Here is a 144179-nt window from a genome sequence, read left to right on the forward strand (position 1 = left end):
CGCGTGGAATTCGTGAATTTCTCGATCGTTTATCTGATTTAATTGTCTTTCATTCATCTTCATGCTATAATATTATTGAGCAGGGTATTTGAGGAATTGAGCACATGCACCTACGATCATTCTTTTCACGAAATCTGAGGAGTTGGTTGGAAAATGTTGGGGTTAAATGTCAATAAAATGGTTAGGTTTAATGAGATGAGGTCATTGGACCTAGAATGAGTACTATCGAATTTGATTGCGGTATATTTGGGAGAATAACATCGGCAATGTACAAAGGTTTTGGAACGAGGTTTTATGGAAAGTGGGTTTGATACTAGTACTTGGTTGGTTTTGAGTAGTTACTATGATCGGGAATGATGCTGCGAATATGCGAGTTGTATAGTATGTTGTGTGATTATATCTGAGGTTATGGTTACAGCTTAATACAGCTTACTCAAATTTATACAGTGTGTAGATGTAAAATTCGGTTCTTGAAAAGAAGTTTTTGGATGTTGAAAATTGGATTCCAAGGTTTATGGGCTAAGGCTAAATTAGTAATTTTTAATTATATGGTGTCGTCAGGCCTATATGGGATACGGTGATGTGGGATCACCTCGGGTATGCATGCGTGATAAGGTGAAATAGTGATTTGAAGGTTCAAACATGTCAAAGAAGAAGCATCACCCCGTGATCAAATATATATTGAATAGAAAATTTTATGGTCATTTTCATACTAGAACATCTTAGAGTAAATGTTGGAGGTCGCCAAAGGTTTAGTTCGGGTGTTCGGTGTAGAGATTTAGAGTTGAAGAAAGTGAACGGGTTATTCTCAATATTTTCTCCGTGAGGATGTTATGTGAATTTCTAATAAGGGTAAAGTATGTGTAGTCACATTATACTTTATGAAATCATGAAGGGAATATGCCAAACTATGAGTATGATGTCTCCCTATTATTGTTCTCCGTGTACCAGTGTTTCAAGTGTCTGTGTCTAAGAAGGTGAAGTTAATGGATAATTGGATTATGAGGAGCCACTATTTGCTATCCTTGTTAGAAAAGTCTGGGAGTTGAGATTGCCTCCGTTATGTGTTATGGCGAAGTCGGTAAGTCGAGGAGGCCACCTTGAGGGCCAAAAATGTTAAGGAAATAAAATGTTCTCACTTGAGTGTATAGTCAAATTATTGTGATTTGAAATGTACTTTTTATGTGTTATGATTTAAATATGTGCAACTCATGTCCAGATATCACTCTTGATAATATAATGCCTGTAATGATGAGATTTGTGATGTTGATATACTTGGTGATGCTTTGTCAAGTTGTGGATGTGTTGATAGGTTGATGTTGGTGATTATCTGATAGGTGGATAGGCCCAGTTACAGAAAAAACTCTGCTGAAATATTTATGAATTTGTAAAGATAGCCACATTTTAAGGGCCACAAGTAAGTTGAAATTTTGGAAAGAAAGTATGAGATCGATGTAGTCATAAGTGCCTATGTATAATAGTTGGAGGTAGAAGGATAACTCTATTCTTAGAAGTGACTTGCAAAACATTCGAGGACGAATGTTCTTAAGTGTGGGAGAATGTAACACCCCGAAAAATTTCGAAGTACTTGAGCGCTAGTAAGAAAGTTGATGTGCGCTCATTATATTATTTTGTGTGCAGACAAGGACTATTAATATAATGGATATCAATTGGATATGATAATAAGTGTACAAGGCATATTATAAGTGATGTGGGGTCTAAGGAGAGCCCTAAGTCCAAGTCAAGATGGAAATTTCAAGATAGACTAAAGTTCCAAATGAGTATGCACAAGATCAAACTTTGGGCGAGCATATATACATATATATAATTAGTTATGTGATGTATGACCTAAAAAATTAAAGGTTTTCGAGTCTAGTTTCTAACTCTTTAAACAGTTCGTCATTTGGACATTCCTACAAAAAGTTATGATCAAATTACCAAAGGATGGCAGAGGAGTCTGCGAATGCGAAGCATCCGAGGCTGCGTCTGAAAGAAAGGCTGGCAGTGAAGTGCTGCCATAGCATCCAGGTCCGCATCCTAACTTCAAAGAGGAGTGAAGTGGGGATGCGAAGCATCTAGGGCAGCATCTGAAACCCAGAAATCTGGGCCTATAAATACAATACAATTTCGGGGTTCATTTTTCCTATTTCATTTGGACGAATTTTGGAGCTCTTCTCCACTCTCTCAAGACCACCAACTCCCCTCTTCTTCAAGGTAAGCAATCCCCATTATTTTGGTGTGAAATTACATCATTTCTACACTAGTATTAATTAAATCTAGACATAAAATACATAGATCTTCAAGAAATATTTTCAAGAACTCAAAGGAGGGTTTTGCAAGATTTCTTCCAAAAGGTAATTCTACACCCTTAGACTTACATGTATGGATATATTATGGGAATATGAGTATGAATTAAGTATAGGAACTTATGATATGGTGATTGGAAGCCATAAGTTCCCAATTTAAATACATAACCATTGTAGAGATTGAAAGGTGATTATTTGATGGAATTTTGTTAGTTGGGTGAGAATGCTTGGTCACACATGTGATGTTAGGATTATAAGTTGTTAAAGAATGATGGTGGGATAAATTATTGGTAAATAATAGTAGTTGGAAGAACTAATTCTATGGTCAAGAAATGTATAAATGTATGCCCACTAGGTGTTTGGTAAATTGTCTAAATGGCCTAAACTATGGAATTGATTACTTATGTTGGTCCCAATGGATGTTGATATTGTAGATTGAAGTTGCTTAGTATAGTAGATCATTGTAGTATCATTAAGGGGTGAATTTTAGTTTCGGATCGTTGGCATTGAATTGAGGAGACAAGAAGGCACTCAGAGGTGGATACACGCGAAATGGAATTTTTTGAGTATTGATTAGCTTGCTCGACGTTGGGTTCGTCTTGTTTAGGTAAGTAACACTTCTAAACTTGGAGCTAAGGGTATGAACCCTGAATATGCGTGTTATGTGATTTGGTTATGAACCCTGAATATACGTGTTATGTGATTTGGTTGGAGGTGACGCACATGTTAGGTGACGGGCGTGTGGGCGTGCACCGTTGAAATTATGACGTAATTGATTCCGTGGAATTTTATAGTCAACTAATCTTGGAATTTTCCTTGTATTGTCATATGTTAAAGGAATTTGAGCTGAGAATCGTGTTAAAATCATGCTGAGACTATATGCTAGTATTATTGAGACCCACAGAGGTCATATTGTTGTTGAATTTGTTTAAATTGAAATTTGAAACTCAGTCATGTTCATTCATTTATATCATATCTCAGTCTCTGTTATTATTTATTGATACATCACATCATCATTTTTGGGCTGATTTTCATGATATTTTAGAGCTCGAGAGACTGGAGAGATTGATGACTAAGTAAGGCCGAGGGCCTGATGGTGAGGATGCTTTATGGGATCGGGTTGCACGCCGCAGCAGAGTACATATATATATATATATATATATATATATATATATATATATATATATATATATATATATATATATATATTGATTTATGATGGGATCGGGCTGCACGCCGCAACATGTTTCATTGATTTGTGCCATAATTGGTTTGTTATAGTACTTGGGCTGAAGGAGCCTCTCCGGAGTATGTACACACCCCCAGTGAGTGCAGGTACCTACTAAGTGCGAGCGCGAGTGCCGAGTGATTTAGGAGAATTGAGTGACTGTGAGGATTGAGTGATTGTGAGGACTGAGTGACTGTGAGGATTGAGTGACTGGGAGGACTGAGTGACTGAGAGGATTGAGTGACTGGGTGGACTGAGTGAATTGATACTCTGAAAGTATACATATGGTTTTATCACTATGTTGTATTGCATTGGCATGCACATTGACATGTAGCCATAGAGATGTACTTTCTTCATGCCATTTGAAAATGAAATTTCCTATTGTGGAAGAAAGTTTTTGGGAAAAAATACAATTTTCAGACTTACTTATATTTTGGTGATTTCAGTGAAAAGAATTGAGTTTTACTATTATACTTGAAAAGAAAATGTTTATTTTTCCGGAATTGTGAACGGGTTGAGCATCTTATTATTTAATTATTCTTTATGTTGCCTCAATTTTATTATTATGAGATGTTATTGGATATGGGTGTGGACTGTGACCATGGTATAAGCTCGTCACTACTTTCAACCTAAGGTTAGGTTTGTTACTTATTGAGCACATGAGGTCGGTTGTACTCATACTGCACTTCTGCACCTTGCGTGCAGATTTTGGATGCTGATGTTGTTGTGCATGGCGGGAGCTAACATTGAAGATGTACCTGTGATCTAGTCACGACTGCCACTTGTTCTTGGCAGCTTTAGAATTATTAATCTGTTCGTGTATAATTCAAATAGATGATGTATTTTATTTCACACTAGCTTTGTAAATTCAAATCCTAGAAGCTCATGATTTGTACTACCAGTCCTTGGGGAGTGTATTAGAGTCATTTAAATATTAATTGAATCCTATTGTTGTTATTTGACTTACCTAGCAGGTGAGGTTAGGTGCTATCACGGCTAGTCGGATTTTGGGTCGTGACAGAGACAAATCTTTTAAATGCTGAAAATCTATATGGTTACACTAACATAATACTTTGAAATTGCACAAACCATTAATCTCTTAATATATAAAATTTAAACTTAAATACTACGTCAATGTATAAGACTTTGATATCCAAAACTAAAAACTACGACAAAAATAAAAATGAAGACACAAAAACAATTACAATAAAAGTTAAGATGTCATTGTTTTATTATTGCTTTTTATAGAATTCTAAACCACATTATTTCTCTTTAATTCATATACACAACCTTAACCCAAAGCATTAACTCAATTGCGAAAAATAGGAACAATAAAGAGAACTAATAATACCTTTGGAGATCTTTACTTCTTTCTACAACAATACGAATAATGAATATTGTGGAACAATGACGTCTTTTATAGGAATAACTTATTTATTCTTTTTTTATATGGATTCATGCAATAAATCTAAATCACATACCAACTGGAGAAGAATAACTAAACGAAGTATATTGTTGTTTAAAAAAAGGTGACTACTGTATGAAATATATTGTTGTCGAAGAATAAGTTGGCGCAAACTGTCCAAGAAGGAGTAGGCTACCAAAAAGAAGTAGGCGGTGAGGAGAGTCCAATTTATGGAATACCATGAGCAGATTTTATGGAATACAAAGTTTGGCTCCTCGCCGTCTTTAGTTTATGGAATACCATAAGCGTATTAACCATTTGTAGACTAAACAAGAAAAAAATTAAACATATTTGTAGAAAAATACAAGTAGCTGGCTACCAAGAAGAAGTAGTCGACAAGGAGTAGAGTCCAAAATGAAGGAGTTCGAAGAAGAATAAAGAATTTGACTCAAAAGCTACTTCATACGATCGACTTTTTAGACCCAGCATAGGTGTAGTTTGAATGGAAAAGAAATCTAACCTTAGGATATTTATAATTATATCCTTAAATTATATAAATATTGAAGGTCATAAAAGTCGATCAATATTTCGGGAATATTTTTGTCGTTCAACATTTAACATAAATTATTCGTGTGTATATATATATATATTTGCTGAAAGTATATTTAATTTCTTTTGTATGTTTATTGCTAGAGTATTTAAGTTTTATCTACAAAATTGGCCAATTTTAAGGGCTAAATTTTATTCGTTTTTTTAAAAAAACAATTATACGCATAACGATACAAATCTACTAGACAGACAAGACAAGACCTAGGGAGATTAAAAGAAAAACTCTGAGCCCACATCAAATAAATTGTTTATTTTTACAAGACTGGAACACAGAAAGTGAAAATAAACCCTGTAAAAACCCCATTCAACTTTCCCATTCGCCATTCCCGTTCATACAATGGGTGTAGAGAAGAGAATTACAGCAACTGTGAGGGTCTCAAACATTCCTCAAACAGCCATAGCCAAACAACTCTTCGACTTCTTCGAGTCTTCAATTGGGAAAGGATCAGTCTTTGCTTGCGATATTTTCTCAGAGCACAAGAATTGGAAATCAAGAGGTCATGGTCGAGTCCAATTCGAAACAGCGCAATCCAAGTTACAATCTTTATCACTATCTGAACAAGGGAAGCTCGTCTTTAAAGGGCACCAACTCATTCTAACCTCGTCTTTTGATGATATTATTGCCAGGCCAATTGAGCCCAACTACAGGTTTCAAAAGGGAATCTTGCATACTGGGGTACTGTTAAAGAATGATTACATGGAAGTTTTGGAGACTTGGGAAAATGTGAAGACGTTGATCATGCCTGAAAGAAAGAGTCTTGAGTTCTGGGTTAGTCATGCAAAGGGGGAATGTTATAGGTTGGAGGTCCAGTTTGGCGACATTATAGAGACTTGTGGGTGCTCTTTGGAAGATGAAAAACCTGCACTCCTTTTAAAGGTTGATTTTTCTGTTACCCATCTTGAAAATTTTAGTTATTTTTACATCCTTTTAATTTATATTGATTTTAGGGCTTGCCAAGAGCTAAGGTGGCCACTGACAAGTGCTGGGAGCTCAGTGCTTTTTCAATATTGTGTATGTTTTTGTGTATCTCAGTTAGTGGCAGAGCCGCAGCAAATGAAGGGGGTTCAATTGAATCCCCTTTGCTGAAAAATTGTACTGCATAAATAGGGCATAAACAATTCTTCTATATATAAAAACTTATGAATCCCCTCGACATAAGGGAAGTCTTCATTGTAGTGGCAAAGGTAGTACAAAAATTGCTATAGCTCGCATGTTTGAATATTTTGAATCCCCTTATTAAAATTCCTGGCTCCACCATTGTGTGTTTATAACTTTATATTAGACTTCCTATAATAGTGATACACTCTCGAGGGTTGAAGAAAATATGAATTGAAGACTAAGAGCTATTTATAGCTCTGCAAATGGATTTACAATGCTTTAAGTAAGAAGAAAGAGGGGATCAGAACGAGCCCAAAGCACACAATCTCACTATTCACAGGGATGGAGTCTTAATAAAAAAAATTATCAACGGGATTTATGCATAATAATAGAAACTACTAATGTAAAAGAATCCAGGAGTTCTATGGTGTTAACTCCCAAAATTTATAACCAACTGAGTTTTCTTAATTAACCAATGGTTACATGCTTCTGCTAGCTGAACGTACAACCCGTGCAAGCTAGTCAAAACCTCCCTCTTCCACTTCCATTTTAAAGCTGTATCAATTTTTCCATAAGCACATTTTATGATTTAGTAAGGATGCTAGGGCTAACCTTTATAAAGTGGCCTATAAAGGTTAGCCCTTGAAGTTCCTCTTCTTCCTCACTTGCAGTTGCAGTTGCACGTTTTCTTTTTTTGAAAATATCCAATTCGAAGGAGAAGAATACTCTTGGTTGTGTATGCAACTAAAAGTCAGTCATAAGTTAAAATAAGCTTCAAAGTCTGCAGATCGTGAGCTGCGCGAGCATTGGGGAAGATATGATTTAAGAGCGTGCTGGGAAAACATAGTACTCCGTATGGTTTTGCGTCTTGCACTATATAAAAGACATTTTAGACTTTTATTATATAGCAAGTCAAGGATATAATATAGAGAGTCAGGTAGAACTTAGATAGAAGAATCAGTACTGTGCAAGAGCATTCTTCTGCTGTATTGAATTAAATCAGATATCTTTTTGATTTCTTATGAAACTTGTTTTACAGAATCATACAGTTTACACAGTCTGTATGGTTTCTGAATAGTTAGCTGATCCTACCAAAAGTCTGTGGCAGGCCTAGTGAACAAGGGGGGTTCCGAAGTACTTGGATACAGTTTCAGTAAAAGTCTTAATAATAATTTTGGGGCTAATAAGGCTATTTTCATGGCAGGGTAAATTAGACGGGATTGTGCATCTGTCGTGGATGCTTCTGTCACCATTTGTTCTAAGAACACATTTTTTTGGTCTAAGAAAACATTTATTATGCATTGACTAGTCTCTGAGTTTAATTTCTTTCACTATTCATTGTCTTATGTAGAGAACAGCATAAAGGGATAACAGTTCTTTTATTGATGTATTTGGTACATGCAATGGAAAATAACTATAGATAACATCCTATCCGAGAGATTACTTTATGAAAAAAATACACCTATGGCATAACCTTAAAAAGAGAAACAAAAATCCCGAAGCAAACCAAAAAGAAAAAGTGAAAATCCTCTGAAGGGAAATGGAGAAACATTATGCGGTAATGAAATCTTGGCATTGGTGAATTTTAGATTCTTCAACCTTTATTTCTGAGGCAAAGCCAATTTCTTTGATTTTCATTTCAGTGAGTTTTTGCTTTCAGCTAAAACATGCACCAAAGCTATACCAAAGAGTTTCTGGACCCGGTGTTGCTTCAAAGTTCAGTTCTGACCGGTACCATGTTTGCAAGGAGGATTGTGAGTTCCTTTGGGTTCGCACAACTGATTTTTCTGCCATGAAGTCTATCGGATGTTCATCCTCTCTTTGTTGGGAAATCGAAGACGGATTGTTAAGTTCAGATTTGCTTTCTAGTTTGCCATATTGTAACAACGATGTGATGGATCTTGTTCTGGATGAAGTAGGAGATATTTATTCTGCTTCTGAATTAGTTCCTCTTGCAAGTTTCCCATCAGATCTGAAGCTACCATATGAGATCCTTTTCCAGCTTAACTCTCTCGTACACACACATAAAATTAGTCTTGGTGCTGTTAAAACTGATCTTATTGAAGTTCTTAGCAAATTAGAATTGGACACTGCAATGATGATCCTTCAGAAAATGCATAAGTTGCAGTCAAGCTGTTTCGAGCCTGTGCCATTCATCAAGACACGCCTGCATGTATTGGGTAAAAACAGTAAGAACCAACCTTCATCATCTTACAGCAGGTTAGTGAATCAAAACATGATGAGTGTTCACAGAGTCTTGGTAACACCATCAAAGGTTTACTGCCTGGGCCCAGAGCTTGAAACCTCCAATTACATCGTGAAGAACTTTGCATCACATGCTTCTGATTTCTTGAGAGTAACTTTTGTAGAAGAGGATTGGAGTAAACTTTCTCCTAATGCCATTTCTATAAGTGTTGAACAAGGTATCTTTGCAAAGCCTTACAGAACTAAAATCTATCATCGGATTTTGTCTATCCTTCGAGATGGACTTGTTATTGGAACTAAAAGATTTCTTTTCCTGGCGTTCTCGGCTAGTCAGCTACGTTCAAATTCAGTTTGGATGTTTGCTTCCAATGAGTATGTCAAGGCAGAAGATATCAGAGAGTGGATGGGCTACTTCAACAAGATTCGTAGTGTCTCGAAATGTGCTGCAAGGATGGGTCAGTTGTTTAGCACCTCTTTTCAAACAATGGAAGTCCAATCGCCGCATGTTGAGATTCTTCCAGATATTGAAGTAACCTCTGATGGCGTTAGTTATTGCTTCTCAGATGGCATTGGAAAGATTTCTCAAGCTTTTGCCAGTCAAGTTGCTCAGAAATGTGGATTGAGTTATACCCCATCAGCATTTCAAATACGATATGGTGGTTATAAAGGCGTGATAGCTGTTGACCGCAATTCCTATCGAAAGCTATCTCTACGTGGCAGTATGCTCAAATTTGAATCTAAGAACAAGATGCTTAATATTACCAAGTGGAGTGATGCCATGCCTTGCTATCTGAACCGGGAGATTGTTATCCTCTTAGCTACGTTGGGAGTGGAGGATAAAGTATTAGAAGACCTGCTAGATAATCATCTCCATCTTCTGGGCAAGATGTTGACCACTAATGAGGCGGCCTTAGACGTTTTGGAGAGCATAGGTGGGGGTGACGTAAAAAGAATCTTAATGAGGATGTTGCACCAAGGATATGCGCCCAATTTGGAGCCTTATCTCTCAATGATGCTTCAATCCCATTTTGAGAATCAGCTTTCAGACCTAAGAAGTAGGTGTCGTATATTCATACCCAAAGGTCGAGTTCTAGTAGGATGCCTAGATGAAACAGGTATATTGAATTATGGCCAGGTTTATGCACGAATCACCATGACTAAGGCCGAGCTACAAAGTGGTCAGCAAAATTTCTTCCAGAAGGTGGATGAAACAACTGCAGTAGTAAGAGGCAAGGTTGTGGTAACAAAAAATCCTTGTCTTCATCCTGGAGATGTAAGAGTACTTGAAGCTGTGTATGAGGTGGCATTAGAGGAAAAGGCCTGGGTGGATTGCATTATTTTTCCTCAGAAAGGTGAAAGGTATATGTTCAGTATACGATATTTGAGTAGAAAATGTTCAGTATACGGTATTTCATTGGGACTTTCATATCCAAACTATTTTACTTGATTTGACTTGTCGGCCATACACTGTCCTTTTCCACAGTCTCCATGAAGACCGCTGGAAAGTCTTGCAATGTTTTGGATGTTTAATGATAGGACATAACTGAAATTAAGTGGCTAGTGCTAATAGATTCAATTAAATATTTTTGATTAGTACTAATAGCCTAACCCTACTACCTTGGGGTTGACGCGTTGCACTACTTGTTATAAATTATAGTACTAATTACTAATATGTTCTAGTAGTTGCACTGCATATCTTATCTTCTTCTGCTGGAGATTCATGTATTCTATGATGTTACTAACAGTGTTATTTCAGAGGTGTTCAGGTAGCTTTGTCTGTCCATATTAACAGCTCTGAGATCAGATGGAGCTATACCACAAACATTAACCTAATGTGTATATCCAGTTGCCAGGCTTTTGTAATGAAGAAGAAACTTTTAATACCATTAGGGAGCTTGCTTGGCGACTGAAACATTAGTTTTCGTCACCCTTTCACAAAGACTGTCTTTCATGTTTTTCGTCTTAACATAATTCATCATAATGTTTTAGCATGTGTGAAGAGTTGAAAAGAGGTCTGAGCAGAGTTGGTTAGTCTTGGAGCAGAAGTCTGCTTTCGACATTTTCCCTTTCCCAACTTATTATTTTTATTGTGCTTCCACATCCCTCCTCCTTAAGGGGGTTAAAGGGAAATTATAATAGATGAAGAAAACATTTCTGAGAGAATCAAGAACTCTTTAAGTTTTCTGCGTACTGCTCAAAGGGGATTAAATGTTCTTTTGAGTACTCAGGAGTATTGAATTGTCATGTACAGGCCTCATCCAAATGAATGCTCCGGTGGTGATCTTGATGGAGATCTTTATTTCATAAGTTGGGATGAAAACCTCATTCCTCGTCAAACTGTGACACCCATGGACTACACTGGGCGAAAACCTCGTATAATGGATCACGAAGTCACTCTAGAGGTAGCTTGAACTATTTCTTCCACGAGTGAAGAAACATTTTTTTTTTCTGCATACCTCTCTGATTTTTGGTTTCTTTCCCTGATTTTTCGCAGGAAATTCAGAGATTCTTTGTTGATTACATGATTAGCGACACTCTTGGTGCGATCTCTACTGCACATTTGGTTCATGCAGATCGTGAACCAGATAAAGCTCTGAATCCGAAATGCCTCCAGTTAGCGACCCTTCACTCTATGGCTGTGGACTTCGCAAAAACTGGAGCTGCAGCTGAGATGCCAAGGTTTCTAAAACCAAGAGAGTTTCCTGATTTCTTGGAGAGGTGGGACAAACCAATGTATATTTCTGAAGGGGTACTAGGGAAGCTTTATCGTGCTATAGTCAAGTCTTCTGTTCGCGGTAACTCAGATGACCTTGGCTCTGTCAGAGCTATCCAGGATGCTTATGATCATGACCTTTTGTTCGAAGGTTACGAGGCATTCATCGTAACAGCTAAAAATCACAAAGAAATGTACTTGGATAGAATGAACAGCTTACTCAACTACTATGGAGCAGAGAAAGAGGTTGAGATACTGACGGGCAATTTGCGCCAGAAATCTGTGTATTTGCAGCGGGACAACAGAAGGTATTTTGAACTAAAAGATCGAATCTTGGTTTCTGCCAAAAGCCTACAGAAGGAGGTGAAAGGGTGGTTCACTGGTTGCTGCAAGGAGGATGAGAAGAAGAAACTGGCATCAGCATGGTATCAAGTTACTTATCATCCTAGTTACTGCCAAGGAAGTGCTAATTGCCTGGGATTTCCCTGGGTGGTAGGTGACGTTTTGCTGGATATAAAGTTGCATAATACCAGAAAAATCACCTCCTAGTTTTCAACCATGAAAGATACTTTATGCATTGCCCTTATTAACGTGTGTAATCATCCTGTCTTACTAAAATAGATGTATAGCCCTCTGCTTAATGTAGACTTTTGACATTTTCTTATGGAAGTGCTATTGACTCAATCTGCATCCGATCTAACAATTAGATGTATTAGGGGTTGATTGGTTGGAAACAAGTTATCCCAGGGTTAGTTATCCTGGGATTAGTTATTCCACCCTCCCATACGGATAAAAAAACACTACAATCCCGGGATTAGTTCTACCTTGATTTTATTTCAACCAAACATGAGATAAACACGTCTCAAATTTAATCCTGGGATTAATTATCCCTTATCCCTCATACCAAACGAGCCCTTAGTGCTTTGAGAGCATAGCAATATTTTCATGCAAAATTGGTCATAATTTTCTCAAGACCTTCGCCTAGGTCCTAACATATTTCCGAGTAAGTAATCCTCAAACCCCCAACATTGGAACAAACAGAAGGCAGCATAACGAGATGCCTTATTTCTCAGTTCTTCATATATGTCAAACATGTAAAAAATGTAAAACCAAATTCAAGTTTAGGTTCGATAATGTAAGTACTGTGTTATATAGCTGAGGAGCCACCACTTACCCAGATATCTAAAATATATCTTACCAAGCACTCATTATCTTTATCTTCTTCCAATGAATTTAATTTAGAAATAAAAAACTGGAAATACTGCGTAATACAAGTGCTTGACAGTTGACAGTTTGGTTGAGTAGGGATAAAAGCACAAAAAGAACTCATATAAAGGGTGGAGAGAAAAGCAAAGGATTATCTCCGCTTCATTTTTTTTTTCTCCTTTATTTGATAAGGAGGATTATCTCCACTTTGTGAAATTGACAATTTCGTGAGCAGCACTCTTTATTTATCTAATAAATTTTTATCGCCCAACAAAAAGAAATATCGCAATAATAAAGCAATCTCTTCGTTCCATTTTATGTAAGGTGTTAAAATACAAAAATACTTCTAAAACTTTAGGTCTAAAGCATGTCATAAATATTTAAGCAACTAACAAAATTATATCATTAAAAATAAAATAAAATTTAAAATTAAATTATTTCTAAATATATATATATATATATATATATATATATATATATATATATATATATATATATATATATATATATAAATATTAAGTATTTTTTTTTTCGAACAAATAAAATGAAGGTGTTCGATGAAATGGGACAAAGGGAGTACAAAAATTGCATATTCCTCATTTACATATTTTATTTATGCACAAATTGACCTACTACATGTCGCTACATTGGCCAACTCAAATGTACAAAACTAAAATATACTAGTAAATCAATTAGAAATGAGCTGTGATCCCATTCTACACCACTGAAGTCCTTGTAGGCTATTTGGCAGTTGGCACCATTCGAAGGCCAACTCAAACAAAGTTGGGCCCATCCTTACCCAAATCCATGGAGCCCACAGCCGACGCCGGAATAGAGGCGTATCTCGTCGAGAAATTCCGGAGCCCGTACTCATCCTCCTCTCCGTTATTCCCGCTATGACCTTCGTCGAAGTTTAGTGCATAACTGAGAGGATCATACTGGAATTTCCCTTGCTTTCCACTTTTACTGCGATTGAAACGCCGGATGAAAGTCTTCCATCTCGGCCCCGCCGCGAGCTCCGACCACTCTCGTAGCTTCAGTACAGCGTTAATTCCCTTGGCCCAAACAGAGCCTTCCTCCACTTCCCGAGTCCGTATCCTACGCCACCAATTAAAGCCGATGCCTCCTGACGATGGGAAGCAAAAACAGCAACGCCGCTTTTGGAATAGCGTCTCCGACGTCTCATCGCTCGGCTCCGCATATGTGTGTGAAAATTCACGTGCCTCCATAGCCAAACCGTTACAAATACGAATTTACAGAATTCAAGAGTTCTATAGGTTCCACTTGCGAATATTTATTTTATAGTGGGAAGGTTGTAATATGTAAAGTTGTAACTGTTGAGGGGTGACTGGGACTGGCAAATACCGGTATAAAATAATACTAGGCTTACTGCTCAAAAGCTCACTTTGAGCACAGATTATGGAGATATAACCGGCTTTGTGGATTTTTTAAAGGGGGGCTTTTGATTAGCGGGATAAGGATGAGAATCCAGTACTGCGCGGTTGACGTATGTAACAGCTACGCCAATAGGAATTGGCTGTCACCACTCAGCAAAAGGTTTTACTTTACAAGTTAGAGAGAGACAACCATTGGGCGTTGATTGTATTTTTCATGCTACGTGTAAGGTTATGGCTTGTTTTTTTCCTTTTCCTTTTCAAATTGATGGAATACCGCTCTATTATAAAATAGAGCCATCCGTTTTAATTTATGTAAATTTATTTCCTTTTTAATCTATGTCAAAAAGAATGACCTCTTTCCTTATTTGAAAATAATTAACCTTTTATACAATGATTTATAGCCACACAAAATATATATGCTTCATTTTACACCACAAGTTCAAAAGTCTTTTCTCTTTTTTTAAATTCTGTGCGAAGTCAAAATGGGTTTGAAACGGAGGGAGTATCTTTTTTTTTTCTTCAATTCCATTATAAATAAATATCTAAAATATCCGGCCTTGTAATTGAAGATGGGTTGAGGACCACCTAATATTCCGTTCGCGTTTCCAACACATGATTACGCATTATGCACAAGGAATCAAGTGGATTTTTACAAAATTTTGAGAGGAAATTCGTCTTTTTTCTAACTGAAAGGGCTTCTCTTCATTGTTCCTTTTCTATTTTTTTATTTTATTTAATTTTATGTGGAACCTCCTCACTGGATATTGATAGCCTCTTTAGAATGAAAAATCAAAAGAAGTCACTGATCAGATTCCCTAGCGAACAAAGTTGAGGTCTGCTTAAGTTTTCGATGACAAACTCATAAGATCAAATAAAAGAAGGGTTTTAACCATAAAGACGTCCAGATGATTTTCTGAGATGGCTTTTCATCCTTAAAAAGGACAGATTGAAAGTCAGTACAAGCCTAAAACACAGAAAGCCACACTATGCAAAGAAATATGAAATGGACATGCACATAAGTATAAGGTGATGTCAAATTCCAATGGCATAAAAAGCACGGACAAAGGAATCAATCTTTTTTACTTTATCAACTTGCAAATGTGATTTGGTTTCCAACTCATGATTGTTGCCAAAGATGGCTCGGGCCACCTAAGCATCACATACTACCAACTTGCGGGACATATAAGTCTTGGCTTAGAAGTCACTGAAAGCCATATCCAATTCTACTGGCAAAGCCAACCAAGATAACAAAAACTTATATGCAAGCGAAGATAATCGAATGTTAGTGCATTTTAATATGTACCTAATTGCTATAATCAAATGGATTCGATAGTGTCCAATAGCCTACTCATAGTGAGCAAAAAAGTCTAGAAATTGCTACAGAAAAGGTAAAGAGTAACTATATCAGAAATAAATACAAGAATATTCCACAAAGAATCACTAAACATCTGACTTATGTTGTTTGTCAAGAAAGCTGACATAAATTTGAATTTTGATTCATCTCTCTCACACATAAAAGGCATGTTTAAGCTTGCCAGTCTTACAGTTCTGAAACAAGACATTTCTATGGAGACTCAACTTAGTTCCCAAACTAGCAGAAGTTCTCACTAAGTCTCCTCAGTCGGACATACTAAGCCACGAAGATGGTAAGTGTTATCATATTCGAATAAACAAGCTAGAAAGAGTTGTAACATGTTAAAGAGAGTTCTTTTACGACATTGCAAGCAGAAAAATCATCGTCCATTGAACCGTCATAAACTTACGGGCTGCTTGAATAAAATAGTTCTTTAGCAGAAGCTCTGAAATGTGTTTGACAATAATAGTGAATTTTTTTCATGTTAGCGCGATTATTTCAAATGATTTGATTAATTAGAATGTGAAGGCACCTCCTGTTTGTATAGAGCAGTGCTAGTGCATATTGACAGACATTTATCAAGCATAAATGGCAACTTAGGTATGTAAAGATTATAACACATGCTTCGGCTTATGGACACAGATCCACTCATCATGTTCACAGTTTCAGATAGTAACAAATGCCTGATTGGCATGAAATCAAAATAATGAAAAATAGGTATAGCACAAGCATTGATTGACCAGAATTAGTAGGGAAAAAAGCAAAAAGAGACTTCGATAAATTGGATAATTATTAGGAAACACTGTATTTATTTACTCGAACTAATCTTGTGATCACAGGAAAACAGCCATGTCAAACTACTCTGGCATTACCATCTATATGGAATAATAGAAATTGCCTCCAATACATTCTAATTATTAGCAAAGCAAATATTGTGAAGCAACTTTTTTCCACTTTAAGAAGCATGCATTCACTAGCTCAATTATAATCATTGTTAGCCCCTTGACAAAGTTCCTCGGCACATGTGGGTTGTGACAAGGATTTTCATGATGGCCTTGGCACACAACCTGAAAATTGGGGCAACATCATGGCGGGCAGCTCGGTATGACGGACTGTGCGGAGTTGACAAACGCACCTTGACGGAGGCAAGGCGCATTTCACATGGACCTACAGGATGGCATGACAATGGCAAGGCAAAACCATGTCAAAGCAGGGGCAAAGACATGGCAAGGCAAGCAATGACAAGGGCATGGGCAGATTTGATCAAGTTGGGGGCGGTGACTTGACATAAGCGGGCAGCTGAGGCAACGAACGTGTGCGGCTAAGTCAATGGGCGGCAAGATGTAGTCATGACATTGGGGCGGAGCAGTGTCTAAGCGCAAGGATGGGCGCAATGTCAGCCTTGGGCGTGCAGCAGCTGGCCAAAACAAGCACATGCAGTGCACATGATAGGGCATTTGAGCGGTTACAACTGCCTCATCCAAACATGACTGATCATGGGGCTAAGTGAAGGCACGTTTTTAGATCATGGCTGATTGTGTGGCTTAGTGATACACGTTTTTTAGCATGTTCTCCATGTTTGCCCATCAGTTGGGGCTTGTCAACTGATTACTTTAAATGCTGCCAAGTGTAATTGGGTAGCCTGCACTATAAATATGTGCATAAGGCTGTCCCAAAGGGGCAGAACTTAGTCTTGTGGCAATTTATTAAAGCCAAAACGTCTAAGTGTATTCCTAAGGGTAGGAAATCATTTCGGGGCAGGGAACTAGGGTGTTCTTTGTTCTTGGCCATATGGTTGGCTTTATTGTGTTCTTGTATTCACATATTAATACGAGTTGGGAAGAGATTCCTGTAAATTCGTGCGTGCCTTTACTTTTCTTGCTGCCTAAATTTTATTCTAAGTCCCAAACGTCCTAAAATAATTCTAAGTGTTGGAAAGGCTGAAGTCAAGGCTGGGCTCGACTGTCGCACGGTGGTGAACCTCGGGCAGAATTCGAGTGACATAAATCACCCTCGTGACAATCACTACCCGCATTATCTCTGTTAAATAAGTAAAATTATGTTTAAATAATAAACTGCTCGAAAGTGGGCATGCAATTATCCCCAGATGACTCTATCAATCTGTATACTAGTTTAGCAGCTCGAAAGATACTCCAATTGCAGGGCACACAAACGATTTAGATACATAATATAAGTTATATACTACCAAGTCAACTAATTACATAGTGCATGCTAAGCTAAGCACAGAGTTGCTACTCTTTAACACATTCCAACAAACAAAGTCCCATCACACTAGTAATTAATATATCAGCCAACATCAACATCAGTTGGTACTTACATTGCCATAGCTTTCTCCATGCCTTTCCCGTGAATTCCGAAAAATATCTTCCCAGCACTGTCCAAGCTACTTGTGTCAATCGCAATTGCTCCGAACATTGCCCGGAAAGCACCACAAACCACCGCGGGAACTGAGGAATTGGTTTTGCGTGAAACCCTCACTATCTTCTGCAAACCTAAGCGCTCGCCATCAGCTGCGCACGATGTTACCACATTGGAAGACAGCTCTGCAATAGCCCGGTTGAGATCCTTAGGTGACATATCGATATTCTTTCTGAGCAATTGCAGAGAAACCGAACCCTCAATTGCCTTCTCCCCCAAAACACTCAAAGCTCTGTTGTTCTCTCCTGAGTATGATGCGTGCGTCATGGCACGTCGTAGTAACTCCACATCCTGAAATGTGTACCTTTATGCATACAGAGCAATTTAATTTTCAACTTTGTTTAACTGAATAGAAATTTAAAAGTTAAAGTTAAAATAAGTGAGAGAAATTTACTGGATTTGATTTTGAAGGGTTTGGAGAGCGATTGAGAAAGGGGAAGTGGGCCTTGAAGAGAAGGAGGGATTTGCTTGAGCCTGCAATTAATGGCGTCAAAAAAGTTAGGGTTCAGCATCACTCTAAGAATAAGCAAACTTTATAGTTCAACAGCTTTAATGAGGGTTTTACCTGAAGAGAAGAGTAGAGGGCGAAAGCAAGTAAGACGGAGCAGATGAATTGCCGGAGATGGCTCATAATTCCAGTGAACTATCCTTAGTTGACGGCGACGGAGTTGAGCTGAGTCGATTGAGGTCTCTAGTCGAGGGGCTGTGGGTGAAAAATAGGGTAAATCCACTTTACTCCTCGGGTCTTGGTCATGTCGAAGTATACTAAACTATGCTTCAGATGATTTTTACGTACCTATACTTTATTAGAAATTTATTTACTTTTTTTCAATATGTTTTGTAGTTTTTTTAATAAATATCTATTTTTATGATAAATTTTATATATTACTCCTTAAAAGATTCTCACCTCATTATTAATGTTTTCAATTAAGGAATTCAATTACATTCTTTCTGTATCCCTTAATTTACGTCCAGAATCTCCATCTTTTCTCTTTCCACCATTGCCGACAGTTTTATATTATTAAAAAATCGTCAATTGCATCGTTCTTTTCATGGGAGACTGGACAACACTGAAAATGAAGAAACATTCCGATTGTTACATGAATTATCCTCAATGTCGTTCCACTAAAAAGCTTTGAAGCTTTGGATTCGATATTCATATTTTCATATTTTGTGATTTATTTGGATTAGATATTTTTGAAAATGATTGAGAATATGCATTGGAATTTATAATCTCAATTTTGAGGGAGATTAGTTAAGTATAGAGTTGGTTTTAGGTGAAATTTCATATTGAAACCCGAAAAAGAAGAAGTTGCAGGAATTGTATTATAATTGTATGATCATTGTATCATAATTGTATTTGAATTGTATCAGATATATCTAGTGGTGGCAAATGAGCGGGTTGGATCGGATTTGGTCAGGTTAATTGGGTTGAACAAAAAATGGATTGGGTCTAAACCCGCCCATATTTCATGCGGGTCAAAAACGGGTTGGGTGTCAATGGGCGAGTTGAATATGAGTTAACCCATATCTTATAAGTGTAATATTTTTTCAAGTGTAATTTATAATTTTTCTTTTGCTCAAATTATTTAATGACATAAGATAACTTTAATAATATATACTCTTCTTCGTTAAATTTATTCAAAATTGACTATCATATAGTAAACTTAAGTTATGCTTCCACAAAATATGAAAGTTTTCATTTTAGGAAGAAAATGTGCATAATGCACATCAAGCAATATCACTAATAATATATGACTTTGTGTATTTTCTACTTTGTTCATATATTGTCTGCAATCTAATATAAAACTAAATAAATTCAAAAAGGAATACTATAAATAGAAAGGTACTATTTATATTCAAAAATATATTCAAAACATTCACTAATAACACATGACTCTATACAAATTTAATATTGAAATATGTGCTCCATAACTAAAAAGAAAATACTATTTTTTTGGTTGAAAAAGAAAGTACTTATTTTGTTGAAATGAAAGAAATTTTTTTTTATATCATGAAAAGAAAATACTCATTTTGTTGAAATGAAAGAAAATACTTTTTCTACATCATTTTGTTGAAATGAAAGAAAATACTTTTTTTCACATCATGAAAAGAAAATACTCATTTTTTTTAAATGAAAAAGAAAGTACTCTTAATAATATTTATATTGAGTTGGGTGGGGTGTGGGTGTGCGTGGGGATTGGGATGAGTTCATGAGGAAAATATTTTTCAAAATATTTAAGTCAACCAAACATGAAAAAATTAGAAAATATTTTTCAAAAAATATTTTCCTTTATATACCAAACACATCCTTAATGTACCCCCGAGTACCTCTTTATCGAAAGTGACGTATTACAAGTGGGAAAAATATTCTCTTTCTTAACATGTACTCTTCAAGAATAAATGAAAAGCTATACAAATTTGCTTCTACTTCTTAAACTATTTTTGGTACTCAACATCTAGAAAGAAAAAGGACGCTAAACAATAGTAAACAATACTTACAATATTTTGAAAGAAAAAAAACACTCACATAGTCAACTATAGTGAGAAGAAACATACGAAGGAGGAGGAGTTGGAATACCTTTATAACATTTTCAGTTTAAAAAATCATATCATGTATTTTGAGTGAGTAAAAGTTGAAAGATAACCCACTAGGCTAACCCATAGTTTACCCATATTTCTACGGGTTGAATATGGGTTGAAGCCCAAATTTTACCCAACTTAAATATCACTCATCCAACTCACTAAAATATGGGCGGATAGGGCGGGTTGACAAATATGAGCTCATTTTGCTAGCACTAGATACATCAATGCCTAAAACATAATTATATCATACTTGTATCATAATTGTATCTAACTTGTATCTGGTACATTAATACCCAAAATAATATCTGATACAATACTAATAAATTAATATACAATTATCATATATTTGTGATGCAAACTTTGAAATTGGTCACGAACTCATAACTGCTAGTAACAATATACAATGAATATACAATTATCATACATTTGTAATACAATTCATGCAATAATTATGATACATATACAATTATAATACAATCGCGATGCATTTCTGAAAAATTATGATACATTTATGATCTTCATATTCTTCAAGTTTCAATCACATCTCTACACTAAAAATCTAATATAATCGTATTATAATTGTATTATTATTGCATCAAGTATTGTTTTGGGTATTGATGTATCATACACAAGTCACATACAATTTTGATATAGTTGTGATACAATTCTAAAACAAATCTTATACAATTATCATATAATTCAGATTTTTTATCTATCAATGAAGAGAGCAGCTGCAAATCGAAGTTCAAACCCGTAAGATTTTAGTGAAGAGATAATAATTTGGGAAGATTTCCATAAAAAAGGTCATATAAATCAAGAATGTAGAAAATGATAGAGGTGAACAAGTTATATAAAAAGCATCACACTTTCGTTAATGTATAAAATATAAATCAAGTGGCCACTTTCAACGGAAAACAAATGCTAGGATAAAAGGAATAATCCATTATTTTACAATTATCTTGGAGGACTCGTACTTTTAGAAAGTTGAAGCAATAAACAAGTTGGGCAATTGTGAGATACTATGATTATTTGATATGAAGCTATAGGCCGTTGTAACAACCCGATCGGTCGTTTTGAGTATTACAATCCCGTTCCCATATTCACTGCTCAATTTATACTTTACAGTTATTTTATGACTTACCGGGTTAGTTGATTCGGGTCCGGAAGGAATTCGGAGTGAAATGAGACACTGAGTCTCATAATTAAAAATTTAAGTTAGAAAAGTTGACCGGATGTGGACTTATGTGTAAACAACCTCGGATTTGAATTTTTACGATTTCGATAGATCCGTATAGTGATTATGGACTTAGAAGCGTGTCCGAAAAATTATTTGAAAGTCCGTAGTGGAATTAGGCTTGAAATGGCGAAAGTTAAATTTTTGAAAAGTTTGACTGGGGGTTGACTTTTTGATATCGGGGTCAAAACCCGATTCTGGAAATTGGAATAAGGCTGTTATATCATTTTTGACTTGTGTGCAAAATTTGAGGTCAATCGGACTTGATTCGATAGGTTTCGGCATTGAATGTAGAAGTTAGAAATTTCATAATAGACTAAAGTATCAAGTGAGTTCGCACATGACCTAACTTCAAATGAGCATAACTCTCATGAGACGAAGTGTTATATGATGTATTACATATCAAATGAAAGATCTTTGAGTCTCGTTTCTAAATCTCCAAACCATTTGTCATTTGAACATTCCTACAAGAAGTTATCACCAAATTACCAAAGACTAAAAATATGTGATTCTGCTACCAATTCTGTGATCGCAGAATAGTTATGCGATCGCGAAACTGCTTCTGCGCCCGCAACCTGGTCTCAGAATGGACCAGAACAGCCCAGTTCTGGGCACCAATTTTTGCGATCATTGTGCCGCCCGCATACCCATTCTGCGGTCCATTATGCAACCGCAGACCTGATTTCATAGGGGTAATTTTTTTCTATTTTTATAACCCGACTCTATTTTGATAAATAGGCTTTGGGGCTTATTTTGGGGCAATTATCTGATGCTTTTAGAGAGAAGTAAGAGTGTTCTAGAGAGAGGAAGTAGATGAAGTATTTTCTTCATCAAATTCTTGTCCAAACCTTGAAATCCAACAAGAAATCCCTCAAGTTCTTCATCAAAGAGGTAAAGTTCCATACCCTAGTTTTCAATTTCGGGATTTGAATTAAAAGTAGGTCATAAAAATTATGATTCTTGGTTGTGAGAGTATTATGTATACATGTATGGATTTATTATGGAAATATGAGTATGAATCAAGTATTTGAACTCATGTTATAGTGATTGGAAGCCATAAATTCGCAATTTAAATGAATACCTATTGTAGAGATTGAAAAGTGATTATTTGATGGAGTTTTGTTGGTTGGTGAGAATGGTTGGTCACACATGTGATGTTAGGATTATAAGTTGTTAAAGAATGATAGTGGGATAAATTGTTGGTAAATGATGGTACTTGGAAGAACTAATTCTATGGTTAAGGAATGTATAAATGTATGCCCACTAGGTGTTTGGTAAGTTGTCTAAATGGCCTAAACTATGGAATTGGCTACTAATGTTGGTCCCATTTGATGTTGATATTGTAGATTGAAGTTGCTTAGTATAGTAGATCGTTGTAGTACCATTAAGGGGTGAATTCAGTTTCGGATCGTTGGCATTGAATTGAGGAGACAAGAAGGCATTCGGAGGTGGATACACACGGAATGGAATTTTCTAAGTATTGATTAAATAACATGTTAAATAACATGTTGATATCTTAACAATCTCTACGTGTTAGAGAAAATTTAGTTGAGACTCGTATTAAAAATCATGCTTGGACATATGTTATGATTATTGGTACCCACTAAGGTTATTTCTGTGGTTGAATTATATGTTCAAATAGTAAATTTCACACTCAGTCATGTTCATGCATTTCATATCATATATTAGTCTCTGTTGTTATTCATTGATACACCATATCATCATTTTTGGGTTGATTTTCATGACATTGTGAGCCCGAGAGACTGGAGAGATTGATGATTGAGTAAGACTGAGGGCCTGATTGTGAGGATAATTATGGGATCAGGCTGCACGCCGCAGTAGACCAGATTGGCTTATTATAGCACGTGAGTTGTCCGTGCAGATACAGATATTGATACGATAGCACGCGAGTTGTCCGTGCAACACGTGAGTTGTCCGTAGAGATTATAGTGCTTGGGCTGAAGGAGCCCCTCCGGAGTCTGTACACACCCCCAGTGAGCGCAGGTACCTACTGAGTGTGAGTGCCGAGTTCAGAGCGTTTGGGAGGACTGAGTAACTGGGAAGACTGAGTGAAATGATACTCTGAGAGTATGCATATGATTTTATCACTGAGTTGCATCGCATTGACATGCACATTTGATATACAAGAATAGAGATGCATTTTCATCATGTTGTACGGCTACACGTCATTCATGACTTCTCACACATATTGGCATATGGGCATAGTAATGCATTTTCCACTGATTATCCGAAAAGAAAATAAAACATCTTATCATTGTTGAAAGGATTTTTGGGGAAAATTACTGTTTTCAAACTAACTTATATATTTGGTAAACGATTTGGATTTTCACTGACACACCTGGAAAGGCAGAATTATTTTCAGAAATCATGATGTAGCTGAGTATTTATTCTTTGAGTTACTTTTTTTATTACTTGCTTTATGTTGTTATGAACTGTTGTTGGTTATTGGAGCTGGACCCTGACCTTGGTACAAGCTCTTCACTACTTTCAACCTAAGGTTAGGTTTGTTACTTATTTAGTACATGAGGTCGGTTGTACTCATACTACACTTCTGCATCTTACGTGCAGATATTGGATGCTGATGTTGTTGTGATCGACGGGAGCTGGATTTGAAGATGTGCATGTGTTCCGATTGTAGCTGCCTCTTATTCATGGTAGCCATAGATTTATAAAAATCTGTTTATGTATATTTTGAACAGATAATGTATTTATTTCATACCAGCTTTGCAAATTCTAATCTTAGAAGCTCATGATTTGTACTTCAAGTCCCTGGGGAGTGAATTAGAGTCAGTTAAATATTAATTGAATCAGATTATTATTATTGGGCTTACCTAGCGGGTGAGGTTAGGTGCCATCACGGCTAGTTAGATTTTGGGTCGTGACAAGTTGGTATCATAGCTCTAGGTTCATAGGTCCTACAAGTCGTGAGCAAGTGTCTAGTAAAGTCTTGCGGATCGGTATGATGACGTCCATACTTATCTTCGAGAGGCTACAGGGCATTCAGGAAATATACTTCCCATCTTTCTTTCTTTATCATGCGAAATTGATTCAGCTTGAGACATAACTCTTTGAATTCCTTCCACGCATTCGTATGCGTACATGAGTGCTTTGTATCAGATGTGCATCGCCGACTTATGATTCTATGAACGAGGTTCAAAATGTGTATTCTGTGTTTTGGTGATGGGCCAGTCTGGAGGACTTGAGGCCATAGTTACACCACAGTTTAAGCTTGGTAGCTTCAGTTATAAGTTGTACATTTTGACTCATATGTCCGGTAATGTCCCTACAAGTGGAATTTGTAGATCGATAAGCAGTGGAATGGCCTTGTGATGATACGATGTAACTGCGGGATGTGTTAAGACGATTTGAATGTGACGAGAAGTGTTTCCGTGAAATGTAAAGGAAAGGCCATTGGGTGCTTGATTTTCATTTTGATGTGACGTACAGTCTCGAGTATGAATGTTTTGAAGGATCTTTCACATTGTTAAATTTTGGGATAAATTAAATTCTCATGTCTGGTTAATGAGTTTGGACTCAGATAGACTAAGTGATTGCATAGTAACTGTGACTGCAAAAAGATATAACAAGATGTCAATTTGAGGCTAAGGAGGTGGGTTATCTCCTAGAGAGTAATCTACGTAGGTGTGTTCCTTGTAATGTGAGTGGAGGGTTTCTTTTCTGCTAGTGGGGCGTAGGTATTGATATTTGAATTTGAATCTGGTTAGGAAATGACTTGAGTGTTAAGAGAATGAATGTGAGTTTAGCGGATGATTGATGTATTCTTATGGTTGGCGTTGCATGAACTTGAGAAGAATTTTCATTGAACTGACTGCGGTATTATGGCAGTAATGGAGTATGGGTATTGTGAGTTATCGAGTATTTTAATCTATGGTTTTGAGCCAAGTAGGGGAGCCTGCTATTGACAATTCAATTCATGGTTATATGTAGGGGTGTTCATGGTTCGGTTTGGGTCGGTTTTCCCATAAAGAGAAACCAAACCAATTTTATTGGTTTTTTAAATATTAAAACCAAACCAAACCAATTGAGTCGGTTTATTATGGATTCGGTTTTTGTCGGTTTTTCGGTTTTTATCGGATTTTTTAAAAACAAGCTCCTAGAAGCACCCTACTGACCTGCACTTCACTGTACATCTAAACTTTACTGCACAAATACCTTGGATATGAACTACCAAATCTAACATTTTAACAAGCCTCCTCAATATTCTTCTGCACATTCAAATGCCAATTGTTCCACTAAACTGAAGTTAGAAAACTCTTTCAGACACTCTCATTTCATTCTATTAAATAGTTCTATAAAATTTTCAAACACTATATATTCTTCCATAAAACATAAAACACTATAAATTCTTCCACTAAATTAATTTTTTCATAAAACATATGTAGACGTTCTCATAAAAATACATTCAAACACTCTTTGATTTCATGTACTGTCAAGTGTCAGCCATTAACACCAATATTCCAACACCATCTTTAGAAAGCTGACAGGGAAAAAGTCACAAAAGACATTACAATAATAAAGTCATAATAGGATACTCAGTCTTTCGTATGGTAAACTAAAACAATGACATCAAGATTACATCCTAAATTCCAAGCAACAAGGATATAGTTGAAGTTGGTTCCATCATCCGAGTTAATCAATGCTCAAAACACTATCGGAGTATTCTGAAAGAAAGAAAAAATATCATTAAGTAATTTACAGATATAAACATATTCATAAAGAGTTAGACATATAAAGTTACCTTTCTCAACTATTTCAAACTTTTGAATTTCCTCCCGATTATCTTTAACAATGCATTTTTTAGGAGTTGACCTCAACCATTGTTGAGCGCAAATTAAAGCTTCTACCATCTTTGGCGACAAAGAACTTCGATACGAATCAAGAATTCGTCCATCGGTACTGAAAGCCGATTCAGATGCTACGGTAGAAATAGGAATTGCAAGCACATCTCGTGCAATCCTATAAACAATTGGATACCTCTTACTTGCATCTTTCCACCATGCCAAGATATCTAAATGTTTGGTCAACTCCAAATCGTCCATCAAGTACCATGCCAGTGTATGATCTGGAACTTGAAAAAAGTTAAGAATTTTCTTCTGCAACTTCCAGTTATCATCAATCCAGTGAGCAGTTATAACCATATAAGTTATGTTTTGGAGTGAAGTCCATATATCACTAGTGAGACATACATGTTGGTTCTGGATAAACTTTCTAAGATTTTTTTTTTCTTCGTGATAAATTTTTAAACATTGCCTAGCAACAATCAAACGAGAGGGCAACTCAAAGTTAGGCAAAACAACTTACATCAATTTCTTAAAACCTTCCCCCTCAATGACTTTATAAGGTTGTTCATCAATGATTACAAATTCAACAATAGCTTTTCTCACTTCATTGACATTGTACACAATTTTTTCCAGCTTACAAGTATCATTAGTATCATCAGAACAATAGCTTTGACTACAAAAATGACATTTCTCCTTGCACTTACCATCTTTATCAATAAATTTGGTAAAGTGTTTCCAAATTTCAGATGTTTCCCTTCCATTACCGATACTAGAATTATTTTCAAAAGGAGTTGTTCTTTTATACTTTTTAGGAGGTGTGAATATACTTGAATCGGCAACAAGAGTGTTGTTTCCTTCTAATTGAGGAAGTTTCTATGTAGTTGAAAGAACTTTCACCTCTACTTCTGAAGTCGTTGTTTCCATCTGCGAGAGAGACAAAATGTGTAACAATGGTTAAAAATAGCAAAATTCAAAAATGACAATACATAAAAAAATTTGCATATAAACATTGAAGTTATTGAAGATCCAACACCACATGAGATTATTACAGTCAGATGAACATTTAAATCTAAAAATAGAGGATAAATAAATGATGGTAGAAAAAAATCTCTCTTTAAAATATAATAGAAAGAACAAAAAAAAATCAAAAATAAAATTAAGCTAAGGAAACAACCTGCTCGTTACTCATAGTTGCAGATTTGCAGTCACAATAATCGCTACTTGAGTTATGGTTCACTATTGCCTATGGAAACTTGAGAGAAGAAGTAGCTAGGGTTCACTGTCGGTTGGTTTGTTTCTTTGGAATGAATGTAAATTTAAGACATATTGGGAGTTGGTAGGGATAGTGCTTTGTATTAGAATATGGCTATTCTCTGCTGAAGCATTTGAAATTGTTAAGGCCCAAATCTATTCAACTAAAATACAATGCCCAAGAGTACAAGAATGAATATATATATATATATATATATATATATATATATATAGTCGGTTTGGTTCAATTTTTTCGGTTTTTTTTCCGGTCAAAACCAAAACCAAAACCAAACCAAAATTAATCGGTTTTAAAAATTAAAAACCAAACCAAATCAAACAAGAAAAGGTCGGTTTTTTTACGGTTTGGTTCGGTTATTCGGTTTTTCACGAACACCCCTAGTTATATGTTTAATCTTAGTTTTGGTCTGAGGCATACTTGTGGATTAGTTTTGACTTGCAGAGGTTGAGATCGAGGATGACCCAACTACTGAAATTTCTGGATACGGGTTATATTGTACTTATGAATATATAAAAATTATGGAATGAGTGAGTTGTTATTTGTGAAGGATGTAGTGCGCACGAAGTATGAATTTAATTGGTGGTGTTAAGGCATGGGTACTTCTTTGGGTATTGTTGTGCTAATGGAGCATGTGTCTTTCGGCCCATTTGGGCAGTGCAATTGATATTTGAGCAGAGTGGATGACTCTCGAGAAAGTTCTAATGGATTCAAGATTAATATGTAGCAATTGAGAATTTTTGGCGGATTTATTTGTGGCTAAAATCTGAGATTTAAGTTGGATGGTGTCGGGACTTGCGGTAATTATGTATGACTATGGATTCTACATTTCAATATAAGAAAGGAATGAGAAACAATTTTAAATTCACATAAGGTCCTTAAGAGTGGGTGTCTCGGTTGTGGTACTTTGTGGTGCTTAAGAAGAATACAATGGCTTATGGGCCTTATTACAGTGTAGTTGTATGTTAGGATGTCTTGTAGTGAGTTTTGGGTAAGAATCGTGGAGTTCTAACAAGGAGAAATGTGAACTTGAGGGTAATTCAGAAGAAACTCGGAGAAAGTAGGAAGACTGGGTACTAGGCTGAACCAGTTTGGTAATGGTATGATCAGATATTTGGGCACCTATGATGTGGTGAGACTTTACAGATGTTTTGGTGGAAATATTCTTAGATTTGGTGACCTGCGTGGCTTGGTCGGGTCAGAAGACTTTAGTTCTAATAGCTTGATTAGGCGCAAATAAATTTCAAAGAGTTCTTGATAGTTTCTACCATAGTTTGAACCGGATATTTTCTACTGGTGTAGGAAACGTATTGTGTATTGTGATTTTCTCCTGGAAGAAAGCAAGAAGAAGGTTTCTAACTGACCGGGTATATAATTTGGTGGTGACCCAGGGTTCATAATGAGAATTCTTGTGTTCTTCATATGATGGCATGATAAAAGTTATGTGTTGTGTGGGGTTAAGATTTACATGTACAAGGTGACAGTTCAGTCTTGAAGAGAAGGTCACGAATTTTGAACAGCATGGTCAGTTCCAGATATTTAGATGAATGTTATAACTCCTCGGTAATTCCTGAGAAGGGTGCACATTTCAGAAGGCGCGTTGTGTTTTGACTTACAGATGTTCATTGGTATTGCGGTACTCACCTGGTTGATAGACTATTGATATTAAAATTATTGCTATATGGCACGGAAGAATTTTTAAAGTATTCCCAGTGGGAAGATTGGGCATGAAAGATGTGTTAGTCATTCGAGTGATGGAGTTGGGACAAATTACGGTGATTCATGTGTTCTATGAAATTGGAGACTGGGAGTTCTCATAAGCATATTGTTTCGGGGTTGCGACCTATTTGAGGTGACTATTTTATCTAAAACTCAGTGGAGGCACTAGTTGCGTTAATTATTGGTGATAGTTACGCGCTATAAGTGTGCATATATATGAGGTTTGAGCCCTTGTGCGGGCATCGGGGCAAGTATTCATACTCGGAAGAATGCTTAGGCTATGATATGCCTAGAGTTAACTGTTAAGCGTAAAGTTATAATGTTTCTCGTGTTTTTACCTTTGTTGAGAACTATCTGGGCTACACTTGAGGTTACAAAGAGGCCAATTCTCTGAATAAACGGGGTAGTTACTATTTCTGCGTTAAATTGCCGATTTGAAGTGTGATAACAGACTTTGTACATGCTTACACTATGGCGTGTTATTTATACCAGTCCAGGAGCATGAGAATCTTATTTCATTATCATATACAAGTGTACTTGTTTAATTGCTCATGTATGATATGCTGGGACTGGAGGCTTATGACCATGCCGGGTGATTCATATTATTGGCACGTGAGTCGTCCGTGTCATGTGTGAGAATTTTATTTCTATGATAATTTATCTGATTCATTAATTTCCTTCCTCTACAATTATGCACATGCACCTATGGTTATCCTCTTCACGAAATTTGAGGAGTTGGTTGTTGTGGTGGTGCTTGTTGAACTTGCAATACAGTTCTCTTCCTTGAGACATCTCCCATATTTAGGTACACAGATTGCACAGTTGTGACCTAAGTTATATTGATGTCGCGTGTCTGTGGGATAGTTGTATTTAATAATATAAGGTCATTGGATCTAGAATGGGTACTATCAGGCTTGATTATGGTATATTCGGGAGGATAATATTGAAAGTCGGCTTAGAAGAGGATTATGGTTCTGGTTGGGGCGAGAGAGCTCCATGGCTAGTTGATCTGATGAGTGGTTATGAGTTTTTGATTGTTTCTTTCATCATTGGTAGTGTACGAAGGTTTTGGAATGAGGTTCTGTTGAATGCGGGGTGTTATACTAGTACTTGGTTGGTTTTGAGTAGTTACTGTGATCAGAAATTATGCTACGAGTATGTGAGTGGTGTAGCATGTAATGTGATTATATCTGGGATTATGGTTATGGCTGGATACAACTTGTTCAGACTTATACAGCGTGTAGATCTGAGATTCAGGTCTTGCAAAGAATTCTGGATGTTAAAAATTTGGCTCCAAGGTTTTTGGCCTAAGGTTAAATAAATAATTTTCAGTTATGTTGTGTGGTCAGGCCTATATAGAATAGGGTGACGTGAGATCACCCCGGGTATGTGCGTGGTAAGGTGGAATAGAGATTTGAAGGTTAAGAACAACTCTTGGCACGTTCGAGGACGAACGTATGTTTAAGTGGGGGAGAATGTAATGACCCGACCAGTCATTTTGAGTATTACATTCCCGTTCTCCCATTCACTACTCAATTTATGCTTTACAGTTATTTTATGACTTACCGGGTTAGTTGATTCGGGTCCAGAAGGAATTTGGAGTGAAATGAGACACTTGGTCTCAAAATTGATAAGTTAAAAAAGTTGACCGGATGTGGACTTATGTGTAAATGACCTCAGATTTAAATTTTTATGATTCTGATAGTTCCGTATGGTGATTATGGACTTAGGAGCGTGTCCGGAAAATTATTTGGAGGTCCGTAGTGAAATTAGGCTTGAAATGGCAAAAGTTGAATTTTTGAAATATTTAACCGGGGGTTGACTTTTTGATATCGGGGTCGGAATCCGATTATGGAAATCGGAATAGGTCCATTATGTCATTTATGACTTGTGTGTAAAATTTGAGGTCAATCAGACTTGATTCGATAGGTTTCAGCATCGAATGTAGAAGTTGGAAATTTCATAATAGACTAAATTTTTAAGTGAGTTCGCACATGACTTAACTTCAAATGAGCATAACTTTTATGATATGAAGTTTTATATGGTGTGTTACCTATCAAATGAAATATCTTTAAGTCTAGTTTCTAACGCTTCAAACCGTTCGTTATTTGGAATTCCTACAAGAAGTTATGACCAAATTACCAAAGGATGGAAAAATGCAATTCTGCGACCAATTCTGCGATCGCAGAATAGTTATGTGATCGCGAAACTGCTTCTACGACAGCAACCTGGTCGCAGAATGGACCAGAACAGCCCAGTTCTGGGCACCAATTTTTGCGATCATTGTGCCGCCCGCATACCCATTCTGCGGTCTATTATGCGACCGCAGACCTAATTTCATAGGGGTAATTTTTATATTTTTATAACCCGACTCTATTTTGATAAATAGGCTTTGGGGCTTATTTTGGGGCAATTATCTGATGCTTTTAGAGAGAAGTAAGAGTGTTCTAGAGAGAGGAAGTAGATGAAGTGTTTTCTTCATCAAATTCTTGTCCAAACCTTGAAATTCAACAAGAAATCCCTCAAGTTCTTCATCAAAGAGGTAAGGTTCCATACCCTAGTTTTCAATTTTGGGATTTGGATTAAAAGTAGGTCATAAAAATTATGATTCTTGGTTGTGAGAGTATTATATATACATGTATAGATTTATAATAGAAATATGAGTATGAATCAAGTATTGGAACTCATGGTATAGTGATTGGAAGTCATAAATTCGTAATTTAAATGAATACCTATTGTAGAGATTGAAAAGTGATTATTTGATGGAATTTTGTTGGTTGGTGAGAATGGTTGGTCACACATGTGATGTTAGGATTATAAGTTGTTAAAGAATGATGGTGGGATGAATTGTTGGTAAATGATGGTAGTTGGAAGAACTAATTCTATGGTTAAGGAATGTATAAATGTATGCCCACTAGGTGTTTGGTAAGTTGTCTAAATGGCCTAAACTATGGAATTGGCTACTAATGTTGGTCCCATTCGATATTGATATTGTAGATTGAAGTTGCTTAGTATAGTAGATCGTTGTAGTACCATTAAGGGGTGAATTCAGTTTCGGATCGTTGGCATTGAATTGAGGAGACAAGAAGGCATTCGGAGGTGGATACACACGGAATGGAATTTTCTAAGTATTGATTAGCTTGCTCAACGTTAGGTTCGTCTTGTTTGAGGTAAGTAACTCTTCTAATCTGAGAGCTGAGGGTATGAAACCCTGAATTATATGATATGTGATTGGTTTCGAGGTTACGCACATGTTAGGTGACAGGCGTGTGGGCGTGCACCGTAGGAATTGTGACTTGGTCAAATCCCATGGAATTGTGAAGTTAAATAACATGTTGATATCTTAACAATCTCTACGTATTAGAGAAAATTTAGCTGAGACTCGTATTAAAAATCATGCTTGGACATATGTTATTATTATTGGTACCCACTAAGGTTATTTCTGTGGTTGAATTATATGTTCAAATAGTGAATTTCACACCCAGTCATGTTCATGCATTTCATATCATATATCTGTCTTTGTTGTTATTCATTGATACACCATATCATCATTTTGGGTTGATTTTTATGACATTGTGAGCCCGAGGGCCTGATTGTAAGGATAACTATGGGATAGAGGCTGCACGCCGCAACATGCCAAATTGGCTTATTATAGCACGTGAGTTATCCGTGCAGCACTTGAGTTGTCCATGCAGATACAGATATTAATACGATAGCACGTGAGTTGTCCGTGCAACACGTGAATTGTCCGTACAGATTATAGCGCTTGGGCTGAAGGAGCCCCTCTGGAGTCTGTACACACCCCTAGTGAGCGCATGTACCTACTGAGTGTGAGTGATGAGTGCCGAGCAATTAGGAGGATTGCGTGATTGTGAGGACTGAGTGATTGGAATGACTAGGTGAAATGATACTCTGAGAGTATGCATATGATTTTATCGCTGAGTTGCATCGCATTGACATGCACATTTGATATACATGCATAGAGATGCATTTTCCTCATGATGCACGATATCACGTCATTCATGACTTCTTACACATATTGGCATATGGGCATAGTGATGAATTTTTCACTGATTATCTGGAAAGAAAATAAAATATCTTATCATTGTTGAAAGGACTTTTGGGAAAAATTACTGTTTTCAAACTAACTTATATTTTTGGTAAATGATTTGGATTTTCAGTGACACACCTGAAAAGGCAGAATTATTTTTAGAAATCATGATGTAACTGAACATTTATTCTTTGAGTTACTTCTTTTATCACTCGCTTTATGTTGTAATGAACTGTTGTTGGTTATTGGAGCTGGACCCTGACCTTGGTACAAGCTCGTGACTACTTTCAACTTAAGGTTAGGTTTGTTACTTATTGAGTACATGGGGTCGGTTGTACTCATACTACACTTCTGCACCTTGCGTGCAGATATTGGATGCCGATGTTGCTGTAATCAACGGGAGCTGGATTCGAAGATGTACATGTATTCCGGTCGTAACTGCCTCTTGTTCATGGTAGCCTTAGAATCATAAAAATCTGTTTATGTACATTTCGAACAGATGATGTATTTATTTCATACCAGCTTTGTAAATTCTAATCTTAGAAGCTCATGATTTGTATTACTAGTCCTTGGGGAGTGAATTAGAGTCAGTTAAATATTAATTGAATCAGATTATTGTTATTGGGCTTACCTAGCGGGTGAAGTTAGGTGCCATCACGACTAGTTGGATTTTGGGTCGTGACAGCTGCGCTTTTGGTAAGTAGTACCCGTTTTAAGACTTTTTGAAAGGAAAAAAAAATCGTGATTGTAGTGGATAATTAAGCTGATAGATGTAGGGAATGTGGGTTACAGTTTAATCCCTAAATTTAAGGAATTCTTCTTTTATCATGATTTTGTATACAAATAGTAAATATAAATATACAATGTAATATTTAAAGAACCTGAAAAAAAATGATAAATAAATTTCTATTATAGTTTAGCTAGGTAAAAATCCTATGAAGTTTTGACTTGATGATTATCAAATTAAGATATGAGTTCTTAAGCCTGTATATATTATGCTTGAGGAAAAGCTAGAAGCATGATTTCGAATAAAATGACCAAGTTAAAATGTAAGTAATGGAAGTTACTGATTTAGCACGATAGAAGGAATTTTTTTTGCATAAAATAATCACAAAAAGTAATTTGTTAATAGAATTAGACCATTATTACCTTAACTTAGAAACCAAAACTCAACGTAGTTCCATTAAAAGATAGAAGAGCTTCAAACAATGCAATTATCGTCCAAGTTGTCATTAACAAGGAAAACAGAGGGTAACAGTTCTTACATGATGATTAAACTTGATTTAGAGAAAGCCTTTATCGATTGGAATGGTCATTTATAATGAGATCCCTCACCTTCTAAACTTTTTCATAAAATCAATTAACCTTGTCATGTTTTGTGTTACCGCGAGTCAAATAGCTATTAACATAATGGTACTTCTGATTATTTCTATCCCTCTAGAGGGATTCATTTCAAGGAGATCCCTTATTTTCTTTATCCCCGTACTTAATTATAATTTGAATCGAAAATCATACGAGGAGTGATGTTTGGCATATTTCGATATGTGTTGATGTTACTTTGCCCATATTTTAACCACTTTTTGATGTTATTTAATCTTTAAAACACCCAACATGGTGTAATTATTGGTTTGATGACTAATTAAGTTATGTGTGACGATTTAAGGTGTTCGGAGTGCAAAATATGAAGAAAAGGTGGTTTAGCCAGAGGAAGAAGGGTTGGATGCGTCGCATCCAACCTAGGAAAACATCATCCTGCATGCAACCTTAGCAGTGAAGTTGGGCCATAGCGTCCGCCATCGCGTGCGAAACTGGGAAGTAGAAGAGAAGGCTGGATGCGTCGCGTCCACCATCGCGTGCAAAGCTGAGAAATAGAGGACAAGGTGGATGCGTCGCATCCACCTTCGCAGAAGAAAAATTGAAATGGAGGACAAGGTGGATGCGTCGCATCCACCTTAGCATCAATCCCTGAAGCCGAATTGGACTAGGAATAGGAGAGCTTTGGCCCACGACTTTTGTACGCAATATATAAGCTAAAAACGCCTCTTTTAGGTTATCTAACATATTGGGAAGGGGGAAAAAGCCACGACAAAGCTGTGGAGGCCGGAATTCATCAAGTTTCATCTTTCTCCCACCAAACTTAGTAATTTTTATGTTTCTTTATATGATTTGTTGTTTGGCTACCATGTCTATGTGGAGCTAAACTTCACGTTCTAGGGTTGTGGTTCTTTCATGAATATTGTTATTCGGATATTGATTTTGACTACTTGATTTATCATATTAGTTTATTTATTCATCTTGCACTTAATTATTTAATTGCTTGATCACCAATTGAATATTATCTACGAATCTAGAATTGAACTCGAAAGTGGGAATTCTATATTGCATATAGGATTGAGTAGGGCAAGTTCTTGAACTCGGGCATCGGGGAACGGATTCGTGGTTAGGATAGACATATACCTAATTGCCTTGCTTGGTTGATTTACAGGAATTATAAATGCGTTCTTGTTGATTCTCACTCCATAGACATATAGGCGTTAAGTTAGCTGGAATAGGCGAGTAAGAACTCGACAGATTCTTATGAGCAATATTAACCCTGTCAACCAATAAGCTAGATAAATTAGTCGGTCAATTCAATTGAAGAATACAATAGGATTGTTAGATAGACCATAACCCTAGATCGTTTTCATTACATTGATATCATTAAAATCTGCTCTTTCTCTGTTCAAAGTTTATTATTTATATTTTTTTATTTAATTAGTTTAGAATAAAATATTTTTAGATTTAATTCTTGTTTAGATAATTGGGATAGTCTAATTTAGTTAATAGTTAATCATAAGTCCTCGTGGGTTCGACATCCGACTTTTAGTCACTTTATTACTTGACGACCGCGTATACTTGCGTGAGTGTGTTTGGTCGCAACAAGTTTTTGGCGCCGTTGCCGGGGACTTAGAAATTTGCTATTTTTCTAGATTAGACATTTTTTTATCTATTCATGTTTTTTTATTTTATTTTATTTTAGTTAGTATTTTTTATTTATTTTAGCATGGCATCTTGGAATAAAAATTGTTCGAATGATGGTTATTCTTATTTTGATGATCCTTGTCCATATTGTGGAGGACCCCACTGGTGGAAAAATTGTCAGAATGTTCCCAGGAGCGAGTTGTGCGCACAATCTCAATCCTTTGAGTGGAATATTTGTAATATGTGTGGTGGTCAAGATGGCCATTGGGATGGTTGTCCTAATTTTGTTCATCCTTCTCTGAGCCCTTATTATGATCTTTCTAATGATATTTCTGAGTTTGATAGGGGCAATGAAGTGCAGGATATGGAACCTGATGCATATATTAGGGATATTCTGAGGCAAGTAGCAGAGCAACAGGATAAACTCAAAAAAGATATGAAAAGAATGAGGGCAGCAATCACAAGAATGAAGGCCAATATGGAAGAATTGAATGAAGAGAGCGAGTACCAGCAAGAGAAAATTTTTGAAAAAGAGGAGATTTTGAGCCAAACTTGGCTGGCAGAACAGGCTGAAAAGTTAGAAATATATGAAGCTCAACATGAGGAACTTACTGATGGGATGAGACACTTTATAGAGGGAAGATCTAAACTGGGACAAGGGATCTATAAATTTGTCACTACTATTCACGACTTGCAAGATAAATTAAATGCAAAGGTTGTTGCGTCTATCGCCCAACAAAATAGTAATGAGTTGTCAGAAGCTGAAAAGGAGCTTATACGCCAAATTGAGGAGCTAAAAGTGGAGAGCCAATCATTCAAGCATATTTCTGTTGATGATGCCCATGTTGAGAAAAGTACACTAGAGCCATGCGAGGTAGCAGATAATGTTATATTTGAAGACTCTAATGTGTGCACATATGAGGATATAAATAGTAATACAATTCTAAAGTTGGGGCGTGTTGGTCCTCATTCTAAATATTTTTCGACATTGTATTTGGATGATGACATGGAAATCGAGTCATCTAAGCCTTTGGAGGAGTCAATGGAAGAGGAACATGATGCCTATATTTTTGAATTTGTCATGCCAAAAAGCAAAAAATACATTCCTCATCTAAAGGCCGAGAAGTGTAGAGTGAAAAATTTATTACTTGGCCTGGTTATCTTTGTAGCCCCACCACTGGAGCATAGCCGCAAACTGGATGCCATGTTAGGGGCTCAATTCATAAGTTCGAGGTGGAGGCAAAAAAGTGGTTCACGTCGTGCCGCTACGTTAAATCAGGCGCTTGTTGGGAGGCAACCCAGCGTTACTGCTTTCTTTTATTTTTGTTTACTTTTTATTTTATTTTATTTTTATTATTTTGTAGTATTTATTTTTGTTTTGTAGGATTATGAGCATAGGAAGCAAAGCCATTAGAAGAGTGCAAAAGCGAGCTAGATGGTGAGGACTAAGTGTGGGGTGCCCACACAAAGGACGATGCCTGGGGGAAGTCTGAGTACCTCGTGAGCCGCTATTGCTTCGGCCTTTGGCCTACCAGGGAGTCTCGTTTACCCTCTTATTATTTATAATGTGCATTGAGGACATTGCAAAATTTTAAGTGTGGGGTGAGGAGATCGTTTGGATGAGTTTCTGTGCTATTTTAGCTTAGTTGTAGTACTCATTCTTAAGTGTAGTAGCTTTTGTGAAAAAAAAAAAAAAAAAAGAAATTAAAAAAAAAAAAAACGAAAAAGTAGAAAAATTGGACTTTTCCCGACGATTGATCTCCTAGACAGTTTTCTTGAGGGATTAAAGTCTAAACAAAAATTCAAAATATGTCTTTTAGCTTTCTTTAGGTAGTAATAATTCCCTGTGGTTTTTCTTTGTGCCTCGGTTCTTTTCCATGGGATGTAGTTTGAACCGGGTAATTTTTTTCTTTCCGAGTAGATTAGGAATTTAAGGAATAAAAGGAGCAAGAATGATGAACCTAGGCGCCCTTGACTTGTTTGATAGTAACATATTTATACTTTCGCATGTGTAGTATCTTCTGTATGATTTGAATTTATTGATGATGCCTTGTTAAATTGGATAGCATGTTTTGTGGCGCCTATGTCTCGTTTACATGACTTATGTTCACCTTGTGTTTAATACTTAATATCTCGTGGCTCCGTGAATACTTGCATTGCTTGAGAGTCGGAATGTGATCGTCCTTAGTGAGTCATGTGCCATGTGTGGTGAGGTTTTTTGTGTTGTCCATGTATTGTACTTGTGTCTAGAACTTGCCCGGTATGTGAGTTGAAGCGAAATTTTAGGTGATGCTCGGTTTGAAAAATGATTTTAGGATTTCTTTGATCTTTTTGAGCTTATTGCTTATCACAAATAAAATCTATCCCTAGTTAACCCTTTTGAGCTTGTAGACCTTTTATTTGGTACCCACATTACAAGCCTATACCCTTTTTATTCTTAATTGACATTGTTTTGATCCTTTTACCTCTTAAAGCACTTTAATTGTTAGATGAGCGCTAAAAGAAGTAAGAAGGGACTAAGTGTGGGGTGACTTTTGAGTGGAACCAATGAAAGAAAGAAGGGTGCACTTATTTTGTAAAATAATACGCCACTAGCGAAAAAAAAAAAAAAGAAAGAAAAATATAGAGGAATAAATTGTTGTCTTATTCTTGCTAGTGGGTATGAATTAAAGTAGTGCTTAAAGAAAGAGGAAATATTGTTGGGGTGATATTATTTGTGAAATTGAAGTGGTGTTGAAGAATTTGCGCTTAAGTTATTTGATGATGTGTTAAAGTGCTTAGGAGGTTGAGTCACTATTCCTAAAATATATCCTACCCGTCCCTTAGCCCACATTACAACCATGAAAAAGTCCTAATTGATTTTAGATCGAGCGAGCTTACATTAGTAGAGATTTACATTAAGGGCAAGCCTATGGTACCAACTACATGCATGTGACTTCTTTTGTGAGAGTGAGCGATTTTCTTTGTGAGCATGAGATTCGAATGTGTGGATTGATTTTACTCTCTCTGCTTTTGTTGTGAGGGCACATGGTTTCACGAGGGATAGGTAACGTTATTAGACTTCTCTATGATGTTGGTTGTTCAAGCCATGAGTGCATTGTGACATTGAGTCGGTTTTTGAGGTTAGGATTGTTGTGAGCATGTTGTCTTTGTTCGAATATGTTTAAAGAAGGGCATAAGAAAAGGGAAGTGTGTTGATGCATAGTCTAGAGCCTAATTGTAGCAAATAACCATGGTCATAGATGTAGTGTGCTTTGAATGATAAGAGCTTAATTTTATTTTGTTTACTATAGTGATGGTTTGTTCGAGGACGAACAAAGGTTTAAGTGTGGGGTAGTGATGTTTGGCATATTTCGATATGTGTTGATGTTACTTTGCCCATGTTTTAACCACTTTTTGATGTTATTTAATCTTTAAAACACCCAACATGGTGTAATTATTGGTTTGATGACTAATTAAGTTATGTGTGACGATTTAAGGTGTTCGGAGTGCAAAATATGAAGAAAAGGTGGTTTAGCCAGAGGAAGAAGGGTTGGATGCGTCGCATCCAACCTAGGAAAACATCATCCTGCATGCAACCTTAGCAGTGAAGTTGGGCCATAGCGTCCGCCATCGCGTGCGAAACTGGGAAGTAGAAGAGAAGGCTGGATGCGTCGCGTCCACCATCGCGTGCAAAGCTGAGAAATAGAGGACAAGGTGGATGCGTCGCATCCACCTTCGCAGAAGAAAAATTGAAATGGAGGACAAGGTGGATGCGTCGCATCCACCTTAGCATCAATCCCTGAAGCCGAATTGGACTAGGAATAGGAGAGCTTTGGCCCACGACTTTTGTACGCAATATATAAGCTAAAAACGCCTCTTTTAGGTTATCTAACATATTGGGAAGGGGGAAAAAGCCACGACAAAGCTGTGGAGGCCGGAATTCATCAAGTTTCATCTTTCTCTCACCAAACTTAGTAATTTTTATGTTTCTTTATATGATTTGTTGTTTGGCTACCATGTCTATGTGGAGCTAAACTTCACGTTCTAGGGTTGTGGTTCTTTCATGAATATTGTTATTCGGATATTGATTTTGACTACTTGATTTATCATATTAGTTTATTTATTCATCTTGCACTTAATTATTTAATTGCTTGATCACCAATTGAATATTATCTACGAATCTAGAATTGAACTCGAAAGTGGGAATTCTATATTGCATATAGGATTGAGTAGGGCAAGTTCTTGAACTCGGGCATCGGGGAACGAATTCGTGGTTAGGATAGACATATACCTAATTGCCTTGCTTGGTTGATTTACAGGAATTATAAATGCGTTCTTGTTGATTCTCACTCCATAGACATATAGGCGTTAAGTTAGCTGGAATAGGCGAGTAAGAACTCGACAGATTCTTATGAGCAATATTAACCCTGTCAACCAATAAGCTAGATAAATTAGTCGGTCAATTCAATTGAAGAATACAATAGGATTGTTAGATAGACCATAACCCTAGATCGTTTTCATTACATTGATATCATTAAAATCTGCTCTTTCTCTGTTCAAAGTTTATTATTTATATTTTTTTATTTAATTAGTTTAGAATAAAATATTTTTAGATTTAATTCTTGTTTAGATAATTGGGATAGTCTAATTTAGTTAATAGTTAATCATAAGTCCTCGTGGGTTCGACATCCGACTTTTAGTCACTTTATTACTTGACGACCGCGTATACTTGCGTGAGTGTGTTTGGTCGCAACAAGGAGAGTAGAACCCCGTCAAAAGTTAGGATTTTTCAGGATTAATCAATCGATTTAAAATATTTATCGGTTGGTATCCATTTATAAATCTTGCCCCTTAAAAGATTTACGCAATAGCATTGTATATTCGGATACCTTCGAGGCATACAATTCACATTTTGTATATGAATCTATCAAGAATAAAATCACAACATTATTTGAAATTATGGGAAAGTACTTAGGTTTCCCTATTAACTGGAACTGGAATAGGCCATATAAGGGTAACAACCAATACATCATTAATAAGGTTAATAATTGACTTAACGGTTGAAAAACTAATTGTCTTAACATTCCGGAAGAACCACCCCCATTAAGGCTGCCATTGCTTCCATCTCTAATCATGTTATGCAAAACAATTTGGTCCCCAAAATCAATACGAGATGAATTTTGTTTGGCGTCCCATTAATGAAACTAAAAAGACTTGAATTGGGATAACGTAATAACTAGACCAAAGAATGATGGAGGACTAGGAAAATACACTCTGAAATGAGGTGCTGGCATTTGATATCAATTTAATCCGACCTGTGCATCAGGTTCAAAGAAAAGTAAGTATATTTTTTCTTTAAATGCATATTTTCACAAAGGGTAGACTATTTTTTGCTGGAATATTCCTCAAAAAGCAAAGTAACCCTCTTTAAATGCCCCCCTTAATGGCTATGCTTTCACTCTAAACTTTTAAGCTGCAGGTTCAAAGAAATATTTTGGTTTTAATGTGATGATGGAGATTAATGTTTATTTGTAGGATTAAGTTCTTTGGGTTAAGTGGGGTCTTTTTTTCCTCTTTACTGCAGTGGTGTCCCAAGTCTCCCCATCTCCGTATCTTCTCCGCCATATTCTTCCTTCTTCTCTACATTAACATCCAAGCCTGCGAGGTTAATTGCTTGTTCCTGTGTTGGTAATTGTTCATCTGTTGATGGAGATCTATTGTCCGTGCTGTTATCCTTGCTTTTACCCCACAGAACAATGTACAGGCCTACAACAATGACAATAGCACCAAGTATCCTGCAAAAAAGTGTTATCTTTCGTTTAGTGTTGGTTGCAACTCTTATAAGAGTACTTTTATATATATGGTTACAAGAATTACCTTCCGAGGGTCATTTGTTCGCGCAGAATGAATAAACTCATTACAGCTACAATAACCATGCTTAATGGATTGAACGCTGTCAGGAAAACTGGATCCTTGTTTTTCATTACGACTCCTTGTATGTAATACGTGAGTCCTGAACAAAATATTCCCTGGATTGAGACATGGAAAGTGAGGAGCTTTTCATTTATTAGTTATTTGAAAAACTATGCTTTTAGATTCTTTCCTCACTTCTCTGCAGAGGCAATGTTTCTCTTCCTAGAGATGTTAGGAAATGTTGATCGTTAAATTAGATGTTAGGAAATGTTGATCGTTAAATTAATGTCAATATATACCATTATCAGAAAAGAAAATGGAAGATCTAATTGGCTTGAATTTGACTTACACTGTGTAGAATTGCTAAAGACTTAGCGTCCCAATATATGGCCCATACTGTAGTCTTTCCTCTCTCCATTACCATTGCTACTATAACTCCTTCAATTGTTCCCAACAAACATATCCACGCAGTGAGCGAGAGCTCAGCCGGATAGGTCCGCAATGTGATTGCCTAGGCATAGAGCAATAAAAGAGTCAGATTTGCTGCTTATTTCTAACAACTTATCTGTGACTAAGTATATCTTTACCTGCAAAATTATGAAGCCAGCCCAACTCAAGCACCCACTTATTATCAGGATGGAACCTTTGATAAGATGATTTGAATTTGGATTTTCCCTTTGAGATTCATGATTCGGCTTTCCTTTTGTCCAAAGTTCAAGAAGTGGTCCATGTACCAGAGTCATGATCATGGCTCCTCCAACTGCAGCAATTGTCCCAATTATTTTGGCTTGGCTGCGAATGCTTTTAAGCTTCATCTTCTCAAGTCTAGGATAAACAAAATATGTGTAAAAAGAATTTCAGTTACAATAAATACCCTTAATACACAGCGTATTAAAAAGACAAAACAAACACATAATCACATATAATGCAACAACCCTATAGAGATATTTAATTCCCTAGTCGTGTTCTCAAATAGCCTTGATGTGGCGGCAACAACAAATCAGATGAACACTGCATGCTGAAGAATGTAAAACTTGTTTTGATTTTATTAGAATGTCAAACCATGATTCATACAGTGGCTATAATTGGCAGAATATTTTGGTTCCTCCTTTACATAATTTTTATTGCCTCTCGTGCTTTATATTTTGTTTTTTTCACTGAGTTTTTACTTCAGTGTGAAAGAAATCGATCCACCTAGTTTTGGTTATAGCTAGGTTTTTTTAGTACTAGCATATCTCAAGGGTAAATAAATTGATTGAAAAGGGGCCTCTAAATCTTTAGACGATGGTTTTGTTATCCATTTCATAGAGATTAATTCCCCTCAGTAGAGCATTCTAATTTTGACACCCATTCCATATATAATTCTAATGAACAAGATGTATTTGGTCTTAAATTGATCACATTGAACCTTCGAGAAAACAATTTAAGTGTTTGATTTAAAAATACAGAGTGTGTATCTGCATGAGACAAGCTTATAATTTACCAGCATATCCAGGCCATTATAAAAGTAATGGCAGGAAGAATATTGCCCATTGCAGCACTAAAAGTTGCGGTTGTATATTTCAAGCCTAGAGAGTAGAAAATCTGGTCGATGACTGGCCTATCGGTTAAGATAAAAAAGTTTAGATACTAATTGCTTAATTGGAGAAGAAACTGATTTTAGTGTTTGAGACTTACTCTAGTATGCCAAGAGCTACGATCTTAGCAAAGATTGCAAGAGTCATCCTTGGTCTTGTATTCCTGTGAAAATAACATGAAAATTAAGCAGACATGACTTTTTGTATTTATCTTTCTTTAACTGATAACTAGGCTAGCTAGAATCTAAGTTCAAACATGTTAATTGAACACAAGAAGAGAGAGGCATATATACCTGTCTAGATATATCGCAAAAGGAGCAATGACGAGAGTGGCCACTGCATGTCGATAGACGGTAAATACGTAGCAGCTCAATCCTTCATTCAGAGCAATTTTTGAAAGGATGTCAAATCCTGCTAGAGCAAATTGCAGAAAAACTGCTGCAATGAAAGGTCTTGCGTTGCTGAATAAATTCTTCATTTGGATGATTTCTGTTCTAGCAGGGTTGGGAGCAGGAAGAGGAAATGGTGGCATAGATCTTCTCCATATATAAAGGATCATAAAAAAAAAATCAGCGTTGAATCCACTAATAAATACATATTAGGAAAACTCATGTAGAAAATATTTTCTTTAATACATTTTCCATAATGGTTAATGGAACTTGCGAATTCATAATCGGAGAACTGATTTCTCACGATTAAATGGATATGCCTAATATAGTAAACAAGATCCTTAAAGATGATGCAAAATATTTACTATTAAAACAAGTTCTTTTTATAGCTTTTGTGTGTTCACAGCTGGTATTGCTTGGTTGTTTGACTAGTTGAAGAAAAATTCTCCGGGTATTCACTTTCTTGTTCTGAAAATGTATTTAACATTTATTTATCTTATCATATACCTGGAATAAGCAACTCTAAATTTTAGAAAAAGTATAGAAGAATAAGAAACAAAAAAATGAGAAACAATTCGGTTTGGTTCGGTATTGTTAAAGATCTATCCTAACATTTCGGTTTGGCTCGGTATTTTTCAATAATTATTTATAAAATAAAAAGTCTATCGTAATTATTCTGTATAGTTATAGATTTATATCGAAACTTATGATTTTATTTTTAAAAAATCTAAAATCGGACGATTCAATTTGCCGGTTTAATCAATTTTTGAAATAGCATTAACAGCCCTACTTATAAGATGTGAAACGTTATAGATTAAGAAAATTAATTACCTTCCTCATCATGATATTGTCTCTCATTTTTTAATTTAATCTTATGAACTTAGTTATGCAACAAATAAATTTTATTTTAAATGAGAAAAAGTGAAAAATAAGAATCAAGCGTATAAGTTAATAACATTGAATAAAGAGGAAATGAGAAAATTTGCCTTTATGGTCCGTAAATATGTATATTTGCCCTTCGTTTAAAATTGGGGTCAGTTATGCTTCGCCGTTACAAAACATACACATTCATCTTTATTTTCTAACTCAGCTAACAAAATCATTAAAAAATAAAAAATGAAATCAAATTTATCACTGTACATTGAAAATTTATTTATATATATCCTCCGGTTAAAGTTTGGCCTAATATAAGGTCCAAATGGTGTAGTTTTGGCCTATGTTTGGAAATTGCCCTCGAGCAAATTAATTTCCACAAAGGAAAAATTATATATTGAAAGTAAAAGAGATAAAATATTCTTCCCACATTTTACAATGAAATAAAAAATATTAGAAAAATATATTATGACAAACTTATGGCAACAATTGGGTAATAACTATTTTGATGTAGAAGAAATGAATAAGTGAAGCAATGGTAAAATGGTCAATATTTTCTCATCTTTATATTTCAGATGGATGGTACTTTCCATAATTTGGAGATAAAAAATTCCTATTTTGTTGATATATATTGTTGCCAGGTGATTTCAATAATAGCGTTTTTATTTAAAAAAATATTTTATTAAGTATAAAAAATAGCAAAGAAGTTTAATATAGTATAGAATTTTTATCACAGTGAAATTTAAAATACCTCAAGACCGAGATGAATTATCCTTTTATAGTACTTAGTATGGAACTCTTTTTTTTGTATATTAACGAGCTTGAGACTCTTATATGAAGGTTAATTAAATAGTAATTTTTAATAATACATTATAGAGGAATATTTACAATCTTCCAAGCTGAATTAACTATAATCAAACGTATATCTCACATCAAACAAATGTTGTGAATATAAGCAACATAAAATAACTCGTGAACAAAATAATTAGAGAGACAATTTTGGATAAGTTTGTAATCCATAATTGCAATGTTGGACCTTTTTATTTTTTTTGAAATGATTTGCTAGTTAAGTTGAAAAATTAGAGTAAATGTGTGTCAGTTTTGTATTGACGAGGATATAGTTAACCCCAACTTTAAAAAGTAACCATGTTTACCCTTAAAATGTGTAACAATTGAATTTATATGCGTTTTAAAGAATACATGATTTAATTTAACACGAATGAAGTAACAAGAATAAATAATTGAATTAAAAGAAAACAAAGCAATCAAACCACTTGCAATGGATGTTTAGAAATCAGTTCCGATCCGGTCCTCGGAACGGGCTCGGTTGCAGCTCAACAAACAAGCAACTGAAGAATACTTTAAACAATAGCTAGAAAACAAAAATTAACTTTATTGTTCTGATATGCGTGCCAACAGTGATCTCCAAAATTAAAAAGTTCTCCCCTTTATATAGTAGGGTAATTTCAATCCTAGTACAAGTCTAAATAAGGTAAAAAAAATCTTTTCCTTCTAATAAACATTGATACACAGTTGATATCGGACGAGATTCGCTCCGTAATATCCGGTTGAGAGTGGATATTTCGGCCCCTCACTTATCCTGTCTAACTGTCTTTTCCCTTAGTCTCGGCTATTCACTCTGCTCGAGCCCTATGCTCGATCGTGTCTGGTCTCGGGTGCACCATTCGTCCTCCCCGAGCTCTGATCCGCGGAATCCCTCGGCTTTACTCGAGGCCACGTCAGATCGTGTTTTCCTTTCGTTTCTTTACCGAGAAATTAGGGATAACTTTATTTCCGATTTTACCCGTACACAAACCATAATGCAAATCACAGGATCAATTTTGGATTTTTTTGAAAAGCGTGACCGAACCAGTAAGTTTCCTACGTATCTCTTATTTGTTACGACCTTATCGAACCAACGAGATGCTAACAAAAACAATAGTTCTTGGACACATAATGTAAATTTTAATTTTTCCATGTTTTTAAGTTTAATTTATGGATCGATTTCGGTTACACAAGCTATTCAAACTGGCCAAATTTTTAGATAAGCTAACTTGAATTACTTTTTAATTTTAATGAGCTAAATTTGACACCTGACAAGTTAATAAGAAGTGAATGAGAGAGAGAAAATTAGCTAGGGATTTTCAATCAATTAGGTAAATTTTTAATTATAATATTAGCACTAATCTGTTTTAAGTGAGTTGGGGGTTTTGATTTGGCGCGGTGATGCAACGAACTGCACGCACATATCGGGGACACAGACACAACTCCTCGTGTTCGCAATGCAGCATCCCATTGTAATGGCTCTCCGTTTCCTTCTCCATCCATTAATGCTCAAAACTCTATGTTCGTCATCCTTCTGTCCTAGGGTTTCTTCTGTGACCAAAAATGGGCACTCTCCAGCACCACCTCCACCGTTTCTCCAAACCTTCCTTAATTTACGACCGTCAGAAGCCCTGGTGGCAACAAATTCTCGATCCAAATGGCGAGTTCGTTGCCAGATGGAACCACATTTTCTTGTTCACTTCCTTTGTCGGTCTATTTGTTGATCCTCTGTTTTTGTTGCTTCCAATTATTCGCGAAACTTGCATGAGCACCGATAATGTTTTGGGATACACCATATTAACTTTTCGCGTATTGGTTGATATCTTCGCCTTGCTTCAGATCGTTATGAAGTTCCGTACGGCTTTTGTTTCCAAGAAAACCCGGGTTTTTGGTAAGGGTGAGCTGGTCATGGATCAGTGCTTGATTGCTATCCGTTACTTGAAGAACGACTTTGCCATTGATCTTGCTGCTGCCCTCCCGCTCCCACAAGTCAGTCTATTACATACATTATATCATGTTTCTTTCTCATCGTCAGGGGCGGCTCAACAGAACTCGGAGCCTAAGGCGAAACTATATTCGGAGGCCCTTAATCCCAGTATAATCCCACTAGTGAGATATGAGGAGTGTAGGTTGTACGCAGACCTTACACCTATCCTGGAGTAGAAGAGAGACTGTTTCCGATAGACCTTCGGTTCCCTCCCTCCGAGAACTTCCCACCTTCGGTTCCCTCCCTCCGAGAACTTCCCACCTTCTGTTGGGTTGACTCGAACTCACAAGTACTTGGTTGGAAGTGGAGGGTGCTTACCACTAGAGCAACCCACTCTTGTCAAATATACTAATTAACGAGGGAAGAAAATTATCATAATTTATAAATTTATTGTATAAAATAATCCCATTCAAGTAACAAAAAATATACTGTAACACTTTTTTTATTCTAATTATTTATATAAATTATATAATATATAATAGTAATAATAATAATAAGAATTTAAAATAAATTTGGGGGCCTTCAAAATTTGGGGGCCTAAGGCAATGGCCTCACTACCCAAAGCCTTAGAGCCGCCCCTGCTCATCGTTGTAATCATAATAATGTTATACTTCTGGATTAGCATTTGAATGAATCCATGGTTTCGAGCTAGGCTAAGCCAGCCCAATGATATTATTAACACGGTGTGATATTATCTGATTTAGGGCAAACTCGTACGATTTTCTCTAAAAGGCCTCACACCTTATATGTAGCTTACTTTTCTTTTTTTGCTACCAATGTGGGGTTTTTATTCGTACACCAACAATCTTCCTCTCAAATTAAGTTTCACATGGTCCATCTCCAAGCCCCCGAACTATGTTTCACATGTCCCATTACCTCATGGGCTTATTTGAAGATTTACTGTCGTGTCACTCACATTATTCAAGTATTTATAGCCACCGAAGCCCAAATGATAGGTTCTTCATGTGTTTGTGCTCCAACTTACCTTTGCAATTGGTAAAGGTAGTAAGTGAGCTTTATGCCATCACTCTGCTATCTTCATACTCGTCCCCCTATGCCATTGTCACCCAAAGATATTTCTCAATATGATGTGATACTATTTGCTTTGTGCCAAACCTGCACGGTTTTTTCCCAAAAGACCTCACACCATTAAGATTATCCCAACACCTTATTTGTAGCTTCCTTTTCTTTTTAGTTACCAATGTGGGACTTTTGTTCGCACGCCCAACCGCTTCTATTTGTGAAATATTTTCATTGTGTAACATAGTTGGACTTGAAGGCTGAAGTCAAATTTTGTTATTATGCCTTATTGGAAAAGTATGTTTATTAGTTTGGGGGTGGTATGATGAATAGTAACTTTGTCTTATTTTTGGTTTTGCAGATTGTTATTTGGTTTATAATGCCATTGAATGGCTCATCCGCCACTCATGCTAATCATGCCATCTCTTTGATTATTATGCTTCAGTATGTGCCAAGATTGTTAGTCATTTTCCCCTTAAATTCAAAGATTATTAGGAATACAGGTGTTGTGGCAAAGACAGCTTGGTCTGGTGCAGCATACAATCTCCTCCTGTACTTGCTGGCAGGTCATGTAAGTTCTGCAGTCTTTGATAGTATTTTTTTTCTTTTTTATCAAAATAGTGCACAAGGCACCTCCCTTCCTAAATTCAGATCCTTGTTTTGGTCATTGCCACCTCTCAGTTGACAACTCTCAAAGGAATTCTTTTTCAGAAAGTATAGGATACGAGTTGTCAACAAGAGACTAAGGTAAACTTAGTCAATAAACCATATTCTGCTTATCTCATGTTAATCTCGAAATGATATCATTAAATAGACCTGTAGCTAAATTAGGAACCCATAAACAAGACATAACATATTTTGGCCAGACTAAAGGTGTCACTAGCGCACAATAGCAGGCAGGGGAAAAATCAACTTATTTTAGTGGATGAAAGTGAATGGAAGTTGACCGATTAGAAAAAGTGACAAGTTTAGAACGGAGGAAGAAGGGACACATGTCAAATAGATTTAGTGATTGACCCTTACCTTTCAGCTGTCAGTTGAACTCAAATTATTTAACTTTTTCAATTTGAGGACCAGGCTGTGAAGAAAGCTGTACAGTGATAAAGAGTGCACAAATCAGGTCTGGGCACTACTCAACCAAATATGGATTTTAAGGGCACTATAGGCTTTGAATTCATCAACTATAAATTCTCAGAGTATGAATTATAGTTTTGAGAGGTGTGAACTAATCTTTCTAAATGCAATTTGTTGCCCATTCCCAATTGGTCCTTTTCCCCTTTGCCCCATTGTGACTCGAATTCCAACTTAATGGTTGGATGTGGAGCGTCTTACAATTAGACTATCCCTCCCTTGTTGCCTTAAATCAAAGCTCTATTACTTAAAAACAAATAACGAATGATAGGACTCCTCAAAACCTATAGTTTATGTGATATCTCCTTTTTAAGGAGCAATGTAAACAAAGTACAGGCTTGTTACACTCCTTACTCATGTGATGCCGATATGAGCTGAGCTCGCTAACAGGTTTAGCTATAGCATGTCATTGGTGTTAACTCTACTGTGTATATAGTTGGGAAAGCTCCCAGGTTTTAAAAGTTTTTGCCTTTAAGTGATGGTCCTCTGGAGGAAAAATCTTTGGAAATTGGTTGACTGAGAGAAACAAAAGTAGTATCTACAAGTAATGTTCCAAGTCTACATTTTGGTGATACCTCTTTTGCCTACCATTATTCCATGCATTCTTCCCGCGTTGATATTCTCAACTGACAAATTAGAAGCTATCTACCCACTATCCAAACTCCAGACTCACATTTGCTTTAATTGTCATATTTAATCCTTGTCAGCATAATCAATAGCATTGGTAATTAAAAAGCAATTTTTCATTATCTTTTCAAGATTTGGATCTTCTCAACACCTAACAGATGGTGAAAATACCTCACCTTAGGAAGCAGTGAGACTTTTGTAATTTGACTCCTGGACTATGGCAACTCACTGATTTAGGCTACTGATGAAAATGTCACAGTAGTAGTTCAACAATAAGGTTTGCTTCAGTTCTTTCTAGTGCTTTTTTTTGTCATGCCAATTATTTTTATGTGGTTGTTATTACAGACCTAATTAAATAAGTAAATAAAAAAAATTCATCTCTGAAAACCTTAAGCTTTAAATTTTATATTTTCCAAGCAACTCAAGCTTTTAAATGATGTGGAACTATAGAACTCATTATCAAGTTAAGTAGATAGATATCATAAGTTTAAGTCTCACCGCCAATGCTGTTGGAATATCTACATGATTTATGCCTTAAAAGAGGCCCTGCTGGTAAATGAAGGATAATGGTACCAGGATGTCCACACACATTTGCTCTTTTCAGTGAATCAGGAAGTCAGTATATGGGATAGTTTGAGGGCTTTAGGAGGTTAGAGTCCCATCTGGTGTAGTAAGTGGGTGTTAGACCATCAAATAGTTGTGGTGGAGTGGTAAGCACTCCTTTGTTCTTAACCAAATATCTCGGGTTCGAGCACTGGGTATGTAGTCGCCTTTGGTAGGGAGCGCTTTACCTCCAAAGTAGGGTTTCTCCGTGCGAATCCAGATTTAGTCGGGCCCCAAAGCGGGTATCAGCAACCGGGTGGATAACCAAAAAAAGGTGGGTGTTAAGTGGTCACAGATGTTGCAATAGTTTCGGTGGTAGTAGCTACAATATTGCAGTTGAGTTTGCATGAAATTTTATGGTGATGTATACTGTGGTTGTTGCTGATTGTGCGCTAGCAAAGAGAGGAAAAAGTGAAGAAACTAAATTAGCAGCAAAACATTCCTATGTCGAAGACGTCTTTTTCATTGTTATTGATATAATAAATGCTGTGATATTGCTATGATCCATAACATAATATCGTCTTTTCTCCTCAAGCTGGATTGAAAAGTTGCACCTGCAGCCTTTCAGACTATATTTTCTAATTCATCGGAGATTGAATTAGTGATTAGTCTGGTTTTTCAATTGTCAGTGCAGGTTTTAGGAGCTATATGGTATCTGATGGCTATTGAGAGGCACTTTTCATGCTGGAAGGATGAGTGCGCAAAGCAGCAGGAGGGTGCTCCAGCTTGTTATAAAGACTACCTTGATTGCTCATCACTTGGTAAACCTGGGCGTCAGGAGTGGTCGGAAACCACTGAGGTGTTCAAGAATTGCGATGCTAATGCTGATATAAGCTTTGAGTTTGGAATGTTTGGTGATGCAAATACTGAAGAAGTTACATCTGCTGGCATCTTTGATCGATATTTTTACTGCCTATGGTGGGGTTTAAAGAGCCTAAGGTATTCTCTTTGTTATCAAATCCTTTGTGGTCTCTCTGTCTTAATTTGTTTTCTAAATTATGTTAATTAGAAGATAGTCTGCATATCAATATAAAAAACTCTTTATCTAATGGACTTTGTCTGCACCTCAATAAATCATTATCAAGTGGTCGAAAGATACTTCGCAAATGACATGTGGGTAGATCGTAAGTCAGGGCTCGAAAAGTTGTTCGTCCTGTCCATTGATTAGCAGAAAGATATAAGTTGTTCAGGAACTAACCTTCGTGAGTCAGCTGAGAACTCTCTCTCCTCATAAAATATTTTTTTCAACTGTTGTCAGAAAACTGTAAAGTAAATTCTTCATCTTCGGAAACTTGTTTTTAAAGTTGGAGCAGAACCTAACATCAGAGTTGTGCATTCACTTAAACCAAGCTTGCTGAAGATTAATATTTGTCATATACATAGTCATACGATTTTTTACCATTATATAGATAATTCCTTGAAGAGAAGCCTGGCTTAGACAACAGGTTTGGTCTTCCATATCCGTTCTGATATTGGACTGTTAAATATTAGCCCTCTCTCTCGCTCAATTTTAAGTATCTGAGTTGCAACTTATACTCCATGTAGTCAGGTTGAAGTACTGGACCACAATTTTTACTCCTTACGAGAAAAAAGAAAGGAGACTTCAATGTGGCATGAAACATTCATCTTTTATTCTAGTATACGAATTTGTGATATTAGGAATGTTAAATTTAATTTTCTCTTGATTTTTTCTTATGAAGAATTTTTGTTCCCTGCCAATCATGCATTAGTCTGCAGGACTTTATGGAAAGCTTATAAAGCATTTCCTGATTATATACTGAATGAAAGATGGATGTTACTGTGGCATAAAAATGTGGGTGCATTGCACTAACTGTTTTGAGAACAAATAAAAATGAAAATTTAATGGTATTGTGACTCAAAAAACTGTGCAACTTTCTTTGGTAATTCCTTTTTTTCTTAACTTTCTTCGGTAATATGAATTAAGGGGCCATTTTGAAGGAAAATGTGGAGAAAAGTCCATGACCTACTAGTTTAGCTTAAATGGTGGTTCTGGGGCTAATTAGGTAGCGGCAAGGTTCGGAACTCACTGTGCTTTGTGTCACCCTGAAAAGATATTGGTGACAAGTGCAAGATATTTAGTGCAAAAGAACTTTTTTTTTTCATATTTCATTAGGATTTATGCTTAACGGATCATTCAATAACTTGATTTTCAGTTCGTATGGACAAAGTATAACTACAAGCATAAACATTGTTGAGACGCTCTTGTCCAGTCTTATTTGTCTTCTGGGTTTGGTCTTCTTTGCACTGCTGATAGGCAACATGCAGGTATTTTCTCATGTGAAAGACTAAATTACGATATATTTTCTTATTCACGTTTCTTCTTATTCTTTTACACTATTGCTTAGTCTCTGATGTACGTTGATGAATTTAAGCTACTGGATATTGACTAAAAGGAGGAAAACTTGGGAGTGATCATCCCGTTGATTAAGTCCCTTGGTTCTTGTGGACTGATCTTGATCAATTAGTGAGAATTTGCTTGAATATATCCTAACCATGTACCATGCATTAGCATCTTGGTATTTTACTCTGATAGCCGTTTACGCGTGCTCTCTCTCTCTCTCTCTCTCTCTCTCTCTCTCTCTCTCTCTCTCTGAATGGGAATTTAAACCATGGGACTGTACGACTAGTTCATGGACACAGAAAGCTCCTTCTCTTTTGAGTTAGGAAACTCCTTTTCTTTTGAGTAAGTTTGTCAATGCACATACCTTAAAGTATGAAAAATTAACAGCCAAGTTTAATCTGTGCAAATGATTGTGTCCGACTTGCTGAAGTTATCCTAATCTCCAGATATCTCTAAGTGAGACCACTTTTTGGTTTGAGTCTGCTCTTATTTTTCACTTTTGACGGCCCTCCCAACTCTTGTTTTCCATGGACCATGTGGTACAGGAAGTGGTTAGTTTCTTTTTGAACTACTAGGTGGCAGGATTCTGAAATGGTAGACAATGACATAGTTTAAGTACCCATTGTTGTTCAGTATTATCTTTTGATACAACTTAACAAAGCTGAAGTTTTCTTGTTGATGACCAATGTACAGCATTACAGTAATTACTTATTTGAGTTAAGGTTGCAACTATGGTCAAAGTACCCAAAATTGTTTGACCTGATCCGGTACGGATCCCATACCCACACCCATACTAGTGTCGTGTCGACACGGGTGCGGCACCTAAACTGCCGTGTCGGAGCAACGTTTGACAAATTCATTGCTAGTGACTTGTGTACTTGTTCATCAAATAAGGATCCAGGTTATGTCCATCAAATACGTCTTTTTCTTTTGGGGGCTCTGGGGTGGGGATGGGGGGTGCAAAGGGGGAACTACTTCAGAGGGAATGAATATTTTGTTGAATTTGTAAGTGACACTGCTTCTACTGTTGTATTTTGTGAAGAGCTATCTACAATCCATGACAGCAAGACTTGAACAATGGAGAGTTAAAAGAAGGGACACAGAGGAGTGGATGAGGCACCGTCAACTGCCTGAAGATCTGCAAGATCGTGTTCGTCGGTTTGTTCAGTATAAATGGGTAGCTACAAGAGGTGTAGAGGAAGAAGAAATATTGCGTTCCTTACCCTTGGATCTAAGGCGCCAGATTCAGAGGCACCTCTGCCTGGCTCTTGTTCGTCGTGTAAGTTTTTCCGTCTCATTATTGTTTTGTACTTTCTCAAAGGGGAACATCGCGATCATTTGGAGCCGTGCAGTTTGGTCTATCCTTTTTTGTTGGCTAAAATTACTTCGTAGTTTAACTTTCTGTGGAGAGCTTCTCTTCTATTCTTGAGGTGGGTCTCTTGTTAAGCATGCGTTGGCAATTGCTCTATGATGCAGTTTATGGATGTGCAGCTTTGCTCTCTTTATTGCGCACATTTTTGCCCCAAACAATAGAGTAGCACATGGTTAACGAAATCTGCATAGCTAGTTTTAAGACTCCACTTTTGTGAAATGAATAGCAAAAATCTTCTTTTCTACCAATTTCAGTTGTATCAACCATCTGTCTTGACCTAATCTAAGAAAGAAAAAAAAAATGACCAACCATCTGTATTGAACTTCCAAGATTTTCTTATGGTTCTCCTATTTAGTAACCTCATGCTTGCTGGATTTTACAGGTCCCTTTCTTCTCCCAGATGGATGATCAGCTGTTAGATGCAATATGCGAATGCCTTGTTTCATCATTGAACACGAAAGACACGTATATTGTTCGGGAAGGAGATCCGGTGAATGAGATGCTTTTCATAATTAGAGGTGAACTTGAGAGTTCAACAACTAATGGAGGAAGGTCAGGCTTCTTCAACTCCATTATGCTAAAGCAGGGTGATTTTTGTGGAGAAGAATTGCTAACATGGGCCTTAGTGCCTAATCCGAATGTTAATCTTCCAATTTCAACTCGAACAGTGAAATGCCTTAAAGAAGTTGAAGCATTTGCACTTAAAGCTGAAAAGCTCAAGTTTGTTGCAAACCAGTTCAGACGTCTCCATAGTAAGAAATTACAGCATGCATTCCGGTTCTACTCACACCAATGGAGGACATGGGGAGCTTGCTACATACAAGCTGCATGGAGACGCTATCGGAGGAAAAAACTAGCAGAGGAATTGTCAATAGAAGAGAGCTTGTACTACACACGAGGGATGGACCAAGAGGATGATTATGGTCACGAATATCCAGAAGCTGGTTATGACGGTGGCAATGCTTCGGATCATGCAACAGAAAGCAGTAGTCAGCATCTTGGAGCTACAATATTGGCATCAAGATTTGCTGCTAACACCAGAAGAGGCAAGGTGCCACGGGTGGACCCTGGTGAATCCAGCTTACGTATGCCTAAACTCTTTAAGCCTGACGAGCCTGATTTTTCTGATGATCAAAGATGAACGCCATAGTCACTGATGAATCAGTTCTTGTTTTTGGATCGAAGTTAGAGTTAGTCTTTAGGCTGCTTGTTGCCCAGTTACTTGTTCACAGGTCACCTTTTGCTGTTTCTTGTTATCCAAAAGAAACTGTTACTACCAATTCATTCACTACTACATAGTGGTTAACTACTTCACAAATGTAAATAAATTGCTTGCTTTAATCGTAAGGACTCCTTTTGTGACACCCCGTGGTTTCATGTAGTGAATAACCATAGTCAGACAGTCTGAATATTACTTAATGTGAAATAACAATGTTGATTGGTGAATGGAACACAACATAGAAATAAAACATATGCATTTATATATGCACACTATAAAAGCATCAACATTTTTTGTTCTTTCTATATGGAGGCTTGCAGTGACTTCTATAACAGTATTAGTTTCTCTCAGAAAAGGGGAGATGAAGAATGAAGGAGGTAAACAAACAAGAGAAAATGAGGCTATAATTCTACCCAGGAGAACTCTCTTTTACTGGTGGGTAAAGTTACTTCCTAGAAAAGGGTGTTTCTTGAAGCATACAAATTCATATTGTTAAATTCTGATTTTCACCTTTGGCATTTATTGTTGTGGCAACCTATATTTCCTTTCTCATCACTCATCAGTTAATAAAATGATAAATTTTAATTTTACTGTAAATAACTTCAAATTAAAAACAAAGCAACTTGATTTTCCTTCTCTGTGAAAAGAATGTTGAGTTAGACAATTAACTTGCAAATGAAAGTTTTTCCTGTAAAATCAATTGTTAATTTTAAAAATTCCTAGTATTTGATAGGATAAAGTTAGTTAAAATAAATAAGTTCTGATATGAAAAAAAGGTAAGATAACTAGAGTCCCAAGTGTAATCCCAAAAAGAATACTCTGAAAACTACCCGCCAAAAGCAACAACCCTGTGTTCTTTCCTAATACCCAGCTTTATAACTATCAAATACTTTCCTATTTTTCCTAAACTTCGTTCTTTCCTAAAAAATTAGTCTTTCCGCGTAAATTTATTTTAGAAACCTAGTTATTTATAAAGAACCTGAACTGTACTCTTTCAGGTTCTTCTTCCATAGTAGTAGTAATTCATTCTTTCTTCTCTCTCTGTTTTCATTGCGAATTTAAATTTTCTTTCACAATACTCCAATTCTTAGTTCTTTCTGTATTTTCACAGCAGAATCAAGAACAGTTGCAGATCATCGATCATTGAAGGGTTATTTTTTCTTGCGATTCTTGTTGTAATTTCTTTATTCATAATAGCAAATCAAAGACCGGCATGTCGATGGTATCACGGCTTCCCAGTATTCGATTTTACCCAACTGATGCAGAGTTGATCTACTTTCTGAGAAAGTTCTTGAAGGGTGAGTCTTTACCCAGTGAATGCCCTATTCGACTTGGGGAAATCTATGGAGACCGGCCACCCTGGGAGATTTCTGATCATCCTGAAGAGAAAGTTGGCTACTTTATTTCTCCTTTGAAGAAGCGGAAGGAATCAGATAAAAGATTTCGTCGAACTTGCGCCAACGGGACGTGAAAAGGCCAAACCATCGCGATCCTATCAAGAATGGTAAGGGCACTGTGGTGGGATTCAGAAAAAGTTTTGTTTATCGAACTAGGAGTAGTAAACAATCAAAGCAAGATAAGATTAATTGACTGATGAGAGAACATTACGTGGGGGATGATTACTTCAGGGAAAACAATATTCCTAAACAAGATATTGTTCTCAGCCGAATCAAGAAGAATATTATAATAGAGAGAAATATGAAGAATGGGGTAACTATAGAGGAACAAGAAGTTGCTCAAGTAATAGAAGCTATGTTGCGTGAACCTGAATACAACAGTACACAGTCAACAACAATTTATCAACAACATCAGATTATGAACGCTGAACATGAACATGATAATTATTTGGGAGGACTTAATAAAAATAGCCAAATTTTGACCACTTATGATACATATGAAGCTACATTGGAGAATCATAGGGCCATCACCAACAGAGTGTACATGATGACAGAAGAAGCAAATACAACAGCCTGCAGACAAGAAGAAGCATATAGTCAATCCTTCCCGGGCATTCATGAGCAATATTGTGCTGATCTTAACACAGATAACAGTGACTTCTTGGAAGCACTAATGAATGGAATAGAAGACATTGTTCCAGATGATTGGTGGCACCAATTCTACTAGGCAGATAGACATGTAAAAAGAGTTAACTTCTGATGTTTGTTAGACATTCTTTTCCCAACTGAAGATAAAAATTATGTTTATTCAAATAAATTTCGTCGTTTCTTTTAAAATGTCAATTATCCAGCAAGCCCATTATTATCTTCCTTTTTTTTGGGCTTATCAGAGAAAGGTTTTCTAAATTAATAGGAGTAGTAGATACTAGTTTGTAAAACTTAGTAATATGTAGACCAAGTAGTACTGTCTAAGAATATGTAAGCATGCTAAATATTAGAGAAACAAATGTAGCCGTTCAAGGGTTAGGAAACAAGCAATGTGGCAAATAATATATTAATTGGAATTAATTAATGTCCAACAGACTTTCAGCTAAAAGAAAACTAGGGTCCCAATAGTCTTCAATTTTGAGTTATAAGAATTAAAGATAAACGGGATCCTTGTTTATTGGAATCGTAAGGAAAATGTAGTGAATTTCAGCTGAGAAAATTTGGCATTCAAAATTTAAAGAACATTATAGTCAATCACAAATTGGGAAACAGTTTCATGCCTAATGAAAAAAGGACACGCCGGTACATAAAGTACTTTACATTCACGTAAGGGAAGAGTCGCATCCCAAAAGTTGTGATGTCAGTCACAATTTGGGAAAACAATTCATGCCTAATGCAAGTTTTGATGAATTATCTGGACATTTTTGGACTTTAGAGTTATCGTCTACTGGGAGAAATTCAAAATAGCCAGATTTACAAGTGGTAATTGAAAAATAGCCATCGTTTCAAAAGTAATCGAAATTTAGCTACTTTTCATGTAAAGAGAAATTTGAACAAAAACACTGTAACGACCCGGCCGGTCGTTTTGCTTTTAAGATCTCCGTTCCCTTAAATAAGACTCTCTGTATGTGCTTTTACTATTTTATGACTTGCGGGGAGGATTAGTTCGGGTTTGGAAGGGTTCGGATTGAAATTGGAACACTTAGTTCCTTAATATTGGTTTAAAAGGGTTGAGTTTGACTTGGGTCAACACTTGTACTAAACGACCCTGGAACCGGGATTTGACGGTCCCAATAGGTTCGTATGATGATTTTGGACTTGGGCGTATATTTGGATAGAGTTTTGGATAACCCGAGAGCGTTTCAGCGCTTAATATTGAAAGTTGGCACATTGAAGGTTCTTCAAGTTCTTTAAATTTGGTTTGGAATAGGTTTTGGTGTTATCGAGGCCCGTTTGGGATTTCGAGCTCGGGAATAGTTCCGTATGGTGAATTAAGACTTGCACGCAAAAATTGGTGTCATTCCGAGTAGTCTAAGTATGATTCGGCGCGTTCAGAGTAAGTTGGAAAAAATTTGAAATTCATAAGTTGATTCGATTAGTTTTGGGGTGCAATTCTTAGTTTTGATGTTGTTTTACGCATTCCAAGGGTGCGAGTGAGTCCGTTTTATGTTTACAAACTTGTTGGTATATTTGGTCGAGGCCTCGGGGCCCCTGTATAGGATTCGGAGGGTCGACAGAGCTAGATTGCTCTTTGGAGAAGAGCTGAAGGTGGCTGGCATTTGGTGCGTTCGCACCTGCAGTGGGAAGGGCCGCAGGAGCGGTACCGCATGTGCGGCATTTCGTTCGTAGAAGCGGAAAGGCAGGGAGTCAGCGAGGTCCGCAGAAGCGGACTCGCTTCTGCGATGAAAGGGTTCGCAGGTGCGGAGTGAGGCAGCCTGGCCATGGTCGCAGGTGCACGAGGCGAGCCGCAGAAGCGGGCTCGCAGATGCGAGATTTCCCCACAAGTGCGGCTGGGCGTCGCTCGTGCGTGTTCCGCAGATGCAGATAATCGACCACAAGAGCGGTCCTACAGAAGCAAAAATTCTTCCGCAGGTGCGAAAAACCGCTGGGCAGTGAGGTTCATTTAAGTCGAAGACTTAGACAATTTTGGCTCATTTCTTTCACCTCTTGGGCGATTTTGGAGCTCTTTGAAAAGGGGTTTTCATCAAGCACTTTTAGGTAAGTAATTTCTATATGAGATGAGTTTAATACATGTATTTTGGGTAAATTCTTAACACATAAAGTGTAGAAATTATGGATTTAGTTGAAAAATCTAGGTTTTGATAAAATAGGATTTAACCACGAAAATAATTTTGGAATTAGGTGAAAATTATATATTTGTGTTTGAGAGGTTATGAGTAACAATTATCTTCAAAAAATTCCGGAATACGGACACGTGGGCCAGTGGGTAAATTTTAGGAATCTTCCAATTTGGGTTTGGTAATTATTCTAATAGATAAATTATTAACTTTTGAGTGTATATTGATTAATGTATATAACATCTGGCTAGTTTCGGATTGTTCGGCACCAAGTTGAGGCCTTAGAGTTAATTTGTGGGCCGGAAGTGAGCTTGAGAACGAGGTAAGTCTCTTGCCTAATCTTGCAAGAGGATTTCATCCCCTTAGGTGTATCTTGTTGTGTACTACTTGTGTGGGGAGGGAGCTACGTACACACTAGGTGACAAGAGTCCGTGCGTAACTATATTTCATGAAATATCCGGGTAGTCTTAGATCCATATCATGCTTAAATTGTACTTTTATGTTTATTATGCATATTAATTGTCTTAAATAGAGCTGAGACTAGAGATTTTAAAGTTGCAAATTTCCAATTTAGATTTCTTATTTTTGGGAAAAATTGAGAAATACGTAATAACTTTGAAAAATCCATGTCCACTCGCGTCGCAAGTACTTCCGCGAGCGAGGTAAACTTTTCTACTCTCATGGGAGTGGGCCGTTCTCCTCGGCAGTATAATAGATGCATCTCTGATTCTTGCCGTTCGACTCTCGGCAGTGCATATAGTATTTTGGATTGGGCTGTACGACCTCGGCATAAATCGTGCGTGATAATACTCGTAGCCCGATTACACTTGATATTATGTTATGACTTGAGAGCTTATAATTCATTTAATGACCAAAATTGATTTGGATCTAGTATGTGTTAGATGAAGATTTTGGAATTTACTATCAATTAAAGGATAATTTTTTCACTGCTTTCCATTGTGTTATTTTTATTATTCACGTATTCCATGACTATTTAGAATTTCTGTATTTTATTATTGGCCCATACTAAGTGTCAATGTCGACCTCTCATCACTACTTCTTCGAGGTTAGACTGAATACTTACTGGGTACATGTTGTTTATGTACTCATGCTATACTTCTGCACTAAACGTGCAAGATCTGAGGCAGGTGCATCTGACAGTCACCCAGGCGCACACCCACGTTACCCCGAGGCTTAGTGGTGAGCTGCTCTTTGAGGCCATTCTGCAGCACCCACGGTTTCTCTTTTGTATTTACTTTCTGTCTACTCTATTTCAGAAAGTAGCTTAGTATTTTGTATATTCTTCTAGTTGCTCATACACTTGTGACACCAGGTCTTGAAAACATGCTAGTAGACTTTATGGCTTTTGAGAATTTATTTCACTGCATTCGCTCTTTCATTAGTTTTCGCTTTACTTTATTTAATTTTCCACTTCTCACTTATCTAATAATTAAAAATCAACTACTTTGAAATTATTAAAAAGAATAAATACACTACTAATTCACCGTTGGCTTGCCTAGCGGCGACGTTGGGCGCCATCACGACCTATAAGAGAAATTGGATCGTGACAACATGGTATCGGAGCACTTGGTTCACGTAGATCTCGCAAGTTAGAGTCTTGCGGATCGGTGCGGAGACGTCCGTACTTATCTTCGAGAGGCTATAGGGTATTAGGAAACTACTCTTTCTTCATCTCCTATCGTGAAATTGATGTTGTGCTAAGAATCTTTCTCTTATTCTCTCACAGATGATGAGAACGCACGTGACAGATGTAACCGTCCATAGAGGAGTTGCTCCCCCGGTTGCTAGAGGCAGAGGCAGAGGCAGAGGCAGAGGGAGCGCTCTAGCTCGTAGTAGAGGAGGAGGGCGTTCTAGAGTTGCTCCAATTATGCCACTAGTGGATCCAGTGGAGGATCCTATTATTGAGGAGCAGGACGAGATACCTGTAGCAGAGCCGGCCCCAGTGGACTTCATGTCCGCACCAGGATTTTAGGAGGTCATGGGCAGTATGCTGCGGTTCATGGATTCTATGACTCAGGCTGGTTTATTTCCAACAGACCCAACCACATCTCAGGCAGGAGGGGGAGCACAGACCCCTACCGCTCAGGGTCCAGGGTATGCAACTGCCATATATCAGACCTCGGGTGCACTACTCGTGGGCGGAGCTCAGCCAGTTGCAGCAGCTATACCTGAGACCAGACCAGCTGTGGCCGGCGAGCCGCAGAAGCTATTGGATAGATGGACCAGGCTACATCCTCCTGTCTTTGGAGGTGAGCGACATGAGGACCCTCAAGACTTTATTGATCGGTGCAGGGACATACTGCAGAACGTGAGGATATTGGAGTGCCACGGGGTGGACTTTACCATATTTCAGCTGAAGGGCAGGGCCCGTAGATGGTGGAAGTCCTATCTTCTCGGCAGGCCAGCAGGTTCTCCTCCCTTGACTTGGGACTAGTTCACACGTCTCTTTCTAGATAGATATATTCCACCCTCTCAGAGGGAAGAGCTGTGATTTTAGTTCGAGCAGCTCCAGCAGGTTCAGATGTCGGTGACCGACTATGGGGTGAGATTCTCTGAGTTGTCTCGTCATGCACTTATGATACTTCCTACTGATGCTGAGCAAGTGCAGAGGTTTGTTGCGGGTTTGCACTCTGGTATCCAAGACACTATGGCCCGAGAGGTTGAGATGGGAACTTCTTCGATCCAAACAACATACCCGTGGCGGCGTGCTACCCGATCCACACATAATAACCTGTAAGGAAATATGTGAAGCCAATAAGTGAAATAACTAAAATTTATACAATTTTCCAAGGACTGGAAGTACAAGTCATGAACCACAATGATTTAGATTTACAAACTAGTATAAAGAATAAATACAATATCTATTTGAAGTTTACATAAATAAAATTTTAAGTTCTAACTACCATGAACAAAAGGTACCTTGAATCTGGAACGTTGTGACGTCTTCAATGCTAGGCTACGTCTTCCACAGCTAAGCAGCTCCAAGATCTGCACGTAAGGTGCAGAAGTGTAGCATGAGTACAATGAACCCATGTACTCAGTAAGTATCTTAACTAACATCGGTGAAGTAGTGGCGAGATTTTTAATTAAAAGAGTTGTGGAGATAGCTCGGGGGATCGAGGGTGTTCGTCATCGGGGCCGAGAGCAGACGACGAGGGACAAGCAATTTCGATATTCTGGAGGGTTCAGTGGTGCTCCATCTGGGGGTAGAGGTCAGTTTGTGAGGTTTCAATCTAGCAGGCCCACATATCCAGCACCGCCACCTTCTCGGGGTGCTCCAGTGCGACCCTATTTCAGTGCTATACCAGAGAGCTCCTACCACCCATCAGCTATTCAGGGTTCCTCCAGTGGGTATTCACGCCATCAGAGCTAGACTTCAGGTCAGCAGTCCACCATTCTGAGGGGTTATTTTGAGTGCGGGGATCCTGGCCACATGAAGAGATTCTGCCCCAGACTTCGGGGCAAGGAAGTATAACAAGGTCATCAGCCTATGTTTACAGCACCAGCTGCCGCACCAGTCATCTGGCTGCCCAGAGGCGGAGGGACGTCCTAGAGGTAGAGGCCAGTCAGGTGGCGCTCTAGCTAGGCTCTATGCCTTTCCAGCCAGACCAGATGTAATAGCCTCAGATGCCGTGATCACGAGTATTATTTGTCTGCGGTAGGGATGCTTCGGTACTATTTGATCCAGGGTCTACATATTCATATGTTTCATCTCTATTTGATTATTTTATAGGTGTTCCTCGCGAGTCCTTAGGTGCTCCCGTATATGTGTCCACGCCAGTGGGTGATTATGTTTGTGGATCAGATCTATCGGTCCTGTATCGTGACTTTCTGTGGTTATGTGACTAGAGGGGATCTTCTGTTTCTTGATATGGCTGACTTTGAGGTCATCCTGGGCATGAACTAGTTGTCTACTTATCATGTCTTCCTTGATTGCCATGCCAATACTGTCACCTTGGCGATGCCAGAGTTGCCTAGAATAGAGTGGAAGGGTTCGTCTGTCTGTGCATCTAGTCGGACTATCTTTTTTCTGAAGGCTCGACACATAGTCGAGAAAGGTTGTTTGGCTTATCTAGATTATGTTCTGGATACTACTACAGAGACTCCGGCGATTGATTTAGTGCCCATGGTCTGGGAGTTCTCCGATTTTGTTTCCTTATGATCTTCCAAGCATGCCACCAGATCGTGATATCGATTTCTGTATTGATTTGGCTCCAGGTACCCAGCCTATCTCTATTCCACCGTACCGCATGGCTCCAAAAGAGTTGAAGGAGATGAAAGAACAACTTGAGGAGTTTCAAACAAAGGGGTTCGTCAGACCAAGTGTGTCGCCTTGGGGTGCACCGGTGTTGTTCGTGAAGAAGAAAGATGGGACGATGCAGATTTGCATTGATTACTGCCAGTTGAACAAATTTACCATTAAGAACAAGTACCCGTTGCCGCGTATTGATGATTTGTTTGACCAGTTGCAGGGTGATAGGGTGTTCTTTAAGATCAACTTGAGGTCAGGGTATCATCAATTGAAGATTCGTGATTCGAATATTCCGAAGACGTCTTTCCGGACTAGATAGGGCCATTATGAGTTTCTAGTGATATTTTTTGGCTTGACTAACGTCCCAGCGACATTTATGGATTTGGTGAAGCGGATGTTCAGGCCATATATTGACTCATTTGTCATTATCTTCATTGATGACATATTGATCTACTCGCGTAGCATGGAGGAGCATGAGCAACATTTGAGAGTGGTGCTTCAGACCTTGAGGGAACATAAGCTATATGCTAAGTTCTCCAATTGTGAGTTCTGGTTAGGTTCTGTGGCATTCTTGGGGCATGTTATATCAGTCGAGGGTATTAAGGTAGATCCCAGGAAGATCAAGGCAGTTCAGAGCTGGTCTCGTCCTACCACAGCGACCGAGATCAGGAGCTTCTTTGGGTTAGCAAGTTATTATCATCGGTTTGTGGAGGGCTTGTCATCTATTGCATCACCTTTGACTAGATTGACCCAGAAGGGTGCTCCGTTTTGATGGTCCGATGATTTAGAGGCGAGCTTTCAAAATCTCAAGACCGCATTGACTTCAAGACCGGTGTTAGTTTTGCCTTCCGATTTAGGGATGTATACTGTGTATTGCGATGCTTCACGTTGGTTTGGGTTGTGTATTGATGCAAGATGGGCGAGTTATTGTATATGCTTCATGTCAGCTGAAGCCCCACGAGAAGAATTACCTTGTACATGATTTGGAGTTGGCCGTGATAGTTCATGCTCTTATTATCTGGAGGCATTATCTTTATGGGGTATCCTGTGAGGTTTACACCGATCATCGTATCTTGCAGCGTTTGCTAGTTTAATGAAAGGGAATGCCAATTTAAAATTGGGTTGATTTTTATTCAATCTTGACCCAGCTCATCTTAGCTCAAATAACTTTTGGACGCGTAAAATACTCACCCCATTTTGACCTACCCAAAATCAACCCAACCCGCCCATTTGATACCCCTACATGTAATGTTGGGCTTGAAATGAAAGTGCCTTCTTGATTTTTCAATTGGACACCCACACAAATTAACCCATGGGCCTAGAAGGAAGGGCCTCCATGATCTTCCAATAAGAAGAGGAGGCCATAATAAGAAGAAAGAGAATGATATCTATACTATATTAAAAGGCGAAGACAAATTATAATATATTCAATCATGCCAGTTTTTCCATCACCTATTTAGGATGCCCTTTGTATGTGGGAAGACGGAGGATATCTCACTTCATTGATATGATTGCAAATTTTTTGAGGAAGATAACAGGTTGGTAGGGTAAGTTGCTATATATTGGTGGTAGAGCAACTCTTATTAAGCATGAAAAAATGTCTCAACCTATCTACTTGCTTTCTGCCATAGAACCGCGTAAAACTATTTTTAAGCAATTCGAAAGTTATATAGCCAAATTTTTCTCGGGGTCTATAGATGGGAAAACAAAAATATCACTCGAGTTCTTGGGATAATTTGTGCTATCCAGTAGAGGAAGGAGGCTTGGGTTTCAGGAGGTTGGTTGATGTTAGTAATAGTTTAACTATGAAAAGGTGGTGGCGATTTAGAACTTGCAAGACGTTGTGGTCTAACTTCTTTCAAGCTAAATATTGCAGCAACTCTCACCCTGTTTACTACAATGTTAAACCAAATCATTCTCTCGCTTGGAATAATTTGATAAAGATCATAGAGAAGATGGAAGAGCTACTACTATGGAGGATCAACTCAGGCAATAATAGTTTATGGTGGGACAATTGGTCAGAATTGGGTGTTATTGCTCAGATTATCCATTTGCAGGAACCTCCATGCAATCAAGCTGTTAGCGATGTTATCGTTAATAATAAGTGGAATATATCTAATTTACATCTTCCTGAATTATTGTTCGAACAGATATTGTCAATTCCCATTGGTAACTATAACTCTGTTGATCTCCCTGTGTGGATGCCAAATAGTTGTGGTAGCTTTACTACTTCATCGGCTTGGAATTGTATTAGGTAGAGAAAGGATATAGCTATTTTTTCAAAAGCATTTGGAATAAATATTTGCCTTTTAAAATGTCTTTTTTGGTTCATAGAATCTTAAAAGATAAATTGCCTTTTGATGACACTATTATGAGAGTTGGTCATACTTTTGTATCCAAATGCTTTTGTTGTCTTGACTCTCAAAATGAAACACATCATCGTACTTTTATTGGTGGCAAGGTGGCATCTCACCTAAGGAAATATTTTGGAGGTTGTTGCTCCCAAACGCACAAGCAAGTATACTTGGTCGACAAGTAATATAGGATTGTAAGTCCAGATATCGTACCTACATGGACTTGTGATTAACTATCAACTAAATTAAACCCAAACAATTAATCTATTCAAGCGATTCCTAAAGTATGAATATTTAACTACATCTAATCTAGAGTAGAAAACTAAGAAATTAAAGAAACAAGTTGGCAAAATTTTAGACACGAATTCAATGAGAGACGATATTCTAGAGTTATGGGTTGGCTAACAATCACATTGAGTTTTTCACTTAAATTGTCTAATTAATTTATCTAATTTATTGATTGACAGGGTTAATATTAGTCGTAGACTTCTCCCGAAGTACTACTCGTCTATTCAAGCTAACCTAACGCCTATATTCCTATAGAATTAGAATTAACAAGAACGTATTAATAATTCCTGTATAGTAACCAAGCAAGGCGATTAGGTATATTCCTATCCTAACCGCAAATCCGTTCCCGATGCTCGAGTTCAAGATCTCGCTCAACTCAATCTTATATGCAATCTAAAATTCCCTCTCCCGAGTTCAATTCTAGATTCGTAGATAGTATTTAATTGGTGATCAAGCAATCAAATAATTAAGTGCAAGATTGAATAAATAAACCAATATGATAAAATAATAAGAACAATTTAAGGTTCAAACTACAACGTTCATGTAGCACCCAAAACTCTAGAACTAATAAACTATGAGATTAAAGGAAGAGAAGAGAAAAAAAACTAGTTAGAAGCCTCCTCCAAGCATGGTGTGTGTTCCTCCACGTGAATTCTCCTTCAAAGTATGTTAGATCCCCTCCAAATTAGGTTTAGAACCACATTTATACGAGTTAAAATCATGTAGGGCCGAAATAACCTTATCCCGAGTATAATAGGAAAATCTCGCAATCGCAACTTCCAGACCAGCGCCTAGCACTGGCCGTGGCACTGGAGGCAGTGAACGTTTTTCAATTTCAAATTCTTTGTACGTTAGAAGCCTTGCTTATTTCTCTTTTTCTTGTCTTTCACTTGGGGACAAACACCAAAGGGTGTTCCCCCCTTTTCTTTCCTTTTTATATTCATTTATTTTCCTTTCTTTTCCTTCCACGTTTTATTCAGTTTTGCTCCAAATTTCTTCATCTTCACACCGTTTCATTCCTATACAGTTAAAATATAATATTAAGCATAAACTAATATAATTAATACTCAAAATATGATTAAAAGTACTATAATGTGAGGCAATAATGGTTAAATATATGCATATCATGCCGAACATCAGAGGTCCTTTGGGGATCAGATGGAATATTAATGATATTCCTATTGTTACAATGATACAGAGATGGTGGGCTCTTAAACCTAAGAATAGAGTTCATCAAACTATCTTGCAAGTTACTCCTGTGGTTATATTTTGGGAGATCTGGAAGGCAAGATGTGCCGTGAAATTTGGAGGTAAAAGGGTCTATGTGAAAGGAATTATTTACCAAATTCTAACTCATCTCAAATGGATTCTTGCTAAGACAGAGTGGTAGAGAATGGGATACCAACTCAGAAAGTATTTGTCATCAGATAGTTAATCTTGTTCCTAGGATTGTTTGCATTCCTATTATATGGGAAAACCTCCTGACTCTTGGATCATGATTAATACAGATGGTAGTAAGAATGGTGAAGGATTTGCGGGCATTGGTGGTATTTGTAGGGATCACACATGAAGATGTATCTTTGCTTTAGCTCAGGCAGTTGGAAGGGCTAGCAGTAACATGGCTGAAGCGAAGGTTGCTCTTGCTGGCATCAAATTGTGTAGTCATTATAACATGTGTAATATTATTCTGGAATGCGACTCGTTGTTGGTCATAGACATGATTAAGGGCAAATCCACGGTACCTTGGTAGATGATGGACACGATCAAGAATAACCAAAATCTTATTATTCGGATAAATTGTGAAGTACAACATTGTTATAGAGAAGCTAATTAGGTTGCGAATGCACTTGCCAAGCGGGGAATTGACAACGATGCATTGAGTATCACTTCATCTCAAGATTTACCAGTCTCAGCAAAAGGGCCTTATAGGTTAGTTTCATCCAAATGGTTTCTTTTAGGCATAAGCAAAAGAAGAATATATTTTTGTAAATTCATAAGTGTATCTGGCACTGGGAATTGGAGCTTATTTGTATTTTTTGTATAGGGATCTAGCTGGAAAGAAGGAGCTTGTACATCTAGTTTTCCCTTGATGCTTTAGTTTCTAAGATAGAATCTGATAGCTGGAGATATTTAGTAACTCCAGTGACGTATGATGCCCCTCTTTTGTATATTTTGCTAGTTTAATGAAAGGGAATGCCAACTTACGACATATTTAAATAAATAAATAAAAAAAAAGTACGAAGACCCTTAGCGAAATAACATTCGCCTTTTTTACCCTTTAAAATTTTATTTTATACCGGATAAAATAGTCATTTAATACGTTTTCCTAATATCTAGGACTTGAAAATCAATTATATTATGTGTATTAAATCCTTACTTATTTGAACTAGATATAAAATCCTAAAATTTAGGACTTCAAAATTTATTATACTTTTACCTTATATAAATTATTAAAACGAAAGAAAAAAACGAACATAAAACGTTTTTCTCCCCTATCCTTTCGTTAACAAGAGATACACTACCTATCATAGTTTTAATTCTATTATCGATGAAATACTACTACAAATGAAGTTATGCTTACCTAGACTAAAAATTTAGAACTTAGAACTGTATTTTGAATATTTTCTTTAATATTTACAGAAGAACCATGAAGTATTTATAGTATTTAATTAGTAAAATGCTTACGAGACTTTAACTACTATGAGTGCTATGAAAATGTAATGTCCTACTCATATTTGTCTCTTCTTAATTTTCACAACAACGAATGATAAAGAAAAGAATGTTTAATTTCTGTAAAAAAAGAAAGTTGAGACCATATCTATATCTATATATCTATCTATCTATATTAAAGTACGAATACCCTTAGCGAAATATCATTCGCCATTTTTATCCTTTAAAATTAGATTTCACACAAAACAAAATAGTCATTAAATTATTCTCATAATTTTTAAGACTTTGAAATATATCTATCTATCTATATTAAAGTACGAATACCCTTAGCGAAATATCATTCGCCATTTTTACCCTTTAAAATTAGATTTCACACTAAACAAAATAGTCATTAAATTATTTTCATAATTTTTAAGACTTTGAAATAAATTAAGTTTTATTTATTAAACTCTTCCTTATTTGAACTATGTATGAAATTCTAACATTTAAAAAAGATTTATCACTTCAATTCAAATAAATACATAAAATTGAATGCAAATGTCGAGTCAACACATAAATCTAACAACAACGAAAATATCTCAACTTTTACCTTACATATCTACAACCATTTTCATTGAAATGAAGGAATAATCATTAAATAATACTCAGTACTTGTATAATTAAATAAGGAAACATATATAAATGTTGTAGCTATATATGTAATATAGGAGTCCAAAAATATAAATACTCATCTACAAATTATAAATAGGGAAATACCGCATATGTATAGGAAAATACTGCATTGCAGTAGGGCTGAGTTTCTTTCTTTATTGAATAATTAGATAAATAGGATCAATAATTATTATCTTAAAAAGTATACTTTTTTCTTAAACTTTTCTTTTATAGTACTAAGCCAAACATAAAATTTATATACTTCCTTAAAAAATTGTACTCATTAAGACAGAATACACGCGCAACGCACGTACCTAAAGACTAGTATTCCTAAAATCAAGAATAGGTTGTATATTCCAGATTTGTGATTTTGATTTTATCCGAAGACAATTCTTATGCTTTATATGGAGAAGGTTTAATTTAGTCTTCACAATTTCGTTTTTAAATATTTCACCTATTTCTTATAGTTTTTTTAAAAAATATTTCTTTTAGGTTAGAGTTCTTTATGAAGAAGATTTAGACTTGTCACACACTTTTTAATTAAAATATTTTTAATTCAGTTATTTCTTTTATTGGGTGGAGTTCTTTATGGAGAAGGTTTAGTCTCTTCACAGATGTTTTAAATTATTCCTAATTCAATGATCTATTATTAATTGGTTCGAGTTCTTTAATTATGAAGAATGTTTATTAGCCTCTTCCTAAACTTTTTTAATCATCGCAATTCAATGATTTTTTATTGGTTAGAGTTAAGTTACTTTCAAGAAAAAGCTGTTAATTTAGAAATTTCCTGTTCCACGCATTAATTGAATTTAGTTAATGTAAAAACTTTGTAAATGAAAAAGAGGGAAGTATAAATTACCTTCGCATTTTCTTCAGGTAAAATACTGTTAAATAGAAATTTCCTATTGAATGAATGGAGCTAGAAAAATTAAATAAATTATAAATGAAGAAAAAAATAAAGGAAACTATTATCTTTTCAGTTTCTTCTGTTAAAACCACATGTTAATTAGTCAATTAAAATGTGAAAAAACTTAGGAGTGGTTTTAAGGAAAGAAAGCAACTTGAGCATCAAGGATCGATAACCTTCGATCCCAAGAACAGTTAATTTTAAATTTTCTATTCAACGAATGAAATTAGCTACTAAAATAAATAAAACGAAAAGGTAAGGAGACTATTTATCATATTCTTATCTTAAAATATCGAGTATTAAGTTAGTTCTTGTTTTTCTTTTTATAAATTGCCCGTAAAGTTAGATCAAGAGTAAATAATTTAGGAAATATAAAATTCAGGGAAAGAAAGTAGCTTGAGTCCCAAGCTCGCGTAACCTTCCCCCACATATCAACACTTTTTTCCCTCTGTAGTAAATTTATTTCAAATTTTCTCTGTTGGAATTAACCTGATCAGATATAAATAGCCCACTAAGCATTCACGTTAGTTAGCTTCCAAGCCATTCGTTTAGGGTTTACTTTCATTGTTCTTGTCTTCGAACTTCGAGAGAAACAGTAGTTCTTCTCTTTGGGTTTTGCGGTAGTTACTTGTCTCACTCTTGGGTTGATTCTCCAGACACAAGAAAAAGCCATGTCGACGCTACCAGCTGCACGCCGGCGTATTATGGGTGTTCGGTTTCACCCAACTGATGCAGAGTTGATCAACTTTCTGAAAAGATTTCTAAAGGGCGAGACTTTGTCGAGTGAATACCCTTTCCAACATGCGGATATTTATGGAGATCGGCCACCATGGGAGATATTTGGAGCTGATTCTAATTCTGAAGAGAAAGTTCGCTATTTTTTTACTCGGTTGAAGAAGCAGAAGAGCGAGCATACAAGGGTTCGTCGAACTTGCGCCAACGGGACATGGAAAGGCCAAACAGGTATTGTTCCTATCACGAATGGTAAGGGAACTGTGGTGGGGTTTAGAAGAAATTTCAAGTTTCATTGTAGAAGTAAACAACGAGAGCATAACAAAATTTGGCTAGAGTATTTCGTCGGGGATGATTTCTTTAGAGAAAATAATATTCCTAAGGAGGATATTGTTGTGTGCCGAATCAAGAAGAATAAAAGAGAGAAAATAGTGAGGGATGATGCAGTTTCTATGGATGAACAAGAGCTCGCTCAAATAATCAAAGCTATGTTGCATGGACCTGATGATGACTACTGCACATTGCAACCGGCGACAGTTTGTCAAGGGAACGAGACTCACAATGAGTTCATTGAAAATACAATGTTGCATGCAGAATATGCGCCAGATGATTATTTGAGTGGACTGAATTACCAGAATAGCCAATTGTTGATTAATAGTGATGAAGGAAATCAAGTTACCATATGGGGGAACCAAAATAATATGATGGCCATGCTTACAGAGGATGCAACTACAAATTTGACTACCTTGGAACAAGAAGCATATGATCAACTTTTGACTGCTGAGATTGAGCAAGGCCACGGAGCTGATCATCAGACAAATAACAGCGAATTCTGGGAAGCGATGAATGGAATATTGGAAGGCGTTAATATTGATGTTCCTTATGATTGGTTGCATGATCTCTGAAATCACTTCTACCTGCAGATGATTGGTCGCGCAACTTCTAGTAGATAGGAGACGTGAAAAAAGTTAGCATTTGAAGAGAAACTCGTGCATGTTGAAATCATTCTCTTTTGTGATGATAATATTTTCTGTTTATTTTTTTCAATTCCCAATAGCGAGTTCAGAAACGTACTCTTTGGTATGTACATTGTTGGTGCATTTCTTGTAGGAAAAGCAAAAAACTTAGTAAAAGAAATACAACTTGTGATTGTGTCTTCTTTTTTTGTCATAGATTCTTATCTATTGTAAAAGACTGCAGTCGTCAATACTAACTATATTTGGAAGGAAGTGGATGTTTAGGTTTTTCCCAAAAGAAATTATTTTCTCCTCATAAATAAAGGTTAAAGCAGAGAAAGAGACAGTTAACATATGCATCAATTCTATTGCATGAATTATACAGCAGTAGAATACTTCATCTTTTTCCTTCTCATTGTTCCGTTTTCCTCCCAATATAAGTGGAGTAATATGTTCCATCACGGCTGTACATGTGCAATTCAAAATCTTAATCAAAACTAGCAAGCAGATTGTGTTATCGAACTTATGTGTGGTGTTAGCACAAACAATAAGTAATTTAATTCCTTCTCTATGGAAATTGGAGAGTTCCAATTCTTGGTTTAGAGGTAATAGAAAGGATAATATTTCCATTATTGTGGTAGCAAAAGAATGGATTTAGTTGCCTAAATAGCTTACAAAGCTATATGGAAAAAGGTTGAATAGGTACAATTTCAGCTCCTATTTTCCTTCTTCGTGGCCCTAACTGCTTCACATAATTCTCTCTAAAGCAAGTATGACTAATCTCATGGATATCAAAACTTAAAAGCGTCTTCTTTCCCTTGTTACCCATTTTATCGCGGGTTGTACATTGAGGGTAGAAACATATACCTCAAAGTTGTTCATATAAAGTTACTCAAGCTCCAAAAGAAAATAGTAAAAAAAAAAGAAAAAAAAAGGGAGAGAATAATATGTGTATATATAAATATGGAGTCTTGAGAAGATTAGAGAGGTACTTTAAGGTGGTTCTATGTTGTTAACTAGATGCCAATAAGGGCGATGTGTTTTAAAAAGAAGCAAAGTGCAAAAAGAAAGACAAATGTGAGTAGTGTTCAAGGAGAGTGTAGTCACTTGTATCCCAAATGCTTATCCTACCCTTCCCTAAACCTACATTACAAGCTAAAAAAGTCCTTGTGGGATCTCCAAACGAATGTTCTTGAATAGGCGGCGAATTAAAATAAGGGCAAGTTTATGGCATGATATTTTGTAACGCTTGAAAGTGTTGAGAGTGAGTGTCTTTGTGCATTTGTCCCTTGTGTTGTTATTGTAAATATGGTGATTTTGGGACTTTCTTTCTTGTGAGGGCATATGAATTAGGATGGATTGGTGATATTGATGTATCCCGAAATGAGTAAATTGAGCATATGTAGTAGACTAGTGCTTTTGAGTCACTTCTTGAGATTTTTTGTTGTCACTTGATTATTTTGAAACTCCTTTGCATTTCTTAAAGTTGATTTTGAATGAGGGAGTTGTTTGGTTGAGATTCACATGCTTGAGCCTAATTATTAGTACCAACAAAATCCATAAGTATGGTGCTTAATTAGAGAATGTGATTTGTTTAGGATAGCATTGCCATTTATGCTTTAAATGGTAGAACCTCACTGAATTGTTGGTTTTGATTTGCTTTAGGACAAGCAAAAGCTTTAAGTTGGGGGTGTTGATGAGGGGTGATTTTACCACTCATTCCAATCTCTTTTCTTTAGATTTTGCGTCCTTTAATTATAATGTGAGGTTGTTTATGGTGTGTATTGCTATATTTTCAAGTAAATGATGCCACGAAGAGACTTGAATTCAAGTGAAGCGGAATTGAGCAAAATCGAGTACAAAAGTGCAAAATCCTTCAGTGATTCCACATCTTCGGAACACTGTCCGCATATGCGACCTCGCATCTGCGAGCTGGAAGGACGCATCTGCGGAGTTAAGCTTCACTAGGACCGCATCTGCGGAGTCGCTGGTGCGATAATTTTGTCCGCATCTGCGGAGAAATGGAATTCTATATGGGCTCGCACCTGCGATGGTTTATCCGCATCTGCGGAGTCGCACTTGCGCCACGATGTCCGCATCTGCGGAGTAGGCAAAATCCCCTGAGTTCACGCATCTGCGATTGAAGGCCCGCATTTGCGGAGCTGCACCTGCGAGGATCTTTCCGCAGGTGCGGTCAACGGGTTTCTGACCTGGGCAGTATTGACATTTCACATTTTCTCAACTCCAAACCCACAAATACATGATCTAATCATATCTTGAAACATCTTTGGCTTATTTTAAGTCCATATACTATAGAGAACAAGTTTTGGGAGTTAGGGTTCTTGCACACACACTTGGGCCTTGAAGAATTGAAGCTTTTGGTTGAGAATTTCTTACTCCTTTATGCTCATTTCTCCATTTCCTTGCTTTGTATTGTATATCTCAGTGTGTAGTATTTATTTTCAATACTTAAATCTTGTTTATGGAAATATTCATATTTAAAGTGTGGATTAAATACCTTGTTGTGCTTATGTATTAAACGATTTTTATTTATTATGAAGCGAGCTGTTATTTCTTTAATTATTCTTGTTCTTAAATGTTTCCAAAGGGATTAGCTAACCCTAGGATTCGCCCATTCACTTCGGATTGATTTTAGAAAAAATAATTCGGGGTTGGGAAAGATTAATTAACAAGAACTTGAGACGTTAACCCTCACTTTATAGATTCTACCTAGGGATAGGAATGAACTACTTGTAGCCATATTCGGGTGTGCTTAATATCTTAATTGTTTTAGGGATAACTCAATTAGGAAGTCTTGTTAGTTTTCGAGAGAAGTTAATATAGAATTATTATCTGAGGCTAATAAATAATAAACTCGCTCATATTTATAAAATTATAAAATATATTGGATCGTTACTTGAGTGTAATTCCCGATGTATCCATGCCTGTAGCCATTGATCATTTTACTTGCTTTCTAGGTTAGTTTACATTTTCGCATTTAGCTATAATATTTTCTCAACCACCATTCTAAGTGTTTGGCATTGCATAATAAGTGATAATTTTCCTACATTCCTAATCGCCTACATATTGTTCTCTGTGGGATTTGACCCCGACTCATAGTTAGGTAAATTATATTGCATGCGACCGTGTCCATTTACTTTTTAGTAGTGGATTTGGACGTCATCAGCAGTATAATAGATGTATCTCTGGTTCGTGCCGTTCGACTCTTGGCAGTGCATACAGTATTTTGGATCGGGCCGTACGACCTTGGCATAAATCGTATATGATAATACTCAGAGCCTGATTACACTTGATATTATGTTATGGCTTGAGAGGTTATAATTTATTTAATGTCCGAAATTAATTTGGAACTAGTATATGTTAGATAGAGATTTTGGAATTTACTATCAGTTAAATGATCATTTATTCATTGCTTGCCATTGTGTTATTTTTATTATTCACATATTTCATGCCTATTTAGAATTTTTATATTTTATTATTGGCCCATACTAAGTGTCAATGTCAACCCCTCGTCACTACTTCTTCGAGGTTAGACTGAATATTTACTGGGTACATATTGTTTATGTTCTCATGCTACACTTCTGCAATAAACATGCAGGATCTGAGGCAGGTGCATCTGGCAGTCACCCAGGCGTGCACCCACGTTACCCCGAGGCTTAGTGGTGAGCTGCTCTCTGAGGCCGTTCTGCATCACCCACATTATCTCTTTGTATTTACTTTCTATCTACTCTATTTCAAACAGTAGCTTAGTGTTTTATATATTCTACTAGTTTCTCATACACTTGTGACACCAGGTCTTGGAAACATGCTAGGAGACTTTGTGTCTTTTGAGCATTTATTTCACTACATTCGCTCTTTCATTAGTTGTCGCTTTACTTTATTAAATTTTTCACTTCTCACTTATTTAATAAATAAATATCAACTATTTTGAAATTATTAAAAAGAATAAATACACGGCTAATTCACCGTCGGCTTGCCTAGCGGCGACGTTGGGCACCATCACAACCTATAAGAGAAATTGGGTCGTGACAAACACTGTTCAAAATCCGAAAAATATTCCAGCATAATATGCTGGAGTTCGAATTTTTTACATGTGAGCATCCAGCATAACATGCTGAAATTTCATAATGTGCTCGAGTTCTAACATAATATGCTGGAAGTTCATACACTGGTATTCCAATCTCCAATATATTATGCTGAAACTTTCCGTGTGCTAGAGTTCCAACATAATATGATGAAAGTTCATACACAGGTGCTCCAATCTCCAGTATATTATGCTGGAACTTTTCGTGTTGCAGCAAATACCGAATAACTTTATCCATCAAAAGAAATTAGAAAAAACCACCTAACTCTGCTAAGATATGTACCAAATAAATCTGATAACTCTGCATTCATAAATCCCTTATAAATTGGACATACCTTTTTCTGCTTTGGGAAGATCAACAACAACAAACCACCCAATATTATCCCACGGGTGAAAGTCTGGAGAGGTAGTATATACGTAGATCTTACCCCTGCTTTGTGAAGGTAGAGAGACAGTTTTTGATATACCTTCCGCTTAGGAAAGCAAAGTTGCAGCAGCGATGGAAAAAAAAATAAGAAACACCAGATCGTAACAAATAAATGGCTATGGAAAATAAAGGAAACACTAGATCCTAAGAGCATTCACAGTCAAGGTAACTGCTCCACGTTATCAGAAATCTCAACAGCTACATGGTTTTCTTCGATTTAAGTTTATGCAATACCAAAAACAAACTGACAACTCTAGTCCCAGTTTTGTTGGACGTCCCCAAAGGCACAACTGACAACTCTAGTCACAAAATATATTTTACAATATCTAGTAATTTGTAATTCTCATTTCAAGTTCTTATCAGCAAAGTTCCTAAATTCACCACACATCAAGTGGGGAGGAGAAAAAAATTGGAAATTCTGCGAGCTTAAACGCTTATGCAGAACCTAGAAATAGCTAGCAAGTACTACTGCACCAAGAAAATCTAATAACATCCGGCCCTCACCACGTTTTCTTTCAACTAAAAGACCAACTATGCATGTCTAGTATATTATGCTCAAGCCCGAATGACCCGTCTAAGGTTGGATTGGTTATTGACCCGTTCAAAGTTGGGTTGGTTATTGAATTCGCCCATTTATTGAACTCAATCCATCTTGACTCAATTCTTCTCGACCCATTTAAAATTGGGTTGATTTTTATTCAATCTTGACCCAGCTCATCTTAGCTCAAATAACTTTTGGACGCGTAAAATACTCACCCTCTTTTGACCTACCCAAAATCAACCCAACCCGCCCATTTGATACCCCTACATGTAATGTTGGGCTTGAAATGAAAGTGCCTTCTTGATTTTCCAATTGGACACCCACACAAATTAACCCATGGGCCTAGAAGGAAGGGCCCCCATGATCTTCCAATAAGAAGAGGAGGCCATAATAAGAAGAAAGAGAATGATATCTATACTATATTAAAAGGCGAAGACAAATTATAATATATTCAATCATGCCAGTTTTTCCATCACCTATTTAGGATGCCCTTTGTATGTGGGAAGACGGAGGATATCTCACTTCATTGATATGATTGCAAATTTTTTGAGGAAGATAACAGGTTGGTAGGGTAAGTTTCTATATATTGGTGGTAGAGCAACTCTTATCAAGCATGAAAAAATGTCTCAACCTATCTACTTGCTTTCTGCCATAGAACCGCGTAAAACTATTTTTAAGCAATTCAAAAGTTATATAGCCAAATTTTTCTCGGGGTCTATAGATGGGAAAACAAAAATATCACTCGAGTTCTTGGGATAATTTGTGCTATCCAGTAGAGGAAGGAGGCTTGGGTTTCAGGAGGTTGGTTGATGTTAGTAATAGTTTAACTATGAAAAGGTGGTGGCGATTTAGAACTTGCAAGACATTGTGGTCTAACTTCTTTCAAGCTAAATATTGCAGCAACTCTCACCCTGTTTACTACAATGTTAAATCAAATCATTCTCTCACTTGGAATAATTTGATAAAGATCATAGAGAAGATGGAAGAGCTACTACTATGGAGGATCAACTCAGGCAATAGTAGTTTATGGTGGGACAATTGGTCAGAATTGGGTGTTATTGCTCAGATTATCCATTTGCAGGAACCTCCATGCAATCAAGCTGTTAGCGATGTTATCGTTAATAATAAGTGGAATATATCTAATTTACATCTTCCTGAATTATTGTTCGAACAGATATTATCAATTCCCATTGGTAACTATAACTCTGTTGATCTCCCTGTGTGGATGCCAAATAGTTGTGGTAGCTTTACTACTTCATCGGTTTGGAATTGTATTAGGTAGAGAAAGGATATAGCTATTTTTTCAAAAGCATTTGGAATAAATATTTGCCTTTTAAAATGTCTTTTTTGGTTCATAGAATCTTAAAAGATAAATTGCCTTTTGATGACACTATTATGAGAGTTGGTCATACTTTTGTATCCAAATGCTTTTGTTGTCTTGACTCTCAAAATGAAACACATCATCGTACTTTTATTGGTGGCAAGGTGGTATCTCACCTATGGAAATATTTTGGAGGTTGTTGCTCCCAAACGCACAAGCGAGTATACTTGGTCGACAAGTAATATTGGATTGTAAGTCCAGATATCGTACCCACATGGACTTGTGATTAACTATCAACTAAATTAAACCTAAACAATTAATCTATTCAAGCGATTCCTAAAGTATGAATATTTAACTACATCTAATCTAGAGTAGCAAACTAAGAAATTAAAGAAACAAGTTGGTGAAATTTTAGACACGAATTCAATGAGAGACGATATTCTAGAGTTATGGGTTGGCTAACAATCACATTGAGTTTTCCACTTAAATTGTCTAATTAATTTATCTAATTTATTGATTGACAGGGTTAATATTACTCGTAGACTTCTCCCGAAGTACTACTCGTCTATTCAAGCTAACCTAACGCCTATATTCCTATGGAATTAAAATTAACAAGAACGTATTAATAATTCCTGTATAGTAACCAAGCAAGGCGATTAGGTATATTCCTATCCTAACCGCAAATCCGTTCCCGATGCTCGAGTTCAAGATCTCGCTCAACTCAATCTTATATGCAATCTAAAATTCCCTCTCCCGAGTTCAATTCTAGATTCGTAGATAGTATTTAATTGGTGATCAAGCAATCAAATAATTAAGTTCAAGATTGAATAAATAAACCAATATGATAAAATAATAAGAACAATTCAAGGTTCAAACTACAACATTCATGTAGCACCCAAAACTCTAGAACTAATAAACTATGAGATTAAAGGAAGAGAAGAGAAGAAAAACTAGTTAGAAGCCTCCTCCAAGCGTGGTGTGTGTTCCTCCACGTGAATTCTCCTTCAAATTATGTTAGATCCCCTCCAAATTAGGTTTAGAACCCCATTTATACGAGTTAAAATCATGTAGGGCCGAAATAACCTTATCCCGAGCATAATAGGAAAATCACGCAATCTCAACTTCCAGACCAGCGCCTAGCACTGGCCGTGGCGCTGGAGGCAGTGAACGTTTTTCAATTTCAAATTCTTTGTACGTTAGAAACCTTGCTTATTTCTCTTTTTCTTGTCTTTCACTTGGGGACAAACACCAAAGGGTGTTCCCCTCTTTTCTTTCCTTTTTATATTCATTTATTTTCCTTTCTTTTCCTTCAACGTTTTATACAGTTTTGCTCCAAATTTCTTCATCTTCACACCGTTTCATTCCTATACAGTTAAAATATAATATTAAATATAAACTAATATAATTAATACTCAAAATATGATTAAAAGTACTATAATGTGAGGCAATAATGGTTAAATATATGCATATCATGCCGAACATCAGAGGTCCTTTGAGGATAAGATGGAATATTAATGATATTCCTATTGTTACAATGATACAGAGATGGTGGGTTCTTAAACCTAAGAATAGAGTTCATCAAACTATCTTGCAAGTTACTCCTGTGGTTATATTTTGGGAGATCTGGAAGGCAAGATGTGCCGTGAAATTTGGAGGTAAAAGGGTCTATGTGAAAGGAATTATTTACCAAATTCTAACTCATCTCAAATGGATTCTTGCTAAGACAGAGTGGTAGAGAATGGGATACCAACTCAGAAAGTATTTGTCATCAGATAGTTAATCTTGTTCCTAGGATTGTTTGCATTCCTATTATATGGGAAAACCTCCTGACTCTTGGATCATGATTAATACAGATGGTAGTAAGAATGGTGAAGGATTTGCGGGCATTGGTGGTATTTGTAGGGATCACACATGAAGATGTATCTTTGCTTTTGCTCAGGCAGTTGGAAGGGCTAGCAGTAACATGGCTGAAGCGAAGGTTGCTCTTGCTGGCATCAAATTGTGTAGTCATTATAACATGTGTAATATTATTCTGGAATGCGACTCGTTGTTGGTCATAGACATGATTAAGGGCAAATCCACGGTACCTTGGTAGATGATGGACACGATCAAGAATAACCAAAATCTTATTATTCGGATAAATTGTGAAGTACAACATTGTTATAGAGAAGCTAATTAGGTCGCGAATGCACTTGCCAAGCGGGGAATTGACAACGATGCATTGAGTATCACTTCATCTCAAGATTTACCAGTCTCAGCAAAAGGGCCTTATAGGTTAGTTTCATCCAAATGGTTTCTTTTAGGCATAAGCAAAAGAAGAATATATTTTTGTAAATTCATAAGTGTATCTGGCACTGGGAATTGGAGCTTATTTGTATTTTTTATATAGGGATCTAGCTGGAAAGAAGGAGCTTGTACATCTAGTTTTCCCTTGATGCTTTAGTTTCTAAGGTAGAATCTGATAGCTGGAGATATTTAGTAACTCCAGTGACGTATGGTGCCCCTCTTTTGTATATTTTGCTAGTTTAATGAAAGGGAATGCCAACTTATGACATATTTAAATAAATAAATAATAAAAAAAAGTACGAAAACCCTTAGTGAAATACCATCCGCCTTTTTTACCCTTTAAAATTTTATTTTATATCGGACAAAATAGTCATTTAATTCGTTTTCCTAATATCTAGGACTTGAAAATCAATTATATTATGTGTATTAAATCCTTACTTATTTGAACTAGATATAAAATACTAAAATTTAGGACTTCAAAATTTATTATACTTTTACCTTATATAAATTATTAAAACGAAAGAAAAAAACGAACATAAAACGTTTTTCTCCCCTATCCTTTCGTTAACAAGAGATACACTACCTATCATAGTTTTAATTCTATTATCGATGAAATACTACTACAAATGAAGTTATGCTTACCTAGACTAAAAATTTAGAACTTAGAACTGTCTTTTGAATATTTTCTTTAATATTTACAGAAGAACCATGAAGTATTTATAGTATTTAATTAGTAAAATGCTTACGAGACTTTAACTACTATGAGTGCTATGAAAATGTAATGTCCTACTCATATTTGTCTCTTCTTAATTTTCACAACAACGAATGATAAAGAAAAGAATGTTTAATTTCTATAAAAAAAGAAAGTTGAGACCACATCTATATCTATATATCTATCTATCTATATTAAAGTACGAATACCCTTAGCGAAATATCATTCGCCATTTTTACCCTTTAAAATTAGATTTCACACTAAACAAAATAGTCATTAAATTATTCTCATAATTTTTAAGTCTTTGAAATATATCTATCTATCTATATTAAAGTACGAATACGCTTAGCGAAATATCATTCGCCATTTTTACCCTTTAAAATTAGATTTTACACTAAATAAAATAGTCATTAAATTATTCTCATAATTTTTAAGACTTTGAAATAAATTAAGTTTTATTTATTAAACTCTTCCTTATTTGAACTATGTACGAAATTCTAATATTTAAAAAAGATTTATCACTTCAATTCAAATAAATACATAAAATTGAATGCAAATGTCGAGTCAACACATAAATCTAACAACAACGAAAATATCTCAACTTTTACCTTACATATCTACAACCATTTTCATTGAAATGAAGGAATAATCATTAAATAATACTCAGTACTTGTATAATTAAATAAGGAAACATATATAAATGTTGTAGCTATATATGTAATATAGGAGTCCAAAAATATAAATACTCATCTACAAATTATAAATAGGGAAATACCGCATATGTATAGGAAAATACTGCATTGCAGTAGGGCTGAGTTTCTTTCTTTATTGAATAATTAGATAAATAGGATCAATAATTATTATCTTAAAAAGTATACTTTTTTCTTAAACTTTTCTTTTATAGTACTAAGCCAAACATAAAATTTATATACTTCCTTAAAAAATTGTACTCATTAAGACAGAATACACGCGCAACGCGCGTACCTAAAGACTAGTATTCCTAAAATCAAGAATAGGTTGTATATTCCAAATTTGTGATTTTGATTTTATCCGAAGACAATTCTTATGCTTTATATGGAGAAGGTTTAATTTAGTTTTCACAATTTCGTTTTTAAATATTTCACCTATTTCTTATAGTTTTTTTTTCAAAATATTTCTTTTAGGTTAGAGTTCTTTATGAAGAAGATTTAGACTTGTCACACACTTTTTAATTAAAATATTTTTAATTCAGTTATTTCTTTTATTGGGTGGAGTTCTTTATGGAGAAGGTTTAGTCTCTTCACAGATGTTTTAAATTATTCCTAATTCAATGATCTATTATAAATTGGTTCGAGTTCTTTAATTATGAAGAATGTTTATTAGCCTCTTCCTAAACTTTTTTAATCATCGCAATTCAATGATTTTTTATTGGTTAGAGTTAAGTTACTTTCAAGAAAAAGCTGTTAATTTAGAAATTTCCTGTTCCACGCATTAATTGAATTTAGTTAATGTAAAAACTTTGTAAATGAAAAAGAGGGAAGTATAAATTACCTTCGCATTTTCTTCAGGTAAAATACTGTTAACTAGAAATTTCCTATTGAATGAATGGAGCTAGAAAAATTAAATAAATTATAAATGAAGAAAAAAATAAAGGAAACTATTATCTTTTCAGTTTCTTCTGTTAAAATCACATGTTAATTAGTCAATTAAAATGTGAAAAAACATAGGAGTGGTTTTAAGGAAAGAAAGCAACTTGAGCCTCAAGGATCGATAACCTTCGATCCCAAGAACAGTTAATTTTAAATTTTCTATTCAACGAATGAAATTAGCTACTAAAATAAATAAAACGAAAAGGTAAGGAGACTATTTATCATATTCTTATCTTAAAACATCGAGTATTAAGTTAGTTCTTGTTTTTCTTTTTATAAATTGCCCGTAAAGTTAGATCAAGAGTAAATAATTTAGGAAATATAAAATTCAGGGAAAGAAAGTAGCTTGAGTCCCAAGCTCGCGTAACCTTCCCCCACATATCAACACTTTTTTCCCTCTGTAGTAAATTTATTTCCTAAATTTTCTCTGTTGGAATTAACCTGATCAGATATAAATAGCCCACTAAGCATTCACGTTAGTTAGCTTCCAAGCCATTCGTTTAGGGTTTACTTTCATTGTTCTTGTCTTCGAACTTCGAGAGAAACAATAGTTCTTCTCTTTGGGTTTTGCGGTAGTTACTTGTCTCACTCTTGGGTTGATTCTCCATACACAAGAAAAAGCCATGTCGATGCTACCAGCTGCACGCCGGCGTATTATGGGTGTTCGGTTTCACCCAACTGATGCAGAGTTGATCAACTTTCTGAAAAGATTTCTAAAGGGCGAGACTTTGTCGAGTGAATACCCTTTCCAACATGCGGATATTTATGGAGATCGGCCACCATGGGAGATATTTGGAGCTGATTCTAATTCTGAAGAGAAAGTTCGCTATTTTTTTACTCGGTTGAAGAAGCAGAAGAGCGAGCATACAAGGGTTCATCGAACTTGCGCCAACGGGACATGGAAATGCCAAACAGGTATTGTTCCTATCACGAATGGTAAGGGAACTGTGGTGGGGTTTAGAAGAAATTTCAAGTTTCATTGTAGAAGTAAACAACGAGAGCATAACAAAATTTGGCTAGAGTATTTCGTCGGGGATGATTTCTTTAGAGAAAATAATATTCCTAAGGAGAATATTGTTGTGTGCCGAATCAAGAAGAATATAAGAGAGAAAATAGTGAGGGATGATGCAGTTTCTATGGATGAACAAGAGCTCGCTCAAATAATCAAAGCTATGTTGCATGGACCTGATGATGACTACTGCACATTGCAACCGGCGACAGTTTGTCAAGGGAACGAGACTCACAATGAGTTCATTGAAAATACAATGTTGCATGCAGAATATGCGCCAGATGATTATTTGAGTGGACTGAATTACCAGAATAGCCAATTGTTGATTAATAGTGATGAAGGAAATCAAGTTACCATATGGGGGAACCAAAATAATATGATGGCCATGCTTACAGAGGATGCAACTACAAATTTGACTACCTTGGAACAAGAAGCATATGATCAACTTTTGACTGCTGAGATTGAGCAAGGCCACGGAGCTGATCATCAGACAAATAACAGCGAATTCTGGGAAGCGATGAATGGAATATTGGAAGGCGTTAATATTGATGTTCCTTATGATTGGTTGCATGATCTCTGAAATCACTTCTACCTGCAGATGATTGGTCGCGCAACTTCTAGTAGATAGGAGACGTGAAAAAAGTTAGCATTTGAAGAGAAACTCGTGCATGTTGAAATCATTCTCTTTTGTGATGATAATATTTTCTGTTTATTTTTTTCAATTCCCAATAGCGAGTTCAGAAACGTACTCTTTGGTATGTACATTGTTGGTGCATTTCTTGTAGGAAAAGCAAAAAACTTAGTAAAAGAAATACAACTTGTGATTGTGTCTTCTTTTTTTGTCATAGATTCTTATCTATTGTAAAAGACTGCAGTCGTCAATACTAACTATATTTGGAAGGAAGTGGATGTTTAGGTTTTTCCCAAAAGAAATTATTTTCTCCTCATAAATAAAGGTTAAAGCAGAGAAAGAGACAGTTAACATATGCATCAATTCTATTGCATGAATTATACAGCAGTAGAATACTTCATCTTTTTCCTTCTCATTGTTCCGTTTTCCTCCCAATATAAGTGGAGTAATATGTTCCATCACGGCTGTACATGTGCAATTCAAAATCTTAATCAAAACTAGCAAGCAGATTGTGTTATCGAACTTATGTGTGGTGTTAGCACAAACAATAAGTAATTTAATTCCTTCTCTATGGAAATTGGAGAGTTCCAATTCTTGGTTTAGAGGTAATAGAAAGGATAATATTTCCATTATTGTGGTAGCAAAAGAATGGATTTAGTTGCCTAAATAGCTTACAAAGCTATATGGAAAAAGGTTGAATAGGTACAATTCCAGCTCCTATTTTCCTTCTTCGTGGCCCTAACTGCTTCACATAGTTCTCTCTAAAGCAAGTATGACTAATCTCATGGATATCAAAACTTAAAAGCGTCTTCTTTCCCTTGTTACCCATTTTATCGCGGGTTGTACATTGAGGGTAGAAACATATACCTCAAAGTTGTTCATATAAAGTTACTCAAGCTCCAAAAGAAAATAGTAAAAAAAAAAGAAAAAAAAAGGGAGAGAATAATATGTGTATATATAAATATGGAGTCTTGAGAAGATTAGAGAGGTACTTTAAGGTGGTTCTATGTTGTTAACTAGATGCCAATAAGGGCGATGTGTTTTAAAAAGAAGCAAAGTGCAAAAAGAAAGACAAATGTGAGTAGTGTTCAAGGAGGGTGTAGTCACTTGTATCCCAAATGCTTATCCTACCCTTCCCTAAACCTACATTACAAGCTAAAAAAGTCCTTGTGGGATCTCCAAACGAATGTTCTTGAATATGCGGCGAATTAAAATAAGGGCAAGTTTATGGCATGATATTTTGTAACGCTTGAAAGTGTTGAGAGTGAGTGTCTTTGTGCATTTGTCCCTTGTGTTGTTATTGTAAATATGGTGATTTTGGGACTTTCTTTCTTGTGAGGGCATATGAATTAGGATGGATTGGTGATATTGATGTATCCCGAAATGAGTAAATTGAGCATATGTAGTAGACTAGTGCTTTTGAGTCACTTCTTGAGATTTTTTGTTGTCACTTGATTATTTTGGAACTCCTTTGCATTTCTTAAAGTTGATTTTGAATGAGGGAGTTGTTTGGTTGAGATTCACATGCTTGAGCCTAATTATTAGTACCAACAAAATCCATAAGTATGGTGATTAATTAGAGAATATAATTTGTTTAGGATAGCATTGCCATTTATGCTTTAAATGGTAGAACCTCACTGAATTGTTGGTTTTGATTTGCTTTAGGACAAGCAAAAGCTTTAAGTTGGGGGTGTTGATGAGGGGTGATTTTACCACTCATTCCAATCTCTTTTCTTTAGATTTTGCGTCCTTTAATTATAATGTGAGGTTGTTTATGGTGTGTATTGCTATATTTTCAAGTAAATGATGCCACGAAGAGACTTGAATTCAAGTGAAGCGGAATTGAGCAAAATCGAGTACAAAAGTGCAAAATCCTTCAGTGATTCCACATCTTCGGAACACTGTCCGCATATGCGACCTCGCATCTGCGAGCTGGAAGGACGCATCTGCGGAGTTAAGCTTCACTAGGACCGCATCTGCGGAGTCGCTGGTGCGATAATTTTGTCCGCATCTGCGGAGAAATGGAATTCTATATGGGCTCGCACCTGCGATGGTTTATCCGCATCTGCGGAGTCGCACTTGCGCCACGATGTCCGCATCTGCGGAGTAAGCAAAATCCCCTGAGTTCACGCATCTGCGATTGAAGGCCCGCATTTGCGGAGCTGCACCTGCGAGGATCTTTCCGCAGGTGCGGTCAACGGGTTTCTGACCTGGGCAGTATTGACATTTCACATTTTCTCAACTCCAAACCCACAAATACATGATCTAATCATATCTTGAAACATCTTTGGCTTATTTTAAGTCCATATACTATAGAGAACAAGTTTTGGGAGTTAGGGTTCTTGCACACACACTTGGGCCTTGAAGAATTGAAGCTTTTGGTTGAGAATTTCTTACTCCTTTATGCTCATTTCTCCATTTCCTTGCTTTGTATTATATATCTCAGTGTGTAGTATTTATTTTCAATACTTAAATCTTGTTTATGGAAATATTCATATTTAAAGTGTGGATTAAATACCTTGTTGTGCTTATGTATTAAACGATTTTTATTTATTATGAAGCGAGCTGTTGTTTCTTTAATTATTCTTGTTCTTAAATGTTTCCAAAGGGATTAGCTAACCCTAGGACTCGCCCATTCACTTCGGATTGATTTTAGAAAAAATAATTCGGGGTTGGGAAAGATTAATTAACAAGAACTTGAGACGTTAACCCTCACTTTATAGATTCTACCTAGGGATAGGAATGAACTACTTGTAGCCATATTCGGGTGTGCTTAATATCTTAATTGTTTTAGGGATAACTCAATTAGGAAGTCTTGTTAGTTTTTGAGAGAAGCTAATATAGAATTATTATCTGAGGCTAATAAATAATAAACTCGCTCATATTTATAAAATTATAAAATATATTGGATCGTTACTTGAGTGTAATTCCCGATGCATCCATGCCTGTAGCCATTGATCATTTTACTGGCTTTCTAGGTTAGTTTACATTTTCGCATTTAGCTATAATATTTTCTCAACCACCATTCTAAGTGTTTGGCATTGCATAATAAGTGATAATTTTCCTACATTCCTAATCGCCTACATATTGTTCTCTGTGGGATTTGACCCCGACTCATAGTTAGGTAAATTATATTGCATGCGACCGTGTCCATTTACTTTTTAGTAGTGGATTTGGACGTCATCAGCAGTATAATAGATGTATCTCTGGTTCGTGCCGTTCGACTCTTGGCAGTGCATACAGTATTTTGGATCGGGCCGTACGACCTTGGCCTAAATCGTATATGATAATACTCGGAGCCCGATTACACTTGATATTATGTTATGGCTTGAGAGGTTATAATTTATTTAATGTCCGAAATTAATTTGGAACTAGTATGTGTTAGATAGAGATTTTGAAATTTACTATCAGTTAAATGATCATTTATTCATTGCTTGCCATTGTGTTATTTTTATTATTCACATATTCCATGCCTATTTACAATTTCTATATTTTATTATTGGCCCATACTAAGTGTCAATGTCAATCCCTCGTCACTACTTCTTCGAGGTTAGACTGGATATTTACTGGGTACATGTTGTTTATGTTCTCACGCTACACTTCTGCACTAAACGTGCAGGATCTGAGGCAGGTGCATCTGGCAGTCACCCAGGCGCGCACCCACGTTACCCCGAGGCTTAGTGGTGAGCTGCTCTCTGAGGCCGTTCTGTATCACCCACATTATCTCTTTGTATTTACTTTCTATCTACTCTATTTCAAACAGTTGCTTAGTGTTTTGTATATTCTACTAGTTTCTCATACACTTGTGACACCAGGCCTTGGAAACATGCTAGGATACTTTGTGTCTTTTGAGCATTTATTTCACTACATTCGCTCTTTCATTAGTTGTCGCTTTACTTTATTAAATTTTCCACTTCTCACTTATTTAATAAATAAATATCAACTATTTTGAAATTATTAAAAAGAATAAATACACGGCTAATTCACCGTTGGCTTACCTAGCGGCGACGTTGGGCACCATCACAACCTATAAGAGAAATTAGGTCGTGACAAACACTGTTCAAAATCCGAAAAATATTCCAGCATAATATGCTGGAGTTCGAATTTTTTACATGTGAGCATCCAGTATAACATGCTGAAATTTCATAATGTGCTCGAGTTCTAACATAATATGCTGGAAGTTCATACACTGGTGCTCCAATCTCCAGTATATTATGCTGAAACTTTCCGTGTGCTAGAGTTCCAATATAATATGATGAAAGTTCATACACAGGTGCTCCAATCTCCAGTATATTATGCTGGAACTTTTTGTGTTGCAGCAAATACCGAATAACTTTGTCCACCAAAAGAAATTAGAAAAAACCACCTAACTCTGCTAAGATATGTACCAAATAAATCTGATAACTCTGCATTCATAAATCCCTTATAAATTGGACATACCTTTTTCTGCTTTGGGAAGATCAACAACAACAAACCACCCAATATTATCCCACGGGTGAAAGTCTGGGGAGGTAGTATATACGTAGATCTTACCCCTGCTTTGTGAAGGTAGAGAGACAGTTTTTGATATACCTTCCGCTTAGGAAAGCAAAGTTGCAGCAGCGATGGAAAAAATAAATAAGAAACACCAGATCGTAACAAATAAATGGCTATGGAAAATAAAGGAAACACTACATCCTAAGAGCATTCACAGTCAAGGTAACTGCTCCACGTTATCAGAAATCTCAACAGCTATATGGTTTTCTTCGATTTAAGTTTATGCAACACCAAAAACAAACTGACAACTCTAGTCCCAATTTTGTTGGACGTCCCCAAAGGCACAACTGACAACTCTAGTCACAAAATATATTTTACAATATCTAGTAATTTGTAATTCTCATTTCAAGTTCTAATCAGCAAAGTTCCTAAATTCACCACATATCAAGTGGGGAGGAGAAAAAAATTGGAAATTCTACGAGCTTAAACGCTTATGCAGAACCTAGAAATAGCTAGCAAGTACTACTGCACCAAGAAAATCTAATAACATCCGGCCACCACCACGTTTTCTTTCAACTAAAAGACCAACTATACATGTCCAGTATATTATGCTCAAGCCCGAATGACCCGTCTAAGGTTGGGTTGGTTATTGACCCGTTCAAAGTTGGGTTGGTTATTGAATTCGCCCATTTATTGAACTCAATCCATCTTGACTCAATTCTTCTCGACCCATTTAAAATTGGGTTGATTTTTATTCAATCTTGACCCAGCTCATCTTAGCTCAAATAATTTTTGGACGCGTAAAATACTCACCCCATTTTGACCAACCCAAAATCAACCCAACCCGCCCATTTGACACCCCTACATGTAATGTTGGGCTTGAAATGAAAGTGCCTTCTTGATTTTCCAATTGGACACCCACACAAATTAACCCATGGGCCTAGAAGGAAGGGCCTCCATGATCTTCCAATAAGAAGAGGAGGCCATAATAAGAAGAAAGAGAATGATATCTATACTATATTAAAAGGCGAAGACAAATTATAATATATTCAATCATGCCAGTTTTTCCATCACCTATTTAGGATGCCCTTTGTATGTGGGAAGACGGAGGATATCTCACTTCATTGATACGATTGCAAATTTTTTGAGGAAGATAACAGGTTGGTAGGGTAAGTTGCTATATATTAGTGGTAGAGCAACTCTTATCAAGCATGAAAAAATGTCTCAACCTATCTACTTGCTTTCTGCCATAGAACCGCGTAAAACTATTTTTAAGCAATTCGAAAGTTATATAGCCAAATTTTTCTCGGGGTCTATAGATGGGAAAACAAAAATATCACTCGAGTTCTTGGGATAATTTGTGCTATCCAGTAGAGGAAGGAGGCTTGGGTTTCAGGAGGTTGGTTGATGTTAGTAATAGTTTAACTATGAAAAGGTGGTGGCGATTTAGAACTTGCAAGACGTTGTGGTCTAACTTCTTTCAAGCTAAATATTGCAGCAACTCTCACCCTGTTTACTACAATGTTAAACCAAATCATTCTCTCGCTTGGAATAATTTTATAAAGATCATAGAGAAGATGGAAGAGCTACTACTATGGAGGATCAACTCAGGCAATAGTAGTTTATGGTGGGACAATTGGTCAGAATTGGGTGTTATTGCTCAGATTATCCATTTGCAGGAACCTCCATGCAATCAAGCTGTTAGCGATGTTATCGTTAATAATAAGTGGAATATATCTAATTTACATCTTCCTGAATTATTGTTCGAACAGATATTGTCAATTTCCATTGGTAACTATAACTCTGTTGATCTCCCTGTGTGGATGCCAAATAGTTGTGGTAGCTTTACTACTTCATCGGCTTGGAATTGTATTAGGTAGAGAAAGGATATAGCTATTTTTTCAAAAGCATTTGGAATAAATATTTGCCTTTTAAAATGTCTTTTTTGGTTCATAGAATCTTAAAAGATAAATTGCCTTTTGATGACACTATTATGAGAGTTGGTCATACTTTTGTATCCAAAAGCTTTTGTTGTCTTGATTCTCAAAATGAAACACATCATCGTACTTTTATTGGTGGCAAGGTGGCATCTCACCTATGGAAATATTTTGGAGGTTGTTGCTCCCAAACGCACAAGCAAGTATACTTGGTCGACAATTAATATAGGATTGTAAGTCCAGATATCGTACCCACATGGACTTGTGATTAACTATCAACTAAATTAAACCCAAACAATTAATCTATTCAAGCGATTCCTAAAGTATGAATATTTAACTACATCTAATCTAGAGTAGCAAACTAAGAAATTAAAGAAACAAGTTGGCGAAATTTTAGACACGAATTCAATGAGAGACGATATTCTAGAGTTATGGGTTGGCTAACAATCACATTGAGTTTTCCACTTAAATTGTCTAATTAATTTATCTAATTTATTGATTGACAGGGTTAATATTACTCGTAGACTTCTCCCGAAGTACTACTCGTCTATTCAAGCTAACCTAACGCCTATATTCCTATGGAATTAGAATTAACAAGAACGTATTAATAATTCCTGTATGGTAACCAAGAAAGGCGATTTGGTATATTCCTATCCTAACCGCAAATCCGTTCCCGATGCTCGAGTTCAAGATTTCGCTCAACTCAATCTTATATGCAATCTAAAATTCCCTCTCCCGAGTTCAATTCTAGATTCGTAGATAGTATTTAATTGGTGATCAAGCAATCAAATAATTAAGTTCAAGATTGAATAAATAAACCAATATGATAAAATAATAAGAACAATTCAAGGTTCAAACTACAACGTTCATGTAGCACCCAAAACTCTAGAACTAATAAACTATGAGATTAAAGGAAGAGAAGAGAAGAAAAACTAGTTAGAAGCCTCCTCCAATCGTGGTGTGTGTTCCTCCACGTGAATTCTCCTTCAAAGTATGTTATATCCCCTCCAAATTAGGTTTAGAACCCCATTTATACGAGCTAAAATCATGTAGGGCCGAAATAACCTTATCCCGAGCATAATAGGAAAATCCCGCAATCGCAACTTCCAGACCAGCGCCTAGCACTGGCCGTGGCGCTGGAGGCATTGAACGTTTTTCAATTTCAAATTCTTTGTACGTTAGAAGCCTTGCTTATTTCTCTTTTTCTTGTCTTTCACTTGGGGACAAACACCAAAGGGTGTTCCCCCCTTTTCTTTCCTTTTTATATTCATTTATTTTCCTTTCTTTTCCTTCCACGTTTTATTCAGTTTTGCTCCAAATTTCTTCATCTTCACACCGTTTCATTCCTATATAGTTAAAATATAATATTAAGCATAAACTAATATAATTAATACTCAAAATATGATTAAAAGTACTATAATGTGAGGCAATAATGGTTAAATATATGCATATCATGCCGAACATCAGAGGTCCTTTGGGGATCAGATGGAATATTAATGATATTCCTATTGTTACAATGATACAGAGATGGTGGGCTCTTAAACCTAAGAATAGAGTTCATCAAACTATCTTGCAAGTTACTCCTGTGGTTATATTTTGGGAGATCTGGAAGGCAAGATGTGCCGTGAAATTTGAAGGTAAAAGGGTCTATGTGAAAGGAATTATTTACCAAATTCTAACTCATCTCAAATGGATTCTTGCTAAGACAGAGTGGTAGAGAATGGGATACCAACTCAGAAAGTATTTGTCATCAGATAGTTAATCTTGTTCCTAGGATTGTTTGCATTCCTATTATATGGGAAAACCTCCTGACTCTTGGATCATGATTAATACAGATGGTAGTAAGAATGGTGAAGGATTTGCGGGCATTGGTGGTATTTGTAGGGATCACACATGAAGATGTATCTTTGCTTTAGCTCAGGCAGTTGGAAGGGCTAGCAGTAACATGGCTGAAGCCAAGGTTGCTCTTGCTGGCATCAAATTGTGTAGTCATTATAACATGTGTAATATTATTCTGCCATGCGACTCGTTGTTGGTCATAGACATGATTAAGGGCAAATCCACGGTACCTTGATAGATGATGGACACGATCAAGAATATCCAAAATCTTATTATTCGGATAAATTGTGAAGTACAACATTGTTATAGAGAAGCTAATTATGTCGCGAATGCACTTGCCAAGCGGGGAATTGACAACGATGCATTGAGGATCACTTCATCTCAAGATTTACCAGTCTCAGCAAAAGGGCCTTATAGGTTAGTTTCATCCAAATGGTTTCTTTTAGGCATAAGCAAAAGAAGAGTATATTTTTGTAAATTCATAAGTGTATCTGGCACTGGGAATTGGAGCTTATTTGTATTTTTTGTATAGGGATCTAGCTGGAAAGAAGGAGCTTGTACATCTAGTTTTCCCTTGATGCTTTAGTTTCTAAGGTAGAATCTGATAGCTGGAGATAGTTAGCAACTCCAGTTCAACTTTTGGTGAGGTAAGGACGTATGGTGCCCCTCTTTTGTATATTTTGCTAGTTTAATGAAAGGGAATGCCAACTTACGACATATTTAAATAAATAAATTTTAAAAAAAAGTACGAAGACCCTTAGCGAAATTACATCCGTCTTTTTTACCCTTTAAAATTTTATTTTATACCGGACAAAATAGTCATTTAATTCGTTTTCCTAATATCTAGGACTTGAAAATCAATTATATTATGTGTATTAAATCCTTACTTATTTGAACTAGATATAAAATCCTAAGGACTTCAAAATTTATTATACTTTTACCTTATATAAATTATTAAAACGAAAGAAAAAAACGAACATAAAACGTTTTTCTCCCCTATCCTTTCGTTAACAAGAGATACACTACCTATCATAGTTTTAATTCTATTATCGATGAAAAACTACTACAAATGAAGTTATGTTTACCTAGACTAAAAATTTAGAACTTAGAACTGTCTTTTGAATATTTTCTTTAATATTTACAGAAGAACCATGAAGTATTTATAGTATTTAATTAGTAAAATGCTTACGAGACTTTAACTACTATGAGTGCTATGAAAATGTAATGTCCTACTCATATTTGTCTCTTCTTAATTTTCACAACAACGAATGATAAAGAAAAGAATGTTTAATTTCTGTAAAAAAAGAAAGTTGAGACCACATCTATATCTATATATCTATCTATCTATATTAAAGTACGAATACCCTTAGTGAAATATCATTCGCCATTTTTACCCTTTAAAATTAGATTTCACACTAAACAAAATAGTCATTAAATTATTCTCATAATTTTTAAGTCTTTGAAATATATCTATCTATCTATATTAAAGTACGAATACGCTTAGCGAAATATCATTCGCCATTTTTACCCTTTAAAATTAGATTTTACACTAAATAAAATAGTCATTAAATTATTCTCATAATTTTTAAGACTTTGAAATAAATTAAGTTTTATTTATTAAACTCTTCCTTATTTGAACTATGTACGAAATTCTAATATTTAAAAAAGATTTATCACTTCAATTCAAATAAATACATAAAATTGAATGCAAATGTCGAGTCAACACATAAATCTAACAACAACGAAAATATCTCAACTTTTACCTTACATATCTACAACCATTTTCATTGAAATGAAGGAATAATCATTAAATAATACTCAGTACTTGTATAATTAAATAAGGAAACATATATAAATGTTGTAGCTATATATGTAATATAGGAGTCCAAAAATATAAATACTCATCTACAAATTATAAATAGGGAAATACCGCATATGTATAGGAAAATACTGCATTGCAGTAGGGCTGAGTTTCTTTCTTTATTGAATAATTAGATAAATAGGATCAATAATTATTATCTTAAAAAGTATACTTTTTTCTTAAACTTTTCTTTTATAGTACTAAGCCAAACATAAAATTTATATACTTCCTTAAAAAATTGTACTCATTAAGACAGAATACACGCGCAACGCACGTACCTAAAGACTAGTATTCCTAAAATCAAGAATAGGTTGTATATTCCAGATTTGTGATTTTGATTTTATCCGAAGACAATTCTTATGCTTTATATGGAGAAGGTTTAATTTAGTCTTCACAATTTCGTTTTTAAATATTTCACCTATTTCTTATAGTTTTTTTAAAAAATATTTCTTTTAGGTTAGAGTTCTTTATGAAGAAGATTTAGACTTGTCACACACTTTTTAATTAAAATATTTTTAATTCAGTTATTTCTTTTATTGGGTGGAGTTCTTTATGGAGAAGGTTTAGTCTCTTCACAGATGTTTTAAATTATTCCTAATTCAATGATCTATTATTAATTGGTTCGAGTTCTTTAATTATGAAGAATGTTTATTAGCCTCTTCCTAAACTTTTTTAATCATCGCAATTCAATGATTTTTTATTGGTTAGAGTTAAGTTACTTTCAAGAAAAAGCTGTTAATTTAGAAATTTCCTGTTCCACGCATTAATTGAATTTAGTTAATGTAAAAACTTTGTAAATGAAAAAGAGGGAAGTATAAATTACCTTCGCATTTTCTTCAGGTAAAATACTGTTAACTAGAAATTTCCTATTGAATGAATGGAGCTAGAAAAATTAAATAAATTATAAATGAAGAAAAAAATAAAGGAAACTATTATCTTTTCAGTTTCTTCTGTTAAAATCACATGTTAATTAGTCAATTAAAATGTGAAAAAACTTAGGAGTGGTTTTAAGGAAAGAAAGCAACTTGAGCCTCAAGCTTAACCTTGGATCCCAAGAACAGTTAGTTTTAAATTTTCTATTCAACGAATGAAATTAGCTACTAAAATAAATAAAACGAAAAGGTAAGGAGACTATTTATCATATTCTTATCTTAAAACATCGAGTATTAAGTTAGTTCTTGTTTTTCTTTTTATGAATTGTCCGTAAAGTTAGATCAAGAGTAAACAATTTAGGAAATATAAAATTCAGGGAACGAAAGTAACTTGAGTCCCAAGCTCGCGTAACCTTCCCCCACATATCAACACTTTTTTCCCTCTGTAGTAAATTTATTTACTAAATTTTCTCTGTTGGAATTAACCTGATCAGATATCTATAAATAGTCCACTAAGCATTCACGTTAGTTAGCTTCCAAGCCATTCGTTTAGGGTTTACTTTCATTGTTCTTGTCTTCGAACTTCGAGAGAAACAGTAGTTCTTCTCTTTGGGTTTTGCGGTAGTTACTTGTCTCATTCTTGGGTTGATTCTCCAGACACAAGAAAAAGCCATGTCGACGCTACCAGCTGCACGCCGGCGTATTATGGGTGTTCGGTTTCACCCAACTGATGCAGAGTTGATCAACTTTCTGAAAAGATTCCTAAAGGGCGAGACTTTGTCGAGTGAATACCCTTTCCAACATGCGGATATTTATGGAGATCGGCCACCATGGGAGATATTTGGAGCTGATTCTAATTCTGAAGAGAAAGTTCGCTATTTTTTTACTCGGTTGAAGAAGCAGAAGAGCGAGCATACAAGGGTTCGTCGAACTTGCGCCAACGGGACATGGAAAGGCCAAACAGGTATTGTTCCTATCACGAATGGTAAGGGAACTGTGGTGGGGTTTAGAAGAAATTTCAAGTTTCATTGTAGAAGTAAACAACGAGAGCATAACAAAATTTGGCTAGAGTATTTCGTCGGGGATGATTTCTTTAGAGAAAATAATATTCCTAAGGAGGATATTGTTGTGTGCCGAATCAAGAAGAATATAAGAGAGAAAATAGTGAGGGATGATGCAGTTTCTATGGATGAACAAGAGCTCGCTCAAATAATCAAAGCTATGTTGCATGGACCTGATGATGACTACTGCACATTGCAACCGGTGACAGTTTGTCAAGGGAACGAGACTCACAATGAGTTCATTGAAAATACAATGTTGCATGCAGAATATGCGCCAGATGATTATTTGAGTGGACTGAATTACCAGAATAGCCAATTGTTGATTAATAGTGATGAAGGAAATCAAGTTACCATATGGGGGAACCAAAATAATATGATGGCCATGCTTACAGAGGATGCAACTACAAATTTGACTACCTTGGAACAAGAAGCATATGATCAACTTTTGACTGCTGAGATTGAGCAAGGCCACGGAGCTGATCATCAGACAAATAACAGCGAATTCTGGGAAGCGATGAATGGAATATTGGAAGGCGTTAATATTGATGTTCCTTATGATTGGTTGCATGATCTCTGAAATCACTTCTACCTGCAGATGATTGGTCGCGCAACTTCTAGTAGATAGGAGACGTGAAAAAAGTTAGCATTTGAAGAGAAACTCGTGCATGTTGAAATCATTCTCTTTTGTGATGATAATATTTGCTGTTTATTTTTTTCAATTCCCAATAGCGAGTTCAGAAACGTACTCTTTGGTATGTACATTGTTGTTGCATTTCTTGTAGGAAAAGCAAAAAACTTAGTAAAAGAAATACAACTTGTGATTGTGTCTTCTTTTTTTGTCACAGATTCTTATCTATCGTAAAAGACTGCAGTCGTCAATCTATATATATATATATATATATATATATAATAGAGGGACTTGAGAAGATGAGTTGGCACCTCTCATAAATCAAGAAGTGTATTTATCTATTATCTCTTTTGTTTTTACATTTACTACTCACATTTTAAGACAAAATCAATTATTACTTAAAAAAGGCACCGTTTCACAATACTAATTACTTCTACCTCCGTTAAGACCAATGAAAGAGGAATAAAGCTGCCGATTCACAAACGACAAGCTAAAAATCAGGCTTTTCTATTTCAGGAGGGTATGCGAAGCCACATCTCTTTGCCACCATTATAGTTTCATATGTTCAAGGAACTCTCACAGCCATTCTGATGGATCTTCCGTAAATTCGTCACCACCGGTAAACCTTCAACTTTGGTATCTACAAGAAGATGCTATAACAACTTATTTTATTTTGCTGTTTAATTTTGGATTATATTTTAATGGTCATTTAGGGTTCATTACCGTATGTCTGACTTGGGTATGACTGACTGTTATTTCCTTCAGAAATACTGGTGATGTGAATTAAAACTAAAAGGGTGAATATTTAAAGCATGTACCTTGCTATTGTGATACATTTGTTATTCAATTTTTCTTCCCTGTAATTTGTAGATTACTACAACTAAAGCTAAAACATTTCCAGGAAAGAAGCAGTGTAGTCTTTCACCAAAATGAACACAACTGTTCTCCAAAAACAATTTTACCATAAGGTTGACTCATGGAATTATCAGGAACAGTTTAGGATGGCCTTTAATTTTTATATGATCATTGTAACTGGATTTTATCTTACATGATATATCAAATGTAATTCATTTACATTTGCTTTCCTTGTGTCTTTCCGATCTATTTATGAGTCATGACATGTACCTTGCTATTATGATACATTTATAATTCAGTTTTTATACGCTGTAATTTGTTGATTACTATGAATCAAACGAAACTGTTTTCTGGAAAAGAATCAAAGTAGATTTTTGCCACAATTAAAAAAGATGTTCTCTAAAAAAAGATCACCATAAAATTGACTCTGGGATCAGGATTTATCTTTCATGATATATGTAGATCATTTACATTTGCTTTCATTATATTTTCCCGGTCTTACCTTACTATTCATGTGATATATTTGTAGTTCAGTTATTGTTCCCTGTTGTTTTATATATTGGTACCGGCATTAAAGTTATTTTGAAAAACATACATGGACTCATGCATTTTGACACGTATAATTGAGTGAAGAGAAAAGAAAATCGAATGGTACATGTGAAATAAGTGATCATGAATCATTATATGTATTGACAATTAGGGAAGTGCTATTTCTAACTAGGTTTTTAAATAGAAGATTAACTTTTAATTCTTGCCTGCATTGTTTTTAGGCTCTAACCTTTGTAGAAAATAATTGGTTTAACTACACTGCCACTTTTTAACTTACCTTCGTTATGCAATAGGCATTACAGTTTTTTTTCAAGTGGAGAACTCCATTCAAGAAAAAACAAACGCAACATACTCCTAAAATAGCATGATTACAAGTTTATTATTTTTATTTACCTATTCTTCTAATTTCCACACCTTATGCACCAACATCTTTCACAGTTTTTTTTTCATGTAGTGCATAACCATTAATTGGCTTACTGATCTACAATCACCTTTTATTTCCACAGCTTTTGCAACTCACAGGGAAAGAAGATGGAATCACCCCTCCCCTGAAAATGGAATTATCCTCTATCATCGACATGATCATATCAGAGGCATTTTGAAAAATAGGATGAGAAGGAGTGATGACTGGGTCAACTCTAGAATTCAGGAAAAAAGTGTCATTTCATCCATGTTAGAATTCTATACCTCAGATGGCGGTATTATTAGGTCTTCTGATGCATTTGCATTAATCAGTGAGAACGAGTTCTTCTATAAACAATACCGAGAATACATGACCAAAACATCTTTCTTCTCTGTGGGATTGGCAACGTAGATTTATTTGAGCAGTTTATTGGCATTAGTTGTTCATACGACATCATATTGTGGTTGGTCGATGGTCCTAACAAGGAAAGATTATACCACTTTTATTACCTCGCATTGTTGCACTGCAGATTCTGAATTTTGGATATTCTTGTTTTTGTATAATTGTATAAGTACAAAGGAGGGGCAAGTGAACGAATGTCAAAATAACAAATTGAGAGGCCTTATGTGTAAGATCAAATCACATTGTATGTAATTTTGCCTTAGCATTAATAATATTAGAAGTTGTGGTTACAGCACTATAAGAGTAATCTAATTAAAACTAAATTATGGCCATTGTAGACATTAGTTGCTCATGATTTATTATTGCTTTTTTAGTACCCAAAATAGAAAGTAAAACAAGAAAAATAAAAATTATTTATACCATATAAGAATGATGTCAGTAAAATTCTAATCTCACTCATTGAATTGTTGTTGACTGCTAAATTTGGATTAACGGTACATTATTAAATGCAGTAAAATTCTCAAAACGGGAATAGCTGACATTCATGAAGATTATTTTGGCTTCGCTATAGCTATTATTAAATGCTATTTGAAATAATATTTGGAGATCAAATACTTTTATTTTTCACACTTCAACCAAATAACGTCCAAATGCATACTTTAACCTTTTCATTTCACGGGTTGTAATCAATGTAATAGTTCATGATAAAGTCATGAATTTATTTGAATAGTAGAGATTGAGTTTCTTTTATAGGACATTAATTATGTAATCATATTTTATTTTCCTTTACGACTGCGCGAAGCGCGGATACATTTACTAGTTTTTCAGTAAACTAAGAGTCCTCTGATTGTAACTTGATTTAGGGAAAAAAAAGTGTCTTTGAATATGTTGACTGACGTACTTATGGATAGTCTTCTCATATTGATAGAGTTTTCCTGTTAGTATGTGTTCTCTATACGACGAGTTCTTTATGAAATACAATTACATGCTTTTTCTGAGAAGAAATGGCTTACATCTGCAAATATTAATAGAGGTGGCATGTACTTAGCTAGCGTTTGGCCATAGATTGTCAAATTTGTTCTGAAAAATCTGATTTGGGTGAAGTTTGGTTTGAAGATGAAAATGTGTTTGGACATCAGTTTTCAAAACATATTTCCCAAATTTATTTTGGAAAAACATGAAACATGACTTATACCCACAAGTTCTAAAAATTATCACAAATACCCAACAGTACAATTATCAATAACATTCGTTATATTATCGCAAACCATAGTCCTGAACATAAATAAATTTGATACAAAATTATCATTTTTACAATGAACTACATGATAGATACACTATGAGGTGACCGAGAAGACGAAACAATATTGTTACAAAATAATAAATTATGGGTTCTTTTATAAAATATAAAAGTTTGGGATAATTTTTTAAAAAATATAATAGTGATATTTTGGCCCAAAACTAGCTATTGAGCTGGTTTTGGGATTTGGGATTTGAGATTTTGGATTTTGCCAAAATGTAGGCAAAATCTATGGCCAAATATGTGTTTACCAAATAAAATCTAAATTTATTTTGGCAAAATCTATGGCCAAACGGGTCCTTAATCTTGGGCAGCCTTCTTTAGATATAGTTTTACCAAGTTCACTAAAGTTATCAAATGTAAATTGGTATGCTCCTTCTCTCATTATCAATACTTGTATTTATATAAGTCATGCTATTCATCTAGTAATATTTTAATAAAGTTTCACTTGATTCTGCTTCAGCAATACTGTTATCAACTCATTTTTTAAATAAAAATGATCATAAATATTTTCATGGATACTCCTTTTAAGTCCATGCGGATCAACTAGGCTCGCACTTTCTGCAGGGTCTTTCCTTTCTGATGATTTAGTTCACAACACGCTCAGCTCGATCTACTTTTTGACGAACTTATATGATATTGAAAACTGAAATTTAAAAGTCAAAGGGTAAAAAACTTTGTGCGATTTGCTTTTGGGTCCTTGCAGATATTGTCACTGTACATTTATTTACAATAGTAGTTTTTTATATATTTCTATTTGGTACTTGCAAAAAATCATGACAAAGAATTTGAAAAATTAGTGAGACCTCTCACAAGAGAAAGTCGAAATATTACGGTGAGAATCAGAAGTAACACAATGTATAAGGAAACAATATAGGTTTCGGAGAAATCCAAAAATAGCCAGATTTACAAGTGATAATTAAAAAATAGTCACAATTTCAAAAGTAATCGAAATTTACTCACTTTTTATGTAAAGATAAATCTGAACGAAAATACTGTTCAAAATCCGAAAAATATTCCAGTATAATATACTGAAGTTTCAGTATAATATACAGGAACTCCAAAATAATATACTGGAGTTCCAGTATAATATACCGGTCCAGCATAATATGCTGAAAATTCATACACATGTGCTTCAATCTCCAGTATATTATGCTGGACCGGTCCGTGTTGCAGCAAAATAATGACTATTTTTCAATGACTTTGCAAACGCTGACTATTTTTTAATTACCAGTCCAAAAACTGACTAGCCCGTGCTATTTTTACATATAGGTTGTTTAAGTTGGGCCCGGGCGAAGCCCTGGCTATCCCTACTAGTACTAACTATATTTGGAAGGAAGTGGATGTTTAGGTTTTTCCCAAAAGAAATTATTTTCTCCTCATAAATAAAGGTTAAGGCAGAGAAAGAGACAGTTAACATATGCATCAATTCTATTGCATGAATTATACAGCAGTAGAATACTTCATCTTTTTCCTTCTCATTGTTCCGTTTTCCTCCCAATATAAGTGGAGTAATATGTTCCATCACGGCTGTACATGTGCAATTCAAAATCTTAATCAAAACTAGCAAGCAGATTGTGTTATCGAACTTATGTGTGGTGTTAGCACAAACAATAAGTAATTTAATTCCTTCTCTATGGAAATTGGAGAGTTCCAATTCTTGGTTTAGAGGTAATAGAAAGGATAATATTTCCATTATTGTGGTAGCAAAAGAATGGATTTAGTTGCCTAAATAGCTTACAAAGCTATATGGAAAAAGGTTGAATAGGTACAATTTCAGCTCCTATTTTCCTTTTTCGTGGCCCTAACTGCTTCACATAGTTCTCTCTAAAGCAAGTATGACTAATCTCATGGATATCAAAACTTAAAAGCGTCTTCTTTCCCTTGGTTACCCATTTTATCGCGGGTTGTACATTGAGGGTAGAAACATATACCTCAAAGTTGTTCATATGAAGTTCATCAAGCTCCAAAAGAAAATAGTAAAAAAAAAAAAAAAAAAAAAAGGAGAGAATAATATGTGTATATATAAATATGGAGTCTTGAGAAGATTAGAGAGGTACTTTAAGGTGGTTCTATGTTGTTAACTAGATGCCAATAGGGGCGATGTGTTTTCAAAAAAGCAAAGTGCAAAAAGAAAGACAAATGTGAGTAGTGTTCAAGGAGGGTGTCGTCACTTGTATCCCAAATGCTTATCCTACCCTTCCCTAAACCTACATTACAAGCTAAAAAAGTTCTTATGGGATCTCCAAATGAATGTTCTTGAATAGGCGGCGAATTAAAATAAGGGCAAGTTTATGGCATGATATTTTGTAACACTTGAAAGTGTTGAGAGTGAGTGTCTTTGTGCATTTGTCCCTTGTATTGTTATTGTAAATATGGTGATTTTGGGACTTTCTTTCTTGTGAGGGCATATGAATTAGGATGGATTGGTGATATTGATGTATCCCGAAATGAGTAAATTGAGCATATGTAGTAGACTAGTGCTTTTGAGTCATTTCTTGAGGTTTTTTGTTGTCACTTGATTATTTTGAAACTCCTTTGCATTTCTTAAAGTTGATTTTGAATGAGGGAGTTGTTTGGTTGAGATTCACATGCCTGAGCCTAATTATTAGTACCAACAAAATCCATAAGTATGGTGCTTAATTAGAGAATGTGATTTGTTTAGGATAGCAATGCCATTTGTGCTTTAAATGGTAGAACCTCACTGAATTGTTGGTTTTGATTTGCTTTAGGACAAGCAAAAGCTTTGAGTTGGGGGTGTTGATGAGTGGTGATTTTACCACTCATTCCAATCTCTTTTCTTTAGATTTTGCGTCCTTTAATTATAATGTGAGGTTGTTTATGGTGTGTATTGCTATATTTTCAAGTAAATGATGCCACGAAGAGACTTGAATTCAAGTGAAGCGGAATTGAGCAAAATCGAGTACAAAAGTGCAAAATCCTTCAGTGATTCCGCATCTTCGGAACACTGTCCGCATATGCGACCTCGCATCTGCGAGCTGGAAGGACGCATCTGCGGAGTTAAGCTTCACTAGGACCGCATCTGCGGCAAAAACTCCGCACCTGCGGAGTCGCTGGTGCGATAATTTTGTCCGCATCTGCGGAGAAAGGGAATTCTATATGGGCTCGCACCTGCGATGGTTTATCCGCATCTGCGGAGTCGCACTTGAGCCACGATGTCCGCATCTGCGGAGTAGGCAAAATCCCCTGAATTCACGCATCTGCGATTGAAGGCCCGCATTTGCGGAGCTGCACCTGCGAGGATCTTTCCGCAGGTGCGGTCAACGGGTTTCTCACCTGGGCAGTATTGACATTTCACATTTTCTTAACTCCAAACCCACAAATACACGATCTAATCATATCTTGGAACATCTTTGGCTTATTTTAAGTCCATATACTATAGAGAACAAGTTTTGAGAGTTAGGGTTCTTGCACACACACTTGGGTCTTGAAGAATTGAAGCTTTTGGTTGAGAATTTCTTACTCCTTTATGCTCATTTCTCCATTTCCTTGTTTTGTATTGTATATCTCAGTATGTAGTATTTATTTTCAACACTTAAATCTTATTTATAAAAATATTCATATTTAAAGTGTGGATTAAATACCTTGTTGTGCTTATGTATTGAACGATTTTTATTTATTATGAAGCGAGCTGTTGTTTCTTTAATTATTCTTGTTCTTAAATGTTTCCAAAGGGATTAGCTAACCCTAGGACTCGCCCATTCACTTCGGATTGATTTTAGAAAAAATAATTCGGGGTTGGGAAAGATTAATTAACAAGAACTTGAGACGTTAACCCTCACTTTATAGATTCTACCTAGGGATAGGAATGAACTACTTGTAGCCATAATCGGGTGTGCTTAATATCTTAATTGTTTTAGGGATAACTTTATTAGGAAGTCTTGTTAGTTTTCGAGAGAAGCTAATATAGAATTATTATCTGAGGCTAATAAATAATAAACTCGCTCATATTTATAAAATTATAAAATATATTGGATCGTTACTTGAGTGTAATTCCCGATGCATCCATGCCTGTAGCCATTGATCATTTTACTTGCTTTCTAGGTTAGTTTACATTTTCGCATTTAGCTATAATATTTTCTCAACCACCATTCTAAGTGTTTGGCATTGCATAATAAATGATAATTTTCCTACATTCCTAATCGCCTACATATTGTTCTCTGTGGGCACGACCTCGGCCTCGACCTCTTACCCGCGTAGGAGCTGCCACTGGAGGCTCTGGCTGCTGCTCAGATGAGGAAGCGGTATGTGTTCTTGCCATCTGCGAGAGAATAAGAGTAGAAGAGTTCAATCAGCATTGAGAAAGCAAAATCGCACGACGGAGAAGAATAGAAGTGAAACTTGTTCCTAAACTTCATAGCCTCTGGAAGATAAGCATATACGTCTCCATACTGATCCTCCAGACTCTACTAAGCTTGCTCATGATTCGTGAGACCTAGGCAACCTAGTGCTCTGATACCAACTGTCACGAACTGAAATTCCCACCTTCGGACCGTGATTGAGCCTAACATTTCACTTGCTAGTAAAACCAACGTTAGAATAATATTATCCATATTAAAACAATTTATAAATTAATTAATAACAAAGGAACAAATGTGGAAGTAAGGCTTGAAATATAGTGAATAATCCATAAGAACAACGGTGTCTAAATACCATCCCAGAATTGGTGTCACAAGTGCACGAGCTTCTAGAATAAATACAAATAAAGGTCTGAATAAAATAAAGCTGTCTGGAAACAAACACACAGCTAAAGTAAAATAGATGGGGACTTCAGAACGGCGGACGCTGTGCAGTTATACCTCAAGTCTCCTCCGACTAGCTGAAATCCGAGCAAGTCTATGGTACGCCGCTGGGACCAACTCTGAAATCTGCACAAGAAGTGCAGAGTGTAGTATCAGTACAACCGACCCCATGTACTGGTAAGTACTGAGCCTAACCTCGACGAAGTAGTGACGAAGCTAAGGCGGGTCACTTACATTAACCTGTACGCAATATTAGCAACAACAACGAATAATAGAAATAAATCAGGTAACTCATTTGTAATAATTGAAGCCAACTCAGCAGTCATAACTAATTATCATTTCCATCAATTCTGTTGCAGCGTGCAACCCGCTCTCACAATATATTCACATTCAATTCTGTTGCAGCGTGCAACCCGCTCTCACAATATATCCATTTTCAATCCTCTCATATAATTATTTTTAATCAAGTATATATATTGACTTTTAAATAAGTCTATTGCGGCGTGCAATACGATCCCCCAAATATTGACGTTTAATAAGTCTGTTGCGGCGTGCAACCCGATCCTCCCAAATGGACTTTTTAATAAGTCTGTTGCGGTGTGTAACCCGATCCCCCACTATGGACTTTTAATAAGTCTGTTGCGGCGTGCAACCCGATCTCTAATATATCCATTTCAATCAATTCTGTTTCGGCGTACAACCCGATCCTCCAATATATCCATTTACTAATTCTTATAGAAGAAATTTCCCCAATAAATGGAACAATTAATATAAAATTATAAAAAAACAAGCATACAATAATTATGATTTAACTATGAAACAAACAATGACAAATAGCAAATTATTATGGAAATCAGGGAAAAAATAGGCAGTTTAATATTTAATATGCTAAATGTCAAATAATAATTAAGACACATAATTCAGATAGTATGTAACAATTAATGCAGGAATTCAAGAATTAATATTTGACAACGAATAGAAGAGAAACAATTATTAAGATAATTAATTCATGATTTAAAACGATTTATGATATTTCAAGTAATTATGCAAACAATTAATTTGACGACGTATAGACACTCGTCACCTCGCCTATACGTCGTTCACATGCATTTCACATAACAAATAGTTTAAGGGTTCTATTTCCTCAAGTCGAGTTTAACCACATAACATCCTCACGGAGAAAATATTGAGAATAACCCGTTCACTTTCTTCAACTCTAAATCTCTATACCGAACACCCGAACTAAACCTTTGGCGACCTCCAACAATTACTCTAAGATGTTCTAGTATGAAAATGACCATAAAATTTTCTATCCAATATATATTTGATCACAGGGTGATGCTTCTTCTTTGACATGTTTGAACCTTCAAATCACTATTTCACCTTATCACGCATGCATACCCGAGGTGATCCCACATCACCGTATCCCATATAGGCCTGACGACACCATATAATTAAAAATTACTAATTTATCCTTAGCCCATAAACCTTGGAATCCAATTTTCAACATCCAAAAACTTCTTTTCAAGAACCGAATTTTACATCTACACACTGTATAAATTTGAGCAAGCTGTAACCATAACCTCAGATATAATCACATAACATACTATACAACTCGCATATTCGCAGCATCATTCCCGATCATAGTAACTACTCAAAACCAACTAAGTACTAGTATTAAACCCACTTTCCATAAAACCTCGTTCCAAAACCTTTGTACATTGCCGATGTTATTCTCCCAAATATACCACAATCAAATTCGATAGTACTCATTCTAGGTCCAATGACCTCATCTCATTAAACCTAACCATTTTATTGACATTTAACCCCAACATTTCCAACCAACTCCTCAGATTTCGTGAAAAGAATGATCGTAGGTGCATGTGCTCAATTCCTCAAATACCCTGCTCAATAATATTATAGCATGAAGAGCAATGAAAGACAATTAAATCAGATAAACGATCGAGAAATTCATGAATTCCACGCGCTGCATGGTATAGTCGCAGGCCTCCAGTCCAAATATACCATATGGGAGCATTTAAATAGGTATACGGGTATATGATGAGTAGGATAAGATTCTCATGTTCCCGGACTAGTATAAATGTCATGCTAAAGTGTAGGTATGTACAAAGTGTGCTATCGTAGCTCAAATAAAAAAATCTTTCATCACTAAGGCATTTATCAAGTTCATTCCGGGATTTTAACTCCTATGTAGCCTCAATCACGGCTCAAATAGCTCATGCAGTATTATAGATATGAGAAACATCATAGCTTAAAGCTCAACATTCGATTTCAGGCTTGTTATAACCTAAACGCAATCTGAGCATGGATAAATAGCCCTATAAAAAAGTCCTCAATGATTTAACCATAACCCTTACTATTATCTAGTTAACTTGGCCACACCTTCATAGTCCGCGACCCCAAATAACTTTCTTTTGAGAACTCCCAGTCCCCAAATCCACATAACACATGAATCAATATAGTCGATCCCAACTCCAACACTTGAATGACTAACACACCCTTCATGCTCGATCATCCATTAGGAATACTTCCATAATTCTTTCGTGCCACATAACAATAATTTGAATATCATCAATCTATCAACCAAGTGAGTATCTCAATACCAACGAACATCCGTGAGTCAAAACACAATGTGCCTTCTGAAATGTGCACCATTCTCGGGATTTACCGAGCAGTTATAACATTCATCTAAGTGTCTAAAACTGACCATGTTGTCCAAAATTCGCGACCTTCCATTCAAGACTGAAATACCACCTTGCAAATGTAAGTCTTAATCCCACATAACACACCACATCTATCATGCCATCATGTGAAAGGCACAAGAATCTCATTATCAACTCCGAGTCACCAGAAAATTACATACCCGGTTAGTTAGAAACCTTCCATTTGCTCCCTTCCAGGAGGAAATCACAATACACAATATGTTCCTCACACCGGTAGAGAATATCCGGTTCAAACCATCAAGAATACTTTGAAATCCATTCGCACATAACCAATCTATCAGAATTGAATCTTTCTAACTCGACCAAGCCACGCGTGTCGCCAAATTCTAGAGTATTGCCACGAAACACTCGTAAGGCCTCGTTATAAGACATCCTAACTTAGAACCACACCGCCCTAAGGCACATAAGCCATTGTATTCCTTCTTAAGCACCCTATAAGTACCACACCGAGATACCCACTCTGAAGAGACTTTATGTGAACTTAAAATTGTTCTTTTACCTTTCTTACACTAGAATGTAGAATCCATAGTCATACAGAATTACCGCAAGTCCTGACACCATCAAATGCAAATCTCAGATTCTAGACATACACAAGTCCGAAAAGAATTCTCGATTGTTATATATAAATCTCACACCCATTAGAACTTTCTCGAGAGTCACCCACTCGGCTCAAAATTGAATTACACCGCCCAAACGGGCCAAAAGACACATGCCCTATTAGCACAACAACTCTCAAAGAAATAACCATGCCTTAACACCACTGGCCAAATTCATATTCCATGCGCACTACATTCTTCGCAATTTACAACTTAATCATTCCATGATTTTTCATATTTTCATAAGTGCATTATATCCCGTATTCAGGAAATTTCCTTACTCGAGTCATCCTCGATCTCAGCCTCTGCAGTCATAACTACTCTACAAGTATGTCTCGGACCAAAACTTAATTTAACCTATAACCATGAAATCGAATTATCAATAGTAGGCTCCCCCACTTGGCTCAAATCCATAGATCAAAACATTCAATAATTCACAATACCCATACTCAATTACTGCCATAACACCGAAGTGAGATTTAACTAAATTCTTCCTAAGCTCATGCATCACAACCTATATGGTACCTCAAATCGTCTACTAAGCTCGCCTTCATTCTCGTGACGGTCATGTTAATTTTATTCACCAATTCAAATTCAAATCCCAATACATCTGCCCTATTGGTAGAAAAGAAGATTCTCCACATAACATTATAAAGATCACACCTCTGTAGTTTATTCCGCAGGTGATAACCTGCATATTTAGCCTCAAACTGGCATCTTTCTATACCCTTTTTACTGCCACAACTCCTACATAATCACTTAACCTTCATGAGTTTGAACTCATCAACAAGACACGAAAATTTAATTTTTTTCACAATTACACCACGTGAAAGATTCTTCAACACATTCATAACTCGAGACTCTACGTCAAATCGAGACAGAAGTCAAATACCCAATAGTCCTTTTTACATCTCAAGCAAACATTTTTTTCGTCACTTTCAAACCATCTGAACACATCGCGCAGTCACAATATAGTCATCGTATGGTCATCCAGCCATTCATCGAGCCATAAATTCCACTCATAGGGACACTACCAGACATATGAGTCCAATTGTACAAGTTCACACAACTGAAACTACCGAGCCTAAGCTGCAGTCTAAACCTGGCCTCAAGTCCTCCAGATTGGTCCATCAACAAAACACAAAACACATTTCGAACCTCATTCATGGAATCATAAGCCGACGATACACAGCTGATACCAAACGCTCACATGTGCACACAAATGCGTGGAAGGAATTCAAAGAGTTATGTCTCAAGCCGAATCAATTTCGCACGATAAGGAAAGAAAGATGGAAAATTATCCTAAATGCCTTGTAGCCTCTCGAAGATAAGTATGGACGTCATCATACCGATCCGCAAGACTCTACTAGACACTTTCTCATGACTTGTAGAACCTATGAACCTAGAGCGCTGATACCAACTTGTCACGACCCAAAATCCGACTAGCCGTGATGGCACCTAACCTCACCTGCTAGGTAAGCCAAATAACAATAATACGATTCAATTAATATTTAAATGACTCTAATACACTCCTCAAGGACTGGTAGTACAAATCATGAGCTTCTAAGATTTGAATTTACAAAGCTGGTGTGAAATAAAATACATCATCTGTTTGAATTATACACGAACATATTAATAATTCTAAAGCTACCAAGAACAAGAGGCAGCTGTGACTGGATCGCAGGTACATCTTCAATACTAGCTACCGCCATGCACAACAACATCAACATCCAAAATCTGCATGCAAGGTGCAGAAGTGTAGTATGGGTACAAGCGACAACATGTACTCAATAAGTAACAAACCTAACCTTATGTTGAAAGTAGTGACGAGCTTATACCAAGATCAGAGTCCACACCCATATCCAATAAAATCTCATAATAATAAAATTGAGGCAACACAAAAAATAACTCAATAATAAGATGCTCAGGCCATTCCCAGTTCCGGAAAAATAAACATTTTCTTTTCAAGTATAATAGTAAAACTCAATTCTTTTCACTGAAATCACCAAAATATGAGTAAGTCTTAAAATTATGATTTTTCCCAAAAACTTTCTTCCATAATAGGAAATTTCATTTTCAAATGGCATGAGGAAAGTACATCTCTATGGATACATGTCAATGTGCATGCCAATGCAATACAACATAGTGATAAAACCATATGCATACTCTCAGAGTATCAATTCACTCAGTTCACCTAGTCACTCAGTTCTCCCAACCACTCAATTCTCATAGTCACTCAATCCTCCCAAATCACTCGGCACTCGCGTTCGGCACTCGCACTCAGCACTCGCACTCGGCACTCGCGCTCGGCACTCGCACTCGGCACTCGCACTCGGCACTCACGCTCGGCACTCGCACTCGGCACTCGCACTTAGTAGGTACCTGCGCTCACTAGGGGTGTGTACATACTCCGGAGAGGCTCCTTCAGCCCAAGCACTATAAAGAGCCAATCATGGCATAAATCAATAAAACATGCTGCGGCGTGCAGCCCGATCCAATCATAAATCAATATACATATATATATATATATATATATATATATATATATATATATGACCTGCTGCGGCGTGCAGCTCGATCCCATAAACATCCTCACCATCAGACCCTCGGCCTCACTTAGTCATCAATCTTTCCAATCTCTCGGGCTCAAAAATATGATGGAAATCAGCCCAAAATTGATGATATGATGTATCAATAAATAACAACAGAGACTGAGATATGATATAAATGAATGAACATGACTGAGTTTCAAATTTCAATTTAAACAAATTCAACAACAATATGACCTCTGTGGGTCTCAATAATACTAGCATATAGCCTCAGTATGATTTTAACATGATTCTCAGCTCAAATTCCTTTAACATATGATAATACAAGAAAAATTCCAAGATTAGTTTACTATAAAATTCCACGGAATCAATTATGTCATAATTTTAACGGTGCACGCCCACACACCCGTCACCTAGCATGTGTGCCACCTCCAACCAAATCACATAACATGTATATTCAGGGTTCATACCCTCAGCTACAAGTTTAGAAGTGTTACTTACCTCAACAAGATGTACCCAACGTCGAGCAAGCTAATCAATACTTGGGAAATTCCATTCTGCGCGTATCTACCTCTGAGTGCCTTCTAGTCTTCTCAATTCAATGCCAATGATCCAAAACTGAAATTCACCCCTTAATGATACTAAAACGATCTACTATACTAAGTAACTTCAATCTACAATATCAATATCCATTGGGACCAACATAAGTAACCAATTCCATAGTTTAGGCCATTTAGACAATTTACCAAACACCTAGTGGGCATACATTTATACATTCCTTAACTATAGAATTAGTTCTTCCAACTACCATCATTTACTAACAATTCATACCACCATCATTTTTTAACAACTTATAATCCTAACATCATATGTGTGACCAACCATTCTCACCCAATCAACAAAATTCCATCAAATAATCACCTTTCAGTCTCTACAATGGTTATGTATTTAAATTGGAAACTTATGGCTTCCAATCACCATACCATGAGTTTCTATACTTAATTCATACTCATATTCCCATAATATATCCATACATGTAAGTCTAAGGGTGTAGTATTACCTTTTGAAAGAAATCTTGCAAAACCCTCCTTTGAGTTTTTGAAGAAATTTCTTGAAGATCTATGTATTTTATGTGTAGATTTCATCAATACTAGTGTAGAAATGATGTAATTTCACACCAAAATAATGGGGATTGATTACCTTGAAGAAGAGGGGAGTTGGTGGTCTTGGGAGAGTGGAGAAGGGCTCCAAAATTCGTCCAAATGAAATGGGGAAAATGAACCCCGAAATTGTATTGTATTTATAGGCCCAAATTTCTGGGTTTCAGATGCTGCCCTGGATGCTTCGCATCCCCACTTCACTCCTCTTTGAAGTTCAGATGCGGACCTGGATGCTATGGCAGCACTTCACTGCCAGCTTTTCTTTCGGCCGCGGCCTCGGATGCTTCGCATTCGCAGTCTCCTCCGCCAGCCTTTGGTAATTTGATCATAACCTTTTGTAGGAATGTCCAAATGACGAACAGTTTGAAGCGTTAGAAACTAGACTCGAAGATATTTAATTTTATAGGTCATACATTGCATAAATCCTTATATATATGTAGATATGATTGTCCAACATTTGGTCTTGTGCGTACTCATTTAGAACTTTAGTCTATCATGAAATTTCCAACTTGACTTGGACTTAGGGCTCTCCTTAGACACCACATCACTTATAATATGCCTCGTACACTTATTATAATATCCAATTGATATCCATTATATTAATAGTCCTTGTCTGCACACAAAATAATATAATGAGCACACATCAACTTTCTTACTAGTGCTCAAGTACTTCAAAAATTTTTGGGGTGTTAGAGTCTCATATTTTCTATGTCAATCGTTTTACAGTCGCTTACTGCTAATGCTTTTGTCCGATTGAATTTCTATTAATTTAATAGTTGGAATATTAAGTCATCTTTTTGACAATATCTAATAAGTTATCTTCCTTGTCAATACATTATTTGCTATATTGAGTATTCTGATATCTTATAAATAATATATAGATTATTCGACCAAATTAGATATTAGCAAAGACCCCATGTTATAGAAAATATTTGAAGTCAATACAACTAATAAAAAATGCTCTTTTGAATAAGTAATGCAATTCTATACTAATTCAAGTTGTACAATATAACATGAAACAATAGAATCCCATATGTTCTGAGAGTTCCAAAACTATACCGATCACATGTAGACAAGAACACTATGAGGCATAGTATTGAATCGATTCAAGGTATGAAACGTAATTTTTAAGGATTACATTATTTCAGGGAATGAAAACTAAATTACCGGTAGTGTAAGAATATTGTTTGAGCTAACAACAAAAATATTTTCTCTTTTACCATTTTATGTTTATACTAAAAAAAATCTTCAAATCATATGAAAAATATTTTCATAAAGGAATCAAACACACAAATCTACCCAAATAATAAAATTGGCATGCGAAATCAAAATTGAAACTTTTGAGCATTTTTTCGGTCTTTTCTTTGTTTTGAATGACTCAAATATATCAAGTGTCAATTCTACTTATAGTTAGAAAATCCATCACTTAATCGTGCATGTTTGGACTTAAAAAAAATTACTAAAATATGTTGTAACACTATATGTCCTGATTACATGTTCGTAATACTTCCGGATTTAAAAGACAATTAACTTTACTCTGAATATAAGTCATTTGCTTTACAACTGAATTTGTATTATTCACATTATCCAAAAACAAAAAACATACGCCAAACACATTATCTGCAAAGAAATAGTAGGCAAGATATGATTACAATCTATATTTCACTACTCTACAACTACATATAATATATAGCGAACATAACGAAATTGATCATCTTTGCAGGTTCATACGACTGCCAATCATTTAGAATTAAATATTATGTTAATGCGATGATACCAGCTTTCAACATTTAAAAGGTTATTGCATTTTTTCTATGCCAATTGCTATCTACATGATTCTTTCTTCTTATATACTTTTATATTTGTTTTAATTTATTGTTCTTTCATATAAATACTTAACTAAAAATCTACGTGCAACACACGTACATAGAAACTAGTATTATATTAAAAAGATGAACACCCTTAGCGAAATATCGTTCGCCTTTTTTATCCTTAAAAAATAGAATTTACAGGGGATAAAATAGTCATTTTATTATTTTCTTAATATTTAAAATTTCAAATATTATATATATATATATATATATATAATATTTGAATTATGTAACATACCATATTTGTAAAAATAATAATACATAACATAAGAAATTCACGTTTTTTAGGTTTAAGAGTCGTTTTGTTTGTTCTTAGGTCTTAAAACCTCTTTGCCATGCGGCTAACTTGTGGAAAAAAGACAAGATGTTTTGACTATTTGCATGCTTAATGATGAGGTTTGAGCTTTTTTTTTTTACGTTAATTTCTTATTCATGCGGTTATTATTTCGTTTTTGTTGATTACTTCTGTATTTCGCTGTGAATCTGAATCTTTTTGCCTATAGTAAGCATATATTATGTCTTATTTACTTGAATAGTTCTTTCTATTTTTGTTACAAATATTCATCTATGATTCGTTTAAACTATTGTATAGTGTGCGATTCTATATAATAGGATGATAAAAGAATCATCTTCTTGTGCATTAGGGAAAGAAAGATTCATAAATTTTAGGTTGAATAGAAATGGCTTGAAGGTATGTTTTATGACCCTAATTTCATCATTCTTATTTTAGTAGTATAATAATTCCTTAACCAAACATAAAGTTCTAAATAAGCACAAGTTTTGTTATGCCAATTTAGTGCCAAAACAAGTAGTCGGATGCTTCAGTTTCACTCATCACAACTTCCAGGTTGTCATCTCATGCTTACCATTTGCAGCTTCTTTTACAAGCAGTTGTATCCCGTATGAACCTATATATCATGTGGTCATAATTATACTTTCTCCGTTCATTTTTACTTGTCTAGTATTCTAAAAATAGATTTTCACTATTACTCGTCATTTTTAGCCTATCAAGAGAAGAAAATTTCTTTTTTCCTGTTATACCCACAGTATTAATTACTCATTTCAAATTATTTTCTCAAAATTATTAAAAATATGCATCAATTAATATGGGTACCATGGTAAATTATGCACTTCATTTATTATTTCTTAAGGGATGTGCAAAGTCCATAGTGGACAAGTAAAAGTGAACGGAAGGAGTAATATATTATACAGTTCCTTGTTTTTTCCGTTTCCTTTCTTCTTTATAGGAGTAGTGTGTTTTCATGTATTAATACCAACAAGAATTTTCACGTTCGATTTTAATGATATAATTCTATTCTCTGCATTTTAATTTTGTTAACTGTTTTGTCAGTGTAGACTAAATTCTTGGTGTTCCTTTGGACACATGTGATAAGATTTAAATTATTGTTGACCTCTTCTTTTTGTAGTTTTTATTAGTGTTCAGGTTTATGATTCGATTATAAGAGCTGAATGAAAATACTTTGGTATATTGGACAATTATATTTTCATAATTTAAACTAAATACTTGATTCAATATGATTTACTTTCATATACTCCATCTTATTCAGATTCTCGAGTTAATCAGATAACAAGTTTATTATGAAATTAATTAGACTAATTTCTTCCATCATATGATGTAGGGAAAATTTAGGTTTTCAGTTTATTAGAAATGAAATAAATTGTAACGATTCGGCCAATCGTTTTGAGAGTTGTAGTCCCATTCCCCCATTTACTGCTTATTTTGTACTTTATAGCTGTATTGTGACTTGTTGGGGTAGTCAGTTCGAGTCCGGAGAGATTTCGAAATGAATTGAAACACTTAGTCTCTTGAAAACTTAAGTTGAAAAGGTTGACCGGATATTGACTTATGTGTAAACGACCCCAAAATAGAGTTTTGATAATTCCAATAGCTCTGTATGGTGATTTTGGACTTAGGAGCGTGTCCGGAAATTTATTTGAAAATCCGTAGCTAAATTATGCTTGAAATGGCTAAATAGAAATTTAAGTTTGGATGTTTGACCGGGGAGTTGACTTTTTGATATCTGAGTCGGAATCCAATTCTGAAAATTTTCATAGCTCCATTATGTTATTTATGACTTGTGTGCAAAATTTAAGGTCAATCGGAATTGAATTGATAGGTTTCAGCATCGAATGTAGAAGTTGGAATTTGTTAGTGTCGTTAAGCTTGAATTGGGGTGTGATTTGTGATTTTAGCGTTGTTTGATGTGATTTGAGGCTTCGACTAAGTTCGTATGATATTTTAGGACTTGTTGGAGTATTTGGTTGAGGTCCCGGGGGACTCGGGTGAGTTTCGGAAGGTTAACATATCGATTTTGGACTTGGAAAATAGCTGAAGAATTTCTGGTGTCCAGCTTTGGTTTCCTTCTTCGCGTTCGCGAGAGAGGTCTCGCATTCGCGAAGGGGAACTAGGGCAGGCGAGAAATTTATTCTTCGCTGTAATGACCCGACCTGTCGTTTTGAGCCCTAGCACGTCGTTCCGCAGTCTGAGGCCATGAGTAGTCTCACATCAGGTATTATGATTTGTTCGCGTGGTTGGAATTAAATTTTGGGAAGTTCGGAGTTGATTTGGAAGGAAAACTCTCATTTCAGAAACTTTAAGTTGGAGGAATTTGACTAAGGTTTGATTTTTTTTGAGTAAACGACCTCGGAATCGGGATTGAAAGGTTTCAACAGGTTCGTATGATGATTTTGGACTTGGGCGTATGTCCGGATCGGGTTTTGGATGACCCGGGGAGCATTTCAACTCCTATTGTGGAAGTTGGCATTTTGGAAAAATTTCAAAAAAAATTTGGGTTGAGGTGTATTGCAATGTTATCGATGTCCGTTTGGGATTCCGAGTCTGGGAATCGTTCCGTACGATGATTCTGGTATTGGGAGCGCATCCGGAAGTGGATTTGGAGGTTCGTAGGTCATTTCGGGGTCATTTGGCGAAAGTTAGAAATTCGAAGGTTTCTGAGAAGTTTGACCGGGAGTGGACTTTGAGATATCGGGGTCGAATTCCTATTTCGGAAGTTGGAGTAAGTCCGTAATGTCGAATGTGACTTGCATGCGAAATTTGAGGTCAATCAGACGTGATTTGAAAGGTTTTGGCATCGAATGTAGAAGTTTGAAGTTCTAAAATTCATTAAGCTTTAATTGGGGTGCGATTCTTAGTTTTAATGTTGTTTCGGGCATTCCGAGGGTTCGAGCGAGTCCATTTTATGATTCCAAACTTGTTGGTATATTCGGGCGGGACCCCGGGGTCCCCGAGTGGCAATCGGATGAGGCTCGGACCAAGTTGGAAATTGGTAGCAACAACTGAAGCTCCCAGTTGCTGTCATAATCGCACCTGCGCTTGGCCAGCAGCAGGTGCGAGCTACGAGCCGCAGAAGCGAAAGAGTGAGGCCAGCCCAGTCACCGCAGGTTCGGATGTTTTGGCGCACCTGCGTGACCGCAGGTGCGAGAGCAGTAGTCGCATGAGCGGATGGGCTCGCAGAAATGGTCCCTTTTGTCCGTTGATGCGGAGCTTGGCCAGGTAAGGGAAATGCGCACCTGCGAGGATTTTATCGTAGATGCGGTACTGCAGATGCGGCCAAGGCACCGTAGGTGCGAAAAATTGCTGGGCAGAATCATTTTATGAGCGGGATTTGGCTCTTCTTCTCTCATTTTTCACTTGGTTGGGGCGATTTTGGAGAGCTTCAAGGAGGGATTTTCATCATCTATGTCAAGGTAAGTGATTCCCACGTATTGTGAGTTAAATACAAGATTTATACATGGATTCAAGCATGCAAATTTGTAGAAATTTGGGATTTTGAAAAAACCCCTAGAAATTGGTATTCTTGGATTTTGATCACGAATTTGGGCATGAAGTTGAGAGTAAATTATATATTTGAGTTCGTAGTGCTATGGGTAGTGTTTGTCTTCGAAAATTTTCGGAATCCGAGCACGTGGGCCCGAGGGTTGCTTTATCGATTTTTCGAGTGGAGTTGAAAATTGTTATAAATTGATTAATTATGAGTATTAGAGTATATTTTGATTGGGTTACATCTTAATTAACTAGTTTGGAGCGACGAGCATCAGTTTGAGGTGTTAGAGAGGATTGGGAGCCGGTTTTGGAATTTCGGAGCGAGGTAAGTTTCCTGTCTAACTCTGTGAGGGGGAAATTACCCCTAGGTGTTGTATATTGATGTGTGCTACTTGTTGTGGGGGGGGGGGGTACGTATGCGCGAGGTGACGAGAGCCCGTACGCAGCTACATTCATGTTATTGTCCGGGTAGACTTAGGTTCACATCATGCTATAGCTGTACTATTTGAGCAGTCTCTTGCCTATTAAATTCCTCTGTTTTACATTACTACTTGAGACTAGACTTGCTATTGTAGAGACTACACGAGTTCATGATTAGTCACCGAATAATTTTACTCCTCTTACGGCATGTTTCCGTGGTATATATGTTTCATTGAAAGGTTTTTGTTAAAGAAATTACAACTCACACGTTTATTTGTGAGTGGGGTCAAGGACCCGTCAAATCTTCTTACTCTTATGGGATCGGGCCGTTCGCCTTGGCAGGAATTTGTATTTCACTCTTATGGGATTGAGCCGTTCGCCTCAGCAGGATTTATGTACCACACTCTTATGGGAGCGGGCTCTTCGCCTCGGCAGTTTAATAGATGTATCTATGGTTCGGGCCGTTCGACCCTTGGTAATGCACATTTTAAATATTTATGTTGGATCGAGCCATACGCCTCGACATTTCCTATATCATATCCTCATGGATTCGTGCGTAATATTTGGCAAAAAGCTAGTGTATCTGTGAGTTTTCCCGATTTGAGTTATGACAATTTATCTGATAAGATATATATATATATATATATATATATATATATATATATATATATATATATATATATATATATATATATATATATATCCGGTTAAGGAGGGAATTTCTAATGGAGAGCTTGAGTTTCTCGTAAAGAGGGGGAGGGGGTTGTGCCACGTGATTTATTACTTGTTTACCTCATTTATTTACTCTGCCTCATATTTACTTATCTCTTTACTGTACCTGATGTTATTTCACCACTAGTGAGTGTCTATGTCGACCCCTCGTCACTACTCCTCCAGGGTTAGGCTAGATACTTACTGGGTACATGTTGATTACGTACTCACGCTACACTTGCTGCACATTTTTGTGCAGGTACATGTGACTAGTGGCCTTGTGAGAGCATAGGCGTGTATGCATGCGGGGACTTACGTGAGCTGCATTCCACATTACGACTTGCAGCCGGCAGAGTCTCCTTCAGAGTATTTATATTTCTCCTGTCCAAATTTGTATTTCGGACAGATGCTGTATTTTATTTTATATTCCTAGTTGATGCTCATGCACTTGTGACACCGGATTTTGGGTTGATTATGAGTTGTTCTGTATTAAAATTGTAAAAAATATTATCATTTACTCTGTAAATTCCATCTTCTACTATTTAATGGAGGGAAAAATATGATTTCAAAATATTAAAACGAGAATCAAATTTAGTATTTATTGTTGGTTTGCCTGACAGTGGTGTCCGGCGGCATCACGACCTTTAATAGATTTTGGGTCGTGACAACATGGTATCAGAGCACTAGGTTCACTTAGGTCTCACGAGTCATGAGCGAGTCTAGTAGAGTCTTGTGGATCATTACAGAGACATCTGTACTTATCTTCGAGAGGCTACAAAGTTGTTAAGACCACTTCCCTTCTTGATTCCTCATCGTGTGAATTGATTCTTTTGAGGCTTGTACCTTTATCTCTTTTCTATTCAATCTTATGCGACATGAACCACTTATTATAGATTGGGAATCGAGGAATTGTCATGGTACTACAGAGATGGTGCAGGATGTCTCTGCCTGCGTGTTTGATTGGGCTATTACCGTCGCCTTGCAGAAGGCAGTCCTGTCATTTCAGCTCATCATCAGTATTTCCTAGGGTTTTGAGATTCGGCATTGATTGTTATGACAATTCATGCGTTGTTATCGCACCGTGTTTGTGTAATGGTAAGATGCCTGTCTATGCATCGAGACAGTGAATGACTTGAAAGGAGGTTTTACTCAGTGTATGATTCAGAAGTTCAACATTTTATTTCCGGCGGAGGAAAGGCAATCAGACTGGGAATGTTTAGATTTGGTTTGATTGAATTACGTGACTTGGTATTTTCGAGCGCGGTAGAGTTCTCCATTGTGATGTGGTGTCATCGTCCTTGTTGAACGCATTAAAGTTCGCCGATGTTATGATCTTCTTCAATTTGCCTTCGGGGCAGGGTGTTGTGAAATGGTGCCTGAGATGCGGTTGTCAGCTATAACGAAGTGTTGCAATTTCGGAATCGAATTGGTACTTCTAGTATTGATGGCTCGAGAAAGATGATCTTCTAAGAGGTTTAGAGTTGGCGGCGACTCATGTGATCGGATGTTACAGAAATGGATTCGGGTTTGGAGCAACAGTTGGGCAGCGATTGACGAGGAAGGACATGTGGGACACGTGGGCTACATTTGAGGTTACAAAGAGGCTACTTCCCCTAAATAAATGGGGTAGTTACTTTTTCTGCGTTAACTTGCCGATTTGAAGTGTGATAGCAGACTTTGCACATGCTTACGCTATGGCGTGTTATTTATACCAGTCTAGGAGCATGAGAATCTTATTTCATTATCATATACAAGTGTACTTGTTTAATTTCTCCTGTATGACATGCTGGGACTAGAGGCCTGTGACCATGCCAGGCAATTTATATTATTGGCACGTGAGTTGTCCGTGCCGTGTGTGGGAATTCTATTTCTATGATAATTTATCTGATTTATTAATTTCTTTCCGCTATAATTGTGCATGTGCGCCTTCGGTTATCCTCTTCACGAAATTTGAGGAGTTGGTTGTAACATTGCGGTTGTGGTGGTGCTTGTTGAACTTGCAATACGGTTCTCTTCCTTGAGACATCTCCCATATTTGGGTACACGGATGGCACAGTTGTGGCTTGAGTTATATTGATGTGGCGTGTTTGTGGGATAGTTGTGTTTAATAATATAAGGTCATTGGACAACTCTTGGCACGTTCGAGGATGAACGTATGTTTAAGTGGGGGAGATTGTAATGACCCGACCGGTCTTTTTGAGCATTTACGCTCCTTTCAACTATTTGAAGTCTTGAATAACTTCCTATGAGGTATTATGACTTGTGTGAATTATCGGTTTTGGTTTTAAGGTATTTCGGAGTTAGCTTGGAAGAATGAATTTCGTGATTGGAAGTTGAAGTTGAAATAGTTAACCGGATGATGACTTATGTGTAAATGACCCGGAATAGAGTTTTGATGATTCCAATAGCTCCGTATGGTGATCTTGGACTTAGGAGCGTATCTGGAAAATTATTTGGAGGTCGATAGAGGAATTAGGCTTGAAATGGCGAAAGTTGAATTTTTTGAAAGTTTGACCGGGGAGTTGACTTTTTGATATTGGAGTCGGAATTCAATTCTGAAAATTTTCATAGATCAGTTATGTCATTTATGACTTGTGTGCAAAATTTGAGGTCAATCGGAATTGATTTGATGTGTTTCGTCACAAGATATAGAATTTGAAAGTTCAAAGTTCATAGATTTTGATTTGAGGTGTGATTCGAAGTTTTGATGTAATTTGAGGCCTCGGGTAGGCCCGTGTTATGTTATAGAACTTGTTGGTATAATTTAACGGGATCCCGAGTGGCTCGGGTGAGTTTCGGGGTGAGTTTTGAGCGAGTACGGGCTTTTTGGCACTCTAATGTTGTTCTGGGGTTCTTTGGAAGTGCGAACCGCACATTTTGGGAGTGCTTAGGCAAAAGAGAAGTGCGGACCTCAGGGGAATTATGCAGACCGCACAATTTTGTGTGCGGCCGTACTCAGGAACTCTCAGATTCGCTGGTCCGACTTTGGAAGCTTATATCTTTTGATCTACGAGAAATTTTGAGATGATTCAAAAACAAAAGTTGTAGCCCTTCAAAAACAGAAGTCATTATTTGGAAATTTGTAGAGAAAGTTATGGCAAAAATACTAAAGCCTGGCAGTGCAGTCACCACGAGAGTGCGGCCGCACAATTTTTGTGCGACCGCAGGAGCTGGGATGTGCGGCCACACTTGGAATTGTGCAGACCACACATGGTGAGTTCAGAGAATGTACTATATAACTGAGTCTTAGGTTATTATATCATTTTTTGTCCTTGGGAGCTCGGTTTGAGACGAATTTTCGTGGGTTTTTCAAAAAATTCATCGGGGTAAGTGATTCTAAATCAGATTTGGTTAACATACATGAATATATCGTTGTTTTCATCATGTAATCAGTATTTTGAGATGGATATTTGGGGAAAATTGTAGAAATTCCATAAAATGAATTTTTGGGATTTGAACACCGATTCGGGGTCGGATTTGAATGAAATTAGTATGGTTGAACTCGTAATTGAATGGGTTATCGGATTTTATAACTTTTGTCGGGTTTCGAGACGTGGGCCCCACAGGCGATTTTTGAGCTAAATTTTGGATTTTTAAGGAAAATTAGCATTTCCTTATGGAATTAATTCCAATAAGTTTTATTGACTGAATTGAATTATTTGTGGCTAGATTCGAGGCGTTTGGAGGCCAATTCACAAGTCAAAGTCTTAGCGGAATAAGAATTTCACGGCTTGAGGTAAGTAACAGTTATAAATCTGGTCCTGAGGGTATGAAACCCCGGAATTTGGTATCATGTGATTACTTTGGAGGTGATGCACATGCTAGGTGACAGGCGTGTGGGCGTGCACCGAGGGGATTGTGATTTGGTCCGTCCCGTGGAAACTGTAAAATTGAATAACTTGTTGTTAGCTATGTTCTCTCTATGTGTTGTGGAAATTTGACTGTAAGTCATGTTAGAAACCATGTTTAGTCTATATGTTGGTACTGTTGGGACCCATAGAGGTCGTGTACATGTTGAACTATCTGCTAAATTGTTGTTTTGTACTCAATCACAGTTTACTTGATTATTTTATCCCAGTCTCTATTGTTCATTATTGATGCATCATATCATTGTTGATTGGGCTGATTTCATGATTGTTGAGAGCCTAAGAGACTGGAGAGATTTATGACTGAGCGAGGCCAGGGCCTGATTGTGAGATATTATACTATAGCACGCGAGTTGTTCGTGCGGATCCAGATATTGATACTATAGCACGTGAGTTTTCCGTGCGGATCCAGATATTGATACTATAACACGTGAATTGTCTGTGCAACACGTGAGTTGTCCGTGTGGATTATAATATTGATACTATAGCACATGAGTTGTCCGTGCAATACGTGAGTTGTCCATGCGGATTATAGCGCTTGGGCTGTAGGAGCCCCTCCGGAGTCTGTACACCCTAGTGAGCGCGGGTACCCATTGAGTGTGAGTGCTGAGGGCTGGGAGCCCAGTGAGTGATTGTTGTCCTGAGAGGCTGTACTTACTTTTCATTTGTTGATGCACTTAGTTGCTATATGTTATTGTTGTGAAATTGCTGAAAGATTCTATATTCGGATTACATGAACTTGAACTGTATAAAATTGATTTGACTTAAACTGCCGAATTTGAAAGCATGTCTATTCTTTGTTGGAATTACTGAAAATGAACTATAACTGTGTAGCTCGTCACTATCTTCAGTTCTTTATTTATTATTGTTACTTACTGAGTTGGTTGTACTCATACTACACCCTATACTTCGTGTGCAGATCCAGGTATTCCCGGTCATAGCGGGTGTTGATTCTCTCACACAGTTGACTTTTTCGGAGATTCAGAGGTAGCTACCGTGTTTCGCAGACCTTGACTCTCCTTCCCTACCTTCTTATTTACTGCATTTAGTCTTAAACTATTATGGACCGTATTTCCAGACTTGTATTCATATTAGATGCTCATGTACTCAGTGACACCAGGTTTTGGGAGTATTTATATTTGTTCTGGTGAGATTTCTTCCGCTAAATTTAATCATCCTGTTTTCAAATTTAAAAGATATGTGGTTTATTAAGATTGTTGGCTTGCCTAGTATTGAGATAGGTGCCATCACGACAGGTGAGATTCTGGGACGTGACAAGTTGGTATCAGAGCTTTAGGTGACATAAGTCTCACGAGTCACGAGCAGGTTTAGTAGAGTCTTGCGGATCAATATGGAGACGTATGTACTTATCTTCAAGAGGCTGCCGAAACCTTAGAAAAATTTCACTTTCTTCTATTCTATCGTGCGGAATTGATTCAGCTTGAAACATAACTCTTTGAATTCCTTCCACGCATTCGTGTGCGCATGCGAGCGCTCAGTATTAGTTGTGCATCATTGGCTTATGATTCCATGAACGAGGTTCGAGATGTGTATTTTGTATTTTGGTGCTAGGCCAGTTTGGAGTACTTGAGGCCAGGGTTAGACCGCAGCTTAAGCTTGGTAGCTTTAGTTATGTGAACTTGTACATTTGGACTCATATGTCCGGTAATGTCCCCACGAGTAGAATTTGTAGCTCGGTGAGCGATTGAATGGCTATATGATAAGTATGACATGATTGTGGGATGTGTTCAGATGGGTTGAATATGACGAATAAAGTTTGCTTATAACTCCAGAGTTTGCTATTGGGTACTTGAATTCTGACTTGATTTGACATATAGTCTCGAGTTGTGAGTGTATTGAAGGATCTTTCACGTTGTTAAATTGTGGGGCAAGTTAAATTCTCATGTCTTGTCAATGCGTTTGGACTCAAGAAGAGTAAGTGATTGTGTAGTAATTGTGGTTGCGAATGGGCATTTGTAATGTTGATGGCTCGAGAAAGATGATCTTCGTAGAGGCTTAGCGTTGGTAACATTTTATTGGTTCAGGTGCGATATAGATGCATTTTGATTCGATGTAATAGTTGGGCAGCAATGTATGAGGGAAGACATGGCGGTAAGTGTTTTGCGGTGGTTGAAGTACTAGCAGGTCAAGTAGGAGAAGTAAAGGTTGAGAAGTTGCTTAAAGGAGATGATTTAACCGAAGTAAGAGTGGAAGATTAGCATATGGATTCTGTAGTAGGGTAGTCGCGCGCCTTAAGGAAGTGTAGAACGGTTTGAAATCGTGATAGAATGTGATTTGGCCTATGGACTTTATTTGGAGTGGTGGTTACTGTACGAAGAAAGATTGAATATGGCAGAAAGGAGTTTGTTTGATATAAAGAGGGATGTGAAGATCTGATTATCGTTTCAGGCGCCATATGACTTGAGTTCGGAAGATATTGTTGAACTTTCAGTTGATGTCAATAGGGAAAGTGCAGACTTATACAAATGGTGGACGAGCATGAACTCAGGCGAATTTACTGATTATGTGGTCGTTGCACCCAGTGTAGCATCTTTGGAAGATGTCGGTAAGGAATTCCACAGGTGGGTTATCTCCTATGAGTAGTTAGCAGTGGTGTGATGTTGATGAAGCTTCTGCGAGGAATATTACTTGCTACCCGGTAAAAGGTCGAGTGTGTGACTGTGGCTGGTGATTCAGAATGTTCCTGAAAAGCTTAACAAAAGACTTTGAGAAGTCTAGCGGGTTAACGGTGCGAGATCATGGCAATTGAGAAGGAGAAATCCTTACGGGTCCTAAGTTTATATTATTGCAGCTTAAAGCTAAGTGTGGGAGCCTGCTATTGATAATTTGATTTCAGGGTTATGTGTTAAATTTTAGTTTTGGTCGGAGACATACTTGTGGATCAATTATGACTTGCAGAGATGGAAATCGAGGATGACTCGAGTAAGAAATTCCTGAATACGGGTCATATGACACTGTATAGAAATACGGAGATCATAGAATGATTAAATTATTATTTTGAAGAACGTAGTGCGCACGAAGTATAAATTTGATTGGTGGTGTTAAGGTAGGGCTACTTATTTGAGTGTTGATTGTGCTAAAGGAGAACATGTCTTTTGGCCCATTTGGGGCGGAGTAAATTAGATTTGAGTAGAGTGGATGACTCTCGAGAGGGTTCTAATGAATTCAAAATGTATATGTGGAAATTGAAATTTTTTCGAATTTGTATATCACTAGAATCAGTTACTTACATTGGCTGGTATCGGGACATGCGGTAATTTTGTTTGATAATGGATTCTACATTTCAGTATAAGAAAGGAAAGAGGAACAATTTTAAATTCGCATAGGGTATTTTCAGAGTGAGTGTTACAGTTGGGGTAATTATGGGGGTGCTTAAGAAGAATACAATGGCTTATGGGCCTTAGGGCGATGTGGTTTTATGTTAGGATGGATGTCTTGTAGTGAGCTTTGGGTAAGGATAGAAGTGTTCTGACAAGGAGAAATGTCAACTTGAGTGTAATTCAGAAGAAACTCGGAGAAAATAGGACAAATGGGTAACATGATGGATCTGGTAATGGTATGCTCAGTTCTTTTGGTTCTTATGATGAGGTGGGGCTTTACGAGTGTCTTTTGGTAATAATCTCGGATTTGGAAACCTGTGTGGCTTGGTGGAGTTAGAGGAATTCAGTTTTGATAGCTTGGTTATGTGCAAATGGATTTCAAAGTGTTCATGATGGTTTCTACCATGGTTTGAACCAGATATTTTCTACCGGTGTATGAAACGTGTTGTATATTGTGATTTCCTCCTGGAAAGAAGCAAGAGAGAGGTTTCTAAATAATAGGGTATGTAATTCCTGGTGACTTAGAGTTTATAATGAGATTCTTGTGTCTTTCACGTGATAAATATGGTATGTTGTGCGGGATTTAGATTTACATGTACAAGGTGGCAGTTCATTCTTGAAAGGAAGATCACGAATTTTGGACAGAATGGTCAATTTCAGATAATTAGATGAATGTTATAACTGCTCGGTAATCCCTGAGAAGGGTGCGCATTTCAAAAGGTGCATTGTGTTTTGACTTACGGATGTTCATTGGTATTGTAGTACTCACCTGGTTGATAGACTGCTGAAATACAAATTATTGCTATGTGGCAAGGAAGAATTATGAAAGTATTCCTTATGGGAAGATCGTGAATGTAAGATGTGTTAGTCATTCTAGTGCTAGAGTTCGGACCAGTTACGGTGATTCATGTGTTTGATGAATTTGGAGATTGGGAGTTCTCAGAAGTATATTGTTTCGGGTTGCGGTCTGCTTGAGGTGAGTATTTTATTTTAACTCAGTGGAGGCACTAGTTGCATTAATTATTTGTGATAGCTACGCGCTATAAATGTGCATATATGTGAGGTTTGAGCCAATGTGCGGGCATCGGGGCAAGTATTCATACTTGAAAGAATGCTTAGGCTATGATATGCCTAGAGTTGACTGCTAAGCGTAAAGTTATAACGTTTCTCGTGTTCGTACCTTAGTTGAGAACTATCTGGGCTACATTTGAGGTTACAAAGAGGCTACTTCCCTTGAATAAACAGGGTAGTTACTATTTCTGCGTTAACTTGCCGATTTGAAATGTGATAGCAGACTTTGCACATGCTTACGCTATGGCGTGTTATTTATACCAGTCCAGGAGCATGAGAATCTTATTTCATTATCATATACAAGTGTACTTGTTTAATTGCTCCTGTATGACATGCTGGGACTGGAGGCCTGTGACCATGCCAGGCGATTTATATTATAGGCACGTGAGTTGTCCGTGCCGTGTGTGGGAATTCTATTTCTATGATAATTTACCTAATTTAGTTATTTTCTTCCGCTATAATTGTGCATATGCGCCTTCGGTTATCCTCTTCACGAAATTTGAGGAGTTGGTTGTAACATTGCGGTTGTGGTGGTGCTTGTTGAACTTGCAATACGATTCTCTTCCTTGAGACATCTCCCATATTTGGGTACACGGATGGCACAATTGTGGCTTGAGTTATATTGATGTGGCATGTCTGTGGAATAGTTGTGTTTAATAATATAATCATTGGACATAGAATGAGTAGTATCAGGTTTGATTACGGTTTATTCGGAAGGATAATATTGAAAGTCAGCTTAGAAAGTGATTATGGTTCTGGTTGGGGCGAGTGAGCTCCATGACTTGTTGCTCTGATAAGGGGTCATGATATTTTTGCATGTTTCTTTTATTATCAGCAGTGTACGAAGGTTTTGGAATGAGGGTTGGCTTGATATGAGGTTTAATACTTGTACTAGGTTGGTTTGGAGTAATTACTGTGATCAAAAATGGTGCTGCGAGCATTTGAGTTGTGTAGTATGCACCGTGATTATATCTGGGGTTATGGCTATGGATTGATACATCTTGTTCAGACTTATAAGGTGTGTGAGATTTAGATCTTGGAAAGAATTCTAGGTGTTAGAAATTGGGCTCCAAGTTTTGGGCTAAGGTTAAATTAATAATTTTCAGTTGTGTTATATTGTCAGGCCTATATAAAATAGGGTGACGTGAGATCACCCCCAAGTATGTGCATGGTAAGGAGGAACAATGATTTAAAGGATTAGGAACAACTCTTGGCACGTTCGAGAATGAACGTATGTTTAAGTGGGGGAGATTGTAACGACCAAACCGGTCGTTTTGAGCATTTACGCTCCTTTCAACTATTTGAAGTCTTGAATAACTTCCTACGAGGTATTATGACTTGTGTAAATTATCGGTTTCAGTTTTAAGGTATTTCGGAGTTAGCTTGGAAGAATGAATTTCGTGATTGGAAGCTAAAGTTGAAATAGCTGACCGGATATTGACATATGTGTAAACGACCCCGGAATAGAATTTTGATGATTCCAATAGCTCCTTATGGTGATTTTTGACTTAGGATCGTGTCCGGAAAATTATTTGGAGGTCGGTAAAGGAATTAGGCTTGAAATGGCAAAAGTTGAATTTTTGGAAAGTTTGACCGGGGAGTTGACTTTTTGATATTGGAGTCGAAATTCAGTTCTGAAAATTTTTATAGATCCGTTATGTCATTTATGATTTGTGTGCAAAATTTGAGGTCAATCGGAATTGATTTGATGTGTTTCGGCACAAGATATAGAATTTGAAAGTTCAAAGTTCATAGATCTTGATTTGAGGTGCGATTCGACATTTTGATGTTGTTTGTTGTGATTTGAGGCCTCGAGTAGGTCCGTGTTATGTTATGAAACTTGTTGGTATATTTGAACGGGATCCCGAGTGGCTCGGGTGAGTTTCAAGATGGGTTTTGAGCGAGTACGGGCTTTTCGGCACTCTAATGTTGTTCTGGGGGTCTTTGGAAGTGTGGACTGCACATTTTGGGAGTGCTGAGGCAAAAGAGAAGTGCGGACCTCAGGGAAATTGTGCGGACCACATAATTTTGTGTGCGACCACACTTCAGGCCGCAGAGGAGTGTGCGGGCCGCACAATTTTGTGTGCGGCCGCACTCAGGAACTCTTAGATTTGCTGGTCCGACTTCGGAAGCTTATATCTTTTGATGTACGAGGAATTTTGAGATGATTCAAAAACAAGGTGAATCTGTATAGAAAGTTATGGCAAAAATACTAAAGCCTAGAAGTGCAGTCACCAAGAGAGTGCGACAACACAAATTTTGTGCGACCGTAGGAGCTGGGATGTGCGGCCGCACTTGGAATTGTGCGGACCACACATGGTGAGTTTAGAGAATGTACTATATAACCGAGGCTTAGGTTATTATTTCATTTTTGGACCTTGGGAGCACGGTTTGAGACGATATTTCGTGGGTTGTTCAAGAAATTCATCGGGGTAAGTGATTCTAACTCAGATTTGGTTCACATACATGAATATATCGTTGTTTTCATCATGTAATCAGTATTTTTAGATGGAAATTTGGGAAAAATTGTAGAGATTTCATAAAACAAAATTTTGGGATTTGAACACCGATTCGGGGTCGGATTTGAGTGAAACTAGTATGGTTGAACTCGTAATTGAATGGGTTGTCAGATTTTATAACTTTTGTCGGGTTCCGAGACGTGGGCCCACATGCGATTTTTGAGCTAAATTTTGGATTTTTATGGAAAATTAGCATTTCCTTGTGGAATTGATTCCAATAAGTTTTATTGACTGAATCGAATTATTTGTGGCTAGATTCGAGGCGTTTGGAGGCCAATTCACGAGTCAAAGGCTTAGCGAAATAAGAATTTCACGGCATGAGGTAAGTAACAGTTATAAATTTTGTCTTGAGGGTATGAAACCCCGGAATTTGGTATCATGTGATTACTTTAGAGGTGACGCACATGCTAGGTGACGGGCGTGTGGGCGTGCACTGAGAGGATTGTGACTCGGTCCGTCCCGTGGTATCTTTAAAATTGAATAACTTGTTGTTTGCTATGTTCTCTCTATGTGTTGTGGAAATTTGACTGTAAGTTATGTTAGAAACTATGTTTAGGCTATATGTTGGTACTGGTGGGACCCACAGAGGTCGTGTACATGTTGAATTATCTGCTAAAGTGTTGTTTTGTACTCAGTCACAGTTTACTTGATTATTTTATCCCAGTCTCTATTGTTCATTATTGATGCATCATATCATTGTTGATTGGGCTGATTTCATGATTGTTGAGAGCCCGAGAAACTGGAGAGATTTATGACTGAGTGAGGCGGAGGTCCTGATTGTGAGATATTATACTATAGTACATGAGTTGTCCGTGCGAATCCAGATATTGATACTATAGCATGTGAGTTGTCCGTGCAGCACATCAGTTGTCCGTGCAGATCCAGATATTGATACTATAGTTGTCCGTGCAACACGTGAGTTCTCCGTGCAGATTATAGTGCTTGGGGTGTAGGAGCCCCTCCGGAGTCTGTACACACCTAGTGAGCGCGGGTACCCATTGACTGTGAGTGCTGAGGGCTAGGAGCCCAGTGAGTGATTGTTGTCCTGAGAGGCTATACTTACTTTTCATTTGTTGATGTACTTAGTTGCTATATGTTATTGTTGTGAAATTCCTGAAAGATTCTATATCAGGATTACATGAACTTGAACTGTATAAAATTGATTTGACTTAAAATGCCGAGTTTGAAAGCATGCCTATTCTTTGCTGGAACTACTGAAAATGAACTATAACTGTGTAGCTCGTGAATATCTTCATTTCTTTATTTATTATTGTTACTTACTGAGTTGGTTGTACTCATACTACACCCTGCACTTCGTGTGCAGATCCAAGTGTTCTTGGTCATAGCAGGTGTTGATTCTCTCGCACAGTTGACTTTTTCGGAGATTTAGAGGTAGCTGCCGTGTTTCGCAGACCTTACCTCTCCTTCCCTACCTTCTTATTTACTGCATTTAGTCTCAAACTATTATGGACCGTATTTCTAGACTTGTATTCATATTAGATACTCATGTACTCAGTGACACCAGGTTTTGGGAGTATTTATATTTGTACTTGTGAAATTTTTTTCGCTAAATTTAATCATCCTGTTTTCAAGTTTAAAAGATATATGGTTTATTTAGATTGCCGGCTTGCCTAGTATTGAGATAGGTGCCATCACGACAAGTAAGATTTTGGGTCATGACACTGGTATTGTCCTTAGCGTCACCTAAGTCCTGTGTAAGAGGCTTTGTGTACTGATTTGCATCTTCTTGATTTGCCTTACAACATTAGTGTGATCGATGGTATGGATGTGCGGACTTGTTACCTGGTGCGGAAGGTCGTGGGAGTGTATTCCACGGGAAGATTGTATAAGTGTGACATGTAGTCACTTGATTGATTAAAGATTTAAAACTAAGTATGGAGATTGTGGTACTATCACTAATGTGAGAATTTATGCCTGAAGGGCGCTCGGTTCATTTGGTTGTGGAATATTGAAGTTTGTTCCGAATTTGATGAATGTTCTTATGTGTCGTGAATAGGTCATTGTGGGTCCTTGAGAGGCAATTTAGCCAAGCATGGTATGATCAGAATCGGTTTGAAGTCCGTGGATGGATCTAAATGTGAATGTGGGCTCTATATCAGGCCGGATGTGCTCATCTCAGCATAACGTTATTTTCGGAGGGATCTTCGGGCCTTGGATGTTATTTCTGTCATCAGCTATTCCGTGTAATCTATATTATACTAGGTGGGTTGTGAGGTGGTTTGATTATTCGCACTCGTATTGAGATCCTGTATAGTTTGTGGTATTATGTGAGCAGGATGGATCTCGAGATGTAGATCATATATCCACCTTAGTTGTGCTTGAGTTTTATAGCGTATGACGCTACCCGTCTCCCTAGGATTTGTATTATTCACTTGACGTGCTTATGGTTGATATTCGAGCATTTCATGAGTATAAGAGTTACAGATCGATATGCGTTTTCTTTAGATTATTAAGTGTAGATCGGGTGCACGCCACCACGGATATATGGTTGGATCGGGTGGCATGCCGCCATAGATATGTTGTTTTAATCGGGTGGCATGCCGCCACGAGTATCTTGGTTGGATCGGGTTTCACGCTGCAATGGTATCATATGTGAATCGGGTTGTATGCCGCAACAATGTGTTATTGAGTATAGTTTCTCATATCTATTATTGTGTGATTTGCTTCTCATTTTCTGAGGAAGGTTCATGACATATTTTCGGTTGTTTAAATTAGCTACGTGGGTTGAGTAGTTATTTCTAGAGTTCGTTTCCTTATGTATCACATTCGGGGTTGTAGCTTGCTGGCATATTGTGGCATCATATGAGACTTTTGGCAGTGTCTGAGGTGGCTTATTGCCTGAGCAACTTGTACTGGGTGAGACGAGATTATTGGACCTGGGATCAGTGCGATCAGGTTTATATGAAGCATATTAAAGAGCAAATATTGTTATTCAGTCCAGAATGAGGTAATGGTTCTTGTTGGGAGGGGAAACTCCATAAATTGTGATTCGGCAGGTGGTTATGAGTTCTACATATCCTTTCTGTTGTGGCAGTATTATGAGAGTTGAAATGGGACTTATATGCTTCGTGAGGTGCGTTGTAGGCATCAAATTCGTAGGATTTCGACTATCATTGTCAGAGGATTTTATTATGGTCATGTGAGTTACACGGTGCATGGTATGAATTTAGTAAAGGTTTGCAATCATGTATTGGTGCATCGTGTAGTGATTGAAACAGTGTTCGTATGTTGGAAACAGGCCTAGCAGAGAATTTCAGATGTTGGAATTTGGCTCTAAGGCTTATTTGCCTAAATAAATGGGAGTATCTTAAGATTTGCTCGAGCTAATGTGCTCATATGGGTTGTGGTAACATGGGTAGGTGTACAAGACGTTAAATAGTGATTTCAGACAACTCCAGAACAGTTCTTAGCACGTTCGAGGACAAATGTATGTTTAAGTGGGAGAGAATGTAACGACCCGACCAGTCGTTTTATTCCCTAGCACGTTGTTCGGCAGTTTGAGGCCATGAGTAGTCTCATATTAGGTATTATGATTTGTGCGCGTGGTCGGAATTGAATTTCGGGATGTTCAGAGTTGATTTGGAAAGAAAACTCTCATTTCGAAAACTTTAAGTTAGAAGAATCTGACTAAGGTTTGATTATTTTGAGTAAACGACCTCGGAATCGGGATTGGAAGGTTCCAATAGGTTCGTATGATAATTTTAGACTTGGGCATATGTCCGGATGGGGTTTTGGATGACCCGGGAGCGTTTCAGCGCCTATTGTGGAAGTCGGCATTTTGGAAGAATTTCAAAAATAATTGGGTTGAGGAAGTCGGCATCCGAGTCTGGGAATAGCTCCGTACGGTGATTCTGGTATTGGGAGTGCGTCCGGAAGTAGATTTGGAGGTCCGTAGGTCATTTCGGGGTCATTTGGCGAAAGTTAGAAATTTGAAAGTTTCTAAGAAGTTTTACCGGGAGTGAACTTTGTGATATCGGGGTCGGATTCCGATTCCGGAATATGGAGTACGTCCGTAATGTCGAATGTGACTTGCATGTGAAATTTGAGGTCAATCGAACGTGATTTGAAAGGTTTTGACATCGAATGTAGAATTTTGAAGTTCTAAAGTTCATTAAGCTTGAATTAGGGTGCGATTCTTAGTTTTAATGTTGTTTCGGGCATTCCGAGGGTTCGAGCGAGTCCGTTTTATGATTCCAAACTTGTTGGTATATTTGGGCGGGTCCCCGGGGGCCCCGAGTTGCAATCGGATGAGGCTCAGACCAAGTTGGAAATTTGAAGCAATAGCTGAAGCTCCCAGTTGCTGTCATAATCGCACCTGCGCTTGGACAGCCGCAGGTGTGAGCTAGGAGTCGCAGAAGCGAAAGAGTGAGGGCAGCCCAGCCACCGCAGGTGCGTTAGTTTTGGCACACCTGCGTGACCGTAGGTGCGAGAGCAGTAGTCGCAGGAGCGGATGGGCTCGCAAAAGCGGTCCCTTTTGTCCACAGATGCGGAGCTTGGCCAGGTAAGGGAAATGCACACATGCGAGGATTTTGTCGCAGGTGCGAGACCGCAAATGCTGCCAAGGCACCGCAGGTGCAAAAAATCGCTCGGCAGAATCGTTTTAAGAGCGGGATTTGGCTCTTCTTCTCTCATTTTTCACTTGGTTGGGGCGATTTTGGAGAGCTTCAAGGAGGGATTTTCATCATCTATGTCAAGGTAAGTGATTCCTGCGTATTGTGAGTTAAATACAAGATTTATACATGGATTCAAGCATGAAAATTTGTAGAAATTTGGGATTTTGAAGAAAAACCTAGAAATTGGTATTCTTTAATTTTGATAACGAATTTGGGCATGAAACTGAGAGTAAATTATAGATTTGAGTTCGTAGTGCTATGGGTAGTGTTTGTCTTCAAAACTTTTCGGAATCCGGGCACGTGGGTCCGAGGGTTGCTTTATCGATTTTTCGAGCGGAGTTGAAAATTGTTATAAATTTATTAATTATGAGTATTAGAGTACATTTTGATTAGGTTGCATCTTAATTGACTAGTTTGGAGCGACGGGCATCGGTTTGAGGTGTTAGAGAGGCTTGGGAGCCGGTTATGGAATTTCGGAGCGAGGTAAGTCTCTTGTCTAATTCTGTGAGGGGGAAACTACCCCTAGGTATTGTATATTGATGTGTTCTACTTGTTGTGGGGGGCTACGTACGTGCGAAGTGACAAGAGCCCGTACGTAACTACATTCATGCTATTGTTCGGGTAGACTTAGGTTTACATCATGCTATAGCTGTACTATTTGAGCAGTCTCTCGCCTATTAAATTCCTCTGTTTTACATTACTACTTTAGACTAGACTTGCTATTGTAGAGACTACACGAGTTCATGATTAGTCACCGAATAATTTTACTCCTCTTACAGCATGTTTCGTGGTATATATGTTTCATTGAAAGGTTTTTGTTAAAGAAATTACAACTTACACGTTTATTCGTGAGTAGGGTCAAGGACCTGTCAAAGCTTCTTACTCTTATGAGATCATGCCATTCGCCTCGGCAGGAATTTGTATTTCATTCTTATGGGATCGGGCCGTTCGCCTCGACAGGATTTATGTACCACACTTGTCACGACCCAAAATCCATTAAAGGTCGTGATGGCGCCGGACACCGTTGTTAGGCAAGCCAAAAATAAATACTTAATTTGGTTATCATTTTTAATATTTTTGAAATCATATTTCCTTTAATTAAATAGTAAAAGATGGAATTTACAGAGTAAATAATAATATTTTTAACAATTTCAATATAGGACAATCCAAAATCACCCCAAACCCGGTGTCACAAGTGCATGAGCCTCAACTAGGAATGTAAAATAAAATACAACATCTGTCCGGAATACAAATTTGGACAGGAGAAATATAAATACTCTCAAGGAGACTCTGCTGGCTGCGGATCGTAGTATAGAATGCAGCTCACCTTAGTCCCCGCAATAACTGCGCCTCCGCGCCCACAAGGCCACTAGACATATATGTACCTGCACAAAAATATGCAGCAAGTGTAGTATGAGTATGTAAATCAACACGTACCCAGTACGTATCCCATCTAACCTCGAAGAAGTAGTGACGAGGGGTCGACTCCGAAACTTACTATGGGCTAACAGTAAATACCGATATTATACTTAAGCATGGATTGTATGAAATAACTGTAAACTCAATAACAAGAAGTGAGTGGACAAATTCTTTTATTAATAGGAATTTTTTTCCAAACTTATTCTCGTCATTTAACATTTTATATCTCAAGCCAAAGAAGCAATATCAATTATAATTGGTTCCAAAGATTTATCATGTGCAAATTATGCCGAGGTCATACGGCCCGATCCAACATAATATTTAAACTATGCACTGCCGAAGGTCGAACAACACAAATCATAGATGTATCTATCTGCTACCATGGCGTTTGGCCCGCTCCACAAAAGAGAAAATACATTAAACAACCAATTCAAGATTTATTAAGGGGCAAATATTCCAAAAATTTACAAATTCTCTTTTAACGGTCAAGTAAATGAAGTTTAACCTTTTTACAATTCCTCTATCGAGTTTCTAAATGTTTTAAATGATTAAATTAACAAGTAGGGCGCAGACATCGCAAGTACAACATGATATGGGTCCTAGACTACCCAGACATAAGCATAATAGTAGCTACGCTCGGACTTTCGTCACCTCGTGCGTACGTATACCCCCACAAATATAAGCACATAATAATTTGATTCGCCTATGGGGTTAATTCCCTCTTAAAAGGTTAGAAAGGAGACTTACCTCGCTCCGAAGTCCCATAACCGGCTCCAAAGCCTTTCCAACAACTCAAGCCGATGCCCATCACTCCAAAACTAATCAGTAAATGTGAAAATCCATAAATGTATAGTCTAATACTCATTATAATTCAATTTACAACAATTCCCAACTCCGCTCGAAAAGTCGATAAAATCTCCCTCGGGACCACGTGCCCGGATTCTGAAAATTTTCGAAGATAAACATTATCCATAACCCCACGAACTCAAATATATAATTTATTCTCAATTTCATGCCCAAATTCGTGGTCAAAATCAAAAAATATTCATTTCTAGGTTTTCTACCAAAATCCCAAATTTCTACAAACTTTCATGCATAAATCCATGTATAAACCTTGTATGTAACTAACAACTAGTAGAAATCACTTACCGCATGCTTGATGATGAAATTCCCTCTTCAAAAGCTCCAAAAATCGCCGAGGCTATGTGAAAATGGGTGAAATGAACCCAAACCCCGCTTTAAAAATATTCTACCTAGCCCGACCTTCGCACATGCGGTCTAATAGCCGCTCCTGCGGCTCCGTAGGTGCGGTCCGAATTCCGCTTCTGCGGTCCTCACTGCCCAGCAAAGAACTCGCACGTGCGGAAGTCTCTTCGCTTCTGCGGGCATCGCAGGTGCGAACTGCTTTCGCGCATCTGTGCAAACTTTACTCACCAGCGGCAGCTGCCTCGCTCCTACGCACTCGCAGGTGTGCTTCTCCAGTTCGCTTCTGTGGCTCCCCCAGCTCCAGTCCATTCTTGCTTCTACGAGCAATTCGCCGCACCCGCGATCTCGCACCTGCGGCCAAAGTCACGAATGTGCGATTACACCAGAAGCATTAAGCTTCAGAATTTCTTAAGTCTAAAAATCGATCTATTAACCTTCCGGAATCCACCTGAGGCCCCCAAGACCTTAACGAATTATACCAACGCATCCCAAAACACATTACGAACTTAGTCGAGCCTTCGAATCACATCAAACAACGCTAAAACCATGAATCACACCCCAATTCAAGCTTAATGAACTTTAGAACTTCAAACTTCTACATTCGATGCCGAAACCTATCAAATCACGTCCGATTGACCTCAAATTTTGCACACAAGTCATAATTGACATTATGGACCTACTTCAACTTCCGGAATCAGAATCCGAACCCGATATCAAAAAGTTCACTCCCGGTCAAACTTCTCAAAAACCTTCAAATTTCTAACTTTCGCCAAATGATCCCAAAATGACCTACGGACCTCCAACTCCACATCCGGACGTGCTCCCAATACCAGAATCACCTTACGGAGCTATTCCTAGACTCATAATCCCAAACGGACATCGATAACATTGAAATGCACTTCAACCTAAATTTATGAAATTCTTCCAAATATGCCAGCTTTCCACAATAGGCGCCGAAACGCTCCGGGATCATCCAAAACCCGATCCGTACATACGCCCAAGTCCAAAATCATCATACGAACCTGTCGGAACCTTCAAATCCCGATTCCAAGGTCGTTTACTTAAAATCAAACCGCAGTCAATTCTTCCAACTTAAAGCTTCCGAAATGAGAGTTTCCTTTCCAAATCAACTCCGAACTTCCCGAAATTTAATTCCGACCACGCGCGCATGTCATAATACCTGAAGTGAAACTACTCAAGACCTCAAACTGCTGAACGACGCGCTAAAGCCCAAAACGACCGGTCGGATCGTTACATTCTCTCCCACTTAAATATACGTTCATCCTCAAACGTGCTAAGAACTACTCTGGAGTTGTCTGACATCACTGGTCAACACCTCGTGCACCTACCTGTGCTTCCAAAACCTAGTTGAGCATATTAGCTCGAGCCGGTCTAAAGATCTTCCCCTTTATTTAGGCAAATAAGCCTTAGAACCAAATTCCAACATCCGAAATTCTCTACTAGGTCTGCTTCCAACATACGAGCACCATTTCAATCACTACACGATGTACCAATACATGATTGTATACTCTCATTGAATTCACATCATGCACCGCATTATTCACATGCCCATAATAACATCCTCTGACCACAATAGCCGAAATCCCATGAATTTGATGCTCACGACACCCCTCATGACACCTATAAGTATTGTTCCGACTTTTAAAATGCCACGACAGAGAAGATGTGTAGAACTCATAGCCACCTGCCGAATTACAATTTATGGAGTCTCTCCTCCTGACAAGAACCATTACCTCATTCTGGACTGAATAACAACATTTACTCTTTAATATGCTTCATATAAATCTAATCGCATTGATCCTAGGTCCAATAATCTCGTCTCACCCAGTACAAGCTGCTCAAATAATAAGCCACCTCAGACACTGCCAAAAGGCTCATATGATGCCACAATGTGCCAACAAGCTACAAACTCGAATGTGATACATAAGGAAATGAACTCTGGAAAGATCTACTCAACCCACGTAACTAATTAAACAACCGAAAAGGTGTCATGAATCTTTCTCAGAAAATGCGGGACAAAACACACAGGAATAGATATAGGAAACTATGCTGAACATCACTGTTGCGGTGTGCAACCCAATCTACACATGATACCATTGCGTCGTGCAACCCGATCCAACCATGATACCCGTGGCGGCGTGCTACCCTATCCAAACAACATATCCGTGGTGGCGTGCCACCCGATCCAACCATATACCCGTGGCGGTGTGCCACCCGATTCAAACAACATACACGGGTCGGCATGCCACCCGATCAACACATAATAATCTAAAGAAAACACACCTCGAGCCGTAACACTCATACTCACGAAATGCCCGAATATCAACCATAAGCACTCCAAGTGCATAATACAAATCCTGGGGAGACAGGTAGTGTCATAGGCTATAAAACTCAACACAACCAAGGTGCGATATAATCTGCATCTCGAGAACCATCCTGCTCACATAACACCATCTCTACGTGGGACCTCAACACATTGTACAAATAATCAAGTCATCTCACTACCCACATGGCACAATAGAGTATTACATGAAATAGCTGGCGACGAAATTAACATTCCATGCCCGAATACTCCTCCATAAGGAATGCTATGCTGAATGAACACACCTAGGCTGGTGTAGAATACACATTCACATCTGGGCCTATCAACGAACCTCAAACCGATTATGATCATATCATGCTTGGGCAAATACCCTCTCAAGGATCCAAAATGAAGTTTTTTCCCCTGACACACAAGAATAGCCATCGAATCTGGAACAAACTTCCACAATTCACAACCAACTGAATAGAGCTCCTTTCAGGCCTAAACTCTCACATTAGCGATAGTACCAGATATCCATACTTGGTTTTAATCTTTAATCAATCAAGTGACTACATGTCATACCTATACAATCTTCCCATGGGATACGCTCCCACAACCTTCCGCAACAGGTAACAAGTCTGCGTATCCATACCACCGACCACACTAATGCTGTAAAGCAAATCAAGAAGTCGCAAATCAGTACACAAAGCCTCTTACACAGGACACCGATCTCAGGTGATGCTAAAGACAATACCAGCTTACTCTAAACATCTGAATTCTTCCCTGATCATTCGAGCTCGTGACATTCTTGTCAACACCGAACCACAACCTTGATCCTTAGCTTCCAATTTCCCATACCGCTCACTGCACCTAACATGCCAATATGTGAGAGTACCAGAATTCCATAATAACCCCTGATCCACTAATAGGATAAACACTTCATCATATAGAAACCTTTTACTTAGCTCATTTCAGAAGAACCAATACAACACGCAACTAAATTCCCAAATCACAGAAAATACAACCTCATGTCGTAATCTAAACTGCCATAACTCTTCCAAAAATCCCTTTACACAACAAAGCCATACGAATCGAATACCTCCCAAATCAACCAAGTTGTGGTGGCTCTCAAGCCCAAGTGTACAACCACAAACCACATGTATAACTTCACGCTGGAGAAACTGGTCACTGCCATAACCGTGCTGATTCAACCATTACCAACCGAGCCACTTCTTCTAATTTACTCGGGACTTGCCCTAGAAATAATAATAGCTCTATTCAAAATATCATGAACCCAAATCCGCACTCATCTTGAGTGACCTTATTTCATGAGAACATGCTATCTCCAAAACCCACGAACCATCTCATACCCTCCTTATGTGCATATTCACATCTTCAACTGGTACACCCATTCTGAAAATCCCTCTATGAGTCCGAGGTTATTTTCTCCCATTCCTCCAATGCCACACCACAGACCGAAGATAACATAGATTACTCCAAGCCACTTTTCATAATTCACCGCAAAAGCTCAATACTTAACCATACTACTAGCTCAAAATCCTTAGGCACCACACTTTGAATCTTTGAACCCACTAGAACCATTGTTGAGAGTCACCCACTCTGACTTGTTCCCAATTATGATCAAACTCTAACGCCCTGCTAGCACATGAACACCTTCTCAAAGAAGCACTCGGCTAACTCACTTTCCTTGTACTTCACATCTACACTAAGAATAAACTCCGAGTCTTCCCAAAGCCTGAACATGAATCGATAAGGCCAATTGTAGCACACATTCCTCAAATCTCTGGCTCAAATCACCACTGACGTTCTCTTTCCTTAGTCGTAACAACCTACCAATATGCCGATAACCAGAAACCTCACAAGTAGATAACCATGCAGTCCAATCGTAGGCGGTAGGGCTCTCCCACTTAAGCTTGAAGCTACCATTACATGACCCTGGAACCTACCAAGATTCCTTCTTCCTTACTGACATGACCTCGCGCAATCGACCAGCCAAATTCCTCGAAATCTTCTTGTTAACCATTTCATGAATACTTTGAATCACTAGCCATATTTATATATTTGACCTCGTACCGTATAGCCAGTAAAATTCTTCGTAGAAGCTTCATCGATACCACACAACAGTTAACCTACTCAACAAAAATAACCCATCTGTGGAAATTCCATGCCGACATCTTCCAACAACGCTGCACCGAGTACAATTACCATGAAACTAATAAACCATCCTGAGCCCGTGCTCGTTCATCAACTGTACAAGTCCATTCACTCCTCATGTACATCAACTAAAGGTGTGACAATACATTCCAATCCAAAGTCATGTTGTATCCTTCTTCATACCATGCAACTCCTTTCCGTCGTATCCAACCCTTATCCGTATAGCAGCCAATATTCCAAATTAAGTTCGTAGACTTAGTCACTGTCCACCATAAGTTCCAAATCACTCTAAACTTTCCTCAACGTGTGTAGCTATCCTACCATAGAACTTATCTGATACTCTGCCACTCTCCCACTTTGGTCAAACCCTCTCCTTTAAGCAACTACTCGATTTCTGCTTCTCACACTTGGCCTTCTAGAAACTTAACCACAACAAGACACCTCCCACATGTCTTTCCTCATCCTTTACTGCCCAGTTGTTGCCTTAAATCAAAATCTATCTATGTGGCACTTGAACCAATCGATCGCTACCAACTTTAAACCTTTTCGAAGATCATCTTTCTCGAGCCATTAACACTAGAAACACTGATTTGATTTCGAAATCGCTACACCCCGTTATTTCTGACAACCGCTTCTCCGACACCATTTCACAATACCCTGCCCCGAA

The 144179-nt window shown here is 36.9% G+C and overlaps 9 protein-coding genes and 1 pseudogene across 9 annotated transcripts; 7 read left to right on the forward strand and 3 right to left on the reverse strand.

Moving 5' to 3' along the window:
* Positions 1–5797: 5797 nt before the first annotated feature.
* LOC104114537 (RNA-dependent RNA polymerase 2) lies at positions 5798–12249 on the forward strand. Its single transcript, XM_009625006.4, has 4 exons — positions 5798–6425; positions 8308–10211; positions 11104–11254; positions 11347–12249. The coding sequence occupies exons 1-4, from the start codon at positions 5886–5888 to the stop codon at positions 12112–12114; spliced, it is 3363 nt and encodes a 1120-aa protein (XP_009623301.1). The 5' UTR covers positions 5798–5885; the 3' UTR covers positions 12115–12249.
* A 1295-nt stretch (positions 12250–13544) lies between these two features.
* Positions 13545–14000, reverse strand: LOC104114536 (uncharacterized). Its single transcript, XM_009625005.4, has one exon. It carries the CDS (start codon positions 13998–14000, stop codon positions 13545–13547), a length of 456 nt encoding a protein of 151 aa, XP_009623300.1.
* A 3654-nt stretch (positions 14001–17654) lies between these two features.
* On the reverse strand, positions 17655–18744 carry LOC104114535 (protein NUCLEAR FUSION DEFECTIVE 2). The gene is made up of 3 exons (XM_009625004.4): positions 18527–18744; positions 18356–18435; positions 17655–18265 (listed from the first exon to the last, which is right to left on the reverse strand). Exons 1-3 carry the CDS (start codon positions 18590–18592, stop codon positions 17857–17859), a joined length of 555 nt encoding a protein of 184 aa, XP_009623299.1. The 5' UTR covers positions 18593–18744; the 3' UTR covers positions 17655–17856.
* Positions 18745–42156: 23412 nt separating this feature from the next.
* LOC104097496 (WAT1-related protein At2g37460-like) lies at positions 42157–44606 on the reverse strand (annotated as a pseudogene).
* Positions 44607–47628: 3022 nt separating this feature from the next.
* Positions 47629–56627, forward strand: LOC104097495 (probable cyclic nucleotide-gated ion channel 16). Its single transcript, XM_009604063.4, has 6 exons — positions 47629–48150; positions 49530–49739; positions 52164–52468; positions 53704–53815; positions 54934–55170; positions 55646–56627. The coding sequence occupies exons 1-6, from the start codon at positions 47725–47727 to the stop codon at positions 56402–56404; spliced, it is 2049 nt and encodes a 682-aa protein (XP_009602358.1). The 5' UTR covers positions 47629–47724; the 3' UTR covers positions 56405–56627.
* Positions 56628–66635: 10008 nt separating this feature from the next.
* LOC138908429 (uncharacterized) lies at positions 66636–67196 on the forward strand. The gene has a single exon (XM_070199095.1). The coding sequence runs from the start codon at positions 66636–66638 to the stop codon at positions 67194–67196; it is 561 nt and encodes a 186-aa protein (XP_070055196.1).
* A 5283-nt stretch (positions 67197–72479) lies between these two features.
* Positions 72480–73445, forward strand: LOC104109644 (NAC transcription factor 29-like). Its single transcript, XM_009618997.2, has one exon. The coding sequence runs from the start codon at positions 72480–72482 to the stop codon at positions 73443–73445; it is 966 nt and encodes a 321-aa protein (XP_009617292.2).
* An 11694-nt stretch (positions 73446–85139) lies between these two features.
* On the forward strand, positions 85140–86105 carry LOC138908430 (protein ATAF2-like). The gene has a single exon (XM_070199097.1). The coding sequence runs from the start codon at positions 85140–85142 to the stop codon at positions 86103–86105; it is 966 nt and encodes a 321-aa protein (XP_070055198.1).
* A 5846-nt stretch (positions 86106–91951) lies between these two features.
* LOC138908431 (uncharacterized) lies at positions 91952–92512 on the forward strand. The gene has a single exon (XM_070199098.1). It carries the CDS (start codon positions 91952–91954, stop codon positions 92510–92512), a length of 561 nt encoding a protein of 186 aa, XP_070055199.1.
* A 5301-nt stretch (positions 92513–97813) lies between these two features.
* LOC138908432 (protein ATAF2-like) lies at positions 97814–98779 on the forward strand. Its single transcript, XM_070199099.1, has one exon. The coding sequence runs from the start codon at positions 97814–97816 to the stop codon at positions 98777–98779; it is 966 nt and encodes a 321-aa protein (XP_070055200.1).
* The last annotated feature ends 45400 nt before the right edge of the window (positions 98780–144179 follow it).

This window comes from Nicotiana tomentosiformis, chromosome 3 (assembly GCF_000390325.3).
Source record: "Nicotiana tomentosiformis chromosome 3, ASM39032v3, whole genome shotgun sequence".
NCBI lineage: Eukaryota > Viridiplantae > Streptophyta > Magnoliopsida > Solanales > Solanaceae > Nicotiana > Nicotiana tomentosiformis.

Coding starts and splice junctions, on each gene's coding strand:
- LOC104114537 (XM_009625006.4), top strand. CDS start 5,886: ATGGGTGTAGAGAAGAGAATTACAGCAACTGTGAGGGTCTCAAACATT. Junction 6,426..8,307: donor AACCTGCACTCCTTTTAAAG/GTTGATTTTTCT, acceptor TTTTGCTTTCAG/CTAAAACATGCACCAAAGCT. Junction 10,212..11,103: donor TTTCCTCAGAAAGGTGAAAG/GTATATGTTCAG, acceptor TGTCATGTACAG/GCCTCATCCAAATGAATGCT.
- LOC104109644 (XM_009618997.2), top strand. CDS start 72,480: ATGTCGACGCTACCAGCTGCACGCCGGCGTATTATGGGTGTTCGGTTT.
- LOC138908429 (XM_070199095.1), top strand. CDS start 66,636: ATGGGAAAACAAAAATATCACTCGAGTTCTTGGGATAATTTGTGCTAT.
- LOC104097495 (XM_009604063.4), top strand. CDS start 47,725: ATGGGCACTCTCCAGCACCACCTCCACCGTTTCTCCAAACCTTCCTTA. Junction 49,740..52,163: donor TGTACTTGCTGGCAGGTCAT/GTAAGTTCTGCA, acceptor TTGTCAGTGCAG/GTTTTAGGAGCTATATGGTA. Junction 52,469..53,703: donor TGGGGTTTAAAGAGCCTAAG/GTATTCTCTTTG, acceptor CTTGATTTTCAG/TTCGTATGGACAAAGTATAA.
- LOC138908432 (XM_070199099.1), top strand. CDS start 97,814: ATGTCGACGCTACCAGCTGCACGCCGGCGTATTATGGGTGTTCGGTTT.
- LOC104114535 (XM_009625004.4), bottom strand. CDS start 18,592: ATGAGCCATCTCCGGCAATTCATCTGCTCCGTCTTACTTGCTTTCGCC. Junction 18,436..18,526: donor CCCTCTACTCTTCTCTTCAG/GTAAAACCCTCA, acceptor CATTAATTGCAG/GCTCAAGCAAATCCCTCCTT. Junction 18,266..18,355: donor ACCCTTCAAAATCAAATCCA/GTAAATTTCTCT, acceptor GTATGCATAAAG/GTACACATTTCAGGATGTGG.
- LOC104114536 (XM_009625005.4), bottom strand. CDS start 14,000: ATGGAGGCACGTGAATTTTCACACACATATGCGGAGCCGAGCGATGAG.
- LOC138908431 (XM_070199098.1), top strand. CDS start 91,952: ATGGGAAAACAAAAATATCACTCGAGTTCTTGGGATAATTTGTGCTAT.
- LOC138908430 (XM_070199097.1), top strand. CDS start 85,140: ATGTCGATGCTACCAGCTGCACGCCGGCGTATTATGGGTGTTCGGTTT.